This window comes from Schistocerca americana, chromosome 4 (assembly GCF_021461395.2).
Source record: "Schistocerca americana isolate TAMUIC-IGC-003095 chromosome 4, iqSchAmer2.1, whole genome shotgun sequence".
Classification (NCBI taxonomy): Eukaryota; Metazoa; Arthropoda; class Insecta; order Orthoptera; family Acrididae; genus Schistocerca; species Schistocerca americana.
In genome coordinates, this window is record NC_060122.1 from 149975479 (window position 1) to 150119657 (window position 144179).

Sequence of the window (144179 nt, forward strand, 5' to 3'; positions counted from 1 at the left end):
CACTCTAAAAGTCGGGTACCTGTTCCAAATGAGATTCTAATTTTCCTTGAACCATTCAGCAACTATTTCATCAGAGTCAGAATGCACCAATTAAATTTATTTTGGTTGTCAAGTATAACTTATACCATTACTAATTCAATGCTAACTTAAAGCAAAATCAGTTTTCAGATCAACTGCTCAACGTCCAGGTCAATGTCCAGGTCATAATAGAGTTTTGGAATGTTAGACCACGAATGTCACTGTTTTTGCACTGTTTTTGAAACAATTAATGTCGTTCTACTCCAGATACACAGAACATTGGATGTAATAGGGTTAACTGGACGCAGAACCGAAAAATACTGTTCTTTCCGTTGTAGTGACACTTCTTGTCACCATATTGTTAACGAATGGAGGATGTATGACATCTGGCCGGCACTGTTGAACAACTGCAGTTCGACAACCAGTTTAGACAGAGATCGCTGTTGCCCGCCATGTCATGTTGCCAAAGAGCTCTGGGCAACTTGATGAACGCGCTCTGTGTGACGTCATATTACACAGCAAAGGATGTGCACGTTTAGGCAATGTCTCATCGCAGTGTAGAGGACATTTCCTTTTGCCGAGACCCGTGACTGAGGATATGGATCCATCATCGCACATCTTTCTCACAGACTGTTGGTATGAATGCTGAGAATCGGAATGTTTATTAGCTCTAAAAAGATGACTAAAATTGTCGAACGTGGAAACTGAGAGAATTCCGTAACTGTGAATGGAAATACTTCATACTTCACATTTCAGCAGCAATAACTTCGTGACCTTGTGTACCTTTTCCTTCGACACGCTAAAAAGCAGCACCAATCTAAACTACTACTAGAGGCAACTGAGACGGTGAAAAGCATGGTTTAAATAGACTGAATTTTAATTGTTATAGAATTAAATTTTATTTGCGTGATCATTTTTGCACCAGCTGAAGCGTGAAAGGAGCATGTGCATATAATTAAACTCTAATACATTTACACCTTTCAAACATTTTCAGCTCACACTTTCCATCACTCACCGTGTACGTGTTGTTTGTCAGCTTTGTCCAGTCATTCCAGCATACCAATATTGCAAGAAGAAACGAACGAGCTGTATTATGTTGCTCTGTAGTTATTCTAACGTGACTGAACAATTTGAGCCACAGCGTTCTGCTGGAAGTTACTAAATTCGATCTGGATTCCTTGTAGCTTCTGATGTGGTATAACTTCTCCTTGCGTTACAGCTATCCCTGCTACTTTATGCAGGATCAGTGTACAAGTCATTCTGGCTGAAGCAGTAAGCACTAGAAACTGTTTCGTGCTTTGTGCGAAGAGCATCATCCGAGATACAAAGCAAGATCAATCTGTCGCACGCTGTCTTCAGTGACTGTTAAAATGTTGCAGCAGCGTGTAGTATGAGTAAGTTGCCTGCAGCAGCTGAAACAAAGGACAAGGTACAGGTATTGCAAAGACTTAAACTGATGCTTAACTTAGTGCAGAAAAGGAAAACAAAACTCATTCACAACATGTTGCATGTTTCACAAGGAAACAGACAATTTAGTACTTTATTTTCTTTCTTAAAAAATAAACAATTAATTTATGTCAGATATGTAAACTATTTTTCCTAAATTCTCCAGAGACAATCACTGTTCGTTTAAAGACGTTATTCACATAAGCATTGGCCTGTCCGACATTCCATCAGAGATTCTTCGAACCATTTCTCAGTGGTCCCTACTATGTTCACAGGAGCATTATAATGTTAATTTAAGGCAAAAGTTACTTATTTCTTTCCTAACAAACGCACAATGAATATTCCCACAATGGTTCCAGCATCAATATATCCGAGTTTAAAAAAATGATGCACTACACCTAGAAGCATCTTAATGGAGAAAAGGGTTTGTTAGATCGCAAACTCTTGGATATATTGATCATTGTATTGCAGGGACCAATGACCGTAGCAGTCTGGTCCCTTCAATCCCACAAACCAACCAACCGTTGTATTGCATAGGTGCCATCCACCATGGAAAGGAAACCGTTTGTGCGTGACTGTCATTCTCAAATGGTTCAAATGGCTCTGAGCACTATGAGACTTAACATCTGAGGTCATCAGTCCCCTAGAACTTAGAACTACTTAAACCTAACTAACCTAAGGACATCACACACATCCATGCCTGAGGCAGGATTCGAAACCTGCGACTGTAGCAGCAGCGCGGTTCCGGACTGAAGCGCCTAGAACCGCTCGGCCACCAACGCCAGTTTTGTCATTCCCATATTAACTCACTTTATCAGGAAATTCAGATCACTGGCAACAGGCATATTACTTGATAAAGAACCTTGTAATTACTTGCAAAACTTTTTTACTGTGTAGAGGAACTACAACTCAAAGAGCTATCTGTGCGATGAAATTTCTCTTCGCAAATGTAACATGGCAACACAGATGTGATTTTATTTGTATAATGAAATATCTCTTTCTCGATTTTTTATTAAACCTTGTATTTATGCATCTTCATACACCATAAACACTTTGTTACAATTTTATATATCACAACTGCCAGTGTTTGCTCTTATCGCAGATAGTGAAATATTAATTTAATTAAATTGGGCGATGTTACCAACTTGGGTTAATTAATGACGCAGACACAAAGAGAGAGTAGCCTGCATATGGAATATCTGAGGGAGGAAGCTGTCTGTTATTGGTAGTGGTAGTTGTTGAGTCGCCAAGGTAGCTGAACGCGCAGTGGTTTATCGTTTGATGTAGCTGCATTAGCATGCAGCGGCATCGGGAGGTGAGACTGGCTACGAGTTGTTGAACGTAAGTCTTTTCAACAAATAATTCGTCTGGGAGCCGGCAGCACCAACCCGAAGTGTCCTCTTCTTACGTCAGGAAAATGGGGCATTGCACTCGTCCTCTGACCTCGTCGCATCTGCCACATCAGCAGTCGCGACTAAACGTCGCAGCCATTACACACAGATTTACCTGTATTTCAGTACTAAATTCTTGAATAATTACAGATCTGTTGACACTTCATTTATTCCTGTCCGCCTCCGGTAGCTGAATGGTCAGCGTGACGGATTGCCAGTCCTCTGGGCCCGGTTTAGATTCCCGGCTGGGTTGGGGAATTTTCTCCGCCCAGGGACTGGGTGTTGTGCTGTCATCATCATCCTATCATCCTCATCGACTGCAGGTCGCCGAAGTGGCGTCAAATTGAAAGACCAGCACCTGGCGAATGGTCTACCTGACGGGGGGCCCTAGCTATACGAATAAATAAAAGTTTATTCCTGACTAATCATTGACCTATGACATTTTTACCCGACCAAGGGTTAGCTTTATGGATAGTAATATGTTAGAAGAAAACTCTAATATCATTTAAAGGTATGCAAAAGTGTTGCCAATTATTTTCGCATAAATGTGCCTCATGACTTAATTGTAAAGTAAAATAATAGTTATTCCTTTTCTCTGAAATTAAAAAAGTGGTACGAATATAATTTACGATTTTTTAAAGTTAATGCTACTGGTAATTAAATTACACATAGATTATGTAATTCATTTTATAAACATTTAAATTTTTATCTGATTGCATTTTTATGTGTATCTTGTTTGAGTGTAGTATTGTGTTTTAAGGATGCATGAACGGTGTTCCACGAACCTAAAATGATTAGTCAGAATAAAAGTACTTAAAAGTACTCAGAAGAATAATTTTGATCATACTGCTTCAAATAATCAGAAAAGAAAGTCCTGCGAGGTAGCGTTGCTGTGACGCAACTTGTTTCCTTCAGTAGTGTGTGAGATCCTCAACCTTAATGAAGTGGCTGTCACGAAATTAGACAGATCGAGGTCTTCTCCCGTTGTCACAGTATTACCAATTAACGATGATTCCAAATGTTGCTAAAAATAACGAAAACATATGTATACATATCTACTTTTAATCTATAGTACTAAAATATGATGGAGTATCTTCCAAAAGAAAGTTCTTGCCAGTCGTTAAAAAAAAAAAGACAACTAATTTTACAATAAATTTTGAAGAAATAATTTTTTCTGCTTCAAGGAAACATGAAGTTGACTGGAGGGATAGTCGGCTAATTAGAAATTTATATTTGAACCAGAGAGCAAGAGTAAGGATAGGAGGTGTGATGAGTGAAGAAATTGAAGAAATTTAACTGGGAAGAAGTGTAAGACAAGGTTGTTGTGTATCACCAACACTGTTCAATATCTATCTGGAGGAAATTATTAATGAAAGTTTTCATGGAAGGAGTGGAGTCTGTATAGGGGGTCGGAGAGTGGAGTGTATAAGATCTGCAGACGACATTGTTGTGATGGCAGAGAGTGCAAGAGAGATGAAACAGATGTTAGATGACCTAAACACAAAATTAGAAGAATATGGAATAAAGATTAACAAAAAGAAAACGAAAAGCATGTTAACTAGAGGAAAGAGGAGAAAATGACATATGAAAAGAGGGGGAGAGGAAATAGAGCAAGTGAATAACTTCAATTACTCGGGAAATGTAATAATGGATTATATGTATTGGTCAACAGAAATTAGGAAAAGAATTGCAATGGCAAAAGAAGGATTCAAGAGGAAACAGAAATTACTTTGTGGACCACTAAACAAAGATCTGAGGAAAAGAACTGCCAAATGTTACATCTGGAGCGTTGCACTGTATGATGTGGAAACGTGGACATTGAGGAAGGAAGATGACAGAAAATTGGAGGTACTAGAGATGCGGATATGGAGAAGAACGGAAAAAGTGAAATGGGAAGACCTAGTAAGGAATGAAGTATTAAGAAGAGCTGGAGAAGAAAGAAACATGCTGAAAGTCATCAGAAAGAGAAAACGGAACGGGATTGGACATTGTTTGAGGAGGGACTGTGTATCGAAGGAAGGAATAGAAGGAATGGTGGAGGGAAAAAGGGGAAGAGGAAAAAGAAGATATCAAATGCTGGACAATATCAAAGGAGACAAATATTCAGAAATGAAAAGACAAAAGTGGAAGAGGCTTAACCCATGACAAGACCTGCCGTAAGGCAGAATACCATACCACCACCTGTGGAGAAAAAGGCACACTAAAATATTGAGACCGAAAAAATATGAACATTCTCAAATTTTATAGATGCATTTGATACATATTTTATCGTGAAACGTAACAGCATCTCGAGAAAAAAAACCACAAGAGGTATGAAATTGCTTCGCTTGTGAAACGAAAAATGTCGTCGCTGATGAGCTTGTGCCCTACTGAAACCAACTGAATCTTCCAGCGAGAAAGTTGTTAAGAAAACTATAAAATTAATTTAGGTAACATATGTACGTAATGTGTCGTGTCATGTAGAAATACAATTTATTTAGGTGCCGCCACCAGGATTTTTGCTCCGACGGCCCGCCTTTTTAGTACTGCTAATATTCCCTACCTCCCGATCTTTTAAAAAATGTTACAGACCCTTCATCTTTGCGACTTTCACCCATAAAGCCTATATACATTATACAAAAGTAACTGTAGGTACTTTAAGGCCACTATTTCTGTTGAAACCGAGTAATATATATTTGTCCGCATGGTTTTGTGAAACCCAAGTATACTACAAAACTATTATCCTCAGCACGCAAGTGGCTCTTACTGCTGCAAATGAGCGGGCAAGACGAAGAACGGAGGACTCTCGGTCAGAATAATTAATTTTTTCACAGAGATCACCCCGAATTTTCTGCCCGGCGGATTCTTTCCCTTGTTGTAATAACGAAATGCAGTTCTGTACACTAACTTTTTTATATTCCTTTCCTGGGAATCAAAGCACGTGCCTACATCTGGAGATTCTGCCGATGTCACTGTACTATTAATACGGAATACGGTCGATTCGGAAATACCACTAGGTTTTTCTGTCAATTTACGAATCCGCACAAAATAACAGCGCCTCAAACCACTGCCCCGCCGTCAGGAGAAGCGGTTCGACTAACGTCGGCCCTATTAAACCAAATGTAAGCAAGCACGTAACTCAGGTACGGTTCGTCTGTTTATTATCACAGCTGTTACACAAGTGCTTAAAATGTTGAACTTGAGCATTGCCACAAGCTATAAAGTGATTCTGCAGGTACAATACTACACGTTGAATTTCGTCCGGAGTTAACGGCAGCACAGGTCCGTGTTATAAGACGTTTCATACCTTGGTGTACTAAGTCAGCCGTCTATGGACCCTCTTCTCCTGACGGCAGGGCTGTGGTTTTCTGTGCTGTTATCCCGATTCTATTCGACCTAGTTACATACATGTTATGTCGTTTGAACTTCTCTCAGAAACTTCTTTCTAGTGCCACATAAAGAAGTTTATAATGCCATTAGAAAGAAAATACAAAGTCGGAGTCATTATTCGGCAACTATAAAAGATAAAAATTATTTGCGACATCAGGAAATTCGCCATATTGTCGATTGTAACTTGGCGGAAACCGCACCCCTCGATATATTCATCCATTCTGGATATACGGTGATGTGACAAAAGTCAGTGGACAGCGATATTCACATATACAGATAGCGGTAGCATCGCGTACACGAGGTATATGATTACGGCCACACGACGGGAAATGAAATGAAATGACCGTACGGAATTGATGACCGGAAGGGCCCTTCCGGTGGAGTTCGGCCGCCGAGTTGCAAGTCTTATTTCAGGTGACGCCAAATAGAGGCACTTGCGCGTCGGTGATGATGAGATGAGAACAACACAACAGCCAATCCACGAGCGGGGAAAATCACCGAGCCGACCGGGAATCGAACCCAAGCCCGCTGCATGGTAGACAAGCACATTACCACTCAGCTATGAAGGCGGACTAACGTCGGGATTTAACAGACTTTGAACGCAGAGTGATTATTGAAGCTAGACATTCATTATTTCCGATATCTATGGTGTCAAGAGTGAGCCGGAAAGACCATATTTCAGGCATTACCTCTCATCACAGAAAACAAAGTGGCCGACCTCCTTCACTTAAGGGGAGCCGGAACGATCCATCTCCTCCATGTTAATTTTAGCAAATAGAATGAACATTTTTACTAAAACAATTAAACATATTGCTCTGAAATCTGGACTACATGTTCAGTGAATATTTCTCTACAAAGTTATTATGCCATGTTAAGAAATATTTATTGGTTTTTGTTTTAAAATTTTTTTAAACAGATGCTTATTTTTTTCTCCAAAATTTTGCACTTTTTCTTCTATTACTCTTGAATTATACAATATTTTTTTACAATTTGTTAAAAAAATGAAGGAAAAGAAGTAAACAATATTGTGTATAAATTTCATTGATATACTGTTAGCAGTTTTTGAGAAAATGTTCCTCAACGATGAAAATTTTAAAGTTATGGGAAATGGTTTCCAAAAATTTTTTAATATATTCCTGCCCCATATGATGTATTATCAGCATCCTCTTCTTTTTCCAGTGTTAGTTTCCTTTTCACTGGTCTTTTCTTCCCTTTTGCTGCATGTTGCAGGCTTTTGTCTCTTCTTCCTGCACCTCTTAGTCTTTCTTCATCAATTAGGAGCATTGTGGAAATGGTGTTGTGTCCTGGTTGGAAACCTAAACGTTTCAGCACATCTCATTTGATAATGTTTCCTTCATTGTATGTTGCCACTGCACCATACACTCCAAAATGCAATGCTTTTACTTGTACAAACACTCTTTTGGGAATCCTAATCTAAATTAAATTATTTACACATTCATTTTGATTTTGTGTTTTCCCATGTAAACACTATTCCAAAGAACTTGGCTGTGATAAATCACTGAATATGGGCTTAATTACATCAATTAGAGCATTTGGCAAATTGTTTTTATGGGCACATTCCTTTCCTGATTGGTACTTACACCATGAGTCATCACCTGTGGGGCACAGTGCATGTTGTGGGTGCTCATTTGTTGATGTAGTATGAAAAAATAATGCCCATACTGCTCTCCTCATATGCTCAAAGCTTCTTGTATTTTGCCTAATTGAACACCCATAATACCTCTGCAATCTATCATTGCTTCATCTGTCACTCTTCCTCTTCTTCCAAGGGTCTTACCATCAATAAGCTTCTGGAATCGTAATGACTGCTTTAGTTTGCGCAAGCGAGCCCCCACGCGCAAAAATAATGTGAATTTCATTTCCATAAGGTTTGAGTTCCTCTACAGCTTTATATCCCTTAGAATCACAATCTCCTAGATAGTTAGTGTATCATACATTATTGCTTTCAGTCCCTCTACTTCCATCGCTCCACTAGTGTCGTGAAAATTTGCTTCACAGCTTTCACTATGTTCGTCCTTGGTATTGCCCTTACATCTACAATGTTTTGAGAGAATAGCAACTTCAATTACTTTGCAACTCTCTCCACTGGTAGCTGTCACAACTCCATTTAGAGATTTATGACCTCTACGTTGCCATGATCCATCTAAAGCAACAGTTAATCTGTCACAGCTTCTTCAACTGCTTTCTTCATTGTTGCTTGAGCAATATCTTCAGCAGAAGATCTCACCAATTCATTATAAAATCCAAACTTGGTTGGTGGTTTTGGCAAGTTCATAATTCCACATAACATTGTCCGTGCAGCACTGCATTTGCCAATGCAACGCAAGCCATACACTAGCCCAACATTTATATCATACACCTTCTTTCCACTATTACCACTACGAGGAATACTGTTAGAATTAGAAAACGAAACTTCTGCTGCACATTTGTTACATTTCAATAACATTTTACATGCCAAACCAATGTGTGAAGTTATTTTCAATTCGAGTCCTCCTTCTTTGCAAACTTGGCTAAAACGTTATGTTTCAAAATATTAGAGAGCAAGGGAATGTTAATTACTTCATTCACATCATTACTGTCACTTTCATAGTTTTCAAATTTTTCTTTGCTGTCACAAAGTTTCTTGCTGGAAGAAGTTCTATCACATTCATTTGGAGTAGTCGGTGAAGCAGTCTGCAACAAAAGATTTCTTCTTCCACTCATTGTGCCTTTTCTTAAACACTCGATTGCCGAAACGGTACATGTTGATATCCACAAACCAAATACGTAAAACAGGTACGAGCAAAATTCGTCAAATACGCAAAATTGAACAGCTAAACAACACAAAGCAAACTCCACAAGTCAACACACACGGTATAGCGTTTATGTTTAGCGATATGAACAGTCACTTGTCACAGAGATAAAGCCATACAACGTTGGAAGACAAAACACTGTCTAACTCCGCAAAGATACCCCGCTTGCAGCCAGCGAGCGGCGCCGTCAGAGGTGACACAGCAAGTCGCTACAACAGTTCACGCGGCGCATCAACTTTGCAGCGTTAAAAGACACACTTAGAATTCACTTAGAAGGTTGAGACCTGATTTGTTTTATTCAGAAAACTCCAAATAATTTTATAATGAAAAAAATGTAAATATTGTCATTTTCATCGTTCCAGATCCCCTAAACAATCTAGAGCAGCGGTGTTTGTGTAGAATTGTCTGTCCTAGTAGACAAGCAACACTGAGTGAAATAGCCGCTGAAATCAATGTGGGACGTACGACGAACGTATCCGTTAGAACAGTGCAGCGAAATTTGGCTTTAATGGGCTATGGCAACAGACGACCTACGCGAGTGCCTTTTCTAACAGCACGACATCGCCTGCAGCGTCTCTCCTGGGCTCGTGACGATATCAGTTTAACCCTAGACGACTTGAAAGCAGTGGCCAGGTCAGATGAGTCCATATTTCAATTGGCAAGAGTTGATGGGAGGTTCAATTGGTTCAATTGGCACTGAGCACTATGGGACTTAACTGCTGTGGTCATCAGTCCCCTAGAACTTAGAACTACTTAAACCTAACTAACCTAAGGACATCACACACATCCATGCCCGAGGCAGGATTCGAACCTGCGACCGTAGCAGTCACGCGGTTTCAGACTGTAGCGCTTAGAACCGCTTGGCCACGCCAGCCGGCTTGATGGAAGGGTTCGAGCGTGGCGCAGACCTCACAAAGCCATGGACCCAAGTTGCTAACAAGCTACTGTGCAAGCGGGTGGTGGCCTGTGGGCATTGTTTACATGAAATGTACTGGATCCTCTGGTCAAATGGCTCTGAGCACTACGGGACTTAACATCTGAGGTCATCAGTCCCCTAGACTTACAACTACTTAAAACTAATTAACCTAAGGACATTACACACATCCATGCCTGAGGCAGGATTAGAACCTGCCACTGTAGCGGTCGTGCGGTTCCAGACTGAAGCGCCTAGAACCGCTCGGCCACACCGGCCGGCTGATCCTCTAGTCCAACTGAACCAATCCTTAATTGGATATGTTCTGATACTTGGAGACCATTTGCAGCCATTCATGGACTCGATGTTGTGGATGACAATGCGCCATGCCACCAGGCCACAATCGTTTTAGAACGTTCTGGATAGTTCAAGAGAATGATTTGGCTATCCATATCGCCAGATATGAACCCCACCGAAGATTTATGGGACGTAATCGAGAGGTCAGTTCGTGCATAAAGTCCTACGCCAGCAACAGTTTCGCAATTGTGGACGGGTATGGAGGCAGCATGGCTCATTATTTCTGCTGGAGATTTCCAGTGAGTTGTTGATACACGTCACATTGAATTGTTGCACTGCTCCGGAAATAAAGAGGCCCGATGACTTTTGTCATTTCGGTGTATTTGCGGTGGCTTGTCTTGGTTACCTCGCCCTCTGTAGCCGCAGAAATCAGAGATTCATAGCATGTTAGATAAAGTCAAGTTTGGGACGCGCTGCATGTTGAAATGCAATATCACCAAAGTATCACATCACCAGAGCACATTTGCCTGCAGTGACGACGATAATCCAGTCGTTGGAGAACATAAGAACATACGGCGAGCCGTCAGCAACAGTGGCTGATGAACACAGAGGGTTGGGTTGGGGGTTGGGTTGTTTGGGGGAAGAGACCAAACAGCGACGTCATCGGTCTCATCGGATTAGGGAAGGATGGGGAAGGAAGTCGGCCGTGCCCTTTCAAAGGAACCTTCCCAGCATTTGCCTGGAGCGATTTAGGGAAATCACGGAAAACCTAAATCAGGATGGCCGGACGCGGGATTGAACCGTCGTCCTCCCGAAAGCTACCACTGCGGCACCTCGCTCGGTGATGAACACAGAACAAAGCCCACAGTAGAGGAGGGGAGAGCACTTTGTTGTCGTATTGCGCACAGCTGGGTGCTTACCGAGAGGAAGGTGGCCCTGTTGATGAGGAACATCCTGCCAGCCGTCAGTGCCAGCGGCCTCTGGGCTCGGCAGATCACCAGCAGCAGGGAGCGCCGCAGCTGACAGCTGGACTCCGGCCACCCGCAGCTGTACGCCGCCGTGGACACTGCTTCTGCCTGCGCACATAGGACTCCGTTCCGCCATGCCAGGACACCCTTGCCGCCGTGCTATAAATTTTTCATTTACGTGTCTAACTTATTTAACTGATAATACACAAATCAAAAAAAAGTTTTGCATCACCTCGGCTCCGAGAGTTCCGAAACATGTACAGAAAATTGAAATAGAGATCAACAGAAACATCATTTCCGCCCTTTTTATTGCTCATGAAAACCAAACATTGCATGTTGTACCACCATGCAGCGAGACCTTCAGAGGTGGAGGCCCAGATCGCTGTAAACACCGGTACCTCGGACACCCAGTAGCATGTCCTCTTGCATTGATGCATGCCTGTATTCGTCGTGGTATATTATCCACAAGTTCATCAAGGCACTGTTTGTCCAGATTGTCCCGACTCATCAGCAGCGATTCGGCGTAGATCCCTTAAAGTGGTTGATGGGTCACGTCGTCCACAAACAGCCATTTCCAATCTATCCCAGGCATGTTCGATAGGGTTCATGTCTGGAGAACATGCTGGCCACTTTAGTCGAGCGATGTCGTTATCCTGAAGGAAGTCATTCACAAGATGTGCACGATGGGGGCGCGAATTGTCGTCCATCAGGACGAATGCCTTGCCAATATGCTGCCTATACGGTTTCACTATCGTTTGGAGAATGGCATTCACGTATCGTACAGCCGTCACGGAACGACCCATGAAAGCCAGCGGCGTACGTCGGCCCCACATAATGCCACCCCAAAACAGCAGGGAACCTCCACCTTGCTGCACTCGCTGGACAGTGTATCTAAGGCGTTCAGCCTTACCGGGTTGCCTCCAAACAAGTCTCCGACGATTGTCTGGTTGAAGGCATATGCCAAACTCATCAGTGAAGAGAACGTGATGCCAATCCTGAGCGGTCCATTCGGCATGTTGTTGGGCCCATCTGTACCGCGCTGCATGGTGTCGTGGTTGCAAAGATGGACCTCGCCATGGACATCGGAAGTGAAGTTGCGCATCATGCAGACTATTGCGCACAGTTTGCGTCGTAACACGACTTCCTGTGAGTGCACGAAAAGCATTATTCAACACAGTGGCTTTGCTGTCAGGGTTCCTCCGAGCCATAATCGGTAGGTACCGGTCATCCACTGCAGTAGTAGCCCTCGGGCGGCCTGAGCGAGGCATGCCACCGACAGTTCCTGTCTCTCTGTATCTCCTCCATGTCCGAACAACATCGCTTTGGTTCACTCCGAGACGCCTGGACACTTCCCTTGTTGAGAGTCCTTCCTGGCACAAAGTAAGTAACAATGCTGACGCGATCGAACCGCGGTACTGACCGTCTAGGCATGGTTGAACTACAGACAACACGAGCCGTGTACCTTCTTCCTGGTGGAATGACTGGAACTGATCGGCTGTCGGACCCCCTCCATCTAAAAGGCGCTGCCCATGCATGGTTAAACAACCATCTTTGGGCGGGTATAGTGACATCTCTAAACAGTCAAAGGGACAGTGTCTGTGGTACAATATCCACAGTCAACGACTATCTTCAGGGTATCTGGGAACTGGGGTGATGCAAATTTTTTTTTGATGTGTTTAAAAATATGTCTACCCCTTAACATAAATCCCCGAGTTATCTCGTTTTTTACTTTTTCTTTTTTTGTTTCACGGAAACCTAAAATGCCGAGTATACTCGGGCAACTAAACAAGAGGCCTTCGAAAAAACAAAGCCCCGATACCACCAACGAGCCAAGACATTATGACCGCTCGTATAACAGCGTGTTGGTCCGCTTTACAAATACAGTGCAGCAGTGATTCTGCTTGGCATGGATTCTACAGATCCTTGATCCGTTTCCAGTGGCACCAGATGCCCACTCACAGGACACTAATTTCCCCCCAAATTACGGGACAGTGGTTTACGGAGACCAGCTGGCGCCCAGTACGACGAACCTAGGTGCACGAATGGCAAAACGTCATTTTTTTCGGATGAATTCAGGTTCTGTTTACAGCAACATGATGGTCGCATCCGTGTTTTGCGACATCGCGGTGAACGTACATTGGAAGCGTGTATTCGTCATCGCCATACTGGCGTATCACCAGGCGTGATGGTATGGGGTGCCACTGGTTACACGTCTCGGTCACCTCTTGTTCGCATTGACGGCACTTTGAACAGTGGACATCCCGTGGTCGTGCGGTAGCGTTCTTGCTTCCCACGCCCGGGGTCCCGGGTTCGATTCCCGGCGGGGTCAGGGATTTTCTCTGCCTCGTGATGACTGGGTGTTGTGTGCTGTCCTTAGGTTAGTTCGGTTTAAGTAGTTCTAAGTTCTAGGGGACTGATGACCATAGGTGTTAAGTCCCGTAGTGCTCAGAGCCATTTGAACCATTTGAACAGTGGACGTTACGTTTCAGATGCGATACGACCCGTGGCTCCACCCCTCATTCGATCCCTGCAAAACTTTACATTTCAGCAGGATAATGCACGACCGCATGTTGTAGGTCCTGTACGGGCCTTTCTGGATACAGAAAATGTTCGACTGCTGCCCTGGCCAGCACATTCTCCACATCTCTCACCAATTGAAAATGTCTGGTCAATGGTGACCGAGCAACTGGCTCGTCACTTTACGCCAGTCACAGCTCTTGATGAACTGTAGCATCATGTTGAAGCTGCATGGGCAGCTGTCTGTACCTGTACACGCCATCCAAGCTCTGTTTGACTCAATGCCCAGGCGTATCAAGGCCGCTATTACGGCCAGAGGTGGTTCTTCTGGTTACTGATTTCTCAGGATCTATGCACCCAAACTGCGTGAAAATGTAATCCCATGTCAGTTCTAGTATACTATGTTTGTATAATGAATACCCGTTTATCATCTGCATTTCTTCTTGGTGTAGCAATTCTAATGGCCAGTAGTGTATATCGCGCGAGAGTAAACACGGTGAAAAATGTTAGAGCAGGAGACAGAGACACAGAGGCATTACCTGGTCCATGAGGTGCTGGGCCCCGGAGCAGTAGAGGAACACCTGTGTAGCGATTAGAGGCAGCGCGCCCCAACATTTCATGACAGCCGCGTCGTCTTCACTCTGCAATGACACCACAAGCTTCTCTCAACAGAACAGGCTGGGAATGTGCTTGATTAAGTAAGTAATGTACTTGTGGTGATAAAAGTTATCTCGTACTGATACCACGCTGTTCTTGTAGAGTCTTCCGATCCGAAATTTCGGCTAAGGCCATCTTCCGGAAACTGGCGGAACACTGGGACGCAGCGTTAAAATTTAACTAATTTATGGAGAGTGTTTCCGGCGTTTATCGCCGTAAAAATTTGAATGACGTGGCTGTTACTAGTGGAACCGTTAACTGATGTACTAGTAGTTGAAGGGTAGGGCATGAGTGGTACCTTGTTTGTGTTTGTGTTTATGTGTATTATGATGTATCATGTAATAAGATTGCTATGCATTGATGAGACAGTACGAGAGAGAGAGAGACTAAGATATTTTCGACTTTTGTAGTCCTGTCTTCCTCAGTTGCGTGTAATATTACGGTATATTGATAATTTGTACTTATGGACCGTCTGACAGCAACTGAATAAAACACAATTTTAGTGCCATACGCGTTTCGCCTTTGCTTTCTGCAAGGCATCATCAGTGGCAGATTGCGTGGACAATTTCCTACATATTACGCTCCTGTTGCATTTTTGGTGTTGTTCTTCTTCTTATGAACGCCAATTTGCGGTTTTTTCCACATTCCACAGCACTATAGTGTGCAAACTTCTTCATCTCCCAGTACCTACTGCATCCCACATCCTTCTGAATCTGCTTAGTGTATTCATCTCTCCGTCTCCCTCTACGATTTTTACCCTCCACGCTGCCCTCCAACACTACATTGGCGATCCCTCGATGTCTCAGAACATGTCCTACCAACCGATCCCTTCTTCTGGTCAAGTTGTGCCACGAGCTCCTCTTCTCCCCAATTCTATTCAATCCCTCCTCATTAGTTATGTGATCTACCCATCTAATTTTCAGCATTCTTCTGTAGCACCACATTTCGAAAGCTTCTATTCTCTTCTTGTCTAAACTATTTATAGTCCACGTTTCACTTCCATACATGACTACACTCCATACAAATACATTCAGAAACGACTTCCTGACATTTAAATCTATACTCGATGTTAACACATGTTTCTTCTTCAGAAACGCTTTCCTTGCCATTGCCAGTCTACATTTTACATCCTCTCTACTTCGGCCATCATCAGTTATTTTGCTCCCCAAATAGTAAAACTCCTTTACTTCTTTAAGTGTCTCATGTCCTAATCTAATTCCCTCAGCATCACCCGACTTATCTCGACTACATTCCATTATCCTCGTTTTGCTTTTGTTGATGTTCATCTTATACCCTCCTTTCAAGACACTGTCCATTCCGTTCAGCTGCTCTTCCAAGTCCTTTGATGTCTCTGACAGAATTACAATGTCATCGACGAACCTCAAAGTTTTTATTTCGTCTCCATGGATTTTAATACCTACTCCGTATTTTTCTTTTGTTTCCTTTACTGCTTGCTCAATATGCAGATCAAATAACATCGGGGATAGGCTGCAACCCTGTCTCACACCCTTCCCAACCACTGCTTCCGTTTTATGTCCCTCGACTCTTACAACTGCCATCTGCTTACTGTACAAATTGTAAATAGCCTTTCGCTCCATGTATCTTGCCCTTGCCACCTTCAGAATTTGAAAGGAGTATTCCAGTCAACATTGTCAAAAGCTTTCTCTAAGTCTACAAATGCTAGAAACGTGGTTTGCCTTCCCTTAATCTTTCTTCTAAGATAAGTCATAGGTCAGTATTGCCTCACGTGTTCCAACATTTCTACGGAATCCAAACTGATCTTCTCTGAGGTCAGCTTCTATCAGTTTTTCCATTCGTCTGTAAGGAATTCCCGTTAGTATTTTGCAGCTGTGACTTATTAAACTGAAAGTTCGGTAATTTTCACATCTGTCAACACCTGCTTTCTTTGGGATTGGAATTATTATATTCTTCTTGAAGTCTGAGGGTATCTCGCCTGTCTCATACATCTTGCTCACCAGATGGTAGAGTTTTGTCAGGACTGGCTCTCCCAAGGCTGTCAGTAGTTCTAATGGAATGTTGTCTACTCCGGGGGCCTTGTTTCGACTCAGGTCTTTCAGTGCTCTGTCGAACTCTTCACGCAGTATCATATTCACCTACTATGTTTCCTTCTCTCCCTTTTCCTACTCTCGAATTTCAGTCACCCATGACTACTAAATTTTCGTCTCCCTTCACTACCTGAATAATTTCTTTTATCTCATCATACATTTCATCAATTTCTTCGTCATCTGCAGAGCTAGTTCGCATATAAACTTGTACTACTGTAGTAGGCGTGGGCTTCGTGTCTATCTTGGCCACAATAATGCGTTAACTATGCTGTTTATAGTAGCTTACCCATACTCCTATTTTTTTATTCATTATTAAACCTACTCCTGCATTACCCCTGTTTGATTATGTATTTATAACTCTGTAATCACCTGACCAAAAGTCTTGTTCCTCCTGCCACCGAACTTCACTAATTCCCACTATATCTAACTTTAACCTATTCATTTCCCTTTTTAAATTTTCTAACCTACCTGCCCGATTAAGGGGTCTGACATTCCACGCTCCGATCCGTAGAGCGCCAGTACTCTTTCTCTTGATAACGACGTCCTCTTGAGTAGTCCCCGCCCGGAGCTCCGAATGGGGGACTATTTTACCTCCAGAATATTTTACCCAATTGGATGCCATCATCATTTAATCATACAGTAAAGCTGCATGCCCTCGGGAAAAATTACGGATGTAGTTTCCCCTTGCTTTCAGCGGTTCGCAGTACCAGAACAGCGAGGCCATTTTGGTTAGTGTTACAAGGCCAGATCAGTCGATCATCCAGACTGCTGCCCCTGCAACTACTGAAAAGGCTGCTGCCCCTCTTCAGGAACCACACGTTTGTCTGGCCTCTCAACAGATACCCCTCCGTTGTGGTTTCACCTACGGCACGGCTATGTGTATCTTGAGGCACGCAAGCCTCCCCACCAACGGCAAGGTCCATGGGTCATGGGGAGGGGGGGGGGGAGGGATTCGCGCCTTATGCACGTCGATATCATCATGCAGAGAACAAGTTATCAGGGCCCATAGAGGATCCTGTGCCTGCTAGGCAACAGGACACATGCTGAACTGAGGTGAGTCAGATGATAATCATTTCTACAGAACATTCTAATGTACATGCCCTGTGAACATGAGCGTCCTGTCTCAAGGTGTTCTTTTTTCCTCAACATGAGTGTATAAGAAATAGGAGTGGAATCAGAACTGAACCTTGCGAGATTCCCTCCGTGAATTCTCCCCGACATTTAATATTTTCTCCCCTTCTAACATTGTTTTGAATTACTGTGCACAATTTTGTGCGTTGTGTTTGTTAAGTATGATTCAAATCAGTTGTTTGTTAAGTTATAAATTCCATAAAGCTTATTTTTCTGAGAGACTAACATGATCTACACAATGAAATGCCTGTTGGTACCATGAAAGTTGCACTCGAATCCCGTGAGGGGTCAAGATTAGTCTTTTCACTCAATTCAAAATAAGGAAAGATATGAATACAATGAGCAACGCACAACCGCCTGCAAAGCGGGGCACTCGAAGCATTTGGTAATGGTTACCGCGGAATTTCTTGCTGAGGCTGACATATTCGTAAATCAAGTAGTTCAGGCCTGATCTTTACCTTTATCTCAGTGCAACCGTAGTTCAAAAGATCTCCACTAAAACTGCCACGTTAAAGCGTCTGTATGATACACTACGTGATCAAAAGTATCCGGATACCCCAAAAAACATACTTTAAAAAAAAAAAATGGTTCAAATGGCTCTGAGCACTATGGGACTTAACTTCTGAGGTCATCAGTCCCCTAGAACGTAGAACTACTTAAACCTAACTAACCTAAGGACATCACACACATCCATGCCTGAGGCAGGATTCGAACCTGCGACCGTAGCGGTCACGCAGTTCCAGGCTGTATCGCCTAGAACTGCTCGGCCACTCCGGCCGGCCACCTCAGCAGTCATTAGACATCGTGAGAGAGCAGAATGGGGCGCTCTGCGGAACTCACGGACTTCGAACGTGGTCAAGTGATTGGGTGTCACACAAGAATTCCAAACTGCATCAGGATTCATTGCAGGTACTATGACAGTTAGGCGGGAGGTGAGAAAACTTGGTTTTCATGGTCTAGCGGCTGCTCATAAGCCACACATCACGCCGCTAAATGCCAAACGACGCCTCGCTTGGTGTAAGGAGCGTAAACATTGGACGATTGAACGTGGCACTATCACAGCACAGGCCTACATTGGTGTTTTAAGCACCTTCTTGCTTCCCACTGTTGAAGAGAAATTCGGGGATGGCGACTGCATGTTTCAACACGATGGAGCACCTGTTCATAATGCACGGCCTGTGGCGGAGTGGTTACACGACAATAACATCCCTGTAACGGACTGGCATGCACAGATTCCTGACCTGAATCCTATAGAAGACCTTTGGGATATTTTGGAACGCCGACTTCGTGCCAGGCCTCGCCGACCGACATCGATACCTCTCCTCAGTGCAGAACTGTGTGAAGAATGGGCTGCCATTCCACAAGAAACCTTCCAGCACCTGATTGAACGTATGCATGCGAGAGTGGAGGCTGTCATCAAGGCTAAGGATGGGCCAACACCATACTGAATTCCACCATTACCGATGGAGGGCGCCACGAACTTGTAAGTGGAGGAGGAGGTTAGTGTTTAACGTCCCGTCAACAACGAGGTCATTAGAGACGGAGCACAAGCTCGGATTAGGGAAGGATGGGGAAGGAAATCGGCTGTGCCCTTTCAAAGGAACCATCCCGGCATTTGCCTGAAGCGATTTAGGGAAATCACGGAAAACCTAAATCAGGATGGCCAGAGACGGGATTGAACCGTCGTCCTCCCGAATGCGAGTCCAGTGTGCTAACCACTGCACTACCTCACTCAGTAATAGTGGAAGAGTTTTATTATATCAATAATGAAGAATACATCTTGAACCTTACATTAGGCTTCTGTTTCAATTTTTGCTTATTAAGAATTGACATTTTTAAATCCAGTTGCTGCTTAACGGTGTTGGAGCATGATGAAAAAGCTATGTCGTTATAGTAAGACAAATAAACAATTAGCTTTCTGATTCTCTTACGAAGCCAGAAAAATGTCGCTGATCTAATCCTCACCATTTAGTGAAATTAATTATTTTTTGAGACATGTCAGCACATATTTTGCTTGACGTATAACGCTGTGCGTACAATTAGTGTGACTGATCTTAGTTCGATACTAACATTAATTTTGTAAGGTGTGGGGCAAAACCATGTTTTTTCCTGTGATCAAAGCGGCTCCTTCTGTAGCTACAAGATTTAATTTTGACATAGGTGAACTGTATTTTTGCAGACAATAAAAAACACAGATAAATATATCTTGTCCATCGTTATTATTTTACACTCGTAATAGATCAAAAAACTTCCCATAAATATTACAATCTGTGTCGCTAGCACGAATAAGCAAATATAATTCATCTACACTCTCGTTACAGGCAATGAAAAAGACATCGAGGCTAGATGATTTTGCTTTGGTCTGCATGCTTAAATTGTTAATGAATTAGCAATTCTTTCCGCTAGTGTGTCCGTAAATAATGAAAAGTTTGATCAGCTTCCATGTTTTCCAGAAAAATTACGTGTGAGGGGTAATTAGATGTCCCATAATAAAGTCACTGCAAGTAAAACTTTTGAATGTTTACCAACTCTGATGACATACAGCTGCCACGTGCCACGGGTTTACTTCATTTTTACTTTTTTAGTAAGCAACATCTGTTAGGTTTTCAGCCTCCACTGTAGAATATGCACGGTATTGTACTTTCTATTTATTTTTATGTTATTCTACCAAAAAGTGACGAAAGAATCAGTTAATATATATTGTACATTAATTGAACAAAATATTAGTTTTAGGTGCACCTTGCGTTATTGTTAGTAGCACTGCAATACGCCTTCTTCTGCTACGCTTCCAGATGCTGTGACGAAGGAAACTGTGGGATGCATTTGCTCTTTGCGCAGTGAATGCCGAAAGAGTAAATCCACAAGATGTTTGAAAAGCTATCCGATCACAAAAATAAAAAAGAACATCGTTAGCCGCCAAACGCACGAGCGGGCCCCAAAGATATTCATAGTCTGCCTCATGCGGCCATAGAGTAAATATCTCTGGAGTGAGCATTGCGTTCTGTGCATGTTGTCAACATTAAACCAGGATTGTCACGTGTTTTCTGGACTTCGCTGTGCGTGTGTGCTTTCCCCAGAGTTTGAAGTTTATAATATCAAGTGTTTTTGTTATGTTTTCACCGTTTGTTGATAGTGTAATAGCGATGGTGAATTACTGTTGTTGCTACGGATGCAAAGAAAAATATGTGAAAGGAGGTATAGTAACTTTTCATGGGTACTATGTTTAAAATTTTCAAGACGCATTATAATTGAGGCTTGATTCTGTAGACCTATTTTTCTACGATTTTATGACTGTATAATAGATATTACAACTCGTACAAAAGCTTACAAACAATCGCTTCCTCTTGTAAATTATCTAGTGGAACGGGAAAGGGAATGATTAGTTGTTTCAGCAAATACTATCCTCCATGCATTTATCAGTGACTTGTCGATTATGTATATAGATTTGAAAGACGGGAAACAGATAATTTCAATAGAGTGGGAGTCTGTAATTATCTTCGTATAATATGTGTGTCCAAACCTTTTTGTGTTCTATAAAGTTACAGTAGGAGACCATGTGAAGTGTGTCTAGGACATGGAGAATGATTATGTGTGATTTATATTTTAGTTTCCCGAAGGATGAACAACGAGTAAAGATCTGGCTCCAGAAAATGAGGAGAAGTAATTTTGTCCTCACAAAATATTCCAAAGTATGTTCAAAACACTTTGAAGAGGAATGTTTAGACAAAGAAAAATTTGGACGTGTGTGGCCGAAGGTAGATGCTATACGAACTATTTTTAATTTTCCACAGCACCTACTACCAATTTCTGCGTTCAGCTTAAATACATTTTCTGCACAAATCAAATAAAAAACACAATAGTGTAGCTAATCAAAGTACACATTCATCTTCTTTGGTGTATTTTGCCTTCAATTTATTTTCTTCAACATTTGATTAAGAGGTGTAAAATATTAGTAAACATGTCCCCAAACTCTTTCATTTGTGTCATTTTCCACTTCCCTTAATGGTGTTATATGGGTTGACTGTTACATGACCGACTGTATTTGCTTTACAGTACATTTATTCTCGGATCGCCTTTTTTCCCCCTTCTTACTCAGTCTACTATTTATTTAATAAACTGGGAGCAAGTACGTAAAATGCGTTAAATAAAACTTCAAAGTGTCACTTTGCGATAGGTGTCACAGTTCAGATGAACTCGATTTTTGGTAGTTTGCGGTATGATACGGCACTTCATAGAATTACAGAGCCTGACGTTTTTGCATTTATAGTCTTGCAAAACGACTTGACAGTACGCTATTACTTTTGCAAGTGTCCGAAATACACCGAATTTGCCACACATTAGCGATTATATCCCTGCTAATTCGTCCTTTTCTCTACTATTTCTGCGTATTTATTTTCTTTTTTTTTTTTTGCGACCTAAAGCACAATTTTTCTTGCTGGTGGCACTTTGAAGTTTTATTTAACGCATTTTACGTACTTGCTCCCAGTTTATTAAATAAATAGTAGACTGAGTAATAAGGGGGAAAAAAGGCGATCCGAGAATAAATGTACTGTAAAGCAAATACAGTCGGTCATGTAACAGTCAACCCATATAACACCATTAAGGGAAGTGGAAAATGACACAAATGAAAGAGTTTGGGGACATGTTTACTAATATTTTACACCTCTTAATCAAATGTTGAAGAAAATAAATTGAAGGCAAAATACACCAAAGAAGATGAATGTGTACTTTGATTAGCTACACTATTGTGTTTTTTGTTTGATTTGTGCAGAAAATGTATTTAAGCTGAACGCAGAAATTGGTAGTAGGTGCTGTGGAAAATTAAAATTAGTTCGTATAGCACCTACCGTCGGCCACACACGTCCAAATTTTTCTCTGTCTAAACATTCCTCTTCAAAGTGTTTTGAACATACTTTGGAATATTTTGTGAGGACAAAATTACTTCTCCTCATTTTCTGGAGCCAGATCTTTACTCGTTGTTCATCCTTCGGGAAACTAAAATATAAATCACACATAATCATTCTCCATGTCCTAGACACACTTCACATGGTCTCCTACTGTAACTTTATAGAACACAAAATGGTTTGGACACACATATTATACGAAGACAATTACAGACTCCCACTCTATTGAAATTATCTGTTTCCCGTCTTTCAAATCTATATACATAATCGACAAGTCACTGATAAATGCATGGAGGATAGTATTTGCTGAAACAACTAATCATTCCCTTTCCCGTTCCACTAGCTAATTTACGAGAGGAAGCGATTGTTTGTAAGCTTTTGTACGAGCTGTAATATCTATTATATAGTCATAAAATCGTAGAAAAATAGGTGTACAGAATCAAGCCTCAATTATAATGCGTCTCGAAAATTTTAAACATAGTACCCATGAAAAGTTACTATACCTCCTTTCACATATTTTTCTTTGCATCCGTAGCAACAACAGTAATTCACCATCGCTATTACACTATCAACAAACGGTGAAAACATAACAAAAACTCTTGATATTATAAACTTCAAACTCTGGGGAAAGCACACACGCAGAGCGAAGTCCCGAAAACACGTGACAATCCTGGTTTAATGTTGACAACATGCGCAGAACGCAGTGCTCACTCCAGAGATATTTACTCTATGAATAAATGTCGCTTGTGTGTAGTGTCTCTGGCGCCCAGCGTGAAAGTTTCGCGGCACTGTACTTGCAAACACCAGTACATGTCACGGCGGTGGACGATTACAGAAGACACCACAGTTACCTTTGAGATTGGACGTGGTGAACTGATGTTAGCCAAGAATGCATTTAAGGCGACAAAGACGCTATTATCAGCACGCCACTGAGTTTGTACGAGACCATGTAACAGGGCTACGAGACGCTAGATGTTCTTTCTGCGATACTGGAGAAAAACTTGGCGGGAATGTAGCCACCGTACACTATTACTGCCAGTGGTGTTCACGAGAATGTACGGTGGCAGGAAGACCGGGCTCCGGGAGGCTACGTTGCACTACGGAGAGGAAAGACCATCGTGTTTGGTATTGGCTTTGTCGTATCGTACAGCATCTGCAGCAGAAATGTGAGCAGCAGCTGGCACCACAGCGACACAACGAACTGTTACAAATCGGTTCCTTCAAGGACAGCTCCGTGCTGGATGCACTGTAGAGCGCATTCCACCAACCCTCAAACCACCGCCATCTGCGACTTGAGTGGTATCAAGCGCGAGCTCTTTGGAGGGCTGGGTGGGAGGTCTGTTGTGTTATCTGATGAAAGCTGGGTCTGCTCCGGTGTCAGTGATGGCTGTGTGTTTGTTAGAAGCAGGCCAGTTGATGGCTTGCAACCAACCTGTCTGCATGTCAGAAACACTGGAGTTAGGGTCTGGGATGCGATTTCGTATGAAACAGGGGCACTCTCGTGGCTACCCCAAGCACACTAATTGTACAGTTGTACGTCAGTCCGGTGATTCGATCTCTTGTGCCGCCATTCATGAACAGCATTCCAGGGAGTGTTTTCCAACAGGATAACTCTCGCCCATATACCGCTGTTGTAGCCGTACATGCTCTACAGAGTGTCAACATGTTGCCTTGGCCTGTTCAGTCACCAAATCTGGGACATCATCGGATGACATCTCCAGCGTCATCCACGAACAGGATTAACCGTTTCTGTATTGACCGACCAAGTGCAACAGACATCGAATTCCATCCAATTAACTGACATCCGGCTCCCGTACAACACAATGCATTGACGTCTGCATGATTGCATTCAACTTCCTGACAGTTACAGCGGTTATTAATGTACAGCATTTCACATTTGCAATTGCTTATCTCACGCTTACATTAACCTGGGATCTCGCAAAGTTAATCATTTAAATGTGTTACCTTGATAAATTTATTCCCGAAATTTCATTACTCTACATTAATTATTTTTTGGTATTGTGTTTTTTTCGTCAGTACACCAAGAAGTCTTAATATCGAAGCTATGTTCAAAGGAAAGTAGCATTTTCTAGAAATTGCATACGCCTTCATGTGTTTTCGGCGCAGGTCGTTTTGTTAAGAGTCCAAGCCAGCCGAATTTTTCCGAACTGCGGCTTGAAGACTTACAACGCAGGGCGCGTTCTCTGGATGACTAGACAGTCACTAAGGTGCGCATTGTTCCAAAGATCCAGGATCTGAGACGCCTCATCAGAGACAAAGAATTTCTCGGACTGCCTGATGTATACCGTATTTCCTGTCAACCTAGCTGCAGCCTGCTGAAACTCCTAGAAGCATCTCTGTGAGACGCGTTAAGATCAGATACGTATGGTAAGTGTGTGCGAACTTACATATGTGGCCGGAAACAGCACCATGCAGGTGTTGATAGCGCCCACCGCCAACTGCATCATCGCCATAGGACTCATCACAATGTTCAGGTACCTCACCAGACTGCAACAAAAGTAAAAATATTTGCATAAGTTATATCACCGAGGTGACAAAAGTCACGGGATAGCGATATGCACATATATCAGACGCCGGTAATATCACATACACCAGGTATAAAAGGGCAGAGCATTGGCGGAGCAGTCATTTCTCCTCAGTTGGTTTATGTGAATAGGTTTCCGACGTGGTTATCGCCGCACGACGGGAATTAAGAGATTTTGAACACGGAATGGTAGCTGGAGCTAGACGCAAGGGTCATTTCATTTCGGAAATCGTTAGGGAATTCAATATTCCGAAAGTCACAGTGTCAAGAGTGTGTCGAGAATACCACATTTCAGACATTACCTCTCACCACAAACAACGCAGTGGCCGACGGCCTTCACTTAACAACCGAGAACAGCAGCGTTTGCTGAATTGTCACAGCTAACAGGCAAAAACCTCTCCGTGAAATAACCGCAGAAAGCAATGTCGGACATGAGACGAACTTATCCGTTACGACAGTGCGGCGAAATTCGGCGTTGATTGTTAATGGCAGCAGGCGACCGAGGCGAGTGCCTTTGTGCCTTTGCTAACACCACGACATCGCATGCAGCGCCTCTCCTGTGCTCCTGACCATATCGATTGGATCCTAGGCGAATGGAAAACCGTGGCTGGTCAGATGAGTTGCGATTTCAGTTGATAAGAGCTGATGGTAGCGCTCGAGTGTGGCGCAGCCAGTCAACAAGGCATATGCAAGCTAGTGGTGGCTCTGTAATGTTTTTTTGTTTTTTTTTTTTTTTTTTTGTTTTTGCACACAAACTGAGGAGAGAATCTCCAAGGTCATGGAACGTGTCAGTACATGAAATTACAACATAAAAGTAATAACAGATAAAATAAAGCGTTTATGAACCCAAAAAAAGACAAGCCATAAGTTTACGTAAACGCAACCAACAATATAACACACGATTCAGCTTAATTTTTCAAGGAACTCCTCGGCAGTACAGAAGGAGTCATCCATGAGGAAATTCTTCAGTTACGATTTGAAAGTCCGTGGGTTACTGCTAAGATTTTCGAATTCTTGTGGTAAGTTACTGAAAATGGATGCAGCAGTATAATGCACACCCTTCTGCACAAGAGTCAAGGAAGTACGCTCCAAATGCAAATTGGATTTCTGCCTAGTATTAACCGAGTGAAAGCTGCTAAGTCTTGGGAATAAGGTGATACTGTTAACAAGAAACGATAGTAAAGCATATATGTCTTGAGAGGCCAATGTCAGAATACCCAGGCTAATGAACAGGGGTCGACAAGAGGTTCGCGTAATTACACCACTTATTGCCTGAACCGCCCGTTTCTGAGTCAAAGACATCCTTTGAGAATGAGAAGAGTTACGCCAAAATATACCATACGTCATGAATGAAAATAAGCAAAGTGGACTACTTTTCCTGTCGAACTATCACTTATTGCAGATACCGTACGAATAGTAAAAATGGCAGCAGTAAATCGTTGAGCAAGAACCTGAACGTGGGATTTCCACAACATTTTACTGTCTATCTGAAGACCTAAAAATTGGAACTGTTCAGTTTCACTAATCATACGCCAGTTTTGTGAAATTAAAACGTCCGCTTTTGTTGAATTATGTGTTAGAAACAGCAAAAACTGAGTCTTACTGTGATTTAGCGTTAATTTGTTTTTTACAAACCTTGAACTTATGTCATGAACTGCACTATCTGAAACAGAGCTAATGTTGCACACAACGTTCTTTACTACCAGGCTAGTGTCAGCAGCAAACGGAAATATTTCAGAGTTACTCGTAATACTAGAGGGCATATCATTTATATAAAGAAGGATCAGGAATGGCCCCAGCACTGATCCCCACTCCGACCCTACATCATAGCCCTTCTCAACACTGTGAACAATGACCTTTGCTGTCTTTTGTTAAGGTAAGAGGCCAACCAACTGTGATCTACTCTCCATATACCATAATGGTCCAACTTCTGGAGCAATATTTTGTGATCAAAACTGGGCTGTGTTTACATGACATGGTTCAAATGGCTCTAGGCATTATGGGACTTAACATGTGAGATCTTCAGTCCCCTAGACTTAGAACGACTTAAACCTAAGGACATCACACATAACCATGCCCGAGGCAGCATTCGAACCTACGACCGTAGCAGCCGCGCGGTTCCGGACTGAAGCGCCTAGAACCGCTCGGCCACAGCTGCCGGCTTGCATGACATTGGCTGGGCCCTCCGCTTTGGTCCAAATGAACTGACAATTGACTGGAAATGGTTATGTTCGACTACTTGGAAACTATTTGCAACAATTATAGACTTCATATTCCTAAATAACGATATCATGTCATCGGGCCGCAGTTTTTCGCGATTGGTTTGAAGAACATCCTGGACAATTCGAGCGAATGATTTGGCCACCCAGATCGGCCGACATGAATCCTATCCAACATTTGTGAGACATAAAGCAGAGGTCAGTCCGTCCACAAAATACTGCCCCGGCAACACTTTCGCAATTATGAACGGATACAGAGACAGCATGGCTCCGTATTTCTGCTGGGGACATCCAATGGCGCGTTCAGACCATGCCACGTCGAGATTCTGCACAACGCCAGGCAAAAGAAAGTCTGACAGTATATTACAAGGTATTCCGTGACTTTCGTCACCTCAGTGCAAAGGTGAAGTTCTCCTCAACACAAAGGTTGATTTGAACAACGTACTGCTTAATTAGGCTTTTAGTTATCAGATGTGGTAGTCGTTTCCTTCTTTCGACCTTTGAATAGACTTACACAATCAGTTACAGGAGGACATAACGTTACTTCAAAGTACACTGCAATTTGGAATTTATCACGTTTACAAAGTAAGTAATGCGACAGAAAAAGGTCTTGGGACCTTCTTGCAATGTACGCTGTCGGAATTTCAAGTGTAAACCTCTCGGTGATGCACGAAGCTTTTCTTGTAGCGTCTGCGATTGGACTTTCTTGAGCTTCTATGAGACGCCCTCGCGCCGACTAAATGATCTGGTGACTAAGTGTGGTGTTATTCGTTGGGTCTTTTCTATCTCTTCTATAAATTCAACCTGATAATGTTCCCTGGCTGATGAGCAATACTCAAGAATCGGCCTTAAAAGTGTTTTCAAGATATTTCCTTCTCGGACAAATTAAATTTCCTTGAGATTATTCCAATGGATGCTGTAGCGCCATCTGCTTTTCCTACAGCGTCATTCCACTTCTGGTTGTCCCGGATAGTAACTACTGGATATTTTATGGTTGTCACTGTCTCCTGTTATTTATCGCCAATAGCATAGTCTAACAGTAAACAATCTCTTTGCCCAATCCAAGCGCAAAATATTGAAGTTATATACATTCTAGATTTTCTAATGAATTTTTATTATTTTCTTATGGAGTTCCATAATTAATTAAACATTGTAAATTGGAAACGCTTTGACACAAAAAAAATTTTTCTGCTAAGTGTTACTGGGAGGCCGATGCCGAATAGAGCCGTGGTCATCAAATTTTTTAGCTTAAGAGCCAATATTGACATTGTAGGGCGATTCTTCGGACCGGGGGATATAAAACGGCCACTCGAAGAGCAATTCAGTTTTCACCAAATCATGGTTACTGATAGGAACTTACCACTTACACATATAGAATCTAGGTATTATTAGGTTTCATAACAAATATTCTAAGCAAAAAAGAAAATAATATGTTTAAACTACATATATGTTTCTGAAGGCTTACATGGAGACAAATTTTCCTTATCTAAGCGGGTGCTGTGGGTCTGCCAGTGCAACATGATGTCATGATTTTTCCTGATTTCCGGGCACGTCTTCTGGGCATCTTCACCCGCTAGTATCCGAAAGAACATCGAGCAGCTTCAGCAGACCATTTTCATTCGGATTTTTGTATTAGGCCAGATGTAACAGAACAGAGACGGTATTAAAACTTAATTGATTCAAAACTGTGTCGAAGGACTGAAATGTCGTTTGATAGTTTCGTATATAAAAGAGTTCAGAATTCAGTTTATCTATAGTATAACGCGTGTTTTTAGAAAGTACTGCTGACCAGACACTTCCTTCACAACTGACCATATCGTTTTAATTTTACCCTGTGAATAAGCTATTCTATTGGCGCACCACATAGTCTTTGCCTTCCTAATAACATTTTTAAGCACCTTACAATACGGTTTGTACTGGGCAGCTGTAGCTTGATCGTGACTACTTCTAACATTTTGATATAATTCCCGCTTTGTTCTACATGATATCCTTATCCCACTAGTCAGCCGCCCAGGCTTCCTTTTACTGCTAGTACTCATTTAGAACGCTCTAATGGAAAGCAACTCTCAAGGAGCATCAGAAATGTCTTAAGGAAAGCATTATATTTGACAGCTATGTTATCGGTACTATAAACATCGTGCCACTGTAGTTTCTTGATGAGTTTTAAAAAACTCTCTATTGCCGTTGGATTAACTTTTCTACATAGTTTGATATTATATGTGACATTTGTTTGAGTACAAAAGCCTTTTAGTGTTAAAATTTGTGCATCATGGTCTGAAATGCCATTCACTCTTTTACTAACAGAATGCCCATCTAATTATGGAGAATGATTAAAAATACTGTCTATGGCTGTGCTACTGTTTGCCTGCACCCTAGCTGGAAAAAACACGTCCGCATCAGATCATATGAATTTAGGAGATCAACCAACATCCTTTTTCTTGCACAATCGTATACAAAATTAATATTGAAGTCACCACATATAACTAATTTCTTGTACTTCCCATAAAGTGAACCAAGAACCCTCTATAGCTTGAGCAGAAATGATCTGAAGTCAGAGTTAGGGGACCTATAAACAACAAACTTAGAAGTTTAGTTTCATTAAATTCAACTGCCCCTGCACTATATTCAAATATCTGTTCAGTGCAGAGCCGTGATACGTGTATGGACTCAAATGAAATATTGTTTTTTACGTACATGGCCACTCCGCCACCCTGCAAGGAACTCCTTGAGAAACAGGCAGCTAATCTTTATCCTGGTAAAGGAAGCCTCTGAACTGTCAAATTATTTAAGTGGTGCTCCGATGTACCAATAATTTCAGATTCATCATCTATAAGCAGTTCACTAACTTTATCTCTTGTTAGATCGCTTACTACTGCTACAGTGGCAGGTTATCAAGATTTTGTGAGTTGGAACGTGGTGTTACAGTCGACGCACGAGCGATGGGACACAGCATCTCCGTGGTAGCGATGAAGTGGGGATTTTCCCGTATGACAATTTCACGACTGTACCGTGAATGTTAGGAGTCCAATAACATCAAGTCTCCGACATCGCTGCGGTCGGAAAAATATCCTGCAAGAACGGGACCAACGACGACTGAAGAGAATCGTTCAACGTGACAGAAGTGCAACCCTTCCGCAAACTGCTGCAGATTTCAATGCTGGGCCATCAAGAAGCGAAGCATTCAACGAAGCATCATCGATATGGGCTTTCGGAGCCGCAGGCCCACTCGTACACCATTTATGACACAAAGCTTTACGCCTCTCCTGGACCCATTAGCACCCACATTGGACAGTTGTCTGGTCTGAGGAGTCTCGTTTCAAATTGTATCTAGCAGATGGACGTGTACGGGTCTGGAGACAACCTCATGAATCCATGGGCCCTCTATGTCAGCAGTGGACTGTTCAAGCTGGTAGAGGCTCTGTAATGATGTGGGCCGTGTGCAGTTGGAGTGATGTGGGACCCTTGACTCGTCTAGATATGATCTGATAGGTGACACGTCACCTGCATCCATTCATGTCCATTGTGCATTCCGACGGACTTGGGTAATTCCAGCAGGACAATATCACACCCCAAACGTCCAGAATTGCTACATACTGGCTCAATTCCGCTGCCCACCAGACTCCCCAGACGTGATCATTATTGAGCATATCTCGTGTGCCTTGTAATGTGCTGTTCATAAGAGATCTCCACCCCCTCGTACTCTTACTGATTTATGGACAGCCCTGCACGATTCATGGTGTCAATTCCTTCCAGCACTACTTCATACATGTGTCGAGTCCATGAAACGTCGTGATGCGGCTGTTCTGCGTGCTCTCGAGGACCCTACATGATATTAGGCAGGTGTACCAGTTTCTTTGCCTCTTAATGTAGTTCGGCGTGTTTCTGTTTATCAGGCTATGTGTTAGCTTACTGGTTTTCCGAAGGCCTGCAACTGTTCAGCACAGAATACTGCGGTGTACAGTGTGTGCTGCAGAGTGTCTGGTTCACTGCACCTGTCACAGGTGTCTGTCCTCACTAGGTGTGTGCCTGTTAGTTTTTCATTTGTCGGTATCGTCCTGTTGACAACCTTGTACGACGTACTCCGGATTTCTGGTGGTAAAAAATGCTTTGAGACGTTTTGCCATACTACATTTCACAGGTATTGCGGAGATTGGATATTTTTGACTCAGTGGTTTTCTTGAGTGGATTTCCTCTGACTTGGACATATATTTTCTGTGCACCTCTAAAATCAATACCTCTTATGTAGCTCTTTTACACCAATCATTAAACGTTTGCAGATCTTCCTGCGTTTTACATACATAGTTCCACAAGAAAGTGTACGCCGTTGTCTGCATGAAATAAAAGACACTAGTATAAATATAAGTTTACATGAAAATACATGTTATTACTAATTGCACAATTACCTAACAGTTAATCCAATCACCACCTTATAGATTAAAGCTTCGAACCTTTTTGGCGTGCTTTGATGTCTTGACCACCAAAATTGCTGACCTGAACCGGATGGAACACATGAATTCCTATCGTTCTACAGCTATGTGCTCACAATCCACCATCCCGTAACTGACGGGAATTCCCTGTTTGTGGCTGGAAGACCAAATTCTGCATATTATTATCATTATTATTATATTTCGTAATATTTATCTGTGCAAAAATAGTCTGTAGTTCTGTATTTTTCCTTATTCTTCATCTTCCTTCCTCTCTCACCGCCCCAAATATCTTTCACAAAATCTTCGTTACCCATCTCAATAACCAGCCTTCCTCCTATGTGCCCATCACCCAGCATTTCTATCCGTACATTACTATAGGTCTCAATATAGTCAAATATATTAGGATTTTTGGATTCCCACTAACATTTCTGGACTTGAATACAATCTGCAAGGTATAATAACATCGGTTTCCACTTGCTGTCCTTTCTTGAATTTCTGCTGCTGTGCTATTACCATCTGTTCTCATCGAGCCAAGATATTTAAACATTTCCACTCTTTGGTACTCTTTCCCATTTATTTTTATTGAAGTCTCTCCTCTACCCCCACCAGGATCTCCCATCGTCATCTATTTTGTTTTAACTATGTTAACTTCCGGTTCCAATTTTCCGCGCAGCTATCTCCATTGCAGCATAATTATCCTTCAAGGCTTTGATATTCCTTGCAGTTAATGCTACATGATCAGCGTATGCGACCACCTAAGGCCTTCCGCTTAAATATGGTTCCTCTTGTGGTTTGTTGGTATTTGCCGAATTACCTTCTCTAGTGCTAAGTTAAAGAGCAGCGGGAGAGCACATCTCGCCGCCGCAGCGCCCTCCCCACGTGCAACTCTCCTGACAACTCTTGCTCCGTTCTGAACTTTCATACTGTTGCTTTCGTGGTCATTTGACTCAGCCTCACTCATTTTAGCGAGATTCTAAAATACTTTGCTTGTTCTATTTATAAAATTTCTCTAGCATTTGTTGTAAAGAAATCTGGTCTATTGTCAATCTATTTCTCCTAAAACCAGCCTGATAATCTACGTGTATCATTTCCATCAGGTATTCTAGCCGAGAGGCTAAAATCTTACTATACAGCTTAAACGTTGTATCTAACAAGGAGACGGAACGACCGTGGGGACGGGGATTTTCCGCAATTTTGTATGCGGTGAAAGAGGACCCCTAACACCTCACGTGGTTAAAATATTAGGACGCACTACTCGGAAAATCCCGAGAAAAATTGATCCAAAGTTTCTTAGGTGCCGTATGAGTATAAAATGTTAATCCATTGCCGAGCAGCCGTTTTGCCTACATGGTTAGCGTTTGGACCATTATGCCAGAGGTCTCGGATTCGATTCCTCATCCAGCACTTTTTTTTTCTTCTGTTGCTTGCAAAATTACAGCACATTGTTACAGGAGAATCGTGAAATTAATTCCCGGGAAGATTGTATAAAAATTCATTCTATAATTCACCATCAATTATCGTCACCAACATTCCGAGACATGATTCAATATTCCTGGTTTGCCTCAAAATTATCAGAAACTCAAAACATTTTCGTAAATGTTAATGGGGCATGTTTTTGTACAGATTTATTGCAAACGCCCTGTGACTGCAAAAAATTCGTTTTCATATGTTGCGCAAGACATTGCAAAAACTACTGCTTTATTTGTTTTTACGATAATTACCACTGCGGTTCTTGTTTATAATTATTATATGTATATAAATTGAATGTTTCCCAATCGAATTTGTTATTCTGATTAAACCCCCCCCCCCCCCCCCCCAATGTTTCTCCTCATATACTTTACAATGAAAAATGGAAAACTCACTGCCATGAATTGTGTTGTTGGACAAAATATTCAATAATGTAACTAATTTGTTAAAGATAATGTAGGTTTGGGAAACTTTCTGAATAATTGGTGGAATAGCAAAAGAAAATGAAATAGAAGGAAAAAAAAGTGTCGGAGGAGGAATCGAACCCGAGTCCGTTGGCGTAATAGTCCAAGCCCTAAACATCTAGGCCAGACGGCGCCTCGGTAATGTACTAACATTTTATACTCATACAGCACTTAAGAAACTTTGGATCGATTTTTCCCGGGATTTTCCGGGTAGTGCGTCCTAATATTTTAACCACGTGAGGTGTTAGGGGTCCTCCTTCAGCACACAAAATTTCGGACAAATCCCAGACCCTTCGGTCGTGCCGTCTCCTTGTAAGAGAGTAATATCGCGGTAATTGCTGCACTCTGCTTATCGCCTTTATTATGTAGTGCGCAGATTGCTCCCCATTCTCCAGTCCTTAGGCACTTGTTCATTTATCCGTACTTCCTTTATTAATTAACAGACGTCTTCTCCTACTGCTTTATTATTCTTTCAGTTTTTAATTGCATTCTTCACTTCGTCTAAGTTCGGTGGTAGTACTTACACAAAAAATAGCAGAGAAGCCCCTCCCCCCTGCCCGCAAAGGGGCATCATGTTAAAACGATGTAGCCCTACAATAGCCTAGATAATCGTCTCGGTTCGGCGAGAGAGTGAATCCACAAGTTTTTTCAAGAATTCCGTATTCAGCTGGATTCCGCATCCACTGATTCATCAGTTAGAGCAGGGCCGGCCACAGCGAGCCAAACTTCACGCATGGAGGGTGTGTGGGCCACGGGCGAGCCAAGTCCCGGCCTGTCCCGGCTTTCGGAAGTACTCGGAGCAGCGCGACATTTCAGACAGCATTTTAGATCCTGAGGATAATGGGCAAGGGGCACGACATTTGTAGTGTGTGGACAAACTGAGAATTTGGGTCTGGCGGGAGGCATGTTAGGGTAGTCCGTGCAACTGCAATGACTACTGCGTCCAGTTGGCTCAAAGGTCAGAGCATCTGCCTAGTAAGCATCGGGCATGGGTTCGAATCCCAGCCCTTCACAAATTCTCAACTTTCCTCATTGATTTCAATCAATGCCCGCTCGCAACCAAGGTCTGTAGTTCCTTTGTGTTCTATTTCATTCAGTATTGCTGTGCTGCGTTTTTTCGGTCGGTACAGCTTTCGTAAGTTCGGCAGAATCGTGGTGTCAGCGCTGTTTAGCCTCCACTATTTGTTCGTGCTGTGGAGGACGCTCACAGGTCCAGTGGCTGCACAAAATGGCAGCTAGCGATCTGTCGTACAACCCGTTATAAATGAATGGAAATGATAGGAGAGAGGGATGAGAATTCTCAGTATATATTAAGCAGTCGAATAAGCGACAGGTATTGCAGATTTGCTATGAAACAACATTACAGAACCATGCAGAAAGAACTTGAAGATTTATTTGGCAATGACAGAGCCAAAATTTACAATGACCGACAGACTGTAAGGTGGCAACGGCCTTGCACCTTACCTGAGTCCATTTAACGTGACAGTTTAGGTTTTGTTAGAATAATAATCTAAATTACGGTGTAGGAAATCTATGTGGAAACGCACCGGCACGCGAGAATTCCGCGATTTTGTAATTATAAAATTTTGCGGAAAGGCAGTATGCGAGACAGAGCTCGGCTACGTCCTCGCCTAGCCGCCGAAGGTCACAGCCTAACGGTATGAATGGTGAACTGGGGGATTTCTGTAATCCGTTTAGAGAGGCCACAGCGGTCGCCAACGCCTGAAGGACGTGCAGCTGCAGGTGTTCAACTGTTTACCAAAACAGAGCAGTGGATAGCTGGACGGGCTTTTATGTGTGTGCTCTCGCCTATGTCCCACCAATTTTATGCCTTGGAGTAACTCAAGTGGGGCAGGCCAGGAGCCGGCCGCGGTGGCCGTGCGGTTCTAGGCGCTACAGTCCGGAACCGCGGGGCTGCTACGCTCGTAGGTTCGAATCCTGCCTCGGACATGGATGTGGGTGATGTCCTTAGGTTAGTTAGGTTTAAGTAGTTCTAAGTTCTAGGGGACTGATGACCAAAGATGTTAAGTCCCATAGTGCTCAGAGCCATTTGAGCCATTTTGAACCAAGCCAGGAATTCCGAATAACAAATTTTCAATGGAAGAATCTGTGTTCGCTACGACGGGGAATCTTGCCGGGAAAATCTCGAATGGTCTCTTGGGAGAAAACTTCCAGTAAACGTGTAATTGCCCACGGTTGTGGTTCTTCCCAGCCGGCGAGGGCAGAGTTTACTTGTGAAATTTTGTAGAAATAAAAAAATTGTGGAAAATATTTCTGTTCCCAGGCCGTACATTAGTCGGCACTGGAAAACTTGGTATTTTGAGAGCTTCTAGTGATGTGATTCGCTCGGTAAAAGTTGAGGGGAGAAAACAAAGGTGAAGAGCGATCTTGCTGGACTCACGGTAGAGGGGCTTCCGTTCTGGACTGAGAGGACGTTAGCCAAGTCGTCTCCCCTCTTGGTCTTTCTTTCTGAGAGGACGTTAGCCGTGCCAGCTCATTGCTGACGGAAACATTGTGGCAAGTTTACGGACAGCAGTCTGGTGTTCGAGTACTGTAGGATTGTACTTTCCGAGACGCCACACGCCGATCGCACGGCCACGCCGTCGCAGTCGGAGACCGCCGCTACAAATGGAATATTACGGTGAGATCGCTCCCGCTTCGGCCTGTGTTAGGTGTAACGTTAAATACACTCCTGGAAATTGAAATAAGAACACCGTGAATTCATTGTCCCAGGAAGGGGAAACTTTATTGACACATTCCTTGGGTCAGATACATCACATGATCACACTGACAGAACCACAGGCACATAGACACAGGCAACAGAGCATGCACAATGTCGGCACTAGTACAGTGTATATCCACCTTTCGCAGCAATGCAGGCTGCTATTCTCCCATGGAGACGATCGTAGAGATACTGGATGTAGTCCTGTGGAACGGCTTGCCATGCCATTTCCACCTGGCGCCTCAGTTGGACCAGCGTTCGTGCTGGACGTGCAGACCGCGTGAGACGACGCTTCATCCAGTCCCAAACATGCTCAATGGGGGACAGATCCGGAGATCTTCCCGGCCAGGGTAGTTGACTTACACCTTCTAGAGCACGTTGGGTGGCACGGGATACATGCGGACGTGCATTGTCCTGTTGGAACAGCAAGTTCCCTTGCCGGTCTAGGAATGGTAGAACGATGGGTTCGATGACGGTTTGGATGTACCGTGCACTATTCAGTGTCCCCTCGACGATCACCAGTGGTGTACGGCCAGTGTAGGAGATCGCTCCCCACACCATGATGCCGGATGTTGGCCCTGTGTGCCTCGGTCGTATGCAGTCCTGATTGTGGCGCTCACCTGCACGGCGCCAGACACGCATACGACCATCATTGGCACCAAGGCAGAAGCGACTCTCATCGCTGAAGACGACACGTCTCCATTCGTCCCTCCATTCACGCCTGTCGCGACACCACTGGAGGCGGGCTGCTCGATGTTGGGGCGTGAGCGGAAGACGGCCTAACGGTGTGCGGGACCTTAGCCCAGCTTCATGGAGACGGTTGCGAATGGTCCTCGCCGATACCCCAGGAGCAACAGTGTCCCTAATTTGCTGGGAAGTGGCGGTGCGGTCCCCTACGGCACTGCGTAGGATCCTACGGTCTTGGCGCGCATCCGTGCGTCGCTGCGGTCCGGTCCCAGGTCGACGGGCACGTGCACCTTCCGCCGACCACTGGCGACAACATCGATGTACTGTGGAGACCTCACGCCCCACGTGTTGAGCAATTCGGCGGTACGTCCACCCGGCCTCCCGCATGCCCACCCACTATGCGCCCTCGCTCAAAGTCCGTCAACTGCACATACGGTTCACGTCCACGCTGTCGCGGCATGCTACCAGTGTTAAAGACTGCGATGGAGCTCCGTATGCCACGGCAAACTGGCTGACACTGACGGCGGCGGTGCACAAATGCTGCGCAGCTAGCGCCATTCGACGGCCAACACCGCGGTTCCTGGTGTGTCCGCTGTGCCGTGCGTGTGATCATTGCTTGTACAGCCCTCTCGCAGTGTCCGGAGCAAGTATGGTGGGTCTGACACACCGGTGTCAATGTGTTCTTTTTTCCATTTCCAGGAGTGTAGTTGGATCAATTGCAATTGCTGTTTCCACAGAGGTTTCACAGTACTTTGGAGTGTAGTGGTTCTTCGTATATATGTTATAAGAGATCGCGTTTTTACCGATTTTAACACACTTACTGCCAATGCCAGTTAGGAGGATAATTTGTAAATTGTTCATTGTGTTTTATTCAGCATTGATCTGAAGGTTATAATAAAATTATTGTGTTTCAGTAGAGCCTTTACTTTCAGTAGCTGATCCTGAATTCGCACTTTTGCTTTATTTTATTTTTGTGTATGTGTTTGATGTCATTGAACACCCTAAGTGTTCGTGATCATTCATGTTTGGTAGTAAAAATAGGTGTGATTTATCGTCATCACTACCACCGCAGATTAATTAGGTTCAAATGGCTCTGAGCACTATGGGACTCAACTGCTGAGGTCATTAGTCCCTAGAACTTAGAACTAGTTAAACCTAACTAACCTAAGGACATCACAAACATCCATGCCCGAGGCAGGATTCGAACCTGCGACCGTAGCGGTCTTGTGGTTCCAGACTGCAGCGCCTTTAACCGCACGGCCACTTCGGCCGGCAGATTAATTAGGGGTGACAGGGCCACATTTAAATCTAGCGTTATCCATTTTTGCGTACGGTTCCACTCCCAATTTCTCTGTAAGTTGTTTGGCAGGGGGCGAACACATGCAAAAATCGGACAAGCAACGGGTAGGGTGTTACAAGACGGGTTTCATTGTTCTCTACATCAAGAAGCATTTTGTGCTAAATTTTCAGGCATGGAGCGCTTAAAGAAGTTGGTCGTTCGAAAAGAAAGTTTCTGAAGTCGAACGTATCATTCCGCTGTCAGTTCCTACAGTTTTCGATGGACCTGAACGCAGAGTATGAAGACTTCACGTATTAATGAAAAGTACGTTGGTCAAGTGAAGGGGCATGCCTGAGACGGTTTTTAGATTTAAAACTCACTATTGTTGAAGCTATGAAGGAAAAAGAAACATTCAGAATGAACTGGAGAACTCACATTTGAAGTAGACGTGACTGCACACTACCCACAGTAGGACATTGCAAGGAGAGAAACAACTTGTTTCTGATTTGTTTGGTATGTATGTAAAGTAGAGGCACATTCTGAAAAACACAGTCCAGTTTCCTAAGCTCAATGGCGTTAAGGAAAATGCGACGTTTGAAGAATTCATCGTGACCTTGAAAGAATTACAGGTTTAGTTTCCTACTCGTTTTAAGGAGACCGTTTGCCTCTTCAGTTGAAATAACACTTGTAGAATTATAGTTACAAGTGACTAATATTCAAGTTAGGTCCCGTTTTAGAGACAAATCCCTTTGGTGTTGACACTCTCCGGTACGTCTACGTTGTTTGGTCGGGTAGAGTTTCCACGTCTCCATAATAAGGTTGCAAAAGTGCTACAGTATTTCCATCAACATATGTGTGTAAAGAGGTTTTTCCGACTATGAATCTACATAAGTCACGATTTCGTGGCAATCTGAGGGCGGCAATCTGTGAAATTGTCTGCGTCTGTCCGTATGCCGACGGTTTATATCAGATAAGAATTATATGTCTTCAGTGGGCCAAGAAAACTTAAATAATACCGAAAATTTGTTTTGTGTTTTATGCGTGTTGTTGAAGAATATGAAAAATAAAACCGAGTATTACGTAGTGCGATTGCACTGCCATTTAAATGCGGCGCGTTCGCAGTATTCTCCCCCTCACGTTCAGACAGCGTGGCCTGGCGGTGGGGAAACGCGCAAGCCCGGTTGAACTTAGGCACTCGTGTCAGGGCATGACCCGCGGGAGGAATGCTTGACCAACCTTGAATTAGAGCCTGTCATTCATGACTTGCTACACGTCACCCGCTGTTCCACATAATGACAGACGCTTCCTGTGGGATGAAGATCAAGTGATTCAGTGAGCCAATCGAGTTGCGATTGGCTGCCAGTGTATTCGTCAAGCCGCGAGCGTAATCGTGCAGTCATTCGAATGTGGAGGTTGTCATTTTGAAAGACGGAAGTGCCCTCAGCATGCACGTAACTGTACGTGTAGAACAAAGGGCAACACTAGATCTCCAGGGGTGTCAAATAAACACCCTGGTCAGGTTCACGAAACGCGAGGCCATGTCATGGTGTGCCAAGGTTGGCACTGCTCCAACGTAAGACATAAGTTGGCAGTACTTCTACCGTCTGCGATTTACGAGACCGCTGCCAGAAAGATATGTTTATCTGTGGGTCAGCAAGGAGGAAGTGGGCAGTGATAATACGGAGGTGAATGAGAAAGCAGACAGTTGTGGCGGTTTTCCTTGTAAACAAATATCCGCAGTTGGTTTGGCATATGCTCTGAAAGACTGTATAACGTCTGTATACCACTGGGCCAGTAAGATGGGAGAGTGCATTTGTGGTGTATGTAGCGAGCCTGGGCTGCGCTTGCTCTTCGTGCTAAAAGGCGCTGTCGTATTCGCTGAGTTCCGTCTTGGGTGGGAGTGAGCCTTGTTTTGAGTCCACCGAGAGACAGTGTTCCTGTATGTACAATGCTGTTACAAGTGACTGATCTGCAAGTTAAGTCCCGTTTTAGAGACAAATCCCTTTAGCGCTAACACTGCCCGGTGCTTGTTTCTACGGGCGCTGATATTTGTGTTTACTATTTTCTGAAACCGAGTTATACTCACGCTATTAACTGTCAATTACTGGAATGTGTACTGATATTTACGCTGGCCAGCAGCTGTAGTAAAAGGAAGAAGTGTTGAACTACCTCAATGTTAAGAACACTTATACTGGCTTTTTATTATGGTCTGTTGCAGGTCGGATTCCCTTTACATTTATTACTTGGAAGAATCGATCTGCTAAACGCCTGTCGCATGTGGGAGGGAGAGTACGCAGTGAACAAGAGTAGCTAATGTTTTTTGTGCCTCGCATTATCCTGAATATACTGAAGCTGCTATAATAGCAGTTAGTTGGATGTGTTGGAACATAGTTTTCCTTATGGCTGATGCAAAAGTTTCTAGGCAGCTTCATTCTCTATGTTTGTGTGATAATTGCTCAAAGAGAACCATATGATGAAGAATTTCCTTTGGTAGTCATGGTTGTATGAGTGTATTGTCTGGTTTAATCTTTTGCAATTACGCCGCACTTGCTGACCTACCTTAGCTAAAGAATATTTTCCTCAAGGATATTAATTGTTTATTCAGATAAGAATTTTGACTGTTGCGTTATGTGTCACCCTTTCTTTTTTCTGATATTGTGTCTTCTGAATCTACTGTTACTGGCAAACCTGTTTAAAGAAATGAAAGACATTTTGGCTAAAGCTGTCTTGATGAGAGTCCATTTGCTGGACTGTTTTCTTAAGTGATTCATATAAGTGAAGGCTTAAGTCTTTTAAGTAAGCTTGGCTCGTTCGTAAATTCATATTTCTTTGAGCTGTGAATCCATGTAAGTTGGCTCTGGAATGTTAAAGTGGGTTAATGTTAAATGTAATAAAAGTTTCACTAATAATTTATGTAAAATGTGACCCAAGCTTAATCAACCGTTCCACCCTTATAATCCTGATGACAAAGTACTCTGTAACGCTTGTACGAAAAATTCCCCCGACAACGTCACCTCCAGCCTATACCACATCTTCTACACATAGCAGATTGAACGTCTCATTGGACTGTCGGTGCGCTCGACACCATATGCAATTTGAAAAGATGCAAAACCGCTACCGCTAAACACCTGCAGTTGGCTACTTTCTAGTCTCTGTGTTCTTTGGCCTATTGTGGACCTGCATCTTTAGGTACCGGTGTGAACAATGGCCTTTCGCGAATCCAAATGTCAGCTGCATGCACTTTCCTTCGCAGTGTTCGTCGGAAGCTGATTGTGATGGACCGTCATTTACTAATGTTACGTGGCAATTTTTGGCGATATGATACGTAATTAAAGTATCATTCACTTATTTCAATTAAGAGACCCCCATAAAGTCGTAGTACGAGTAGTGTACTTGAATCTGCAATCAAGCACGACTTATTACAATGATTGCCAATCATTTTAGTTTCTGTTCTACCTTTTTACGCTCGCCATTCTTTCTGCCAAGAAGCCAAGTGTTTTTAATCGAACTTGTAAAGCGAGCACTGGCTGCCTCACGGAAATTATTTGGTAGATGGAGGATGGGCTCGCATGTGTGTACTTGCCTTCCCTTTCATTTTCCAGGACGGAATATCATTCTTTTAGGGGGAAAGAACTCCGAACTTCTGCCCCCACTTTAGAGACAGGTAACATCATTGGTTAAATACGTAAGGGAAGAGATTTTAGTAACATACGAGGGCTATTCGGGATGTAAGGTCTGATCGGTCGCGAAATGGAAAACACAGTGTAAGTCAAAAATGTTCTATTTGCAACAGTTAGCTACATCTTCCAGATGCTTCTCTACATAGTCGCTCTCTTACTGAGACATTTGTCGTAGCGTTATACCAACTTTCCAATACCCTCGTCATAGAAGGCAGCCGCTTGTGCTTGCCGCCATTTCTCTACACTGGTCTACAGCTCGTTGTCTGTGCCAAAATGTTGTTTTCCTAGCGAGCGGTTTATGTGATCAGGGATGAAACTCAGGGGGAGCCAGTTACGAGCTGTATTGTAGGTGATCAAACGCTTCCCATCGGAAACGCTGCATGAACGTCTTCATTGCCTCTGCAGAGTATAGTGGAGAATTGACACGAAGAAAGAAACGCATGACTTCTGTGTTATGTGGGCTGCATAATGTCAGGCGACATCTCTCATCAGGCCCTCATACTTGGCGGGAGACACTATTTCCTAGCCATCTTCACGCGGTCTCTGCGCTCAGAACTGTAAAGAGCGAAGTATTGCGATCGATGGGCTTACTAGAGACACTGCAAACACATCCGCGCACAGCTTCATCGAATTTTCAGTGTGGGTTCCATTTCGCGACCGATCGGATCTTACTTTCCGAATAGCTCTCGTATTTCGGAACTTATCGTTGGTCGGAACTCGCAGTCATTTCCGTAATTGGCTAGAGAGATTCCGACGCAGGGAGAGCTAGCACAATTCTATAATAGCGAACAGAGACAGATTCCTTCTCGGACAGACAGGAAGAACATTTCATCTTAGGCGGGCACCGAGAACTCTTCGGCTTTTGAAGTCCAGCGGCCACCTTCGCCTCCGTCTTGCAGAATTGGGACTCAATACTCCGAGATCCACTGTGTTAAGAGTGTGCCGAAAATATCACATTTCAAGCATTACCTCTAACCACGAACAATGCAGTGTCCAACAGCGTTTACTTAACGACCAAGAGCAGCGGCGTTAGCATTGAGTTTTCAGGGAAACAGAGAAGCAACACTGTGTGAAATAATTGCAGAAATTAGTTTCTGACGTACGACAAACATGTTAGGACAGTGCGGCGAAATTTGGCGCTAATGGGCTCTGTCAGCAAAAGACGGACGCGAGTGCCTATGCTGACAGCGTGACATTGTCTACACCGCCTCTCATGGGCTCGTGACCGTATCGGTTGGACCCTAGACGAGTGGCAAACAGTGGCCTGGTCAGATGAGTCCCGATTTCAGCTGGTAAGACCTGATAATAGGGTTCGAGTGTGGCGCAGATCCCACGAAGCCATGGACCCAAGTTGTGAAGAAGGCATTGTGCAGGCTGGTGGTGGCTTCTTACTGGTGTGTGCTGTGTTTACATAGAATGGACTGGGTCCTCTGGTCCAACTGAACCGATTATTGACTGGAAAAGGCTATGTTCGGCTACTTCGAGACCATCTGCAGCCATTCGTAGACTTCATGTTCCCAAACAACGATGGAATGTTTACGAATGACAAAGCGCCTTGTCACTGGGGCACAATTGTTCGTGATTGGTTGAAGAACATTCTGGACAATTCGAGCGAATTATTTGGTCAACCAGGTCGCCCGACATGAATCCCATCTAACATTTATGGCGCGTAATCCAGAGGCCAGTTCGTGCACAAAATCCTGCACCGGCAACACTTTCGCTACTACGCGCGGAGATAGAGGCAGCATGGCAGGGGACTTCCAACGAGTCCCTGCCACGTCGAGCTGCTGCGCTACGCCTGGAAAATGGGGGTCCAACACGGTGTTAGGTGGTAGCCTATTACTTTCGTCAGCTCATTGTATTTCCCTCTTATGTTGCCTACGGTATTAGTGTACCGTGTGGTCACACACTGCCTGCAGCTATCCTGCTTCCCCACATTTTATAGCTCAAATGTTCTGTCGAAATTCACGAGCATATCATCCTAGGAACCAGTTGTTTTTATTTCTTCCCCAACCCAAACAGGTCGATAGGGGGGGGGGGGGGGGGCGAGGGGCTGTCAGTCGTACAAGGATCTCCTTTAGCCAATAGATTTAAAATATATAAAATAGAAACGAACATGAAAGAGATTTTCACTCTGCAGTGGAGTGTGCACTGATATGAAACTACCTGGCAGATTAAAACTGTGTGCCGGACCGAGACTCGAACTGGGGACCTTTCCCTTTCACAGGCAAATGATCTACAATCTGAGCTACCCAAGCACGACTCACGACCCGTCCTCACACCTTTACTTCTGCCAGTATCTCATCTCCTACCAAGGGCACTAGAGCACTTGCCTGCAAAAGGCAAAGGCTCGAATTGGAGTCTCGGTCCGGCACACAGTTTTAATCTGCCAAGTAGTTTCATATCTGCGCACACTCCGTTGCGCAGTGAAAATCTCATTCTGGAAACATCCCCCAAGCTGTGGCTAACCCATGTCTCCGCAATATCCTTTCTTTCTGGAGTGCTGGTTCTGCAAGGTTCGTAGGAGAGCTTCTGTAAAGTTTGGAAGGTAGGAGACGAGATACTGGCAGAAGTACAGCTGTGAGGACGGGCCGTGAGTCGTGCTTGGATAGCTCAGATGGTAGAGCACTTGCCCGTGAAAGGCAAAGGTCCCGAGTTCGAGTCTCGGTCCGGCACACAGTTTTAATCTGCCAGGTAGTTTCAGAAACGAACATAATTAAAAAGACGAAAATTTGTATGTTTTCCAAAATCACTGCATAGATGATTTGCATTGATGGTATTAAAAACTAAATATGACTGTTAGGACCGGGGAAAGGCTGTTTGGAGGAGGGAACGTCAGGAATTTCGTAAGGGTCTAGTGGGTTGTAACTGTGGCGACTGGGATAAGTGATGAGGTGGATTGTTGGAAACAGAAAGGGAGTAAGAGACAGGGATGTGGGCTAGGTAATATTGTAAAAAGAACAGGAAAAGATGGAGAGGAAACGAGGAGCCCTGATGTACGTTGGGATACGGAGAGAAGAGTTGATAGGAGGGAAAAACATCGGGGCTGATTTCATAGGCGTTGTGGTAGGTGGAGAGGGAGAGAAGAGGGGAACGAAGGGGGAGAAGTTTGGTTGAGGGAGGATATAGAATGTGTCTATGAGTAGGGTTGATGGGATGTGTCAGTATTCATATGGCAGCTTACCAGCATTGTAAGCTAGGGGAAAATAATAACGTTGTTGGAGACGAGATTTACGATAACGTAGGAAATACGGAAGTGCAGGCACCAGTATACAACATGCATCTGTTAGACCTAACTGGCAGAAACAGATCCAAAATCATCAGTCGTGCCGACAGTGTCTCTACTAACTCATTCTTAAACAGGATGGGACTTGCGGTAATGTAACCTAGGTCTAACGGCATACATGGGATGCAAGTGGGTTCCGAGCAGCAGCGCAAGCCCTCTCTAGCCATATTTTACGGCGCTACGCATCTTCCCAGCGTCTGCTTCTTAGAGCAAAGCTTTCCCCACGTCTATATTTACTCACATAATTAGGCCACTTCGCAATTCGGTGTTTGGTTCGCCATCTGTGACGCGTCTAATGCACAACCAGCACGTGTAGTATTACACTTTAATGTCTCAGTGACAACGAAGCCATTAGGGATGGGCTACTATTTCAGATATACAATGGTAGAGGAGGAAATGAGTCATGGGCTCCTTTAAGGACTGATTTCGGTATTGTCTCATGTGACCTACATCTGTACCCTGCACGTCACCTTACGGTAGGTGGTGGAGGATTTTACTGGTAGCAGTACCATTTCCATTCTTTTGCGTTCCACACACAAACAGCGCATGGGAACAAGTCTGGCCATTAGTCTTCTTTTCTTCTCCTTTATTGTTATTTTCATACCTTACAAAAGGTAGGCCGGCAGCGGCCTATCTACGCCACTCTTCGGACATAGAAAAACAGACAGTAAACAGGAAAACAAAACAACAGACATACATGAATGGTAAAAAAACAGGAGACATGCATAAACAACGAAAAGAAGGCGTTCGCGGAAGTCACTGGTGGGACAAATAAGTTCAGCATTCCACACAGACATAGACAAAACAGATGGACACGCGAACGAAGGAGCACTGAAGAAGAAAGACCGACGCACTTAGACAAAGAGAACACTGTAGCACAAGGGTGACGATCTTCGGCACACTAGACATACTATTACACAAAAGAGGGGGGAGGGCTGCCGCAGGGAATAGGGGAGGGTAGGAGGGAAATGGGGAGGATGCCAGTGGGAAAGAAGAAGGGAAGGGGGGAGAGGGTATGGTGCAGTTTGGAAGCCTGGGAGGGGGGAGGAGGAGAAGGAGAGAGGAGGGGAAAGGGAGGAGGGAGTGAAGGGAAAGAGGGAGCCCTAGGAGGAAAAACTCAGGAGGAGGAAAGGGAGGATTAAATCTGGTAGGAGGGGTAGATGGAGGAGACGAGGACATCATCCGGGAGGGGGAGTTGGCGGAAGCCACATTGGGCAAGGGTGTGGACTGTGGTAAGATGGACAGCGGGTGGGATGCAGGAGTACAGGTGCGGCAGCGGACTGGGGTGAGAGAGGATGGGAGAGACAAGTGGAAGAGGGGGTCAAGTTTATGGGAGGTGTAAAGGATCTGTATCAAATGGTTCATATGGCTCTGAGCACTATGGGACTTAACATCTGACGTCATCAGTCCCCTAGAACTTAGAGCTACTTAAACCTAACTAACCTAAGGACATAACACACTTCCATGCCTGAGGCAGGATTCAAACCTGCGGCCGTAGCGGTCGCGCGGTTCCAGACTGAAGCACCTAGAACCGTTCGCCCACCATGGCCGGCGATCTGTATCTGGTCAAGGAAGAAGAGGTGTGGGAAAGGAATTAAATCATAGAGGAGCCGCATGGGGGATGGGAGGCGGATGTGACAGGTGAGGTGGAGTGCATGGCGTTCCAGGATTTGAAGGGACTTGTAGTAGGTAGGAGGGGCCGAGATCCAGGCGGGGTGGGCATAACAGAGGATGGGACAGTTGAGAGAGTGTGGAGGGGTCCAGACGCAGCCGGAGAGGAGTTTGAGGAGGCGGAGTCGGGAGTGTGCCTTGGCTTGGATTGTCTGGAGACGGGGGGGGGGGGGGGGGGGGCAGGAAAGGCGACGGTCAAGGGTGATTAGCCTTCTTATTAGCTCTGATTTCTGCGCGGTATTTCCGCGGGATGTATGTGCGAAGTACTATGTTTCTTGTCTCTTTTAGAAATGTACGTTTCCGAATTTTTAACCCCTTGAGCACCAGTGGTTTCTCCCTGAAATCAAGATTTTATTATTACTATTTTTTTAAAGTACCAGTGCGTTTCTCATGAAAGTACCGATGCTGTTGAAAGACAGAGACATCTAGTTTTACACTGCGCTACTCCTACGAATATCCTATTGCACTGTAGCAATCATTTACAGTGCAAAAGCAACTGTTCGCATGGTGATTGTGCTGGGTGATTCTTAAAGATTGTGACTATTTTGTGATAATTGTCAACGGAAGTAAGCGTATCTAAAATTATTGTAATGAAAATCTGACAGACGTTGAAAATACCACTTCAGTTGTCAGGTTCTATTTATTTAGAACACGACCGGTTTCGGGCTCTTACATTCCCATCATCAGGTGTTATACTGAAAATAAACGAGAGACTAGAGCTAATAATAGTTTTACAAGCAGTAATATAATTAAAGTGCGAAATAGAAGTTTCATGTAACATTTTAGAAACCAGCGGTAGGGCTAGGAGCTTTAAGACCTAATTCAGTGGCAAAGTGACACCAGTCAGTACTCTGGGCGACTGCCTGGGTAAAGAAATATGCAATGAACACCAGGACACTTACACTTTGCGCTGTGACCCCGAGCGCCGCGGTGGACGAGTACAGGACGCGGTGCATCACCGCTCGAACCGGTCATATTTAGAACCTTACAGCTGAATCGGCAATTTCAACCTCTGCTATAATACTCAGTTGCGGATGTTGCTCCGACAGGATCGTTTGAATATAAATTTGAGTTTGTACTAATGTTTTTACGAAAGGTTTCGAAATGAAATAACAATGGCATTACGTAAAAAATTAATTAAATTTTAAGCGCATTTTTTGCTTGTTCTTTAGAACTATAATTTGTTTTAGTTATGAATTAATGGAAGTTTCGAGGTATGGGATCGTGTACAGAAAAAATGCGAAATTGCTTTTATATATAACACATGAAAACATGGGTGACTAGAAACTGTTTGTCTCAGTGGTTCCAAAGTGAAACCACTTCCTTTAAAACAATTGATTGTTTACGTTTTTCCAGTTTCTTCTTGTGTCCGTTGCTTAGTATGATATTAAAGGTTAATTTTGCGAAAAATTTTAAAATTACATTTCAAAGTGCGAAAAAACTCTTTAAGACAATTGATTGTTTACTTCATGCCAATTTCTTCTTATATTCGTTGCTTGCTTTGATACTGAAGGTTAATTTCGTGAAAATTTTTAAAATTATATTTTTTTCTTGTTCTTAGGATTCAGAGGGTTAACCGTAACTCCTCCGTGATGCGTAGCACCTCAGCTGCTTCGTCTGTCACAAGAGTTAGGAAAGCATGTCCTTAACGCTCTCGTGCTTACTGAACCAACCAGTGACGAAAGGTATCGCTGTTATTTGGATCCTCTCTATTTCAATCTGAATGCTACGCGCTAACAGTAAAAGACTGGGGAGCAATATTCAAGAATCATCCACCCCTCTCGTGGATCAATTATATTTCCTTAGGAATCTTCCTATGAATTTCAACCAGGGATCTGCTTCCACTGCAAATAGTTGTATGTGGTCATCCCACTTTAACTCATTTCGAACTGTTAGTCACAGGTGTCTTAACTGTGTCCAGTGGTACATCACCAATGGTGTAATGGAACAATAATGGACCTTTCCATCCTTTTATGCGCAATATGTTGCATTTATTGAGAGTCGATTGCCAGTTCCTGCACAAATCCTTGATGCTCTGTAGGTCTTTCTGTTATACCGGAGCCAAGGTAACCCCTGAGGGCCGGCAACCCATATTACAGCACAGAGGACGAGGTTGTCTATGTCCAAAGCGTACCAAAAGCACCATGATAAACACCGGCTATTTACATACATGATAATGGAAACAGACATGCCAAGTACTACTTCCTGCAGGGGAGCTCGAGCCACGGCCTGCAGGAAGTATCACTACGCCAAAATCTGATTGGCTGGACACAGCTATTTATGGACTACAACCAGCCCCTAAGTTCAGTTTACTCCGGATGCCGACCTCGTGTACTTCGACTGTTGAAGATTACGTCTTCGTCTCTGAAATGGACTGTTATTAGTGTGTGTGTATGTGTATGTGTATGTGTATGTGTATATTACCACGAACCTTGGTGGAAAATTATAAAAAGTTCGCCTCAGTTAGGAGACTTTTAATGGCACCGTTATTGTTACCTTTCGTTTGTTGTTCAGTCATCAACTTTGTGAGCTTACATCAATAAAAGTTGTGTTTGTGAAAACTTGAGGATTGTCAGTCACAACACTTCCTGTATTCCTTGCATTCCTAAGTGATATGCTACATCATTGACGTTCAGCAAACTGTTGGTGCCATATCTTTAATTCCCAACTCCGACTACCCTCCTAAGTTTTTCAATATACTGTGACTTTAAGAATGCTTTGGCTTTAACCGAACAAATTGATGGGTTGTAGTACCCAGTGACTTGAAAATACATTATCCGATCAAAAGTATCCGGATACCTATTAGTGGACATTAATATGGTATGAGACCACTCATCTGTGGAGGAATAGCAGTCTATTTCTCCTCAAGAGACGAAGCCAGAGAATGTAATGTTGGACGTGGGCTCTGGATACGTAAAATGTATTCATATCCTCCCGCATAAAGAGTTTTCTTAAGCGCAATAAGAGGACCACACCCTAACTACGAAAAAAGCTTCCGTACCCTAACACCTCCTCCTCCGTACTTCACTGTTGGCACTACACATGACGGCAGGTAGCGTTCTTAAGGCATTCGTCAAACCCAAACGCTTCCATCTGATTGCCACAGAGTATATCGCTCCAGATCACTCGTTCCCAGTCATCCATTCTCCAGAGGCGTCGCCCTTTACAGCATCTTAAGCGTCGCTTGCGATTGATGGCAGAAATGTGTGGCTTATGAGCAGCTGTGTGACTGCTGTACCCGATTCTTTTGGACTCCCTACGCACACTCATTGGCTAGCTGGACTGGTTGTAACACTCTGGAACTCCCGAGTGACCTCTCCCACTCATTTCATGCGATCTTTTTACAATCACTCTCGGTAATGTCCGATGGCCCCTGTCCATCAGTACACGAGATCTGCCTTGTTTTACTTTTGCTGTGATTGCTGCTTCATGTTCCCACTTCACAGTTACACCTCCAACAGTCAACATGGGCGGATTCAAAATGGTACAACTATCGCTGATGGATTTGTCAGTCAGCTGACATCCATTTTCCACGTTCTGAGTCAATCAACTTTCCAGACCGACCCCTTCTATTGCTACTGCTGCTCTGAGGATAACAGTATACTGTCTGCCTTCTTTTATACTGGCGTCACCCCCTCTAGTGACGTCTAACGGCCAATGCCACATGACGTACGGCTGTCGGGATACAGATAATGTAGCTAAACATCCGAAAATATTCAGAAGTGAATGCGAAACAGATGCATGTCTTGATCCAACAGTAGTAGCCCATAGAGCAAACGTATTATCACCTAGTGAATTCGTTGTGCCCAAGGCCCCCATTGAATTTAAACATTCCATTGCAGTTTCTGGCGTTACAATTTACTTACATTCTGTAGCGTCGTCCGTGAACAGCCTAACGGAGTTTCCGACGACACCGAAAAGATAATTTAAAGACTTAATTATCCTGTGTTTATCCTGACATTACTTTTTCATCAGTGTATATAGTCACGTTAAGGAACGTCGTCCAGTTTTATGTTCCAGTAAGTCCAACTTTCAATTACAAACCTTTTTCGCTGCTCGTATTCTGTTCACTAAGCAACAATGTGAAACTGTATAGAATGCCTTTCTCAAGTCAAGCAACATGATATCAACATTTAGAGGAATTCTTGATGGGTACAGTAGAGTAGTGTCCGAAACCCCTATTGTCTTATACGCCACTTCAGTACATTTAAGATTGTTTCATCGTCCTTATACAACCTGTCCCACTTTCAAATGTTGTTGCACCTGGGCACGTAAACTTCGTCCTCAGACCCGGCGGTACCGACCGACCGCCGTGTCATCCTCCAAACTGGCGTCACTGGACGCGGTATGAAGGGGCGTGGGGTCTGCACGCGGCTCTCCCGGTGACTGTCAGTTTTCGTTATGTGGAGCCGTTACTACTCGGTCAAGCAGCTCCTCAACTGGCACCACGAGGCTGAGTTCACCACGTTCCAGTTCGCCAAGCAAGGAAAAATCCTTGTAGTACCGGAGTGCTTCACGTGGCAGTCAGTTGCGTTGACCACTCAGCTACGAAGGCGGACATTTATCGTATACCTTATGAAGTTTTCGTTGTGATGAAACTCCAGTATAAAGCTTCTAGGTATCCGGCGTGAATCCGATAATCTGGTCGACAACCTCTTGTACTACGTGTCACATGAACAGAAACCACACCTAAAAAGATCCAAACGCCGATAAGAGTTATTTTCCGGGTATTTTACTGTAAGGGATCGACAGACTCCAGTGGCTTGGTAAATAGTAATTGTAACTCGCTTGGTTTTTTCCCCCTATTTATATTTCTTGTGCATTGCATTGAAAACATAGGAGTTCGACAAAGGTATGGAAACACAGAGTAACTCAGCGTCTTTTGACATCCTTAGTTATTCCTTCCCATCTTCTTCATCAAAGGGTCGGAAAACTTCTAGGTGTGATGAAGACAGTCTTCATAGGGGAAGAAAACATTCATCACGAACCCTGGTCTTCCAGGTTGGCAGTTCTGCGATGGCGTGCTCCCTATCCACAGCAAAACTATAGCCAGCTAAAATACCCAGTAATATGCTTCGGTTTTCGGATGCTTTTGATGGAATTGAACAACGGAAACAAAAATGGACTTTGCATTTTGGTATCTAGAATGTACAGGGTATCCATAACAAGCAACAAGAAGTTCTAATAGCTATAAGACAACACGACATTGATGTGGATGTACTTTTTGAAAGTTGTGATTATCTGCTGGAGTTCGCGCGTTGTTTTGCGGAGTGGACAAAAGCAGCAGCGCGAGAGCAGCAGTATCCATCATTCTAAACAAACGGTGATCAAAATGTCACATCGTGAGAAGCAGTTAGTGAGAGGTTGATAAAGCTCAGTCTGAGAGCTGGAGAGATGAATATAGTGATACTGGGCGTGTATGCACCTAGTGAAGACTCGCCATTGAAAGTAAAATATTTTGAACAGATGCTGATAGGAACTACAGAAGCCGTTCCAAGTGGCCACGAACTGATAATGGCAGGATATTTTAATAATAGAGTAGGGAAAGAGAGGAATAGTAAGCCAATTGCTGGCATGGAGAGGACGTTAGGAATGAGAATGGTAAAAGATTGGTGGATTTATTGGAGCAATGTGAATTACGAGTACAAAGTACATTCTTTGCGCACAAGGATATACATAAATTTACATGGTCTAATCATGCAAGAAGATTGATATCAATTATTGATTGTTTAATCTTGAAGCAAAAGGTCAATTTAAAAATTCAGGATGTGAGTTGAAAGAGAGGCACATTGTGGAAGCGACCATCATTTGGTGAAAAGTAAAATTTATGTTCCCTATACTTTCTGGAGTAGTTTCCAACAGAAGAGGTCGCAACATACTGACAAGCCTGAGATCATGAAGAATTTCTTGGACAGTTTCATGGAAGATAGTACTACGTACGTGTACCAACAGCGACTGGGAAACAAATTGAAAAGTGCAGAGAGAGCAGTAGAAAAGGAATATGAGCACATAAAGAAAGTCATAGATGAATCAACGAAAGAAGCCGTTGGAGAATAAAAGAAGAAGATGAAAACAGTTTGGTGGGATGCAGAAATAGAAGAGATGATTGGAAGGAAAAAGAAGCTGATTTGACGTTCCTGAATATGAATGATAGTCAAAGTAGTGATAGACATAGAACACTATATAGAGGAATAAAAAGAGAAGTGTTAAAAAGGAAAACCAAGGCGTGGGAAGGAAGATGCGAATATGTAGACAAGTGATTGGTGGTGCTCGTAGTGCTGAAGCATGGAGAACAATCAGATCAATGCCAGTGTCAACTAGTGACGAGTTACATCATAATAATATTAGTCATGATCAATGGGAAATGTATTATAAGGATTTATTCCAGGAAAATAGGCCTGAATTTTCACATAGTTGTGAAGTGAGGATACAAGAATAGGAATTATGGCTTTCACCTATAAAAGTTCTTGAATAGGCTGTGAGGAGCTATAAGAGAAAGAAGGCACCAGGTTATGGGTCAGTGTATCCAGAGGCGATGAAATATGGTCCACTGAAATCGCTGTATATGCTAAGGAGGCTGTTTGAAAGAGTATTAAATGAAGAAGGTGTTCCTTCGAAATGGAAAACATTTTACGTAAGACCAGGGCATTAGAAAGGGTCACATAATGACCTAAATAATTATAGGGATTGCCAGTGATCCCCTTCGTTTGAAAACTGTACTCAAAAGTAATCAAAGATCTGGTAGAGAAAGAGATAACTAACAAAAATTGGAAGCATGATTCCGATCTGGAAACTCGGTAATGGATAACATCTTCACAATGAAGTAAAGTAAGTGCGAATGTAATGTGCAAATGTTACACTGGAGACAAATGTTGCATTGATTGACCTGGAGAAAGCATGTGATAATGTAACCACCAACAAACTGTGGGAACAGTTGAAAGAGATTTCGTTGGATGAAAGACTGCCGGCCGGTGTGGCCGAGCGGTTCTAGGCGCTTCAGTCTGGAACTGCGCGACCGCTACGGTCACAGGTTCGAATCCTGCCTTGGGCAGGGATGTGCGTGATGTCCTTAGGTTAGTTAGGTTTAAATAGTTCTAAGTTCTAGGGGACTGATGACCTCAGATGTTATGTCCCATAGTGCTCAGAGCCATTTGAACCATTTGATCAAAGACTGCTAAAGGCTGTTATGAAAGTAACAGAGCAAGAGTAAGGATTGTGAATAGTCGAATAGAAAAATTCGAGGTGAATAAGGGCCTGCGGCAGGGATGTGGGCTGCCACCGACCCTCTTTAAGCTATATCTAGGAGCAATCCTGCAGACTTGGCATAGAAAATCCCAGGTTACGGGAGTCACAGAAGAAGGCGGCAAGACATTTAGCCTATATTTTGTAGAGGACCAGATTGTACCAGCAAAAGATGAAGATGATCTGAGCCACATGACGAGAAAGATTAAAGAGGAATACAATACAGTTGGTGTGAAGAAGTTGAAAAAGTGTGAGTACTTGGCTGTTGGAACGGTAAAATTAAATAATTTCGAGGTAGATAGAGAAGTAATTGTAGGTGTGGAAAAGGCAAAATATCTTTGAGTATTATTTAATAAACAGGATGCAAGCAATGATGAAATCACCAGAAGGATTAACAAAGGCCGAGCAGTTACGAGGGCAATGGATTCTGTTCTGTGGAACAAAAAAATAAGAACAATGAAGAAAGGAATGTATAAGATCATAGTCCAGAGTGTGGTTTTGCACGGAGCAGAAGACTGGGACGTTATCAAAAGAAGTAAGAAGAAGCTGCTTGCCACTGAGATGGATTACTTAAGACGAAGCTCAAGCTGTAGTAGGATGGATAGGATAAGAAATGGCGTTATGCGGAGATAGATAGGGATGTTTGTGACGCCATAAAAGACAAAACAACTGATGTGGTTTGACATGTCAACAGGCTGAATGAAGACAGAATACCAAATAGAATACTAGGATGGATACCATCCCACCGAAAGAAAAGGTGTCGCCCATGACTCACCTGGCAAAATGATGTGGAGGAGGCAATGGATGCAAGGAATATGACACGAACGTTGAGCAAAGTTAGGTCAGAATAAGATGGCAACTGGAAGGGGGGGGGGGGGGCGGAAAGCGACGCTAGCTGTAGATAGTCCGCAAGAAGAAGAAGGAGATGGCGAGAAATACATTCTTTAAAATTAATGGAGATGCTAGCCAAGTCTCCAAGACTGCAGGCTGCGCTATTGTACATAGTTTAGCAGGAACGGCACCTGTGCAACGTCCCCAATAAGTTGCAAGAGTCAGGCGTCGTCAGAACCGTGTTCTGTGTAGATGTGAGCGCATTACGTCGGAGCTAAGTGAATTCAAATGAGGGAAAGTTGTTAGTGGTCGTGTGGTGGGTACTTCTGTAACCAGTGGATCTGATGTGTTAGGTGTTTCAAGAGGCACCGTGTCGAATATTTACACCGCTACCAGGGAAAGCGCAAGAAAACATCATCTGCTATATCACAACGCGGACGACTGTGTGTGTCGAGTGATAGTGACAGACTGTCATTGAAGAGGATTCTGACGAAAGATAATAAGGCGACAGCTGCGCAGCTTATTGCAGATCTAAATGTCGCACTCCTGAATCATATCAGCACCAGAATAACACGAAGGGAACTCCATAAGCAGCGAACTACAGGGCGAGCTGGAATTCTAAAACCACTCATCAGTGACACAAATGCGTCAACATGTTGGCGAAGCCATGAAACCTGAACTGTGGTGCAGTGGAAGAATGCCATTTGACCGAATGAGTCTTGCTTCACACCGTTTCCAACTTCTGGCCGAGTGTGAAACACGGCGCGGCTCTGTGATCATTTGGGCAGCGACATCGTGGTAATCCATGGGACCCATGGTTAGTCTGCAAGGTTGCGTTACTGCCAATGATTATTTGACCATTTTGCTTGATCATGTTCAAATGGTTCAAATGGCTCTGAGCACTATGGGACTCAACTGCTGTGGTCATCAGTCCCCTAGAACTTAGAACTACTTAAACCTAACTAACCTAAGGACATCATACACACCCATGCCCGAGGCAGGATTCGAACCTGCGACCGTAGCAGCAGCGCGGCTCCGGACTGGAGCGCCTAGAACCGCACGGCCACCACGGCCGGCTTGCTTGATCATGTCCATCCCATGGTACAATGTTTGTTCCTCAACGGTGATGTTGTGTTTCATGGTGACAGGGTGTAACACGCCCGGGAGTACTAATGGGGATGGGGGCCCTTAAACTGGTTGTCACTTCTGCTTTTCTAGACCGTGCGCCCTGTCCACACCACGTACCTGATAATCCCGCGGCGGTCGTACTGTCCTGCTCCACACTGCTGGTGGCTTGCCTGAAATTATCTATCGAAATATGCAAGCGAGTCAAGGGAGCCAGTCATCGTCAGAACACAACACTGATCTACGTCTGGTATGAACAACTATATTCTGAGACCATTAAAGGAAATCGCAGGTTGCACTGTTTACATTCTAATTCATAAGTGTTTATCCCAATTAATGTATGATTACCAGTCCACAATATCACTTGGACGAGCGTACGCGTAACCGACACGACGCGGGTGATTGTTGATGATGCGGAAGCCGAATGATCGCACGAAAGTTCTTACGCTCGTCACGCATACACAGATATTTGGTACCAGTCCTCCTTGAAACTAGTAATAAATTTTAACACCTTTCAAAGAGTTAAATTTACAGTTCACAGTTCTCAGTTGCACGAGCGTGCGCGTAACCGTCTCGACGCGGCTGATTGTTGACGATGCGGAAACGCAATGACCGAACGCACGTTCTCACGCTCTCTACTAGACACTGGCACCTGTTTGTACTCTTTTATGGTAACTAATTTTTGCTGATTCACATTAGTTCATTCTGAGAGACCGAACACGGCGCGGATGATTGATACTGTACGGTACGACACGCAACGAGAGGATACACAAATACGTTATCAGCAGCACTGCTCATTTTTAAATTACTTCTTGACGCACTTTCCTCTGAATCACTTGCATATTTTATCAATTTACTGTAATAACACTTGCAGCAACACTTCAACTTCCATGCTAACAATGCCTCTCACATGCAGAGCTACCCACAACATAACATAACAGATCCGTGTCCTACGCTCGACTCTGCAAAAACGCTGCCCGCAAAGATACTCCGCAACCAAGCCTGCGATATGACAATACGCTTACAAGGACCCCTGTTCATACATCTCGCATTGTCCAAGACTGGTTTTGCAAGAACGAAGATGAATTGTTGTATCTCTCCTGGGTACCGCAATACCCAGATCTCAATATTATTGAACTTTCATCGTCAACTTTTGGAAGGGGGTGCGTGTTCGGTAGCCAACTGCTTTCCTACATTGTAGTAGGCATTTTAATGTGTTGTGTTTTTAGTGTCTCCCTATTTTTGTCCATCGTTTGCATCTGCACAGTAGTGAAAATGACGACGGTATGCGCTATGTCTCTTGTTGGAAGGAAACTTGTTCTTCTCAGTCAGGGCACTTTCAGCTGACGGTAGTGATGCACACCTCAGACCTCACCCTCTCTTTGCGTCAGTGCCGCTCGATTCCGCCTCGTGTTTGTTTCTCCGGTAGTGCTAGTCCAAGCAGTCTGCAAAGCGAACTGGAAACCTAGCCACAGCGGCAGCACCGCCGTGTTTACTCTCCAGAAACAGGGAATGCAGGTACTAATAGTATACACTGCACTATTCTAAGCGAGAGAGATGGCGTAGTGGTTAGCACACTGAACGGGTATTCTGCATGACGACGGTTCATATCCTCGTCCAGCCATCCCTAAATCGCTCCAGGCAAAAGCTGGGATGGTTCCTTCGAAACAGGCACGACTAATTTCTTTCTAATTGTTTCGTAATCCGACCTTGTGTTCCAATGAACGCGCTTTCCACGGGACATTAAATACCAATCTTCTTTCGTTCCTTTCCAGTATTCTTGCAAGTGGAGCGCTGTCACAGTACTACTCTCTGTACGCCAGTGCTTTGCATAGCACAAAAAATGACCAGTGACTGCCGCTTTTGTTTGACAGTACTCCTCGCACACTATAACTGTGACAACATTTACTCATGGAACAATGTGGCTGGCTAAATCTCAGTCCACTTTACTTACGATGCATCATTTTTTTCGTAAAAATCATATATGACTTTTCTTTTAAATTACGTCGCATTGGTAGCACATAATGACTTACTGCTTGTGAAACTCTTTACAAACCAAGTTTCAGGGACAATATTTTTTCTCGGAAATCCCTCGCTAGCCTTGATGTCCATTTCCATGCAAAACAAGTGCCATGAAATGTTCACAAAGTCTGTATTTCTCTGTATTGTTCATAAAATCACAGAAATTGCGACGGAATGACATAGTTATCGATATCTTCAGTTCGATGTTTATTGTGCGTACGTTGGTTCTTCTTCTTTGAAGCAGAATCCCACTCCGCTCTGCATCGTGCCTCTGCTGTCGTGGCCGGCCGAAGTGGCCGTGCGGTTAAAGGCGCTGCAGTCTGGAACCGCAAGACCGCTACGGTCGCAGGTTCGAATCCTGCCTCGGGCATGGATGTTTGTGATGTCCTTAGGTTAGTTAGGTTTAACTAGTTCTAAGTTCTAGGGGACTAATGACCTCAGCAGTTGAGTCCCATAGTGCTCAGAGCCATTTTCTGCTGTCGTATTTTGCACGCCATCGACTTATTCAGCTTTAATGTTCACAGTATTTTTTGATCGGTATAAAGGCACCTACGAGGAACCAGACCCTTAATTATGTTTTAGTGGTTGCATATTACAGCCTTTTTTACTGTTGTTAGAGTATATTTACAAAGATAACTGGACAAACAAACTGAATAGATCATAATTGGATTACTACTCTGTAACAAGCCACTGGAGAACATGGACTCATTCTACCAAAGTACTCAGAAAATATCCCTAAACAATACCCGAAACGTTGTCGGTGGAGTTCGTGTTCACCAAGCACGAGGTGTGTGCACCTACGATATGTAAATCAGCTTTCATTAAGAATGCGTACATACGCTAGTACGTGCTAAAAGCTCTTGTCATGGGGCGAAGGAAGAACGTATAATTACCACCTTTTGTCGCAAATTGCTTGCATTCGACGCTGGTGCAAGCGTGGGGAAGAGATGACGTGAGTATGAAATGCTTTGATGACTCGTCCTATTACTTTCGCAACGGAACGGAAATAGCCGATGGTCTACCACTTTCAGATCTGCTGTCGAGAAGCATAACGGCAGACGAGATCGAGCACGTGCCACAGGGGCTGGCACAAAATTATTTGTTCGTCTCTGTGAGAGATGTCGGAGAAAATTCTTTTTGGCGAGGACAATAGGTAAGGAAAATATCTGATTTCGAGTTGCACCGTGCAAGTTGGCCAACGAGAAGAAGGTAACATGAATGAAACTGCTGTATATTTCACTGACACGAATGGCCGAGATCCGTCTTTTCTCCAAAACAGTCATAATAAGGGGTACGACCAGTCAGTTCCAGATTAGGCTTGCCACTTATAACAATCACTATGTACAGCTGCCTGTATTACACTGCAAAAGGCATCGAAAGACTTGTGACATAAATGGTTCGATATCTCTGTGAACCAGCCCACCTACTTCACAAATGTTTTCAAAGTTGCTTCGTAGCTGATGATTACTTCGAAGACGACTACGAGTACTGGTATTTTGCATCTTCTGAAATCTGTATCACTGAACTTGTTAGACTCATAATGTATTTTACGATAGTGTACTTTGCTGTGTTAGTTCCACGACTGCTTAGTCCAGTATCCACAAGCGTTTAACCTACAATGGATCCACGGAGCAAGAGGAGGTTGCTAATATGCGCTAATCAGTAACATCGAGTTTGGTAGGAAGGAATTTAGTTACAGCGTTCCACCAGTGAGACTATGTTTGAAGAGGAAAGGCATGACGCAAGGACGTAAGGTCACTGGTCGACTGCTTTTCTAGCGTGGAGTAAGGGGAAGCAGTAGGATTCAAGCTTCCACAGCCGGAATAAATTTCCATAATATTCTTGTGAGTTTAGATGGTACTGTGCTGTAAAATGAAGTACCGATATTTCCACCACCACTAGAAGCTACCGTCATCCAGACATGAATAAATAACCCAGTTAAATGCAAGATGCAGTGTTGGCTACAACGCTGATACATTATTTTTCAGCTTCCTATGGTCTACAAAGCTGTTTCTCAAATTTCAGCAATAATGTAGAGACTTCTAGTATTCTGTCGGGATGGGGCGTTTGGCAGCCTCTTTTTAATGTCTCTGAAAGAAAATAGGCAAACACAAATATTTTTAAAAGTATCATTGACTGAGAACTATGAGACTGTTAAAATTTCGGCCGTTCTTTCCCAGCGGCATTCATTCACTAGCCAAATCCGACCCCCATACACTTTAAAATTGTTGCCGTAGCATGTAGCGACAAGTGCTATTAGAAATGGTGCTATCTTTACAAAATCAAGATAAATATCGCATCCTACGTCACAAAAAGTATATCTGATTGGTCATTACAAAAAAAATCATTTAATGATCCAGCCACTCTGTTAACACATTAAAATCTCGTTCCTGCTAATTTAGCCAACAGAATACACGTCTCACAAAGATTTTAAGATCCACGCTGATGACATTATTAAACGGAAGACAGATCAGAGATGCCTTTACTGCCTTCATCCTTCTATCTGTCACTTGCAGTCACTCTTCCAATCCACAGAATGCCGTGGTTCAACATGGAGGCGACAAGACGCAGAGAGACGCACACTAAGCCACATGGTTTGACACGCAAGCTTCGTTCAGTGCCACATTTGCTGATTTACTTGACTCTGATTTCCTGCAAAATATAGGGCGTTTCAAAAAGATTAATTCCATTCACATGGCTATATCTTACACATGAATGAAGATAGGAACTTGTAGTGGATTTTAATTTACTTATCGAAACTAAAAGTTTATTTGCCGCCACTTTTAATTCACCGATTCATATGTTTCCTGCTGCAGCTAGCTCGCTCGCTCGTTCATTGAACAGTAGCGAGAACTTGCCGACGACTTCATACTTCAATAGGATGGAACACCACCGCACTGTGACTGCATGTAAAGAGTGTTTGTTGACAGTGAAATGCCTCCATGATGGATCGACCGTAAGAGACAAACGAATCTCGCATTGATCGCCAATGCAGTCTGATCTCACGGTATGTGTGTGTGTGTGTGTGTGTGTGTGTGTGTGTGTGTGTGTGTGTGTGTGTGTGGGTGTGTGTGTGTATGTGAGGAGGCGAACGGGAAGCACTCCAGACGTGCTCGCAAGAAAAATGGGACGGGTTGAATATTATTTGAATGTACGTCGTGCGCCCGTTGGAGGGCATACTGGTCAACTGTGAAAGGTAAATGAAAACTTTGATCCTAAACGTAATTGTAAAATGCACCCCAACGTTGTAGGCGCATGCGCGTAAATGAATACATCCGTCTAATATCCGATGGTTATTTTGTAAACATAAACTTCGTGGTTTTGTGGGTAAGTTGGAATCTATCATTAGTTTTAGTCGTAATTTACGTGTAAGATATAGTCTTTGTAAAGGCAGTATGATCTTTTTGAAACACTCTGTACTTCGGTGACTAACTTAGTCGTTTTTATCAACGAAATCTGAATAAAAATACGCAATCATTTTAATAGTACTTAATTATACTGTACAATTAAGGTCGTATTGTATTGCATAACCTTTCCAATTTAGAAGTATAACTGCGATATTGACTGTGCATTGTAATTGCTAGTTCTCTTTACCAGGTGCTTTAGAAGGAAGGAAGGAAGACCAGGGTTTAACGTTTAGTCGAGGACGAGTTCTTGAGAGATGGAGCACAAGTTCGGATAGGGGAAAGAAACTGACTGTGCCTTGTGAAGGGAACTATCGTGGCATTTACCTAAAGCGATCAGTCAGGTGTTCTTTGTCGTGCGCATAGCTGAATTCTATGTAACGTCCTTATTAATTTGCGCACGCTGCAAATATTGTAATGTTGTTGTTGTTGTTGTTGTTGTCTTCAGTCCAGAGAGTGGTTTCATTGCAGCTCTCCATGCTACTCTATTCTGTGCAAGCTTCTTCATCTCCCAGTACCTACTGCAACCTACATCCTTCTGAATCTGTTTAGTGTACTCATCTCTTTGTCTCCCTCTACGGTTTTTACCCTCCACGCTGCCATCCAATACTAAATTGGTGATCCCTTGATGCCTCAGAATATGCCCTACCAACCGATCCCTTCTTCTAGTCAAGTTGTGCCACAAATATCTCTTCTCTCCAATTCTATTCAATACCTCCTCATTAGTTATGTGATCTACCCATCTAATCTTCAGCCTTCTTCTGTAGCACCACATTTCGAAAGCTTCTATTCTCTTCTTGTCTAAACTATTTATCGTCCACGTTTCACTTCCATACATGGCTATACTCCATACAAATACTTTCAGAAATGACTTCCTGACATATAAATCTAAACTTGATGTTAACAAATTTCTCTTCTTTAGAAACGCTTTCGTTGCCATTTCCAGTCTACATTTTATATCTTCTCTACTTCGACCATCATCAGTTATTTTTCTCCCCAAATAGCAAAACTCCTTTACTACTTTAAGTGTCTCATTTCCTAATCTAATTCCCGCAGCATCACCCGATTTAATTCGACTACATTCCATTATCCTCGTTTTGCTTTAGTTGATGTTCATCTTATATCCTCCTTTCAAGACACTGTCCATTCCGTTCAACTGCTCTTCCAGGTCTCTGACAGAATTACAATGTCATCGGCGAACCTCAAAATTTTTATTTCTTCTCCATGGATTTTAATACCTACTCCGTATTTTTCTTTTGTTTCCTTTACTGCTTGCTCAATATACAGACCGAATAACATCGGGGATAGGCTACAACCCTGTCTCACTCCCTTCCCAACCACTGCTTCCCTTTCATGGCCCTCGACTCTTATAACTGCCATCTGGTTTTTTGTACACATTGTAAATAGCCTTTCGCTCCCTGTATTTTACCCCTGCCACCTTCAGAATTTGAAAGAGAGTATTCCAGTCAACATTGTTAAAAGCTTTCTCTAAGTCTACAAATGCTAGAAATGTAGGTTTGCCCTTCCTTAATCTATTTTCTAAGATAAGTATTGTAATAAAAGTTGGGATCTCTTGGACCAAATTTTTTATTTCAGAGTGAGTCTCTTTTCATGCAGTTTGTTAATACTGAATTTTGGGAGTGTCAATACTCAAGACTCTGCGTTTGGGTCGGCCTTTTTGTCATCAGCGTTAAATCAAATATGTTGCATAACATTTCGGGGAGCGACTGTCTCTCAGCAGCAGAACTGATGCAGATCATTATACCATTTCAGAAGGCATGTTCAGATTCATCGATACGTCGCAGTACGTTCATTGGCGGTATCAGGGACAGTGTTTTAAGAAAATTGGATGCCATATGTTCAAATCGTGCATTAGTGAAGGCAATTTTAGCTACAAACAATGAACTGCAAGCCAAGGGCAGAGGAATCAACCACTGGAAAATCGAGAAGCTCTGACAGCGTGTAAGAAGGCTGAATAAGTGGAAGTTGCTTAAAAATAATACCGCTAATGGAGACATGCAGAGGTTCAAAAGTTCAAATGGCTCTGAGCACTACGCGACTTAACGTCTGAGTCATCAGTCGCCTAGAACTTAGAACTAATTAAACCTAACTAACCTAAGGACATCACACACATCCATGCCCGAGGCAAGATTCGAACCTGCGACCGGAGCGGTCGCTCGGTTCCAGACTGTAGCGCCTAGAACCGCACGGCCACTCCGGCCGGCAGACATGCAGAGGATAAAGGGGCTTTGTGACAGAGTACGACGACAGACGGACTGGTTTCATTCTGTGCACAACCGTGAAAGCACAGCAGCAAGTCCGCTGAAGAGCTGTCAGGCTCACTGCAGGGGGTAGCCCGATTCTTATTTGCTTTGTATTATTTACGGATTGCGTGGTGCACGAACACCAGATGTCACTCACTGAAACTGCCGAGAAACAGTTGGTAAAATAGAGATGGCAAGAACCACATGTTGGCGAAGTGGAAAGTTAAGCAGCCTTTCTGCACTGAAATCTGAAGAATCTTATGGTTCAGTGAAACTATTGGAGGTCAAATTAAAAATGTTATTTCCAGAAAAGGAAATAACGGTAACAGAATTGACGTATTGGATATTGGGTGGTTCTACCTACGTATGGCTATTAAGTGGGTAATTGTGAAAAGTAAAAACACAAATGGGCGTAGTTCCAACCACAATTGTTTTCAGGATTTTTTTTTCTGCATTCATCGCTTCTTCCCCGTTTTGTAATGATCAAAATTTGTGAAAAATACTATGCCACACAGCGGTTCGGAGTCCACTTAAACAGTATATCCTCCTATAAGGGGCTACCTAAGTCAGTTCAATAGAACCTTGTCAAGTAAACCAGTGCGTCGTCCAAACCTATGTTGCGTAGAGATTAGCTTCACTTTTGCCTTATTTACTAACACGGTGCCCGTTGTCCACTAATAAATTTTTATAATTTCTTAAGGTCTAACGGAACTCGAATAGAGTGCTCTTAGGAGCCGAGTGTTGGTGGGGTGCCGGCCGCTGTGGCCGAACGGTTCTAGGGGCTTCAGTCCGGAACCACGCTGCTGCTACGGTCGCAGGTTCGAATCCTGCCTCGGGCATGGATGTGTGTGATGTCCTTAGGTTAGTTAGGTTTAAGTGAAGTCTAGGGGACTGATGACCTCAGATGTTAAGTCCCATAGTGCTTAGAGCCATTTGAACCATTTTGTTGGTGGGGTAGATGTTCAATACAAATGGGGGAAAACAACAATGTGAAGGCTCGAAATAACTACAGAGCTCCCGTATCTGTGTCTAGTGTCTTACAATTGGCCACCTAGTATTGACAAAAAATTGTAGCTCGTTATTGTAAAATTTCAGGAAAATAATTTTTTTTCAGGAAAATAGCTAAGTAAACTATGTTCATAATTCCACAAAAAGAGTAATGTTTCCTATTCCAGAATGAGATTTTCACTCTACAGAGGAGTGTGCGCTGGTATGAAACTTCCTGGCAGATTAAAACTGTGTGCCAGACCGACCCTCGAAGTCGGGACCTTTGCCTTTCGCGGGCAAGTGCTCTACCAACATTTTTTTTTATTGCATGGTGTGAGGTCAGGTGAACATGAAGGCCACCGGAAAAGAGCTCTGTCGCTTTTACCATTACGACCAATCCAACGGTCAGCGACTTAAGTCGTTCAACCAATCTCGTGCAGAGGGATGTCAATGGGGAAGGACTCCAGCTTGATGCTAAATAAAGTTTTTTAAGTTCACCTTCTAACATCCTTGCAACATATGCAGACAAAGGTCCGTGTCAAGGAAGCTTCACCGAAAGAGCCTGCTCCGTACACTTGACACCGGGACAAGTGCAGAAAACGATTTTGGAGACTGATATTGTACACGTCAATGAGGATGTTATGACGTCCAGACAGAACACTACCAGTATTTACCTTCCCACTTAGCTGAAAAGATGCTGCATCACTGAACACCACACGATCAAAAAAGTCATCTCACTGCTGCAACACCTCACATGCGAAGTTATAATGTACACGATAGTCATACGGCTTGAGGGCACGTACCAACTGTAACTGGTACGGACGCTTGTTGAAACATTTTCTTAAAACTTTCTACACTGTTGTCTTGCTTTTCAAAAACACTACTTAGGACTACGAAGGGAGCATGCTCTAACACGGTCAATATTTTCTTCACTTTTGGTCGTTCTGTGCTTTTCCCCTTTGCATGTAGATCCAGTCGATTTGAAATGACTGATTTCTTTCAGGAGTGCTAGTTCTGCAAGGTTCGCAAGGAGAGCTTCTGTAAAGTTTGGAAGGTAGGAGACGAGGTACTGGCAGAAGTAAAGCTGTGCTTGGGTAGCTCAGTTGGTAGAGCACTTGCCCGCGAAAGGCAAAGGTCCCGAGTTCGACTCTCGGTCCGGCACACAGTTTTAATCTGCCAGAAAGTTTCAATGTTTCCCATGTGTACTTATGTAAATAAATATTGCTTTCACTTATTACTTTGTTAGTTACAAATAAAAATGACCTTATTTCAAACACTATGAATATCTTCGCGCCAGGAAACACGTCAGAAATTGGAAAACAAAAATTGCGGAGAGGTGTCAGAGAGTCAACATTTCTTTACGTACCTCAGTAGCTTCTGATGAGTCTCTACGCAGGCACGCAGTTGTCGGTGAACGACGTCGTGTCCCAGTCGGATCTGAGAGCTTACTTCGCGGACAGTGCTCGGTTTAGACTCGGCCACCATCGCCTCGACGGCGCTCAGGTCGGCGAAGCGAGACGCCAGAATTCTGAACTGGACAGACACGTGGGCCATCACGGCCATGAAGAAACAGTCGGTGTCCATGTTGATGAGCGAGAAATAGGCGGTACCGACGCACTGGAGGGCGTAGGAGCACTCGTACAGCGGGGAGCGACCCCAGGGCTCCAGGGGCAGCTGCTGGAAGGGCCAGAGGCGCTCGCCAGATGGTGCCAACAGCGGGATCACCGCCCACGAGAGGAGGGCGAACAGAACGTACCAGTGCAGGAAGAGGGTCAGCCGGGTGGCGCGCACCTGCGAGCGGCGGCTCAGCTGCAGCAGGGAGGAGTCGCGGTCGCAGAACACCTGCTGCTCCGCCGCCATCTGGCCCACTCGATGCACCAGCGCGTAGAAGAGCGGACGCCGGCTGAGCAGGAGCGCCGACTTGGATAGCGCTGTCAGAATGACGAACAGGTTGGCCAGCCCGAGCGTGACCTCGGCGAGGCCCCCGGGCCGCAACCAGAGACCCACGGAGGCAACGGCGAGGTGCGCCACCCCCACCGCCAGCACGGCCGCCGTGTAGGCATGGAACAGCGCAGAGCCCGCCGGCTGCCACAGCCCCAGCGCGCACAGTAGCCGGATGTTGGGCCGCAGCACCGACTGGCCCCGCCTCTGCTGTGTCTCGCACTGCGTCATCGCTCTCGGCCTCTTCCTCCCTACCTGTTCCTCCCAAAAACTCCCAGAATTCCGACCGGGCCCCCAGTATCCCACGCATCTTTCCTCCCTCTATTTTTATACACCCGTCACCTAGCGTCAATATTAAACGCTCCGCAATTCTTACAAACCTCTCCCTTCGACCACCCTAAAGAGAATTCTCTATCAGCGTAAACAGGACGGTTTGTAATTAATTACTCGCCCGTTACAGCCAAGTCGTGGTTCTCAAGTGTCGATTAACGTTGAATTACACTCGGCCGATTTTAATATTGCAAATGAAAGTAAGTCGATATGAAGAGTAAATATTGCATCAGAGAGCGCGCGCCCCCCTAGCGCTGGGATTGAGAGAGTAAATTATACATCCGCAAAGCAGGGAGACGGGGCGAATACTGCCAGCTCCGACCGGCTGATGCGTCCTTTCTCGCGTCCGTGGGTGCCGAGTCTGAACCCAGTAAGCAGCTCGACACCTGGGACAACATGTACATGTGCATGCATGTAACACCTGCTACGATGTTGTAACACTACTGCACAACATACATCTCGTAACATACTTTCAAAGAAAGAGAAAATCTCGCAATTACGAGGGTAATCCCAAAAGTAAGGTCTCCTATTTTTTTATAAGCACATAAACCTGTTTATTTCTACAATGGTTTACATCAGTTTACAGCTTCAACATTCAGCTATTTTTCGACGTAATCACCATTTCTGTCGATGCATTTTTGTAGACGCTGTCGCAGTTATATAGTACTGACTTGCCACCCAGGGACTATCACCTCTTCCCTAGGTTGAAAGAACATTTGGCCGCAAATCGATTCAGCTCCGACGACGAGGTGAAAGAAGAGGTTCATAACTTTCTGAATAGCATGACGGCGAGCTGGTATGGCATGTGCATACAGTAACTGCGACAGCGTCTACAAAAATGCATCGACAGAAATGGTGATTACGTCGAAAAACAGCTAAATGTTCAAACTGTAAACTGATGAAAAGCATTGTAGAAATAAACAGGTCTAAGTACTTATAAAAAAATATGAGACCTTATTTTTGGGATTACCCTCGAAGTTTGGTACCGTTGGTTCGCATATCCGACGAGGTGGGTTCTGGGTGTTCTTCTCCAGAGCATATTGGTTCCTTTCCTTGCGGACATATGAGAGTCGTTTCGTATGGGTAGGTGAGTGTAATACATGCATGCATAGTGTAATGATATGTTTTTGTTGTATGATGATGATGATGATGATGGTAATGATGATGATGAGAGACTCTCACACGTTAAGACGACAAAGACGCATAGCATATAACTATAGTGCGTCTCTTTTCCTACTGCACATCTGTACTGTACATGCAACGATTATCAGTTGTCCAATATATCCGAGTTTCTTCCGTTTCCATACACGGGCACGGATTTCGGGAAAACCGGTGTCTACGTTCCTCTACGCAATATCTCACTAATCCAACTGCCATGGACTCGACGGGAGCGAGAGGTGGTAGGCCGAAGAGCACTTGCATATTTTTCCCCCACAGTCAAGTCTTGGATTTTTCTTAGTTTTTTCGCGATTTCCAAGGCGTCAGTTTGTAGTGTCTGACAGTTCAGACTTCGTTTCAGCATTTCTGTCGCAGTGTCTCACATGGCAAACAAGCCTAGAATCACCTGCACCAACCTCCTTCACACACGCTCTGGGTTTCCTCTTACTTCTCACATTAAAGATATCATGGCAGTACACCAGTATAAGTCGTATGTATGCAATGTCGTATGTAAGCAATCTCTTTCTAAACGTACTACAGTTTCAGATACCCCATTAATTAATCGCAATCTGCCCTTCCACCTGCCTAGAACTGAACCTATACGATCCAACGACATCATGGCTCCATACATTGCTACTCCCAAGTATTTGTATCACATAAATAAGGACACTTGCTAGTCATTAATCCTATAGTCGAACGCTACACTACTTTTGCGCATCTTGAGATGCACGATTTCACAGTTCTTTTCATTAAGACATAGTAGACTATCCTTCGACCCAGTGTGATCCTTTACAAGATATGGTTGAATATTACTAAAATTTTATACAAATAACATTTTCTCATTGATATTTTCATACATAAATGACGACGCCATGAGTACTGCAACTGTTGCGATACATAAAACAGTTTTCTACCTCAGCCACTTACTTATTTTGCCATTACGCCTTTCGGTGGTTCACACAACCATATGGCTCTGGGCACTATGGGACTTAACATCTGTGGTCATCAGTCCCCTAGAACTTAGAACTACTTAAACCTAAATAACCTAAGGACATTACACACATCCATGCCCGAGGCATCACACAACCATAATCAGGCGAAAAATTTTTGTTACATAGCTGGTTTTAGTGGAGAACACAGACGTCTTTCCACAGCAGCAGACCAAGGACAATGTAGATTATGTTGCGTCTTTTGCTGATGATAAATATTGTTTTCTAGAAAAGGCTCTTTGGATGTTATAAAACATGAATTGTGACAATAAATGTTCGTTACGTGGACAGTACAGTCGTAAAAAGTCTGCATACTGCTATTTAGCGTATGTCCTCTCCGCTGTCCATCATGTTTACAATGTCACTACAAAGGTGTTATACATGTTACAGATACGGTTACTTGCATTGGATACAAATATAATTGAAAGGTTAAATAGCTGGAGCTTGGTTATTCGATACTCTGCATTACAGCTGTGATTGCACCTTTGTATCCAGTGTAAGAAATCACATATGTAACATGTGCAACATTGTGAAGTAGATTGACGAATAACCAAGCTCCAGCTATAGCACTTTTTACGAGGGCTATCCAAAAACTAAGTTCCGATCGGTCGCGAAATGGAAACCACTGTAAAAATCCGACGAAAATTTGCACAGATGTCCTGGACAGTGTCTGTAGAAAGCCCGTCGATCGCGTCACATCGCTCTTTTCAGTTCTGAGCGCACAGTGAGCACGTAAATGTGCCTAGAAAATATGGCTCCCGCCAATTACGAGGGCCTGGTGAGAAATTTCGCCTGAAGCTATGCAGCCGTCGTAACACAACTATCACGCCGTTCATTCTTCATAACAATTCTCAACTGCACGCTGCATGGGCAATGAAGATCCTACTACAGCGTTTTCAGTGGGAAGTGTTTAATCACCCACAATACAGACCGCAAAAGATCCCCGAGTTTCATCTCTGCTCGCACGAACCGCTGACTATGAAGACAACATTATGGCACAGACAACGAGCTGTAGACCTGTGCAGAGAATTAGCGGAAAGCACTGGCGGCTGCCTTCTATGACAAGGGTATTGATAATTGGTACAGCCCCACGACAAATGTCTAAGTCGGAGCGGCGATTATTTAGATAATTAGCTGGGAGTTGTGGCTAGCTGTTGCAAATATAATATTTTTGATTTTTACAGTAGTGCCCATTTCGCGGACGATCGGAACTTACTTTTTGGATAGCCCTCGTAATTATCTTTGTACCCAATGCGAGGAAGCATCTCTGTAACGTCTACTTTTTCTCTAAGTACAATTTACTGTCACAATTTCGTTTTTTCTAACTTCCAAAGTGCCTTCTCAAAAAAAAAAAATCATCAGGAAAGGATGCAACGTAATTCACATTACTCTTGCTCTGCTGCTGAGAAAAGACGTCTGTGCTCTTCACTAAAAGCAGCTAAGCACGAGTAAATAAACAGTTCTCCAACTGAGGATGATGATCGTGGTGTGAACCATCGAAACGCATAGTGGCAAAATAAATAAGTTATTGCCGCAGAAAACTGTTTTCTTTGTATCCATGCCATCGGCGAAACATTTGAGATTGCAGTTAACACTCTCCGCTATCTCGTTTATCTATATCACGAACAGAAACTGCACTATCACACTTCCCAGGGGTACCACAAGGAATTCTTGCGTATCAGTAGATAATTATCCTTGCCTGATTAAGAACTATTTTCTGAATTTTAAGCAAATTCGCCTCCAGTCTCATAAATGGCGAATATATTTTATTTAGTTGATATAGGTGTGGTTTCTCATGGATTGCATAGCGAAAGCCTACAGTCTTCGAGTCCAGTCGACTACTTCTTTCGTGGGCATTATCACATCGGGCGAAATAGGTTTGTATGTTATCGGTTATTATGCAATTCGTGCTTATTTTCATCAAGACTATGCCTTAGTCATTCGTACGGGACATGCTCCCCTCTAACACTCAGATCCTAGCTACACTGTATTCGAGTTTCGTTAGGCTAGAATTTATCATAGAAATTTATTAGTTGTAGATGAACAGCAAGTTAGTAATTAGATAAAGGCGAAACTCTTCTCTACACTAAGATTGGTTTGGACAATGCAGTGCTTTACTTGACACGGTTCTATTCAAATGACTTAACTAGCCAATAATAGAAGGATCTACATTTTAGCGTGCACTCCGAACCGCTAAGCGATTCGCATTTTTCACAGATTCGGATCATTACCAAACGTCAATGGTGAGATAAGTGCCGAAAAACTCCATTAACCAACTGTGGTTTGAACTCCGCACGTTTGGATTTGTAATCTGACACTCACTTAACTACCGAGTATCTAGGATGGGAAGAACGACTCAGCATCAAACACGATATGCTAGTGCCTATGTTTATTCCGAATAACGACGCAATGTTGACATGGTTGACGACGTATGGATGTTTGGGTCGTGCTCGGATAACGAAATGGCATGCGGTCAGTTGGGTACAAGGAATAGCGACACACTACATGTATTGCAACGGCGAAAAGGAAGCCCTCGGTTTGTGGCAATACATGGTCGACGAGTTCATGCTCTTAACGAACAAAACGCAATACCGGAACCTCTTTGGCAAACTATTTAGGGTCGTCCACGTTCGTAACTGCGCATATGTTTCATGTACAGTATCAAGTACGTCTATTTCGTAACCATTATTTCGTTTCCTGGAAGTAGCATTTTAAATTGAAACTGCTCGAACAATAGCTTCTCTGAACCATACGGTTCTCAAGATTTCATTGTAGAAAGGCTACTTAACACTTCGCTAACACGTGATTTTATTCATCTCTATTTTATCGCATCTTTCTCGGTAGCTTCAGTGAGCGACATTTGAAGTTCATGCACGAGGCTTTCCATTGGTAAGACGAGTACCTAAGCGAACTAGGAGTCAGGCTACCTCCTGTAGTGTGCATAACAGGTCTTTATGGGACTTTCTATTGTGTTTTTATGAGTGTGTACAAAATACTAACGCTATTTTCTGTAAGCATTTTCCAGTTGCTCAGCGTTCTTCCAGACTGTCAGAGCTTCTCAATTTTACAGTGGTTGATTCCTTTACCCTCACCTTGCAGTTTATTGAATGTGGCCAAAGATTGCCTAATACACGATCTGGAAGTAGGAGATAAAATCTAAGATTTAGTAACTATGACTGAAAGTATTTTGACTTGAGGTATTACTTAACTGTCCCTATTTCTCCATATATAACGACTGCTGTGAGAGTAGTGTAGACACTGCAGAACTTCATAAAAATCTGTAGAATAGACGGAAATGCAGTAGCCTCAAATGGTTCCTGTTAGCGAATGGATCTCTGTGTGTGCCCAGTCAGCAAGGTGGCGCAGTTGTTAGCACACTGGACTCGCATTTCGGGCGATGAGGTTCAAATCTGTATCTGGCCATCCAGGTTTAACTCTTCCATGATAATTCTAAACTGATCCAGGCAAATACAGGAATGGTTCCTTTGAAAGGACACAGGCGATTTCCTTTCCCTTTCCTTTTCTTGACACAGTCCCAGTATGTGCTCCATCTCCAATAATGACCTTGGCTCTCCTAGACATAATATAATTAATAGTGATTTTATTAATACAAATGTGATAGAATCCTTAAACAAACTCTCCCTTCCTTTCATCTGCATCCGCATATCGTAGAAGGAAAGTAGATCACAGTTGATACTGCTGTCTGTTACATCTTCCAACACTACCTGTGGATGGATATAATCCACTGGTGACGTGTTGCAGAAGCAAGGAGGAGTTCCTCTTGGCGAGTGGCCTCCGGAGGCTGTTGCGCAGAACTGTGGAGGTGCCTGGGGAGTGTGTAGTGGCAGTCTCTCGTGGTATTGCTGCGTGCCTCTTGAACTACGTACATAGCACTATTTCGACATAAAGACTAAAAAGGACGACGAACCAAGGAAATAATTAAACCTAATTAGAACTGCAACGATTCGTTGAAAGTGGATTGTCTGGATACAGAGCGAATTTTGGGATCTTAGCGGTTGCTAACTTCAACGACAGCCCTATCAGTGGTAAAGCTGAAATCGCTTCAGAGTCTCTGAAATCAACCAAATGAAACTTTTTTGTCACTTCTCACTATTTGTGGAATATTAAGAACATCGCAAAAAAGTCGAAAAATCTGTGGGCTGTTCAAAAAAGGCTTGTTGGTACAGAAGACAGTACTGATCAGAACTACAAAAAATATTATATATGTGTTTCTGAAAAAAAAATCTTATTTGATTTGAACCATTTCCCATGTGTGGAGAATGGCTAGTTGTTGTGTAGGCTGTCTTCCTGTTGAAATTCACTGCCGATTTCTTACTGGTTGTGTTTCTCTTTGTGTTTAGACCTCAGCTCTTAATGCTGTTGTTAGACACAGCTCTTAGAACCGTCTCATACATCAATCGATCCGTATATACGGTTTTGAGGTTGCGCTGGCCTCGGAACAGAGGCAGTGATTCCGTGAAGAATGAACAACGTAAACAAGGAAATGGAGTCCTGTTACCCTGCATTAAATGGCAGACGTCGTACTCTGCTCTGGTTTTAACCAACAAGAACGTCCCACGTATAGCGAACGATATCAACACCGCAATTCACTTGAACAAATGAACAGTAGGTTGGTTGGTTGGGTTATTTGGGGGAAGAGACCAAAAAACGAGGTCATCGGTCTCATCGGATTAGGGAAGGAAATTGGCCGTGCCCTTTCAAAGGAACCGTCCCGGCATCTGCCTGGAGCGATTTAGGGAAATCGTGGAAAACCTAAATCAGGATGGCCGGACGCGGGATTGAACCGTCGTCCTCCCGAATGCGAGTGCAGTGTGCTAAACACTGCGCCACCTCGCTCGGTGACCAGTAGTTAGCGAGATCATTCAGAAGAAGGAGAAGGAATTGCAGTACAATGGTTCAAATGGCTCTGAGGACTATGGGACTGAACATCTACGGTCATCAGTCCCCTAGAACTTAGAACTACTTAAACCTAACTAACCTAAGGACATCACACAACACCCAGTCATCATGAGGCGAATTGCAGTAAACTTGTCACAGTTGGCCCGCCTGATATGGAGCAGCGACGTCTGCAACAAGTTGAAGGTGATCCTGAAAGATGTGTGCGAAGAACTGAAGCTGCTTTTTCTGTCAGTGGATTCTAGGAAGGACCGCTGAAGATCTGCAGTGCATGCTTGCACTTGTTAAGTATGAAGTGGGATGGACACAGAGTAATGCTACACCAAAGAAAGATATACTCGGCGAATGCAAATTGTTTTAGACCCTTCCCAGTCAGTGCTGAGCCATCGCAAGCAAACTCGAGCATAGTGTTGCAACTGGAATAACAAAGAGGTTGGAAAGCTGGTACTGCAATATCGTGACGCACAATAGAGCCCATTGCTACACTTTACAAGAAGTATGAATCACAAATTCACAAAGAATATCTCGCTGTGGAACGAACATAACGTCATTCTGACAGCACTGCATGGTGCTGCAACAACACATAAATCTTATACAAGACGACCTTTTGCTCGTGGTCTAGGGGCTAGCGTTGCTGCCTCTGGATCAAGGGGTCCCAGGTGCGATTCCCGGCCGGGTTGGGGATTTTCTCTGACCGGGGATTGGGTGTTTGTGTTGTCCTCATCATTTCAACATCATCATCTTTTGTGAGAGTTACTAGATTGGATTGTGAAAAGAAAATGGGCTGTGTGAAAACTGGGACTTTGTACAGTCGCTGATGACCGCGCAGTTGAGTGCCTCTCAAACCAAACATCATCATCACAAGAACTCCTTTCATCGTGCTGATACTGCAGGAAAGCACCAACCTGAAGACCTGAAAGTCACAGTTGGGACACCTAGGTGTCCCAACCTACAAAGCGAGGCCTCATTCGGTCATCCTTAAGAAAACATAATGTCATCACCTCTGACAGACAAATGTAAATACTCGCACTCCCGAGTCCCTCTGTCTACTAGTTGCAGTGAACCAGCATCGAGGTAGAACCTTTGACGTACTGTCTACCACTCTACAGAAGACGACTACTTTCAAGACTGCAGCCATCGCGGTCTGTGGGACTTAGCTGCTGTGAACTCCGATTCTCTTCTCCACCGATGTGACGACCTGTAGCGTTCTTCCACCGGCTCGTTGGGGCCGAACTGAAGGTGCTTGACGCGCTATCACACTGTCGCTGTAGTCAGGAGGCCCGCTAGCTGCTGTAGCCCTGACTCACATCTGTGAGCTGACATTGGCCTCATGGCCTTCCTTTGGTAGAGAGACAATGTCGTAGCTCTGCATTACCATCGCCGTCCCGTGCAGAACCACTGGACGCTGACTGGGGCATTCCCTATGAGGTCCTTCAGTGTGCCCTAGTCTAAAGCATCGTCGAGATGTTGCGCATCAGCGCCACACGAGTAACACCTGCAGTCAGCTAGGTGGGCTATCCTGCATGGCACCGAACAAAGATCACAGCCAACCGACCCTTACGGTGAGATAAGTAGTGAGTAGACACAATTCCTCAATTGACCATGGAACCAAGGCGTTGCTTTAGTATCAATGCTTTGTGTGTGTGCGTGTTTGTCTTTGTGTGTGTGTGTGTGTGTGTGTGTGTGTGTGTGTGTGTGTCTGTAAGGGGGGAATTATATGTGATAGTGTATTGGGTACAATATTTTGTCTGTAAGGGGGGAATTATATGTGATAGTGTCATTGGGTAAAATATTTTATAGTACAGGTTAACGGTTGTCGTTTATCACCATTTCTATGCTAAAAATCACCCGAGCTGTTGCAAACGTTACCATGACGAAAGAAAACGGACATGGTTTATGCATGATGGGGCACCACTGCATTTTCACGTCTCATGCGCCATTACCTACCACAAAAGCTTACCCTTTCAACTGACCTTAATCCCTTGGATTCCTGGGTAAGGTCACATTTATAGGCATGTATGTATTCCACGTCCATCGAGAACGTGCACACGTTACAGGGACGTACGTCCCAAACACATGGCCAATTCCAAAAACTGCCAGGTGTGTTTGCACGAGTTCGTGATTCTTTGAAAAAGTGGGCTGAATATGTACAAGAATTAATGTTAGCCACAGTGAGGACTTTTTGTTGTTTCAGCTGATAGATGGCTGTCGTGGACAGACTGGCCCATATAACAGCAAGTACATGTTTCCAGACATAAATTTATAGGACTGCTTCTAGTTTAGACGAGTATTATGCTCTGTAAGAATGTGTCTCTTTTTTTATAAACACTGCTCCACGACACAGAGTTTCAGTTTCCGGTGTTTTTGGTGTGTCGGCCTAAAATAATTCCTTTTGCCTTAATTTTATGACAAAGATAAACCAGATGTGCTACTTTGCCTCACATATCAAATTCACGTCTTGTTACAAGCAGTGTGTGACACCGTTTCACCTTGAGGCACTACCTCCGCTGGATAATTGACCACTCTGTCAAGGCTCTGTGATTTTGAACACAAAACCGTCGATTCGCGCACATGCACCCATGTTATGTAAATCGTCGGTGGATGTCTCGGCCAGAAGTCTGAGATTTACCTAATGATAATTTTTGCAAGTAAACAATCCTGTAGATTCCCCGATCCACAATTCGCGTGGATATACTTACCAAAGGCGACAAAGTTGTTTTTGTACAGAAGGGCGGATCATGGCTTCTATTGTAATTTACATAGAATAACAAGGAAAACTTTACGTAATGTGTCTTTACTTGGTTCACTTGCAGCTCAAATAGAAAGATCTGAATGGAAATCACACGTTGGTTACACTTCTCAGATGACTGACATCAGTGAAGCCGCAGTAACGTCATTTCCAATTATAACACTATTCCAACTCGAGTGTGTCTTATCCTTCGTTTAGCGCTGCCAGACAGACGTTGCCCCCCTCCAGCTGCGACAGCTTCTTTTGAAACTGTGGTATGTGACACCATTGTTACAACATTTTTCGTTCCGCTTGTATTGTATGCAATTTCAAATTAAACTGAATGCCAGTCTTCTACGTGATTTAATGAATCATAATACAAACGGAAGTCCCTCATAGGGAGCCGGTACAGCTTGCAAGCAAATCGTGTTTATGTTATGAAGATTGCAAAATGTTATCATGACGATAAAGTGCAGAAAGCACACAACAACAAAAAATGCCAAAATGAAAACTGAATCAAATGTTGCTATCATCGATATCCAATTATGGCGTTTGAAACAAGGACACGAATCTAAAATCAGATCCCGTCAAGGCAATGCATTTGGATAGCTATCGACATATTCTTATTGTTATTTGATTATTTAGTATCAATTAAAACATGGTCTTTTATGTGCAAAATGTTAAGACGATGACATCGCTTAGACTAAATATAAGTAAAATTATTGAGATGAAAAAAGACAGTTTCAGTTTTGTGGTACAGCCGGAAGTGTTTATTGTGTTGCATCTACACTACTGTCCATTAAAATTGCTACATCAAGAAGAAATACAGATGATAAACGGGTATTCATTGGACAAATATATTACACTAGAACTGACATGTGATTACATTTTCACGCAATTTCGGTGCATAGATCCTGAGGAATCAGTACCCAGAACAACCACCTCTGGCCGTAATAACGGCCTTGATACACCTGGGCATTGAGTCAAACAGAGCTTGGATGGCGTGTACAGGTACAGCTGCCTATGCAGCTTCAACACGATACCACAGTTCATCAAGAGTAGTGACTGGCGTATTGTGACGAGCCAGTTGCTCCGCCACCATTGACCAGACGTTTTCAATTGTTGAGAGATCTGGAGAATGTGCTGGCCAGGGCAGCAGTCGAACATTTTCTGTATCCAGAAAGGCCCGTGCAGGACCTGCAACATGCGGTCGTGCATTATCCTGCTGAAATGCAGGGTTTCGCAGGGATCGAATGCAGGGTAGAGCCACGGGTCGTAACACATCTGAAATGTAACGTCCACTGTTCAAAGTGCCGTCAATGCGAACAAGAGGTGACCGAGATGTGTAACCAGTGGCACCCCATATCATCACGCCGGGTGATACGCCAGTATGGCGATGACGAATACACGCTTCCAATGTGCGTTCACCGCGATGTCGACAAACACGGATGCGACCGTCATGATGCTGTAAACAGATCCTGGATTCATCAGAAAAATGACGTTTTGCCATTCGTGCACCCGGGTTCGTCGTTGAGTACACCATCGCAGGCGCTCCTGTCTGTGATGGAGCGTCAAGGGGAACCGCAGCCATGGTCTCCGAGCTGATAGTCCATGCTGCTGCAAACGTCGTCGAACTGTTCGTGCAGATGGTTGTTGTCTTGCAAACGTCCCCATCTGTTGACTCAGGGATCGAGACGTGACTGCACGATCCGTTACAGCCATGCGGACAAGATGCCTGTCATCTCGACTGCTAGTGATATGAGGCCGTTGGATCCAGTACGGCGTTCCGTATTATTCTCCTGAACCCACCGATTGCATATTCTGCTAACAGTCATTGGATCTCGACCAACGCGAGCAGCAATGTCGCGATACGATAAACTGCAATCTCGATAGACTACAATCCGACCTTTATCTAAGTCGAATACGTGATGGTACGTATTTCTCCTCCTTACACGAGGCATCACAACAACGTTTCATCAGGCAACGCCGGTCAACTGCTGTTTGTGTATGAGAAATTGGTTGGAAACTTTCCTCATGTCAGCACGTTGTAGGTGTCGCTACCGGCGCCAACCTTGTGTGAATGGTCTGATAAGCTAATCATTTGCATATCACAGTATCTTCTTCCTTTCGGTTCAATTTCGAGTCTGTAGCACGTCATCCTCGTGGTGTAGCAAATTTTAATGGCCAGTAGTGTATTTTCTAATTCATAACCAGTTTTTATTATGTCAAAATTTGGTTTATAAGAAACAAGGAGCTTCCATCCGCTAGTAATCGATTGAATGTCGACCGAATGGCGACTGAATGCTTGCAGTCGATCTGTGGTTGGTAAAAGAAGCGGTGAATTCGACAGAACTATATCACAAGTCGCCATCATCATCTTCGATTACGAGCAAGCGCTTCGTCGAAATATCGTTGAATTTTAATGACATCATCACACAAACGACCCAACAGTCCTAGTTCTACTCTCGGTGAAGCCTGTAAACAAGGGAGCACTACCGACGTCATCCTGCGTCCCCGGCAGAACTGCTAAATTGCCCCCCCCCCCCCCCCCCCAACGCACACACACTCTGAAGTATGAAAAATATTGCACACAATAAATTAAACGTATGACACTTTTTAAGTAAAACCACATCTGCATCGTGCTGTGTATTGCTGTTACAGTACGTTGGTTGTAGTATTATGTGTAATAAAGAGCAGATTTTATTTGTTCTTCATTACTTCTTAATAGTACATAAATTAATTAAAGATTAAAGAGAAAGGGCTACAAATAAGTTTTGCGAAAAATCCCTTGTTTGAGGTGATCATAGCGCAGCTCATCATCATTTCAGCACTCGAGACCGATTTCTATTCATCGCTGAGAGAGTACTACTAAACATGTTTTCGTCCTTTTTATTCGCATACCATCACGCATTTGAAGAGAAATGGCGCAAATTTAGTGCGAATTCCGACTCGTATTCGAAGAGAAATGGCGTAATTTTAGCGTGATTTTTAGCTCACATTTGAAGATAAATGCCATAACTTCAATGCCAAGTGTACTGCGTGCTGTAGCACTTTTGCACATGATAGCCGGCTGCCACTGAATGGCACAGTGACAACAGCTTGCATTTACAGCTACAGGCCGAGAGGAAGGCTTCTTCTTGTAAGCAGAACGCAGAATATAAGAACACTATTGGTACGAGAACTGATGCGCTTATCCTGGTAAATTCATAAAAGTCTTCTTTTTTGCTCTCCCAGACAGTTTTTACACCACCCCTGTGCATGCGTCCTTAGCAAGATCCTACTTCGCCAACCCCTCAGTACGATTCGACATGTGAGAGAGAGACACTCGTATAGTTAAGCCTTCAGTCAGGCTGTGAAGCGTTTTCGGAGTAATCAATTGGCACGGAGCAGCCAGTCGACTACAAAGCTCAATGTTCGAGTTCCGGAGAAACGAAAAATTATTGCTGCTCGTCTGGTTGTACTTGTAGCAACCCCTGGTAAATTTTACTGCAGTGAAGGTGGATCAACACCTGTACAACTTCCCGTTCGCACTAACTGCACGCGGCCGTTGCACGATGAGGCCAGGGGGTACATCCAAAGCTGTAGTCGAGCATGCTTCTGACTTTTGCGCACATCGCACCGTATGGAGGCGCAGGAGTTGTAAGTGGGCTGCTTCTGTTTTGGCAGCGCTGTGTAGCGCTTTGCGTTGGATCTCTGACTGCGCTTTCTTTGTAAGAGACTCTGTGGCTGGTTGGACTCGTTGTTGGAAGTGGGCAGTTGGAAAGTAGTAGCCAGCAGTGATGGAAGTACTGTTGGGCAGATGGAGATAGCAGCCAGCAGTGATGGATGGTAGATTTGAGAAGATAGCATTGATGGAGGGTAGAGGTCTGAAGTGTTAGCTTAGGCTAATGATCTGCACATGTTCGACTTGGAGATTGAATGTTATACATGATTATATGTCTTTGCACTAGATGTCAATGACGATTTATATTCGTGTTTGTACTGGATGTTACATTATTAAGGTAAAAAAAAATACATTATTTGGTTTGCAACAAGATCTTTCCTTTGCTAACCACATCATTAGTGGCTTTAGTAGTTCGAATCTTTTATTTAGCTGGCAGTATTGACGCTCACTGTATTGCAGTAGTTCGCGTAATGAAGATTTTTGTGAGGTAAGTGCTTAATGAAATGTATAGGTTATTGTTAAGATTTCTTTTTAGTCAGGGCCATTCTTTTGAATTAATTATTTGAAGTCAGGCTGTAATTTTTTTGAGCAGTCAGATTGTGTTGCGCTAGGACATTGTGGGTCTCAGTCATTCTGCAATTTAAGTACAGCCACACTCATTTAAATAAAGTTTCAGAGTCTACCCATCCCATACGAGAAGATATGTGTAACATACGTGCGCCTGTCTGCAGTTCTTTCAGCTTTGTGCTTCATTTTACTGCGCCTTACTGCTAAAAGATTCAGTTTTTCGTAAGCAATCGAATTTGATTTTGATTTAGCATTTTGACCGAGTGGTTCAAATGGTTCAAATGGCTCTGAGCACTATGGGACTTAACATCTATGGTCATCAGTCCCCTAGAACTACTTAAACCTAACTAACCTAAGGACGGCACACAACACCCAGTCATCACGAGGCAGAGAAAATCCCTGGCCCCGCCGGGAATCGAACCCGGGAATCCGGGCGTGGGAAGCGAGAACGCTACCGCACGACCACGAGCTGCGGACGACCGAGTGATTAACAGCAACAAACATACAATTTGAGCAGTATTATCATGTACTTCTTTTTTATGGTTGGTTAATTCCATGGATTATAATGAAACAGTGAAATAAAATGACTGCCTACCGTTCCTCACAAAAAAGAACAGCGTGGAGACAACAAAGGCAAACCTGAGCAAAAGAAAAAGCTATCGTCTTTACTTCCGAGATTACTTGTTGAAGAAGAGTGGCTGTGGGGGTTGATGTGCCGAAGCCGTCCTGGTTCCCTAACGAGCCGCTTTGATTCATAAATAATTTGCGTCAACGAGAGCAAATAAATAACACTGAAATCGTACTTATAATTGAAATAGGTGCTGCGACTGTTGTATGGGAATTGCAGAACCGTTTGTTTGCCGTGCAAAGTCCCTATATAGTGCGGGAAATTCCACTGACTACAAAATCTCTCGCGACATCCAACTCCTCTTCTCTAGAGTTAAATCTGATTAAACGCTTTTGATAAAACAAGACTCTCCCCCTCGCTTGCCAAATACACCGACATGTGCATATTCAGAAGTTAACTCATAGCCTACTCTCATATTCCGAGACTAATGATTGTAAAAGTTACGCAAGAAACACGAGTTTCGTTTTCCACAGAAAAAAAAAATTACATGGTCATCAACTCACCTTAATGTACTTTCCAACGGTTTCAGCAGAGCCTAGGAAACTTCTGGGATCATGATAGTCTTCTAAGCTTCAGGTACGTTGAACTGGGACTTTAAATTCGGGATATTGTCCCCAGTAGCGTTACGCTTGTCGCCGCTTGTACAGCGTCTCTGTGTGTTGTACTTTCAAGTGGCCTCAGGTAGTACAGAGAGAAGAGCAAGGGAATGGGACCCAAACGCTGAAAATCAATACACATGGAAAAGACACGATGAAAAACACAGCTACAAATTACAGATTAGTAACCTTAGAAGCATATTTTCAATTGTAATCGGAAACCTACCATCTAATATCCGGTATTTCTTCAGTAGCTGCCAGTCAGTCACTGTATAATTCAGAGTCATATGCTGCAGAAAGTGCCGGGAGTGATGGAGGTCATTTCTGCCCCTCTTCCCTTCTCCCCCGTAGAACCCAATTTTTTTTTTTTTTTTTTTTCCGGGTCATCAGACTTCTGATTGTTTGAATGCGGCCCGCCACGAATTCCTCTTTTGTGCCAACTTCTTCATCTCAGGTATCACTTCCAACCTACGTCCTCAATAATTTGCTGAATGTATTCAAACCTCTGTCTTTCTCTACAGGTTTTGCCCTCTACGTCTCCTTCTAGTACCATGGAAGCTATTTCCTGATCTCTTAACAGATGTTCTTTCATCCTGTCCCTTCTCCTTGTCAGTGTTTTCCACATTTATTTCCTTTCTGATTCAGGGCAGAACCTCCTCATTCCTTACCTTATCGCTCCACCTAATTTTCAACATTCGCCTGTAGTACCACATCTCAAATGCTTCGATTTTCTTCTGTTCCGATTTTCCCACAGTCCATGTTTCACTAACACGCAATGCTGTAGTCCAAACGTATATTCTCAAACATTTCTTCCTAAAATTAAGGCCTATGTTTGATACTAGTAGACTTCTCTTGGCCAGAAATGTCCTTTTTTGCCAGGACTGGTCTGCTCTTGATGTCCTCCTTGCTCCGTTTGTTATTGGTTATTTTGCTTCCCAGGTAGCAAAATTCCTTAACTTCGTCTAGTTTGTGACCATCAATCCTGATGCTAAGTTTCTCATTGTTCTCATTTCTGATACTTTTCATTACTTTCGTCTTTCTTTAATTTACTCTCAGTCCATATTCTGTACTCATTAGAGTGTTCATTCCATTCAGCGTATCATGTAATTCTTCTTCACTTTCACTCAGTATAGCAATGTCACCAACGAATAGAATCATTAATATCCCTCCACCTTGAATTTTAATTCCACTTCTGAACTTGTCTTTTATTTCCATCATTGCTTCTTCGATGCCCAGATTGAACAATACAGGCGAGAGACTACATCCCTGTCTTACACCCCTTTTAATCCGAGCCCTCTGTTCTTGGTGGTCCAATCTTACTGTTCCGTCTTGGCTCTTGTTCATATTGAATATTACCCCTCCCTCCCTATAGATTACCCGCATTTTTCTCAGAATTTCGATCATCTTGCACCATTTTACATTGTCGAATGCTTTTTCCAGGTCGACAAATCCTATGAACGTGTCTTGATTTTGATTTACTCTTGCTTCCATTATCAACCGCAACGTCATAATTGCTTCTCTGCTGTCTTACCTTTTCTAAAGACAAACTGGTCGTCATCTAGTAAATCCTCAATTTTCTTTTCCATTCTTTGTATATTATTCTTGTCAGGAACTTGGATGCGTGAGCTGTTAAGCTGATTGTGCGATAATTCTAGCACTTGTCATCTCTTGCAGTCTTCGGAATTGTGTGGATGACATTTTTCAGAAAGTCAGAAGGTATATCCCCATACTGACATATTCTACACTCCAAAGTGAATAGTCAATTGTTGCCACTTCTCTCAATGATTTTAGAAATTCTGATGAATGTTATCCATCCCGTCTGCCTCATTTGAACTTAAGTCCTCCAAAGCTCACTTAAATTCTGATTCTAATACTTGTAACCTCCCCACAAAATTTAATTGAAATTGAAAATAATTATTATGGATAGCGATTCTAATTTTTGTGTGACCTCAGAACAAAATTGGTTCCCATTTATAATCTCCGTGCACAAATGCATTCACATTTAATGTGCCCACAAAATTCTTTTCTCATTTAATGTAAGCTCGAAACAGAAAAATTCCTAAACCTCATAATAAAAAAATTAATTCAGTAACCTGGTAAAATTTGGACGACAGCAGTGCTGCGTCGTGGCCCTGTAAGATCATTCTGAATAAAAAGCAAAAATTCTTACCTCAATAAAAAAAACGGCAAATATATCTGCTCCTACCTAAAAATTTTTTTGGTACAGCTCCGTGCAATGCTGGCTTATACATTTGTGATTTGTGAAAGGAAGCAACTGATTTTTTTGAAATGAATGCTTTTTTTAAAAAAAAATTACTTTATATTACCAAAATTATTATTAGGACATTTTTAAAACATTTGGATGACAGTTCAGATATATTACTAGACATGCGCGACGCTGCCCAGATTCCCGACCAGAGCAGACTGCAGACAAGCGCAGACCACCTCAGACAAGCGACTAGCCACAACTAACTGCTACAGTTACACAGTTCGTACTGCAGTCAACACTGCTCTCTGGTCAGCGATTCTATATCGCAGGCAGTGCATACCCCTTACATACTGGATCCCCATTTCTTCCAAATCGACTTCTTCTACCTCATCTGAAAAATCTTCCCCCTCATAGACGCCTTCAATGTACTCTTTCCACGTATCTGCTTTCTTCTCTGCATTTAACAGTGGCCTTTCCGTTGCCCTCTTAATGTTAACACTGTTGCTTTTTGTGTCACCGAAGGTTGTTTTGACTTTCCTGCATGCTGAGTCAGACCTTCCGACAGTCAATTCTTTTTCGATTTCTTTATATTTTTCATGCAGACGTTTCGTCTTAGCTTCCCTGCACTTCCTGTTTATTTCATTCGACTTGTGTTTCTGTATTCCTGAATTTCCCTGAACATTTTTGTACTTCCTTCTTTCATCGATCAACTGAAGTATTTCTTATGTTACCCATGGTTTCTTCGCAGTTAACTTCTTTGTGCCTATGATTTTCTTTCCAACTTCTGTGATTGTCCTGTATAGAAATGTCCATTCCTCTTCAACTGTACTGCTTACCGAGCTATTCCTTACTGCTGTATCTATAGCCTTAGAGAACTTCAAGCGTGTCTCGTCATCCCTTAGTACTTCTGTATCCCACTTCTTTGCGTATTGATTCTTCCTAACCAATCTCTTGAACTTCAGCCTACTCTTCATCTCCACTAAATTGTGATCTGAGTCTATAGCTGCTCCTGGGTACGCTTTACAAACCAATATCTGATTCCGGATTCTCTTTCTGACCATGATGTAATTGAACTGAAATCTTCCCGTTTCACTCGGTCTTTTCCAAGTATACATCCTTCTCTTGTGATTCTTGAGCAGAGTATTCGCTATTACTAGCTTAAATTCATTAGAGAACTCAATTAGCCTTTCTCCTCTCTCACTCCTTTTCCCAAAACCATATTCTTCTGCAACCTTTTCTTCTAGTTCTTCCCCTACAAATGCATTCCAGTCCCCCATGGCTAAATTTCATCTCCCTTTAAGTACTGTATTACTCTTTTAATATCCACATATCTTTCTCTATCTCTTCATCTTCAGCTTGCGACGTCGGCATGTATATCTGAACTATCGTTGTCGGTGTTGGTTTGCTGTCGATTCTGACCAGAACAACTCTATCACTCAACTGTTCACTGTAACACACTCTCTGCCCTACCTTCCCACTCATAACAAATCCTACACCCGTTATACCATTTTCTGCTGCTGTTGATGTTACCCTATACTCATCTCACCAGAAATCCTTGTCTTATTTCTATCATACTTCACTGACCTCTACATTATCTAGACTGAGCCTTAGAATTTCCCTTTTAAGAATTTTTAGCTTCCTACCACGTTATACTTCTGAAATTCCACACCCCGACGCGGAACATTATCCTTTCGTTGAGTATTCAATCTTTTTCTCATGGTCACCTCCCTCTTGGCAGTCTCCTCCCGGAGATCCTAATAGGGGACTATTCTGGAATCTTTTGCCACTGGAGAGATCATCATGACACTTTTTTCAATTACGGGGCACATTTCCTGTGTATACACGTTATGAGTCTGTAATGCAGAGGTTTACATTGCCCTCTACATCCTCATGCCGTTGATCATTGCTGATTCTTCCGTCTTTAGGGGCAGTTTCCCACCCCATGGACAAGAGAGTGCTCTGAATCTTTCTCCGCACCTCCACCCTTTTTGACAAGGCCGTTGGCACAATGAGGGTGACTTCTTATGCTGGAAGTCTTCGGCCGCCAAATGCTGATTATTAATCAAAATTTAAGTAGTGGCGGATTTCGAACCCGGTACCGATGACTTTTTGATTACTAATCAAAGACGTTACCCACCTTTTTTTTGTTCGATATAGTTCGTTGCGTTTGGTCAGGGCGGACGTCACATGACATCCGTTCAAGTTGATCGTTGATTCCTTGACTCAGTTTTTTTTTTAATTACAGAGAGCACACAGCCCTCTGACCGAACACGCTGAGCTACCGTGTCGGCGTCCCTAAACCACAGGTGTATACTCGAAGCCATAATAGAGACCTTTTATTCATAACGTACTTCTCATATGGATACATCTCCCAACCCCTCTCCTCCAAAAGCGAGTTGAATAGCTTGACACTGCCCTCTCTCGCTCTATGGAGAAAGATTCTTTCTATTACTGATTGAAGCTCATGGTATCGAATCACATTTACCGCGCGGAAGGTATATGGTGGAACATTTTAGGTTTAATGTATTTTCTTTTAGTCTACTGTCACAGTTTTTCCTACAGTGAGATCAGGTTTCGTTTGGTTGCAGAATATCTTCATATCAGTAGTAATTTGAGCGAAAGCAGTCAGTATCAATTTCTGTATACAGCGACCATAAGTCACTATGAACGCCATCTGGAACTGATAGGTTTCTCTGCGACTACGATTGATCCGAAGATGTTCTGCAAATAAAGGAAAAAAAATGTGTAGCAATAGACTGTAAATACAAACGTTGTTACGAATTTCTCCATTGACGGTATGTCTAAGCTTTCATTATATTATTTTACTTTGGTCCCGATGGACGTAGATCCCACATATGTAGAAGATGTATTTACAAGTCAAGAACTTTTGAGATGAACCCGTCTTTAGAAACCCTACCGGGAGTAGGAAAACAACGCATTCCAATGAGCGACAGTTTCTGTCGACGTAATTTCAGACTTCTGTAGAATAGCTAAAAATAGACACTACTCGTTTATTTTGATCTCATTTCAAACAGGAAGGATAAAGTTTTGCGCTAGAACTTCTCCAGTACTTATGTCGACTTAGGCTGGGAACTGTACACACTAACTGAACCTATAAATCTCGACTTCACGGGTTCGTCACGGTTTCATGCAAGGGATCACATCTACAAGAATTTATTAATCTATTCAAGTGTTTTTTTTTTTAAGACACGTGCATGTGTTACAGCTGATTCTGAGCTCGAAAGATGTATTTCAAAAAATAGAAAACTTCTCGTTTTCCTGTAAGCGTCTATTGTATAATTAATATGAAACCGAAAACGCCTGTCCCAGACACACAATCAAATGTGTCTAACAAGAAAGCTCTGCTTTTTCAATCGCTCATATTAAAGCTAGAGTGCACTGGTCTAGAACAATAGATGGCCGGAGTTTGATTATCTTGGTAAAAAAAGTAAATAATCATGTATATATATATATATATATATATATATATATATATATATATATATATATATATATATATATATTTGACATTCCTTCAGTATAAGGGCGATCTGAAAGTTATATTCTTCTTGAAGAATCAAGTTTGCCAAGATTGCTAGCAATCCTTTTTTATTCCTATGAGCGGTCTCGACAGATCTACGCTGTCATCACCGGTTCTGAAAGTTACAAAAACAAACATCCCAAGTGAAGGTAGCTTAAACGTATACGATTTCATGTAACCTGTTGTAACCACAACCAACAGCGGGAACACCTTGGGCCGAGGATCGGAGCCGCCAGGGGGGGAAGCGGCCGGCGGTGGAGCATGCACCACAGGGTATACACAGGACGAGTCGGACGACAGACCAACGACAACCGACAACAACCGACCACGACCGACTATGAGCGACACAACAAGGAAGAGATAAACAATGGAGGCTTGTGGAAACCACAACACCAAACGTAAATCCACTCGGAACCAGAGCCAGGCAAATGTCAACAACGAGCAACGACCAGAACGATATCCAGATCGAGTACCAGACTGGCTAGACTAGGGTTTTTGTTTTTTTTTTTTCTTTATTGTGATTTCATGCCCCTGCCCCACATGGGCAGGGGAGGGCTGTCAGCAGCACAATCCGCCGCTCTTCAGCCGAGTGACATGATAACTAAAACAAGAATAAATTAATACATACACAAGGAGATAAAAAAGGGGAACATAAAACAGAGTAAGGGGAGAAAATGGAGGTAGCTAGACTAGGGCAGAGTGGGTCCCTATATACGAAACCGGAGGGAGCGGCTATTGGCCGCTGTCTGCACGTGGCTTAGCGGTGGCGCCCTCGCTGCGCGAGAGTCGCTGCGCGGAATAGCCGCCGCGGAGGCGGAGCCCTCTATGAGCTGACCACGTCCATTTGTTCTGCCGTGTGTTCGACTTCCGCGGCGGAAGGTACTAAATAACCACTGTGTACACTACTTCCATGTTAGAACGTACCTTCTGATGTTATTAGCTGTGCATGCTTGTTACAATACTGGAAATCACATAGTGATGTTATGTCAAATCAAACGTTACAGACAACATCAGCATGTCACAAATAAAATAACACATCAATTAAATATACAAAATGTTGTGCTGCTATCCCGTAATACAGTAATGGCTTGACACCACAATGGCGACTTGGCTAGTTCTGTATTTTCACAGATAAGAATGTACACAGTTGTTTACATAGTGGTGTCCAATAATCGATAAATTTTGATGCATGTGCCACACAGCAAATTGTCTGCTCTCCAATCTCATTAAAATTATTTTCAAGACAATTTATGTAACATTTCAAATCACTACTTTAAAATAATAATGTGTTTTGAAAATATGCAGCGTCGATTTTAAAAAAGTTAAGTTTACAATGAAATATACGTTGTTATCCATTACATGCAAACTTACAATAAATTGTCATTTTCTAGAAATAAGTTTACAGATTATTCATCAACACAGAGCCGTTTCAGTACAGACACGCTTTCACATAGACCTCAAGCACCACATAATTTGTACATAATTATGGTATCAGTTTCACTTCACATATTATGAATATAATTAATTTAAAATTTTAATTATGTTGTTGTAATTCGTCTGTATGCTATGATGTATTTACTAATGGGTCTAAAAATGGTTCAAATGGCTCTAAGCACTATGAGACTTAACATCTGAGGTCATCAGTCACCTAGACTTATAACTACTTAAACCTAACTAACCTAAAGAACATCACACACATTCATGCCCAAGGAAGCGCCTAGAACCGCTCGTCCATAGCGGCCGGCTATAAAGGGTCTACTTAAAGCAAATCTCAAGCTCTGTAATATGCATAAACATCGAGCATTGCATCAGTTACAAATAGATCTATCATTCATGGATTAAGATATAATCATGTATGGAATATCATCATTAATACTGTACCTTTTTCATGTGATCTTTGATTCTTGATGGACACATATCTGCCTACCATGACGTATTTATTGTTGTATCTACTTAAACAAAATTTAGAGTGCTGTAGTAAACATAAACATCCAGCACCACATCATGTATGTATAGAAATTTCATTCATGTATTAAGGAATTACTAAATAAAAGATGTATACATTTAGTACCACGTTCACAAATGATTTCCGAATATACTTTGTGCCTACTTAGACTAAAAACTAGAAGGTATAAACCATGAGCACTTCAGCATATGTAAGATTTGAATTCCACAATACATGTCAGTTTTTCATAGGTGGGTGGGTCTGCTGTCATGAAAAGCTTGGAAACTGTACCATAAGCTTCACAATACTTTTCAATAACCCGCTAAGCGATTGCACTGACGGTTTAACCTGAAGTGGACTGACAAGGCAGCCAGTCCACAGTGACGGGTAGCCGATAGAAAGGCACGCGTACACACTCACGCCGACGGGCGTCAATTCTGGAACAGGATAACTATTGAATGGTAGCAAGAAAAGTACGTAGCTGCTTTATACTTAACTTTATTATTTGATGACTACAGCATTCTTCTTGAGACATTTATACTATAACTCTCAAAGTAGGTAAGGCTAATGGCGCCTTGCTAGGTCGTAGCCATGGACTTAGCAGAAGGCTATTCTAACTGGCTCTCGGCAAATGAGAGGAAGGCTTCGTCCGTATGGTCGCTAGCAATCTCCTCGTACAACTGGGGCGAGTGCTATATCGTCTCTCGAGACCTGCCTTGTGGTGGCGCTAGGTCTGCGATCACACAGTGGCGACACGCGGGTCCGACATGTACTAAATGGACCGCGGCCGATTTAAGCTACCACCTAGCAAGTGTGGTGTCTGGCGGTGACACCACATAACCCATAGTTATTTAATGAATGCTCTGTGCTTAGACCACAAGTACCACATCACTAGCACATAAAAATCAGTGTAGCTCATTACATGTGGCGCGAAAGGTACGATTATGTGAACCTGATTGTATGTCATGAAGTGATTTTGTGTGGTCCGCGGCTAACGCCTATATGTGTCTTGCACATAGTTACCTTTATGTTCTTTTCTGTCAGTTCTTTTGATAAGGTTTGTGTTGATAAATAATCTGTTCTATGTTTATTGACAACGGATTTTTAGAAAACGGCAGTTTATTGTAAGTTTACATGTAATGCAGCCATGGAATGTTTGTTTTTGTACCTTTCAAAAAAAAAAGGACTCTGAGCACTATGGGACTTAACATCTGAGGTCATCAGTCCCCTAGAACTTAGAACTACTTAAACCTAGCTAACCTAAGGACATCACACACATCCATGCCCGAGGCAGGATTCGAACCTGCGACAGTAGGAGTCAAGCGTTTCCGGACTGAAGCCACCACGGCCGGCCACGGCCGGCTTGTAGCTTTCAGATCGGATAGTGATAGTGTAGATCCGTCAAAATCGATCATAGCGATAAAAAGAATTGTTAGCGATCTTGACTAACTTGATTCTTCAAGACTAATTGTGTTTTTCCAAAAAAGATCATTAATTTATTTATTTACCCTGTTCTGTCTGTTGCATCGGACCAGGTTTTCTCACATAAGTACCTGTTTCACATCAAAGTTACCAAAGAAATAAATATTTTAATGTGACAAATAGTATTAAAATGATTTCACTCTCTATAGTGACATTGTGAGTACATAATACTGACTGTGAACAAATAAAGTTAATAATACTGGCAGCACTTGTGTTACTGCTGCAGCTACCACTAATTTTGGTAACAGTAACAGTAATAATGATAATAAAAAATATGATAATAATATTGAAAATAATAACAATAATGATAGTGACAGAATAAAAAGTATTTACAGGTGTACAATATAGAAGTTTTCTGTTATAGCAAGTTCTGGGGAAAGGAAATTTAAGGAAACTGCACCAGCTAAGAATACAGGAAAATTAGGAAGATATGGTTGGAAAGAAGGCTGTAAAAGTATGACAAGTGCGTATACGAACAATGGTAATCATTATTGTTGCTTTAGTAGGTATGTCATTGCCTGTCATCTGAAGTTGAAGACGTCATTCTGTTCTCTAATACAGCATGTAATGGGTATAAGTGCAGATATTTCTATCGGACGACCAAGAATGAAGTGCTCGGATAAAAAAGGGTGCCACACAGGGATGTAGTCTTGCGCCCCTACTGTTCAGTCTGTACATTGAAGAAGCAATGATGAAAAAAAAAAAGAAAGTTTCAGGAGTGGAATTAAAATTCAAGGTCCAACGATACCAGTGATATGATGCACTGATGACATTGCCATCCTGAGTAAAAGCGAAGAAGAACTACAAGATATGCTGAATGGAATGAGCTGTCTCATGAGTACAGAATATGGAATGACAGTAAATCGAAGAAAGACGAAAGAAATGAGAAGTAGTAGAAATGAAAACAAAGATGAACTTAAAATCGGATTGATGGCCGTGAAGTAGATGGAGCTAGTGAATTCTACTACCGAGGCAGCAAAATAACCAATGACAGTCGGAGCAACGAGGACATCAAAAGCACACTAGAACTGGCTAAAAGAGCATTCCTGACCAAGAGAAGTCTAGTAGTATCAAACATAGGCCTTAATTTTAGGAAGAAATTTCTGAGAATCTGCGTTTGGAGCACGGCATTGTATGGTAGTGAAACATGGATTGTGGGAAAACCGGAATGGAAGAGAATCGAAGCATTTGAGATGTGGTGCTACAGACGAATGTTGAAAATTAAGTGGACTGATAAGGCAGGGAATGAGGAGGTTCTGCCCAGAATCAGAGAGGAAATAAATATGTGGAAAACACTGACAAGAAGAAGTGACAGGATATAGGACATCTGTTAAGACATCAAGGAATGACTTCCACAATACTAGAGGGAGCTGTAGAGGGCAAAAACTGCAGAGGAAAAGATAGACTGGAATACATCCAGGAAGTAATTTAGGATGTAGGTTGCAAGTGCTACTCTGAGATGAAAAGGTTAGCACAGGAGAGGAATTCGTGGAGGGCTGCATCAAACCAGTCAGAAGAGTGATGACTCGATATATATATATATATAATGTCGCATGTTTTTAGGTTGGTTAGTATCTCCAGGTATGCCTGGCAAGACCAAGCCATCAATACTTGTTTTTCCAGGGCAGCATGTCAAAGGCTGAAGTGTGGACGTGTGGATGCAAAGGGGTTAGTCAGTATCGACAAGCGTAGTCCACGTAGTGGTGCAGTCATGACCATGCAGAAAGCATGAGGTCATAAAGTTTGTGACGTGTTTGCGAGAAGACTCTTCGACATGCAGAAAAATCAGCTAACACACTGATGTGTGTACATATTAACGTAACACATACAAAAATATCTGTACTTATTTTTGTTGCATCCTGTATAATGCAGAATGTTATTTCAGAGTCGGGTTTTACTACTGAGAAGGATGTCGAGAAAGCGGCTGAGTGATGGAAAGATATGGTGGACAGTGTATGTTGATAACACAGCAGAGAAGACAGAGGGGATGGAAATCTCTATGCCTGTCCGCAAGCAGCCAAGATAGCTGTGCATATGATGGTGAAATATGTTCAGAGAGTCGAACATCATGGATATAATGAACACAGGTATTCATAACCAGTTCCAGGCGCCATGGTGTTTCGTGACATGAGAAAGACCTTGATGGATATCATCGCTGTAATCAATAACTGGAAGGGTAATTATTTGTACAAGTTACTTTTTCAGGTCAAGAGGGGAGAAGTTTTTGTATTTTTGTAGGACATGGAGAGATGCTGATACCTTCTTGCACATTGCATTTGTGTACTCCTACCAGTTTAGATTTTCATCTATTATTACTCGCAGACTCTTTGCTGAAGGAGAGACATTGATATTTGTCCCATTGCGGTTAAAGATGGTAGGGATCCCCGATACTTTGGGCAAGTGAACCTAGAATGACCAACCTATACCGCTTGGGTTTTGGATGGACTGAGATTTAACACCATATCCTGCACCCATTTTGATAGTTCACACAGGTGGGTACTCAGATTCCAGATAGCTGGCTTCAGGTTTATTGGTTTTGCACTTAGGTGCAACTGGAGGCCTTCAGTGTACATGTGGTGTTTGCTGTAGGACAAAACTGATGATACATCATTGACATATGAGTACAATGAAAAGACTATAGTATTTCGTACCAACCCTGGGAGACGCTTGATGCCGGCCATGGTGGTCTAGCGGTTCTAGGCGCTCAGTCCGGAACCGCGCGACTGCTACGGTCGCAGGTTCGAATCCTGCCTCGGGCATGGACGTGTGTGATGTCCTTAGGTTAGTTAGGTTTAAGTAGTTCTAAGTTCTAGGGGACTGATGACCACAGATGTTAAGTCCCATAGTGCTCAGAGCCATTTGCGCCATTTTTGAGACGCTTGATACTACCTGCCTCCGCTGGGACTTTATGGTGCTGGACATGACGCATTGTTGGTGAGACGTCGGCTATGAGTGAAACCAATGCACAGCACTTGGCGAAAAATTTTGGTTCTAAGTCTGGCAAGTAAAATGTCGAATTCGGCACTGTCAAAGGTCTTGTTGAAGTCTGAGAAACACATGACAGTCGCTTGTTATGCATCCATGCCAAGCTTCAGGTGATCTGTTACTTTTATTAAGGCAGAAGTTGTGCTGCAGTATTCATGGAAACCTGATTTGTATTCGTCTATTAGGGCTGTTTGTGGTCAGGTAATTCGTTAGCTGATCTTGGAGTATGTATTCTAAGACTGTGGACAGTGCAGGAAGAATGCAAATAGATCGGTAATCAAAGGGTGCTGTGATAACGTCTTTTTTTGTAGTGACTTAAATAGTCCCCATTTTCAGGCCTCAGGGGTAACACATGTGTTTAAGGAGTGATAGAAAGTATCTGTTTAGTGAACAGTAGTAGGTCAATAACAAGCTTCATTATTTGTACTGGGATGCCACAGGGTCCAGTAGATGCTAATTGGATAGACCTGATGAATTTCTTGACGGCATTGCAAGTAACATGCTTTAGATAGAATTTTTCGTGGCGACAGTCGTTTACCCCCGTGAAGCAATCAATGAGTCTGTTTCGTTTATGGTTCAGTTATGATTAAAGGTGATGTGAAACACCAGTTCAGTTCTTTGGCTGGGACTATGGGATCAGCTGCAGCTTTTGCTTTGTGTATACCAAGGTCATACAGGTTTTTCCGTATGTCCCAATGTAATCTACATTAAGCTAAAAGAGTTTCATAGCAATAATCGTTTACAGTACTGGCCAAACATCCGGAAAAAATTATGTATTCTTTCAATATTAGGGACTTGAGGCAATTGCTTATATCTGATGACTCATTCTTCACATTTTATGGCTTAATCCATTTTGAATCATGTTCTAAAATTAATTTGTCATGTTTTTAATATAGAATCCAGTATTTAGAAATCGAAATGATTGAAAGAATACAAATAATAATTCTACAACTGAAATTAACTCATGTTATATTGTAAAACAGAATATAAAGACAGTTAACGAAAAGGTAGATTTGCACTGTGCACTGTGGCAGCATTTACTGTTAGTAGAGAGAGGATAATGGAAGAAGGAGATGGTACCGGAAACATGGTGTCATAGAAGTAGTGATGAGAGAAGAAAAAACTGAAAGCACGATGATGTAAGGAAGCGAAAAAAAAAAAGATGTAACTGGAGCGTTTTATTCTTGTTTTCACTGTTAGCCAAATGGAAATATTCATTGTGTTATTTTTTGGAGACGATTAGGAGAATGATGAAAGGAAGTATTTCAGTAGATTAAAGCTCAACTCGTGCCCGGCACATTTGTCAAGTAGTGGTCAGAGTGTGATCAATGTAAAAGAAACCAGTAAATAAAACATTTATATACCAGAAAACATATTACTGACATTAATTTCACAAACAAGGAAGAACACTTAGAAGAGACACAAGCATAATATTACTGTTCATATGACTGACAGGCACACACACACACACACACACACACACACATACACAGATTCAATAGTTTTCATTGGAGGCATAACTGCCAATATCATATGCAAGAGCCTTAAAATCCAATAACAAAAGCCAAAAAGAGAGGACAGATGAAAAGGGACAATGATGACAAAAAGGAAACAATTTGTCAAACTATGGTTTGAGATTGTTGTTTTTGTGATCTGAAGACAGTTTTGAAGCGCTCTCCATCTCAGTCTATCCTGTAAAAAGCTCTTTTTCTCTGAGTAGCTATTGGAACCTGTGTACAATCCTAAGGCGTAAACTGTACACCGAGCAGCGCAGCGCCACGGAACGGCTTCAAGAAGGCGCTGATCTGCGCGTCAGTGGAAAGAGCGGGCAGCGCAACACCTCCAGGAAGACAGACTTCAGCGCGCACTGTCAACGCTCACATAACCAGCTGATCATCGCTGGTCGGCTCCAGTTTGGTCGCAGACTTCGAGAGAATCAATACTTAATAATAGGAAGCCAATACTTATCCTGAATTCCCCAAATAGCAACAGAAAAAAGTAATTGAATGTAGGAGGCACAGTAAGTACATCAAGCCTCTTAATAAAGACAAGTTATGTGTCTTTCGTTTTCAAAATAAAGTGCTCTGTTAATTTGGAATTTTAATATACATATGATTTTGGATTCCTGCCACCAGCCATCGCACTTATCTCCTTCCTTGTTTGTGTGGGTGCTGACTCCCACACTATAACCTGCATCCATTTGAACCTGCTTACTGTTTTCACATCTTGGTCCCGCTGTAAAGTTTTTGCCCTTCACTCTTCCTTCCATTAACAAAACGACGATCCCTTGATGCCTCAGAATGTGTCATATTTATCCACAACATCTTTTATTTACCAATTCTATTCAGTACCACCTCATGGTTATCCATATACCCATCTTATTATCAACCTTTGTAGCATCACACTTAAACGCATCTATTCTGTTCGTTTTTGAACTGCTTATCGGCCATGTATTCATTCCAAATAAGGCTGCGTATCAGAAAAATGCCTTCAGTAAAGCCTTCCTAATACTTAGATTTATATTCCGTAGTACCCAGTTCTTCTTCTCCAGAAACATTTTTCATGCAATTGTCAGTCTTTTTTCTCTACCCCTGCCATCATCAGTTTTTTTTTTCTTTTTTGCCCAAATAGCAAAAGGATCAGCTTCTTTTAGTGCCCCATTTCCTAATCTTATTTCCTCAGTACCGCCGACTTAATTTGACAACATTCCATTATCCTTGTTTTACTTATGTTCACATTCTGCAGATAACTTCTACTCCCTGAAATTTTAATTTCATTTGCAAATTTCTGTTCAGCCTCCTTTAGGGCTTGTTCAATTAACAAAGGCAGTAAGTGGGGAATAGAAAACAAACATGCCTCAGTCTCGCCCCAAATACTGCCACCCTTTCGTATCCCTAGACTCATGGAACTGCAGACTCTCTTCTGTGCAAGTAGTAGATGAACTTTTGCTCCCTAGGTTTTATTCTTGATAATTTTAGTATTTCGAAGAGTGCGTTCCAGAAAAAAACTGCCTGAAGTTCTTTTTACATCTACAAATACTATTTGCCTTTCTGGAGTCTATCTTCTACAGCCTATGTTAAACCATATGGTCAGTATACTCCTGTGTTCATGTACTTCTCTGGAGTCATATCCTATCCTCCCCTAGAGGTGGCTTCTGTCAGTCTTTCCATTCTTTTGTAAATAATTCCTGTTAGTATGCTGAAACCATGACTTATTAAACTGGTGGTTCAGTAACATTGTCACCTGTGATTTTTTTATTTGAACTGTGACATTCTTTTTTACATCTGATGGTACTTTACTTGTCCCATATATCTTACATACCAGGTGAATAGTTTTGTGATACTTTGTTCTACATATGGTCTAAGAAATTCTGAGATAATGTGGTGTGCTCTCGGTGCCATTTTACTTAGATCTTTCAGTGGTGTGTAAAATTCTTCTTGCAGTATCATATATCCTATTAATTTGCTTCCTCTTTCCTTACCCACAATAAAGTCTTCAGGTTTCTTACTTTGGACAGCCCATGAATACATTACTTTCACCTTTCAACTTTCCCTTCTTTGCTTAGTACTGGCTTACCATATGAGCGCTGGACATTCAGGCAGCTGTTTCTTTTATTTTTCAAAAGCGTTTTTAATTTTCCTATTGGTAGCTTCTATCTCTCACATAGTCAAGCATACATTTACAGTTTTGCATTTCTCCTCCCCTGATTTCTGAATTCACATACTACACTTCCTGTCAAACTCATTTTTTTAGCTGTCTGTGTTCCTGTTTCCAAGCTTTATTCGCCAACTTTTTTAATTGTCTCCTTTCGTCAGTTAAATTTAATATCCATTGCATCTGTTCCGGCGTAACGTCAAACGCCGGCACGCCGCTCAGGAACGTTGAAGCAGAGAGGGCTGTGAGAAAGACGTCAGCCAATAGTACGCTGACCATCCCCTCTCTAGGACGAGCGGAGACAGCAGCGGCCTCTGCACGAAGAGGAAATAAGCGCCGCGCCGCCTGGCTGCGGCCCAGTTGAAGACGAGTCGTTCTGCGAGCTCTGCAGCAGCGACTTGCGAACTGTATTATTTCACTTGTGTTACGAATTTTACAGGGTGGTCCATTGACAGTGACTGGGCCAAATATCTCACGAAATAAGCATCAAACGAAAAAACTACAAGGAACGAAACTCGTCTAGCTTGAAGGGGGAAACCAGATGGCGCTATATGGTTGGCCCGCTAGATGGCGCTGCCATAGGTCAAACGAATATCAACAGCGTTTTTTAAAATGGGAACCCCCATTTTTATTACATATTGGTGTAGTACGTAAAGAAATATGAATGTTTTAGTTGGACCACTTTTTCGCTTTGTGATAGATGGCGCTGTAATAGTCACAAGCGTATAAGTACGTGGTATCACGTAACATTCCGCCAGTGCGGACGCTATTTGCTTCGTGATACATTACCCGTGTTAAAATGGATCGTTTATCAATTGCGGAAGAGGTCGATATCGTGTTGATGTATGGCTATTGCAATCAAAATGCCCAACGGGCGTTTGCTATGTATACTGCTCGGTATACTGGACGACAACATCCAAGTGTCCGGACCGTTCGCCGGATAGTTACGTCATTTAAGGAAACAGGATGTGTCCAGCCACGTGTGAAACGTCAACCACGACCTGCAACGAATGATGATGCCCAGGTAGGTGTTTTAGCTGCTGTCGCCGCTAATCCGCACATCAGTAGCAGGCAAACTGCGCGAGAATCGGGAATCTCAAAAACGTCGGTGTTGAGAATGCTACGTAAACATCGATTGCACCCGTACCATATTTCTATGCACCAGGAATTGCATGGCGACGACTTTGAACGTCGTGTACAGTTCTGCCACTGGGCACAAGAGAAATTACGAGACGATGACACATTTTTTGCACGCGTTCTATTTAGCGACGAAGCGTCATTCACCAACAGCGGTAACGTAAACCGGCATAATATGCACTATTGGGCAACGGAAAACCTACGACGGCTGCGACAAGTGGAACATCAGCGACGTTGACGGGTTAATGTATGGTGCGGCATTATGGGAGGAAGGATAATTGGCCCCCATTTTATCAATGGCAATCTAAATGGTGCAATGTATGCTGATTTCCTACGTAATATTCTACCGATGTTACTACAAGATGTTTCACTGCGTGACAGAATGACGATGTACTTCCAACATGATGGATGTCCGGCACATAGCTCGCGTGCGGTTGAAGTGGTATTGAACACCATATTTCATGACAGGTGGACTGGTCGTCGAAGCACTTTCACCGGATCTGACGTCCCAGGATTTCTTTCTGTGGGTAAAGTTGAACGATATTTCATATCGTGATCCACCGACAACACCTGACAACATGCGTCAGCGCATTGTCAATGCATGTGCGAACATTACGGAAGGCGAACTACTCGCTGTTGAGAGGAATGTCGTTACACGTATTGCCAAATGCATTGACGTTGACGGACACAATTTTGAGCATTTATTTCATTAATGTGGTATTTACAGGTAATCACGCTGTATCCGCATGCGTTCTCAGGAATGATGAGTTCACAAAGGTACATGTATCACATTGGAACAACCGAAATGTAATGTTCAAACGTACCCACGTTCTGTATTTTAATTTAAAAAACCTACCTGTTACCAACTGTTCGTTTAAAATTGTGAGCCATATGTTGGTGACTATTACAGCGCCATTTATCACAAAGCGAAAAAAGTGGTCCAACTAAAACATTGATATTTCTTTACGTACTACACGAATATGTAATAAAAGATTGGGTTTCCTATTTTAAAAAAGTGCAGTTGACATCCGTTTGACCTATGGCAGCGCCATTTAGCGGGCCAACCATAGCGCCATCTGGTTTAGTTCTTTGTAGTTTTTTCGTTTGACGCTTATTTCGTGAGATATTTGGTCCGGTCACGATCAATGGACCACCCTGTATAGACTGAAGAGCTTGCTTCTGTTTGTCTGTCGCCCTTTGCTCGCGACACGTCTCTATCTCACAAAGTTAAGTATTGTAATAATTTCCTTTTGTAATAAACTTAATACTTAATTAACACGATTTACCTGAATTTTTGTCTAGCGGTCCGAGAAGCAGGTTTCCTAGGCACACCATAGCCGACAAGTAGGCAGGACACAACAATATTATTGAAGGATTTCTATTTAAAATTGTCTTTTTGTGTACTTGTTCCTCTGCCGCTTTCACTTTCTAATATCTGAAAGCTACCAATTGGTCTGTATTGACATCGTAATCGCACATATGCGATAGGCTGACTGATTTCGTCTGCTGTAATAATTCGATGACCTGTTTCAGGAAGATCTCCGTTTCTCATGTGTGTCAATGTGACTCTTGGAATCATCCCATATTGTCGCTTGAGCCTTGCTAAAACGAAACGTAAATATGCATTTCAGATTCATATTTGTTAAGTATTTGTCGCGAATTTCACAAAGATGCATACCCTGCGTATTCAAATAGACTATGCTATCATTTAATTATGATTTTGATATAATGGACTTTCGTTTTTTAAGTCTTACATTCATTTAGAGTTGATAGGGGTATTTTATGTCTGCCGTACTCTCAATTAGTTGCTAACACTTTCTAGTGGCTCAGGAAGAGATGAGATTGATCGTTTGCTTCCATGAACTTTTTGCAAACGCCTAGGAAACTATACAATATTCCATCCAGAAAGAGGACCATAGTGCCTCCAGACCACCCCAAATAACGTCTACGCAGAAGCAAAAATAAATAAATAAATAAATAAAGAAGAAAACAAGAACATATTTTTAACTGCTAGGGGGACATTAACGAGCATGAGTCGTGATTGCCTTTCGTCTGTCTTTTTCCGTTACGGAAATATGAACAGCAGTACGTCTTTTTTAAAGAACACCCTAGGTTTTTAAACCGGCAGTTCATTTCCTCTCCGCAAAACACGACCAGAAACGCATCACAATGTATCATTCATATAAACAAAGAATTTTCTTTGACTTTCCCGTACTACTGCACTAGCACATAGGACACGTACCTGGCGTAAACTCGCCCAGTTGCTAGAGTTAACAGTAAACAAATGGAAATACAAACGTACACCAGTCGTGACTGTTCCGCTAGCTCACATTCTCCATACATTACTAGCATTTCTATCTCGTCTTCTCTGCTCAAATGGGTCAAATGGGACATAACTTCTGAGGTCATCAGTCCCCTAGAACTACTTAAACCTAACTAACCTAAGGACATCACACACATCCATGCCGGAGGCAGGATTCGAATCTGCGACCGTAGCGGTCGCGCGGTTTCAGACTGTAGCGCCTAGAACCGCTCGGCCACCCCGGCCGGCACGTCTTCTCTGTTATACATTGTATTCGCACAAACCTTCAACTTGTTATGTTATCCCCCCAGGTACCTGCACTGCACGCTAGTATATGAGTATCAAAGTCAATATTGTGTTACATTTTAACAATGTCATGATTAGGTGCAGTGTGGTAAGTTTATGAACCAGTCATGAGGAAAATAAGTAGATTGCTGAATAAAAAATATAGGGTGCTATTTAAAACAAAATATTTTGACACAGACAAAAATCACTTGTAGCAGAACTACCTCCAAGTCGGTTACTATTGTAAAATAAGCACCGAAGTCTGCTGTATTGCTAATAAAATCTCCTGAGACATTAGGCGGCGTCATATTCGTCTTCAAACGTCTTCACTGCTCTGCAGTTTGATTATCCTTTTGGTATCTTCTTCATTATTCCACTGGTGTCCCTGGATGGCTGCGCGCTGTCGAAAGGTAGCGGTGTTCACTTACAAAATGCTCTTTTTCACCGCACGTTTTCGGAGAATTGGAGTCATTGGTAAAAATCTTCATGCTGCTATTCGCGGACCGTCGTCACTGGTAAATACTGAAATCAGGTACTGACACAGAGGCAAAGCGAAGCTCCGGCATTCTGGTTGTCATCCCCAGCCAAAACCCATCATCTGGATACCGCATGGGGGATCGCGGGTCAACTCGTCGCTCTTCCGGGCGTTTTCGGCGTCGTAGACCTTGAAACCGCTACTTCTTATTCACGTATCTCCTCAGCTGGAATCACCAGGCTTAATGGATACCGTTCCAGTCCTCATACCAAAGAAAAATCCATGGAAGTACTGGGTATAAAACCAGGTCCTCCACACGGTAGTCAGCCACGCTGACCACTGAGCGGTGGAGGCAGGCACTGACAGAGAACCTTCCTGGTAGCCGCCTGTGTTAACATGAGCACTTTTTGTTTAATTTCGGTTTTGGTTTGCTTTAGGACGCAAAACACAAATGGGGTCATACGCGCCCAAGTCAAAACTATAGAACACGAAAACAGGGAGGAGTTAAAAAAATGACTATACGTCAGTCCCACGTGACATAAGAGAAGACAGCTAAAAATAGGCACCAGGAGAAAGGGCTAAAGAAGACATCATACAGAAACGGAGGTGCAAAACTAAAAATAAAGTAATTTTTTCATAATGCGGGGCCACAGTCATAATATATTTCTTTAAAGTCAGTACCGTCATTAGACTGTTGTTTATTTACAGTGTTACATTTACACTTACTCAGTCATGATTTCGGCTTCGAAGTGCCGTTATAAAGTGTTTTAAGTGTTATAAATTGCAGTCTTAGGAAATTTATAACACTTAAAACACTTGATAATGGCACTTTGAAGCCGAAATCATGATTGTGTAAGTGTAAATGTAACACAGTAAATAAACAACAGTCTAATGGCCGTACTATAAAGTAAAAATTAAATGGGCTTCGCCACATTGCTTGGGCGGATAAAAAGTAAAACGCGGTCGACAGCCCGCGCGTCGCTTGCTAAAACGGCCGATAATTCAGACGACAATCCCAAGCGGGAACATAAGGGTTAAAAAATGGGTATTCCGTCAGGAAGTGGTGGACACTTAAAACCTGAGTGCAATGTGTACGAAGTGGTAGGGTATCGCCACTTATCAAATGACGATGGCTAACAAGGCAGTGCCCAATACGCAACCTAGTTAAAATGACCTCCTTCTGGTGAGAGGGCCGAGAGGAGGTCGTCCAGGCCGCTGGGAGAGGCTTAATAAGCCGGGGCTTATTCCCGTGAAGGGAGGACCATTGGCGATGCCAAAGTGACACCACCTTCTGACAGACGGCAACACAGAGATCGTCGGAGGGAATATAGGAACTCGTGGTCGGAGGTACGAGGACTGCAGCCTTGGCAGCAGCGTCAGCAGCCTCGTTTCCTGGCAGACCGACATGACCAGAGACCCACAGAAACATCACACTGGCTCCACGAAGAATGACCAAGTGACAGTTTTCCTGGACTCGCTGCACTAAGGGATGGGTGGTGTACAGCGCACAGAGATTTTGAAGGGCACCGAAAGGGTCTGAGCAGAGGACACAACTGAAAAGTCTGCGTCGCTGGATGTACTCCATGGCCCGATACAGGGCGAAGAGCTCGGCTGTAAATACGGAGCAGTGTGCCGGAAGCTGATATCGAAACAGACGGGTGCCAATGACGAAGGCACACCCGACCCCACGGTCAGTCCGAGAGCCATCAGTGTATACATAGGTACTATCGCGAAGTTCCATGAGAAGGTCGTGAAACTTAAGGCGGTAGAGAGAGACTGGAGTAGTGCCCTTAGGAAGCGAATGAAGGCCAAGATTAATACGGGCTGCTTCACGAAGCCAAGGTGGTGAAGGGAAAGTAGCAGTTATTGTGAAGTTAAGCCACTGTAGCAAGTGCCGAAAGTGGACTCCAGGAGGTAACAGAGAAGAGGGACGTGCCCCATACCGGCGATCAAAGGAATCATCAAAGAAGGAGGCATAGGATGGGTGGCCACACGTGGTAGACGAACGGCATGCATACCTGCTTAAGAGAAAGTCATGGTAGTAGGAGAGTGGTAGTTCAGCAGCTTCAGCATACAGACTCTCAACTAGGCTAGTGTAAAAGGGGCAGGTGGCCAAGCGGATGCCACGATGGTGGATAGTGTTCAGACGGCATAAGAGAGATGGACGTGCAGACTCATAAACAAAGCACCCATAGTCGATTTTCGAACGGGCAAGAGACCGGTACAAACAGAGGATGTGGTTTGATCGGCACCCCAGGAGCTGCCATTGAGGACACAGCGGGCTACCAGGTAAGACACATGGAAGGACCAGGGGAGGCCTAAGATATAGTGGGAGAAACCAACTGCGTCGACAGAAATTCCGACAGATGGTTTTGTCAGTCGAAAAGCGAAAGCCATTGACGATGCTCCAGGACTAAGACGATCAAGAGAGCACTGAAAACGCCACTCAGTGAGACAGGTTCGTGGAGAACTGCAATAGATGACAAAATCGTCAAGAAAAAGGGAGCCAGAGATACCCAGCGGGAGACAGGCCATTATAGGGTTAATTAATTAATTAATTTATTTATTTATTTAACCTGGCAATATTAGGGCCATCAGGCCCTCTCTTAGATCTAACCAGGCATTCTACTTATTTTACATTCATATGTTTTAGTAGGCATGTTAAACAACATCTAGTACAAAAAGTGAAATAAACAATTACAAAAGCACACCTGGAAAAATACATACATATAGAGTTTATATTCGTAGATCATAACTACTGTTATAATTAGACATTATTGAAGAGACAGATTTTAGATAGGAGTGCTAGCAGCAGGGAGTATGAGGGGGACTGATGGTGAAGGGAGGAGAAGAATAGAAACACGGCCATAGCAAAGAGGACGACGATCAGAATGGAACCATGGGGCACACCGTTTTCCTGGATAAAGATGTCCGACAAGGCAGAACCCACACAAACCTTGAAAACTCTTTCTTTTAAAAATGCCTCAAGGAAACAGGGCAGGCAGCCACAGAAGCCCCACGTGTAAAGAGTATGGAGGATACTAGTTCTCCAGCAGGTGTCGTAGGCTTTCTCCAAATCGAAAAACACGGCCACTTCTGGAATTTCCGCAGAAAACCATTCATGACATGGTCAACTGCAGAACGCCGCGGTCGATATCCACACTGTGCATTTGTCAGCAGGTTGCAAGACTGGCGCCACCATACCACCTGGGCAAGAATCACACGTTCCATCACCTTGCAAACGCAGCTGGTAAGAGAGATGAGATGGTAGCTAGAAGGAAGATTTTTGTCCTTATTGGGCTTAGGTATGGGTATGAGGGTGGCTTCATGCCAGCATCTGGGAAATGTGCCTCTGTCCAGATGCCATTGTACGTGTTAAGCAGAAATAGCTTGCCCACAAGAGAAAGATGCTGCAACATCTGAATGTGGATGGCATCTGGCCCTGGGGTGGAGGATTGGGATGAACTGAGAGCGTGATCTAGCTCTCTCACAATAAAGGCGGCATTGCAGGACTCACGATTCGGAGGAGAGAAGGGTATCGTCCTAGCCTACGCCATTCGTTTCTGATGGAGGAAGACAGGGTGATAGTGGGAAGAGGTAGAAATGTCCGCAAAATGGCGGCCCAAGGTGTTGGAGATAGAAGTAGGGTCCACGATGACATCGTCTGCTACTGTAAGGCCGGAAACTGGGGAATGGATCCTCGTCCCAGAGAGCTGTAGGAGGTTGGCCCACACAACAGAGGAAGGGGTGGAACTGTTAAAAGAACCAGTCAATGAATCCAGCAAGCTCTTTTGCTATCCCGAAGAACGCGTCGACATATTGCACGCATTTGTTTATAATGAATGCAGTTTGCCATCGTAGGATGACGGTTAAAAACGCGGAGAGCACGTCTCCGTGCGCGAATTGTGTCGCGGCATTCCTCAGTCCACCAAGGGACTGGCACACGACGTGGTAATTGGAAAGTGCTTGGCATGGAACGTTCTGCTACAGTAAGGATAACGTTTGTGAGGTATTCCTCAACTGGGGAAATCTTGTTATTCGAAGGTCGCCAGGGAGGAGTAAATCTGCCAGTCAGCCTTAGTACGCTGCCATTTGGGTGTGCACACAGATGGAGTAGGAGTCAGCAAATGGATAGCACACAAGAAATGGTCGCTTGATTAGGTGTAAGAAAGAACGGACCATTCAAGACGATGGGCAAGCTGGACAGTGCAGAAGGATAGGTCCAAATGGGAATAAGTGTGCAAGAAGTTGGAGAGGAAAATGGGTGCTCTAATTGTTAAGGCAGAAGAGGTTAAATTGGTTAAGAAGGTCAGCCAAGAGGGCACCACTCTGGCAGGTCCTCGGAGAACCCCAAAGGGGATGATGTGCATTGAAGTCACTGAGTAGCAAAAATGGGAGAGGTAGCTGCACAAGAAGCTGAAGGTAGTCTGCCCTGGTGACATCGAATGACAGAGGCACATAAACGGTACAGAGGGAAAAAATCAGGTGGCGAACTGCAAAAGCTTTATGATACGTAGTCAGGGAGATGGGGTGACTATGAATGTCATCCCTTATGAGCTGCATGACGCCCCCATCAGATGGAATGCCGACCTCAGGTGGAAGGTCAAAACGAACCGGTAGGAAATGTGAAAGCTCAAAGCGGTCATGAGGGCGCAATTTCGTTTTCTGAAGACAGAGTACAAGGGAACGCTGTTATGCTAAAAGCAGCCATAAATCCTCTTTGTGGGACCGAAGGCCGCGAACCTTCCAATGGAGGAGGGTCATAATGAGGAAGAGATGTAGGAGTGTCACCTCAGCAGCTGGTGGGTGACAGTCTGTGAAGAGTCGCTACTACAGGGCACAGATCAAGATCCATGGGGTCCACAGAAGCATCGGCTTGCTTGCGCGGTCCGTCTGTGGAGTCCAACACTGAAAAACGTTTGGTGGTGCACACTGGCGAGACGAAGGCCGCCCACGCTAAGGTATCACGTGGCAACACAGTCAAAGAGGATCTTCGAGTCGGCGAAGGAGAAGACTGTGTGCCTTTTGTGGACTTCTTTGAGCCTTTCCAGTTAGAGGAAGGCTTGGGTGTTGTTTGGCTGCTGGCCAGTGTGGCTGAACGGTTCTAGGTGCTTCAGTCTGGAACCGCGCAGGTTCGAACCCCACCTCAGGCATGAATGTGTGTGATGTCCTTAGGTTGGTTAGGTTTACGTAGTTCTGAGTTCTAGGGGACTGAAGACCTCGGATGTTAAGTCCCCTAGTGCTCACAGCCATTTGAACCATTTTTGTTGTTTGGCTGCAGGGACAGAGGAAGTCTTCATGGGTGTGCTCCTTCTGTCCTTTCCGGTCTACCGGTTGTATAGCTGGAGGCTTCGTCCCTTGAGGCGAGAGTTTGACTGCTTGTTGGACAGCTGGACAGGGGGATGGCGACGCTACCTTGATACTGGGCGATTTCACAACCTCAGAGCTGAATTGGAGGTTACACGTCTACGTGGCCATGTCCTTCATGGAGCGAGGGGGTAACAAGAACAGACCTATAGGTGCCATATGGATAAACACAAGGTTTGCGACTAGCCAGTAACTTGGTGAGCGACTGGGTAAGGCACTTTTTCCTTTACCTGGGTCTCTTGGACAGCTTGCTCATCAATATACATAGGACAATCCCGAGAGGAGGCGGCATGGCCGCTATTGCAGTTGATACAGCGAGGAGAAGGGGCAGACAATCACCCTCGTGCATATCCGTACCATAGGTTCCACATTTAGGTGGATGTCGACAAGACGCTCTAGTGTGGTTGAAATGATGACACTGGTAGCATCGCATTTGGTTTGGAATGTATGGCCAGACACTGATAACTTCATAGCCTGCTTTGATCTTGGACAGAAGCACCACTCTATCAAAGGTGAGAAAAAGAGTGCATGTTGGCACTAAGGAGGAATCTACCTTTTCATTACACGATGGACGGCAATGACCCAGATCAGAGAGGTAAGATTGGATTTCGGCCTTGGCTAGACCATTGAGCAGCCTAATGTAAATGACAGCATGCGAAGAATTCAAAGTTCTATGGGCTTCGACATGAACAGCTTGGAGAAGCGAGGCAGCTAGCAGCTGTTGTGCTTGGGAATCTGAAGCAGTATCCATAAACGAGAGCAAAATTTCACAGGGCCAGCAATTGCATCAACATCTTTCTAAATAATAAACGGATTTACTATCGCAAAAGACTAACCGTCTACGGTATGTGAGACCACGAGGAGCCTTGGTGCAGTGGGAAGGGTCTTTGAGTCATTGGTCTCATTACGTTTACGTTTTGTAGACATTGATTGTGAAGATGAAGATGTCCATAACTGCTAAGAACGAAAGTCATGTTATCGAGAAAATGTCCCATGTTTGCCAGAGTCTCCGGTGGCACGCTCCTTTCAACTGGGGGCCCCCTTCACAAGGTGGCGCACCTGCCTTAGGTGATTGTTCACTCCTCAGGTTACACCTCTCGAATACCTGACAGAGGGACCAATCGACAATTTGGGAAGGTTGCAGCTCAGGCAGTCATCCCTCCCTGAGCCTGGCCTGTACTAGGGGGTACGTGCAAACCCTACCTGTCGACCTGGGGCTGGGAATTACGCGTTACCCAGTCACTGTTACGCGTCAGATGCATAGGTCGGCCTTCAGGATCACACAGGGATGAAGAAGAAAAAGACGAACTTCAAACGCTGAAGTGGAGGAACGAGAGGAGAGGGGAAACAAAGAAAGGAAAACGGAGCGATAAACAAAGGTGATACTGTTCTTATGCCAGCGACAGACAATGCACAACGTTTCCAATAACACCCCAGACATGTTCCCCAAGGGAAGGGAAAAAGAATAGCAAGAGGATAGACATACAGCATGGAGGGGAAAAATGTTGCAAAGGCTGGGGTCCCTGTGGTAACCATGCATGAATCCGCCAAAGAATGGAGAGCCTCCTGGGGGGACCACTTTTGGGACTGGGAGGTAAGCTGGCCCCGAATCGAATCGACTCAGCAGATTAACGTCGGTGGGTCAGTCTCCTATATCTCACCAGGTAAATACCGGGCTGTTTCCAGGTTATGCTTCAGATACATGTTACGCAAATACTTAATGCACTTTCCCACACTTGCACACAAAGATTACTCCATATGCAGACCGATTAGGTACACTGCTTCTGTCCTAGGGGGAAAACAGGAGACGGATGACCTTTGCTGTTTGGTCTGCTTAAACACTTGCTACCTGAACGCGATATTATTGCACATGGCCTCCCATGGCCGTTATCGGAAACATGCGACGACGTTCCAGTAAACAAGAGTAGTGATAACCAAAGCTAATATTTCGTATTGTGAATGATTTCCAAAAAGTTGTGCATATCCTATCAAATGTTTCAGAGTGTACTCATGAAATACACTCCTGGAAATTGAAATAAGAACACCGTGAATTCATTGTCCCAGGAAGGGGAAACTTTATTGACACATTCCTGGGGTCAGATACATCACATGATCACACTGACAGAACCACAGGCACATAGACACAGGCAACAGAGCATGCACAATGTCGGCACTAGTACAGTGTATATCCACCTTTCGCAGCAATGCAGGCTGCTATTCTCCCATGGAGACGATCGTAGAGATGCTGGATGTAGTCCTGTGGAACGGATTGCCATGCCATTTCCACCTGGCGCCTCAGTTGGACCAGCGTTCGTGCTGGACGTGCAGACCGCGTGAGACGACGCTTCATCCAGTCCCAAACATGCTCAATGGGGGTCAGATCCGGAGATCTTGCCGGCCAGGGTAGTTGACTTACACCTTCTAGAGCACGTTGGGTGGCACGGGATACATGCGGACGTGCATTGTCCTGTTGGAACAGCAAGTTCCCTTGCTGGTCTAGGAATGGTAGAACGATGGGTTCGATGACGGTTTGGATGTACCGTGCACTATTCAGTGTCCCCTCGACGATCACCAGTGGTGTACAGCCAGTGTAGGAGATCGCTCCCCACACCATGATGCCGGGTGTTGGCCCTGTGTGCCTCGCGCTGCAGTCTGGAACCGCAAGACCGCTACGGTCGCAGGTTCGAATCCTGCCTCGGGCATGGATGTTTGTGATGTCCCTAGGTTAGTTAGGTTTAACTAGTTCTAAGTTCTAGGGGACTAATGACCTTAGCAGTTGAGTCCCATAGTGCTCAGAGCCATTTGAACCATTTTGAACCCTGTGTGCCTCGGTCGTATGCAGTCCTGATTGTGGCGCTCACCTGCACGGCGCCAAACACGCATACGACCATCATTGGCACCAAGGCAGAAGCGACTCTCATCGCTGAAGACGACACGTCTCCATTCGTCCCTCCATTCACGCCTGTCGCGACACCAGTGGAGGCGGGCTGCACGATGTTGGGGCGTGAGCGGAAGACGGCCTAACGGTGTGCGGGACCGTAGCCCAACTTCATGGAGACGGTTGCGAATGGTCCTCGCCGATACCCCAGGAGCAACAGTGTCCCTAATTTGCTGGGAAGTGGCGGTGCGGTCCCCTACGGCACTGCGTAGGATCCTACGGTCTTGGCGTGCATCCGTGCGTCGCTGCGGTCCGGTCCCAGGTCGACGGGCACGTGCACCTTCCGCCGACCACTGGCGACAACATCGATGTACTGTGGAGACCTCACGCCCCACGTGTTGAGCAATTCGGCGGTACGTCCACCCGGCCTCCCGGATGCCCACTATACGCCCTCGCTCAAAGTCCGTCAACTGCACATACGGTTCACGTCCACGCTGTCGCGGCATGCTACCAGTGTTAAAGACTGCGATGGAGCTCCGTATGCCACGGCAAACTGGCTGACACTGACGGCGACGGTGCACAAATGCTGCGCAGCTAGCGCCATTCGACGGCCAACACCGCGGTTCCTGGTGTGTCCGCTGTGCCGTGCGTGTGATCATTGCTTGTACAGCCCTCTCGCAGTGTCCGGAGCAAGTATGGTGGGTCTGACACACCGGTGTCAATGTGTTCTTTTTTCCATTTCCAGGAGTGTATAACGATAAAAACTCGCCATAAGCCGACCGAAGCGCTCTCACTCCCAGCTGCAATAATGTTGTGGTCGACTAATACTAAGCATCAGCAACAACACTGACAGAAAGAACCCACAATATTATATTTTTGTTCCGCCACACTGATTGTTTCCTCGTTGCTGTGATTGTTGCTCACTCACCATGGTTAGGTGTTTACTGTCACGCTAGCTAGTATCCACCAAGGCAGAAGTCTGTAGGCATCATCGCCATTGAACTTATTCTTTGATATTTCGACTTCTCGGACATTCGTTCCATAAATATAATTTTCTCTTGTTTGCATGTATGTCCTTAAAACCCGTAATCAGGTGACATTTTTCTTAGTGCTCCGCTACCACTTTTTCCTTAAATGCCGACAGTGTACATACGGGCCCAGGCTGCGTTGTTTCCAGACTGCCAATGACACTTGCCCTTATGGCAAAGTGCCCAGACGTCTCATCTTGAAAGGGACAGTACTGGTTTTCAGGCTGTGATCCAACCGTCCCGCTAGATTTTGTCTGGACGCCTCTTTGTCTCGTTTTCTTAAAAAGCTGCTATTATTTTCCGTTCGCTATGTTATGCTATATAATATTTAAATCTTTGTGTCCATAATTGCTAAGAACGAAAGTTACGTTATCAGTGAACAAAATTTGTTATGAAAACAAATCTTCTAAATTGGCACATTGCTGACATTGCTTTGTTTCCCATGCTTCACTTCGACGATTCGATTCTGTTCTCCCTAGTGACTCGGTGACAGCCAGAGTGTGATGTGCATTGTTTTGGCAGTTTCGTGAGAGATTCGGGATTCTGAAACCAAAGTGTGTGTCCACTGCTGCGTTGCAAGAAAACTTAAGTATCTTGGCCTATGGCATAGGACTCGTAAATCGTAGAGAACTTTAAATTAACTCGTAATGATTACGCATCAATCAACATATTCATAAAGAAAATGCGGTCCGAGTCTGGTGTTCATTGCACTATTTGTAACATCAAATCTTGCATATGTCATGGAGAGAGGGGTGACATTGATCAACATATAAATTCAAGTAGACATAGAAAGGCAGATGCACCATCCAGAAGTGTAACTTCATTTTTCTGGCGAAATTCAGCACCAGACCGTGAATTGCACTTGGTTGCAATTGAAGGAGGCTATGCTTACCACGTTGTTGAAGAAAATCATAGTTCTCGCTCAAATGTCTGTGCTTCGAGACTAATAAGAAATTGATGTGAACAAAAATTCTCTTGTGGTCGACTGAAGACTGAAGCCATTGTTGTGTAAGTATTTCTCCCTCATTCTCGTGGAACGTTACAAAAGGAGTTGCAGGAAGTCAGTTATGTTACAGTGTTTACAGATACTTCCAATCCTGGGGAGAAACATTTTTCCTGTTATAATTAGGTGCTTTTTGCCACTACAGGGTGTCCGCGTCCGAATTTTGGAACTTGATGAACGCACCAGTGAAACAGCAAATATTGTTACCAATTACCTAATTGATGTGCTCGTAAAAAACAACCTAGATAGCAAAATAATAGCGTTCTATGATGGTAAAACCAGTGGTAACTTTGGTGGGGCAGCATACAAAGGAACAAGAAATACTTTTTACAAAACCGAATCGTGAAATCCTTCAAGGTACAATGAGCAGCACATACAGTCAACAACACAATTAAGACTGCTGCTAGAAATGGTTGTTCACAAAATTTACCATCATTTTCGCACATACACCACGCAAATAGAACCATAGAATGATTTCTGCAGCTTTGCTCAAATTGAGAACAGGAAATTATTGGGTTATAGTAATAATAGTTGGTTAGCATTAATTTCAACACTTGGAAGAGTTCTTGCTCTTTTTGAAGCACTAAGGTTCTATTTACTTTGTCAGAAAAACTCCATTGATAATAAAATCCTTTATTTAAACCCACTGGCAAAAGCTGCTTTCTTTTTCTCTACTACCAAGCAACCAGTTTCCACAAGGCAGTTCTCCGGGTAGGAGGTGAGTTTACAACGGATGTTGAAGTAGCAAACGCTCTTTCCAAGTTGAAAGAAAATATAACTCAGGGAAAGGAGAACACTTTTATCTCACATGTTGCAAAATGTGCTTTGCGTGAATTAGAAGATGAAAGTGAGGTGAAAGTAGAGGATTTCTGAAAAGTAGTATTTGATTTCTATGGTTCATGTATTGAGTATGTAACAGTCTGGAATGAGAGATTTTAAGTGAATGCGAAATGTATATGGATCTTGCTTAACAACGTTCCAAAATGGAGTGACGTTGAAAAACGTTTGTCAATCATTAGCTATGCATCTCCTGAATCAACAAATATTGATGGTGTACCATTTTCAGTGATTTTGTTTGTTAAGTAATTTGCTATTGCAGGCAGGATTGCTAAGTGGAGTAATGAGAAAAAAAATGATTTAAGATGGATAGAAATGTTCCAGTATTTCTCCCCTCAAAAATTATCATTCAGCAACTTTTCTAAGATAGTACACTTTGGTTTATCACTGCCATGTACTAATGCACTTGTAGGGAGAGATTTTGCAAACATGAACAAAATATTGATATGGACATCAGAAAAAACTCAACTGAAAGTTGAAACGCTGAAAGCAATGTTGCTTATCAAACTAAATTTCAAATACACAATTACTTGAAGCAGACTGAGGAACCTGAAGAAAATTCATTCTTCAGAAAAATATGTCCAATAACAGTGTTATGAGTTATATAATATGATAATTGTTTTGTGTTTATATTTATAGTACTAGTATGTTATACATAGTATTATTTTGTATATTGTAATAACATTGCGTTTGTCATAAAGAATACATTGAGTAGCCTAATTTAAAAAGCTCGGTTGAGAAGTGTCACTTTTTCAGCTTCAGAAAATATGATCACATTACCTATAATGTCATGGTTATTTTCCCCAAATGTCCCCACTTCTCCATTCTAAGATATATAAGTAAACGCGTGATTTTAAATCACTAACAAGTAAACTGGTTTTCAAGATACCTGTTTAGTAAAACAGTGTGCTTATGAACATAATTTGACACTGCTATAGGAATGCTAAATAAGGATCGCTATAACTTAGCATCCAGTTCCTGCAGGTGAGGCACAGACAAAGGAGGGCTTATCATCTACATTAAAAAGGGATAGTAATATAAAAGTATTGATACCCACAGATTTTGAACAATTTAGCGTTTTGAAACTTTTGCTGCAGAGGTAAATATTCAAGGAAAGTTAATATAATTAGTGACAATATACTGGAATTCATCTGGTAATTTTGACTCATATATTATTAAACTTCTTAACCCCGAAGCAGAGCGACGTAATACTAAGTCAAGATATAAATTTCCGTTTTTAAAAGCATATCTGTTCTGAGGTTATACTGGAGTCCCTTGCCCTTTCATACGGTCTAACTCTCGCCATACAATTTGCAACAAGATTTATGGGTATCAGCAGCAATACACTCGACAACATTTTGGTGGATGCACCGAGACTGCAAGTTCATATTGTAATTCCTGTAGTTATTGGTCTCTCAGGCATCAGTAGTTAGCTACTGAGATTATCAGAGTACATACGCGTAGATGGAACCGGCAAACTACATGGGAAATAAATGATAAAGGAATTGACGGAAGTTGAGAAATATTTGTCAAATACTGCAAAGACGTAAACAGCAAGACTGGTGTTAATGAACAACGTAATGTATTGTGTACTATAATCATTGTTTTAGGGTCACCAATCTTCTAGCTGGTTACATGCGGGCTGCTATAAACATGTCTCATGTGACAACCTCTTCATTTCAAAAAATGGTTCAAATGGCTCTGAGCACTATGGGACTCAACTTCTGAGGTCATTAGTCCCCTAGAACATAGAATAGTTAAACCTAACTAACCTAAGGACATCGCACACATCCATGCCCGAGGCAGGATTCGAACCTGCGACCGTAGCGGTCTTGCGGTTCCCGACTGCAGCACCTAGAACCGCACGGCCACTTTGGCCGGCTCTTCATTTCATAATGACAATTGCACCCTACGCTCTCAATCGTCTGTTGAATGTTTCCCAATGTCTGTCTTCCCTTACAGTCTTTACATTCTGCAGGTCCTCCCAGTACAATGGAAGCTATGTCCTGATCCTATAATTATGTACCCTGTTCTTGTCAGTGTTTTCACATGTTCCTTCTTTCTTCAATTGTGCGAAGAACCTCATTCCTTATCTTATCTCTCCACCTAATTTCCAACATCTTTCTATACCATCATATCACAACTACTTCGATTTTCTTCTTTTCCAGTTTTCCAACAGTCTACGTTCCACTACCATACAATGCTGTGCTCAAAACGTACATTCTCAGGAACTTCTTGCTCAAGTTATTGCCTGTGTAGAATACTAGTAGTCTTCTTGTGGCCATGAATCCCTCTTTGCCCATGCTAGCTTGCTTTTAATGTCCTTCTTGCTTCGTCCATCATGTGTTATGTCTTGGAAGACATCAGAATCCCTTAATTTCGACTAATTCGTAGTCTAGTCTTCAATTTCTGATACTCTTCATTACTTTCGTCTTTCTTAGGTTTATTCTCAATATATATTCTATGCGCAAAGGACTGTCAATTTCATTTAATATGTCCCATAATTCTCCTTGTTTCCTCACAGAATAGCAATGTCACCAGAGGGTCTTATCATTGGTACTCTTCCACCCTAAATTTTAATCCTGATCTTTTTTTATTTCCGTCATTGTTTCTCCACTACAGAGGTGGTACAGTTGAGGTAAAGAGCTGCATCTCTGTTCTTTTTTATGCTAACATTTCAACATTTGTATTCCATTTTCATTGTTTCTTCTTGGTTGTTATATATATCGTATGTTATCCGATGTAAGCTGTCAAAGAAAAACAGGATGCATATATAAAATACTTAAGCAGCTCCACTATTTAGAACAAACAATACTATAAGGAGAAAAGAAATAACGCAAAATGCATAGTAAAGAAAGCACATCAGTAACAGTGGGATAGGTTTATTTCTAATATCAAAGATGATATCCACAGAAGACAACAAATGGCTTATAAGGTTTTAAAAACTTTAAACAAAACAGAAAGAGAGAAGATACAAATAAATAGTGTTGAAGAAGAACCGGGGATAAATCATTACAGCGAATTGTGGTACGATCATACAGCACAAGAAACTGAAATTCAACAACTAGACGAGAAAGGATTACATGAAATACAGTCTGACGAATTAACATCTGAACATCACTTAAGAATAGAAAAGCAACAGGGAAAGACGGCATTAATGCTGAATTATTAAAATATAGAGGAATGATGGAACACCAACGACTGCTATACCTCTTCAACGAAGAGTATTCCCCCTGGAAAACAGCTGAGTGATATCAATTTTTAAAAAAGGAGATAAAAGCTTATGAAGTAATTACAGAGGAATAAGTTTACTGGACTCAGCATACAAGGTGTATGCTAAGATTTTAAATACAAGACCAAAAAACATAGCAGAAGCAGTACTGGATGACGAATAAATGGGTTTTAGGAAAGGACGCTCCACAATAGATGCAGTTTTTATTCTACAGCAAATAATAGAAAAATGGAGAGAGTATAATAAAGAAACACACATTGGTTTCATTGACTTTAAGAAAGCTTTTGATAAGTCAGTAGACAGAAACTTCGGAAAGTAATGATGGATCTAAGATATCCAAAGCATCTACTAAATGCGATAAAAAGTTTATATCAAGACACAAATACTCTAGACCTCAATGGTAAAACAACTAATGAGATACCAACTAACAAAGGGGTACGACAAAGCTGCTGCATCTCTTCAACTTTGTTCAACATCTACATTAATGAAATAATACATATACGGAAACCAGAAATTCAGAAAGGCATCTACCTATACAGGAACTTTTTTTTTAATACTTTTCTATATGCTGATGATACAGTGATCCTAACAGAGAAGGAAGATGACCTTCAGAAAGGAATCTACTTGCTAAAACAAATAAGTGCAAAATTTAACTTGGAAATTTCAAAATAAAAAGCTAAGACAATGGCCTTCATTGGGAAAGAATCAATCAGAACCAAAATAGTGAAAGATTAGAAGATTTTAGAGCAAGTAAACCATTTCAATTACCTCAGATGTGAAATGAAATATAGCTACAGCTGAGATATTGAAATTAAGCTTAGTAAATTCAGCCAGGTATGTGGCACAATTAACAGAAACCTAAAAAAACAAAATCAGGAAAGACACTCAAATTAAATTTTACCAAAAATGTAGTTCCCACACTGCTCTATGGAAGTGAAACCTGGGTGTTTACCAAGAAGGAAGAAAGCCCTATTCAGGCACAAGAAATGAAATTCCTTAGAGATGTTAAAGGTTGCACAAGAGAAGACAGGATAAGAAATCAAGATATCAGAAAAAAACTGCAAATCTTTAGCCTCGGTGATAAAATTCGAGATTACATAAGAAAATGGAACGAACATCTACAAAGAATGCAGAGTGAGAGACTTCCCTTAAAGGCAAGAAATTGTGAGTGCCATGGGAGAAGAGACAGAGGAAGACACCGACAGAGATGGGTACCATAAGAGGCAATTCCTGCCTAATAGCTGAAGAGAAGATGAAGATAATGATGATGGTGATAATGATGTTATCCGTCCTTTTCTACAGGTGATACCAATTTTTCTGAGAATTTCGAACATCTTTCGCCATTTTACATTGTCAAACGTTTTTTCTAGTGCTTTCGTCATCGAGAGCAATGTGAGAACTGTCTCTTTGGTGCCTTTATCTTTGTTGAAGTCAAACTGATCGTCATCCAACAGATCCTCAATTTATTTACCTTCTTCTGTACAATATTCATTTTAGCAACTTGGATAATATTGCTGTTAAGCTGATTGGCAGTGGCTCTCGTACTTACCTGCTGTTAGCCGTAGACTACTTTGAACACTTTTTCATATGAAATTGATCAGTGGAAGCCGATTAAATGAACCTAACCTCTGGGTTACAGCCGTAATCACAATATCATACAAAACGGAGAGAAGATTGCTTTGCATCAAGTGTCACAGATGATGACAAGGTCAAATCACATGATAACTTCATTGTAAAATTTTAAGCAAAGTCGCCAGAGCATTAAAATAGAAGTACATCCAAGAAAATATAAGATCCTCCAGCAACAACATAAGAACTATTTGGGCATAATAAAAAATAAGATAAAAATGAATTCGGAATATGAAGAAATTTTTAAAGGTAGTCAATAATAAACTGATGAAAGATAGCTAATTGTTGTAAAGAAATTTAATATTTTTTTTTCTCCTGTGAACAAATATTTAGGTTTCAGCTCTCTCTTAGTAGATAGTTTACAGTGTCTAAGAAAAGGATTCCAAAATAAGTTTGATAAAATTCAACTTCATCCTGAATCTCCAAATAAAAGTTTTCAGTGTTACAACTCTTTTAAAAATAAATTTTCAGGTGGTTATTATGAAATCAGTAGCCATATTCAAATGATGCTAAACTATATAATATAGTGCGTTACTAATATGAGAGTGCTTTTCCAAGCTGTAATTTTCCAGAGACGTTTAAACACGCTGTTGTCACGGTACTTCATAACAAAGGAGACAAAAAAATTAGTATAGATATACTAAACAACCGCTTCATTGACAGTATTTTCAAAACGTTTCGATAAGGTCGTGTACAATAGACCATATAAATATAAGGAATAATATAAGAAAACATGTTCAATAGCAAACGTTTGTACAGTGACGAAAAAAAATCGCAGCGCCATGAATGAGTTGTGCGATGTAAACGAAAGTTGGTAGGCCTGTTTCCACATTATTCAAATTCCGCACCAGTTGCATAAGAGTGGCGTTAGTACCGCCATTATTAGGATGCAAATAAGGTTTGCTTTAAACACGGTCGTGAGCGTTAGTCACTTGTGAGACTGGACGTGGTGAGTGGACGTTAGTCAATAATATATACTTATATGGATATGATGTCTGTTCTTTCGGAAATGTTCGAAAGAACAGACGCTATATCTATATAAGTATATAGTTCTGGCAATACCGGCAATGACCTTCCTCTTCTGTGCGGATGCACCATATTACCCGAACTCTTACGGGACTTGGTAAAAATGTCTTCCACGAGTGATGAGTATGTTGGGTAGGGACACTACGAATGTAGTGTGTGGACCTATAAGGTGAGAATTTTGGTCTCGCGGGAGGCGTGCGCGAGATAGTCCCTGCAGTCGCGCACTATCCTCTGTGCCCTCGGTGGCCCAGTTCCGCTTAGGACGCGAAAGCGACCGGACGCGTCGGTACTTCCTCGTTGTCGTAGCGCCGCAAGCCGTGTTTATAGAAATTCTTGGATTGTGACCTGTGATATTCTCAGTGCTTCTTCACTACCGTCGTACACGCGCTTCTTAATTCACTCACAGCGGTCTCGGCCGCTCATATAGTGCAGTTTTGGCTCCCAGTGTACCGCGTAAGAATACCCTGTGTTTTGCATTTGAGAAATGGCTCTGAGCACTATGGGACTCAACTGCTGAGGTCATTAGTCCCCTAGAACTTAGAACTAGTTAAACCTAACTAACCTAAGGACATCACAAACATCCATGCCCGAGGCAGGATTCGAACCTGCGACCGTAGCGGTCTTGCGGTTCCAGGCCGCAGCGCCTTTAACCGCACGGCCACTTCGGCCGGCTGCATTTGAGAAACCTTCCAGGAATGTGCAACCGAGTTCTCTAGAAATCCAAGACTGGATAGTAGATATTATTTGCATCACGTCCGACCAGGTCCACACAGCATATTATGACATGGCGGAATACTGTTTCTTTGTGAAGTTTTTAGACCAGATACAACTAGAGAAAATTTTGATAAATACTGGTGGGAAAGCAAGAGTTCCGACATCGTGATCAGTCGGTGAGTACAGTTTCAGTAACTAACGCTGATATTGACGATAAACAAATGCGATTGTTCAATTTGCCACCTGAGGTTGAGAGTTGTTTTCTTAGAGATGTCCTCGCCAAATACGGTGACATCAGACAGATTAAAAACCAAAAATGGTCGAGCCGTCACAAACTCCAATGTTATAGTGGGGTTCGCTCAGTTGACATGGCTGTTAAAGTCATATCCCATCCTATATAACGGTTTGTGGTTATAAGATTCATGTCATTTACGATGGACAAGTAGGCACTTGTTTTATCTGTAACACGAGTGGCCATTTACGAGATGATCGCCCACGGCGCGTTGTCGTACTTCGAAACAATCTGCAACAACGACAGAGATTAACATTGGCTGATGTCCTAACTCAAAAACAGACGCCTTTGTGATTGACTCCCAACCAAGTGCATCTGTGTCAGACGACAACGATCTCGGTAACGGCACCTTCCCACCCTTACCTCATAAACCCGTGGCTAGTCACCTAAAGGCTACGCGCAAATTGAGAAGCGTATAGCGCGTGTGACGTGACACGACACTACAGCGCTACACGCACGTGGCGCGGGCCCAGCGCATATTGCGACGCGTACACCATACTTTGCACGCGCCGACTGGCGACGCTCTGCGCTGACAGAACCGAAGCGCGCGCAACCTCTTATCTCTCTCAAACGATTTTACAGAAACTATTCTCTGAAAATATATGATTTTTGCCTTACTGGTAGCGTTATATGTCAGCTTCGTGACGAAGTGCCCATTACCTCGCTAATGACCATTCTTATTGTGATGTACACATCTTAGTAAGACACTACGCAAAACTCAAAAAGTTTGTAACGAAAATTAGGGGTCGCTATGATTTTGCGTTTGGTGCGTATTCAAAATGGTTCAAATGGCTCTGAGCACTATGGGACTTAACATCTGTGGTCATCAGTCCCCTAGAACTGAAAACTACTTAAACCTAACTAACCTAAGGACATCACACACATCCACGCCCGAGGCAGGATTCGAACCTGTGACCTTAGCAGTCGCGCGGTTCCGGACTGCGCGCCTAGAACCGCTAGACCACCGCGGCCGGCTTTGGTGCGTACGAAATTTAGCTAACATGCTGAATTTTTGTTTAGACTTGGGAGGAGATCTCTATCTGCCTCCGATCTCGAGAAAATGGATCCCATGTAGCGCGCTCACTTCCGATCTCACGCCCGCGAGGATGAAATACTCGCAACATCTCTCGTATCTTCTAAACCGCTCGAGACATCGAAACGAAAGTTTGGCGACTGATAGCACACAAGGAGGAGAGTGTTTTGCCAATTATTAAACACATGGAACTTTCTTATCTATGGCGATATATCAGTACTTATACTTCTTTTTTTATTTATTTCACTCCAGTGATTAATTTTTTAAGAGTTATCGACAGCTAGCGAAACAAGAGCTTCCTAGTATGAAAATAAACATGAAATTTCTTCTTTTATGTTAGTGCAAACCGATACTATGAGGTTTTTCGTAAGCTATTGAGCTCTGTGATTGCCAATTACTTGTTTAATTAGGCCCTCCGTTTCGGAATTCTGTCTCAATAGCTGCTGTGAGATGAGTTTGGCAAATTACATTGTGACAAAGGAAGTACAATTAAACCAGTCACCGAGAGAAATGTGACCTTTACTCATAAATGGTGATGCTTCTTCGAATGAGAAAAGGTTAACAACTCACACAAAAACAGATTGGCAGCTCTGTTGGAATTTTGGTGGAATCCCCGTAACCCATCGTATTTTTAACACTGAGCGACTGGAATGGAAACTTACCAAAGGATTTTATTCCTTCTCTTGATCTGAGCAGTGTTAAAATAATGACGAGCGTTCCTTCAGGCAGAATGAAAGGTGCATGCCAGATACTGTTTACTCACCTAGGTCTTACCAAACTGACAATGCGTGATCGCGAATAAAATAGTTGTTATTGAGAAAAATAAACAAATGATCTGTCGCACAACACAATGGTCAATGTGTTGTCAACAGCGAAGGATAATGCGCGCGACAGGAATGCACAATCTAGCCATGTGTGCCTTGTGAGATGGAGTTCGAAAAACATTGCCATGAAAGTAGATCTGCCTTTGTCAGCAGCACATTTCAACAAATTAAATATATCTAATCATAACATTCTTTTAGGATATTCCTACTTTCGTAATAATACCGACCATTTTCTTCATTTGTGTAGCCTGTTGTTGTATAATTAGTTTATTAATGCTGATAATGTCCATGCAACAATTGGAATGCTTTTTCTCATCACGGCGAACCAATTAAAACGTTGTTATTTGTGACTGCTTTTCGACTGTTTCTAACTTGCAGTGGAAATATGTTGTTCACATGCATGTAGTACAGTCTGTCGTATTACATTATTACATCCACATCAGAGTAATCACTGTGAAACTTCTATACTTCCGATCTTGGACGCTTTTTACCATAAGAACAAAGGGATCACACCAGCGGAGATTATCCCTTTCTAAATTTTTGTAACAGATCGTACAGATACGCTAGCTTACTAGGCAGCGAGAATATAACCTTGCTTTACTTTCCTGCCTTGATTCTTAATCACATGATTTTATAACATTCCTTGCTTCTTTATTCACTACCCTCTGTCCCTTCTTGCGATCTGAAAACATCGCGGAGGCATATGGTGCAATTCCAGCGGCCAATGGCTCATCAGTTACTGAAGTATACATTTTTCTTGACAGAAGAAAAACAAAACAAAACTATGCAGATATAAATAACAGAAAAGTATAACGTGCTAACGAAGAAAGCTGGAGCGTTTAAATGGCGAAAAACGAAACACTACCCAAAGCCAATAAAGTTCAGTACACAGTAAGGCAAAATTTATCGTATTGGCAATACTACCACTGCTGATATGCGCCGTTCCGATGTGAGCATATGGCCGGGCTACTTTTCCGCTCCCCGCCTCAAATTTCCCACGGTGCTAGCGAGGCAAGCGCGACGTGCGGCGCGAGAAACTGTGCCTCAACCACAACGCCGCGCGACCTGGCGCAGGCGCGTGTCGCGTCCCAGTCGCGTCGCGTCGCAGTTTGCGCGGTCCCATTTGAACCTGGGATGTTACAAAAACTCGCGCTGCGCTGCGTCGCGCCACACGCGCTCTACGCGTCTCAATTTGCGCCTAGCCTTTTTAGCCGCCGGTGTTGCAGTATCTGTCGGTAACAAACGACGCCGTACTAGTGACGGTAGTGGCTCCGGTGGCCAGGTCGTGAAAAATCAAATCGATGACGCGGAGTCACGGGCCCCCACACAGGACACGCATATGCCGGATGGCTCATTGTCAGTTACGACCTGCCAAATTCACATACAACCGCCCGACGCAGAAACTGTCAACACGAGTGCAGTCGAGTGTTTACAGCAATCCGTTCCGATGCCTCTTCTCGACTCGCCACAGGTGGTCAACACACAAGAGGCGGCAGTCAGTCAACTGCAAATCGTAAACACAGAGGATGATGCACGCGGTGTAGAACATAACATAAACAGCCGCCACCTCGGAACTGCTTCCAAACAACGCGAGGAACCGGAAAGCTGTATACAAGCAGTCAGTGCGGCTCCAAACAAACACAGTGAGCCTACTGAAGCCGCGTATTCGGATTTGCCGTCACCCGTTCCGAAGCAAGGACTGTCACATACTGCTTACAGCCATGACTAGCCGACTCCGCCGTCTTCTATGACACTTCGGACGACTGTGTGACGGCAAAATAAAGTTAAACCAAATGACTCCGTGGCTGGAAGTAAGTCAAAAATTAGCCAGCGCAAAACCTGGTACAAAACCTGCGGATGTAGGTTCGGAGTCCGACGGTGAGATGGACTGGGCTTCCTACGCTTCCCAACACCCACACCTCTCTGACGATTATGAGTCAAGCTTATAAGTTTTTGTCCCTGAACATTAATAGAGTTAGGACAGATTTAAAATTAGCAATGCTACGGCAGTTTATCTACGAGTCCGAAACTGATACAGTTCTGTTACAGGAAGTGTCTATCTTAAGTTTTCATGAATCAGGATTTGCAACAATCGTAAACACCGCGGCGGACGGCCATTCTATCACGAGACGGAATCACCGTGAGCAATATCGAAATGTTGGACTCCGGTAGAGGCATAGCTTGCCACATTTTTGACGTCACCCTCGTCAATATCTATGCTCCATCTGGAACGACTCTAAAATCAGAAAGAACTAACTTCTTTAAACAACACATTATCTACTTGTTACGCCGCAACCCAACCCAGTTGATAATTAGTGGTGATTTTAATTGTGTGATCCACAGGAAAGATCAATCGCCAAACTTTAATTACTGTAGGGAACTACATGATCTGGTGCGTCACCTGCAGCTGAAGGATGCGTGGGAACTAAAATTTCCTACCCTAGTAAAGTACACGTACCTGACCGCCACCGCATCTAGCCGTCTAAACCGTTTGTACATCTCTGAGAACATTTACCAACATGTTCTGGACGCCGATGTCATTCCGGCTAGTTTCTCCGACCACTGTGCCCTCTGTGTCATGATAAATCTGCCCAAACAGCTTACTAAATGGCATAAGATTCCGTGGATCCTAAATGTTTCTATTCTCGCCGATGCCGCGCTACAAGATGTCATCTCCACGACATGGGCGGATTGTCTCAAGCAATGCTGCAGATATCCGAGGAAGATAGCCTGGTGGAATGTTGTGGTCAAACGGAATATGCGATTATAATTAAAAAACTACAGCTGGCAACGGGCGCAAAATGTCAAACGCACGATTGATTTTTGCCAGACAGTTCAGCGAGAGTTGTTTGCGACTACGTCGCCAACCAACACGCAGCTGACGACCATCAAACAAATAAAGGGGAAGCTAATAGGCATAAAACGAACGCAGCTTGCAGGACTGAAGATCAGATCTAAAGCAAAATCGCTTCAAGAGGACGAACTTGCATCGCTGTAACACCTCATAAAACATCGTGCCAATCGTGGTGGTGGTGGTGGTGGTGGTGGTGGTGGTGGTGGTGGTTAGTGTTTAACGTCCCGTCGACAACGAGGTCATTAGTGACGGAGCGCAAGCTCGGGTTAGGGAAGGATTGGGAAGGAAATCGGCCGTGCCCTTTCAAAGGAACCATCCCGGCATTTGCCTGAAACGATTTAGGGAAATCACGGAAAACCTAAATCAGGATGGCTGGAGACGGGATTGAACCGTCGTCCTCCCGAATGCGAGTCCAGTGTGCTAACCACTGCGCCACCTCGCTCGGTTGTGCCAATCGCAAGCGAGCTTTTATCGGGGAGCTGGACACAGCTGATGGACTCCGTTTGACCCGACAGAGTGATATTCTTACTGCAGTTTACCGGTACTTCACGGATCTGTACTCGCAATGTGATACATATGGTGATGGCGGCGGCGATATCGTGAGTGCTCTGCCCACCGTAGTCACGCCTGCGGAGAACTCGGCAGTCGTACACAATTTTGCTCCAGACGAAGTCCTTGAACTGATTTCTGGCTCGCCATCGAAGAAATCCCCTGGCCCTGATGGTTTGCCACGTGAATTTTATGTGCGTTTCTGGCCCATAATCGGACACGCATTTACAGATGTTCTCAATGAAGTGATGTGAGGGAGTGACGTGCCGGCCGAAATGGAGGAAGGTCGAATTGTATTGATACCAAGAAGCACCCACCGAAAAACCTTAGATAACTTCCGACCGATTACTTTACTCAATTTTGATTACAAAACCTTTGCAGAGCACTCAACAGCAGATTGTCTCTGTTAATGAAGCAAGTGATTTACAACCATCAATCATGCTTCCCTGGTCGCACTATTTTGATGCCCCTTTCGGAATATAGAGCTGTGATAGCCGTAGCGTCTGTCACTAACGTGAACCTCGCATTGCTGTTTATCGACTTTTGCAAGGCATTTCATCGCGTCCGCCACGAGTACCTCCTACAGCTACTGCAGCGGTGTGGTTTTGATCAACGGGTTATTAATGTTGCCGGCCGCGGTTAAGGCGCTCAGTCCGGAACCGCGCGACTGCTACGGTCGCAGGTTCGAATCCTGCCTCGGGCATGGATGTGTGTGATGTCCTTAGGTTAGTTAGGTTTAAGTAGTTCTAAGTTCTAGGGGACTGATGACCACAGATGTTAAGTCCCATAGTGCTCCGAGCCATTTGAACCATTTTTATTAATGTCATGCAACATTTCGTCACGGGCATTACAAGCAGAGTCAGCGTAAATGGACAGCTTACTCAACCCATCGAGGTCCAAACAGGAGTGCCGCAGGGGAGCCCTCTCTCCATGATGTTATTTGTTTTTTCGCTCGAGCCGCTCTTACGCTTTATTCCGACAAACTTGCAGGCCTTTCGATCGCTGGGACGTTCTTCGTGGTTCGTGTTCGTGCTTACGCCGACGACGTCGGAGTGTTACTGCGCAACGACGGAGACGTATCAACCCTCAAGACCGCGGTAGGCGAGTACTGTCGTGCTTCCGGCGCTAAAATCAACGCCGATAAATGCACCTTTGTCAACATTCGAGGATTCGACGCAGTTATTGTACCTTGGGCGAAGCGTGTCGAAGCCCACACCATTCTGGGGATGATTATCGACAAATGCCCGCTAAAAATGAATGCAAAATATTGGAAGCAGGTCACCAATAAAATGCAAGGTGACATCTATGAAAACAATTGGCGGTCCGTTGACATTCTCCAACGCATACGACTACTCAGCAGTTATATATTCAGTAAAGCGTACTATACGGCCCAAATATTTCCAGTCCCCAAGATGCAGGCCAAACACGTGATGAAACTCTCTAATAGGTTTATCTGGCAAGGGCATCTGTTCAAAGTGAAATACACCACGCTGACGTCTTCCAGACAGGCCGGCGGACTCAACATGCCTGACATTAACCGGAAGTGTACTGCGTTATATATTAAAGGAATCACCCACTTGTTGGACAAGGAACCTCTCAGCGTAACCAGTTGGCTCTTCCGAATCTTACAACCCACCGATATGCACCCACCCATTGATGTAGGTAAAATGCATTACAAACTACGACATGTCAAGCAGTTGTTTCTTGAAGTAAGCTATATTGATGGACATTATTTCACGCAGGATTTATCGACGACGCATCTGTTACTAAAAAGATGGACATCTCCAATAGTCAGGAATCCCATTGAACTTAAATACCCGAGTGTTCATTGGAAGGCAGTTTGGGACAACATAAGTTTAACCGTCCACACTGCTGAGGTGGCATCCACATGGTATAAAGTGGTAAACGATGTTATACCCACTAACGAAAGGTTGCATAGAATCAGCTTATGTGACAGTGATAAATGCGTCCGCTGTGGTCTGGTCGACACCTTACGCCATCGCTTCACTTGTGGCGGCCACCTCATTAACTGGAAATGGGTGCAAGCAGAGGCTGGGCCTGATTACTCGCAGCAGCCCAGCCAGCCACTGCACCGACATCCTGCTCTGGCCGGACACGAAACATTTTCCCGCTACCAAGAACAACATCGTGATATGGCTGTTAGGACAGTTTGTGACATATATCATCATCCACAAAAGTGAAGATAATCTCATAAGTTTCGAGGCTTATATGAGAACGGCACGTTGGAAGATGAAACGTTACCCAAATTTCAGGACGATGTTTGGTAACATGTTAGACATAATTTTTGAAAAACAAGCCGTAGGGTAATTCTTGACGCCGGTAAGGACGCAAATCACGTGCAAGACTCTGTAGCGAACAAAATACACAACGAATAAGGGGTTACACCTGTTCCTAGGACTGCTCCCGACTTCTCAATGGTGTTATTAACTTCATTTGACGTTTTCCTTAATTTCTGTTGCCTGCGCATGTCTTTGTTATTCGTTTGTATGCTCCAAATGACTTTCTGTGAAGAGTTTGGACGGTTGTGAATCAATTGACAGAACTGCAATTCTAATTAAGACAATCAATTTATATATATATATCAACGGGGACAGGTGAAAACGTGTGCCCCGACTGGGACTCGAACCCGGGATCTCCTGCTTACATGACAGACGCTCTATCCATCCGAGCCACCTTTTTTTTTCTTTATTAAAACAATAATATAAAAACATAAGCACAAAAACAAAATAATGAAGTACTGGAACTTTTTCAGCACGAATTGTATCCTACACTAGACTGAAGAACACATTCAATATAATGCCATATAGTGCCATTTGTAAGCTTACAAAACAGAACAAAAATATTAAACTAACAAGAGCATCTTCAGTCCAGACAGAGACATAGAACCAAAACGCAAACATATTAAAGAGAATTGTATATATATATATATATATATATATATATATATATATATATATATATATATTCACAAACAGCATTACTCGTCCCTCTATTGACCGACCAAGTGCCACAGGCATGAAGCTCCATCCCACAAACTGACATCCGGCACCTCTGCAACACAATACATGCACATTTGCTTACCTGCGTTCAACATTCTGGCAGTTACACCGGTTATTTGTGCACCAGTATTCCACATTTTCAATGGCTTACCTCGCGCATACGTTAACCTGTGATCTTGTAAAGTTAATAACTTACATATGTTACCTAGGCAAATGTATTCCCAGAATTTCATTACTCTACATTAACTATTTTTTGGTGCTGCGATGTTTTTTCCCGTCGGTGTATATCAAACTGAGCTGTCAGCTGAAGAGTTTGACAGATTATATACTAGATTCAATAGACCAGAAAATGCTACTATTAGGAATGTTTTATATCTTGGCTGAGGTATTTTACTGTGTGAAACCTTGCATCCACAAGCAAAAATTAAAGTTCCTGAAAAGTAGACATAGAATGTTCATAATTTTATACATATGACAGAAAGCTGGGTGTATCAGTTTCATGTCGATCACATAACAAAAGACACTCCTAATTTTAAAAATCAGTTATGGTGTACCAAAAGATTTTATTTAAGGCCGTCTGTTCTTTCTGATACACATAAATTATGTTCCTTTCGCTTGTAGTTTTAGAAACAGCAACAGTTGTATGCGTTGTCAGATTTACGATGTTTTGCACTTGCTTCTTCGAAAAATGATGTTTTGGCAACTGTATCATTGCACAAGTATTTACTAATGTCCTTTGCCATTACTGATATTTGTCTTTTCTCAAAAAATAGTGAATAGCATGAATATAACACTAGGACCAGAAATAATATCTACCAAGTCTTTGAAGATTGGAGGCACACATAGTCAACTACCCGCCAGAGAGCAAAAATGTCATGTAGATAACGTAAGGAGTTTAAGGATGAATGAAAAAACTTTCTATTGGGCAACTCAGTCTGCTCAACTGAGGGTTACCTTCACAGAATCCTCCAAAATTCATGTTTTTTATTATTTTATAATTACCATTATTACTATAAAGCACTATAAAGCAATAGTCTTTCGCTCTTATGTCATTTGATTGTATCACACTTAAATAAAATATACTTCATCGACTTCTTTCCTCAGCGTCCATGGAGTACGATTAATTTTAGGTAACGTTATGTAAAATATTACAACCACCAAAACATTTTGGCATGTTAACATAATCTTCTGTCGGTTCTTGGTAAAACAACATTTTGGATATTTGTACAATCATTGTTGAAATCAATGACTTGTATTCATACGGTATCACCAATTCAAGCAAGAGAAAGTAGTTATTACATTATCTTTGATTGCTGTAGGAGATTATCGTCTGATGTTGTTCTTTGTGTAGAACCAAACTGTTCCTGTCAAGGCTGCACTTGATATGAAGGCATGGTGGGTTGCAGCTGATGTTCAATATTTTCTTTTGAAATGTGGGATTCAATATGGTCACTGCTCAAATATTCATCACAAGTATTAAGAATCTACTGAATCAGTTCACCAGTTTGAATATTTTGGATTTCTGTGACAGATGATTAAGCTTTACCTCATTTTGGTTTGAAGCCAGACAAATGTTTATGAGGCTTTGGTGTAGTCCTTCATGCTATGCTATGTTGTGTTACTGGCAGTCTGAACAAAGAGCAAATCATATTACCATTTACTTTCATCGTTATCGTTCGCTCATACAATTAATATAATTTGTCTGTCCTAACTAGTCCTTTCAACTAAGCTCTGTATTTGATTACGGCGAAAATTTCTCTGAACTCTCTTAACATTTTTCCACATACCTCATAGTTTGGATATGATTAGATTATTGAAGTCCCTGCCGTACAGAGAACTACTGAAAGGAATTGTCAGTACAAATGATTTTTCAGAAACGAAAAGTAAATTTATGACTAAAAGGAACTTGGCAAATATTTCATGATTTCCACAGACCCAAACTCAAAGGGCGACAGCTGGTAGTGCAATGTTAACGTTAAGAAATCTTAAGAAAAGAATCCATTGCTATTCCCTTATTGACGAAAGGCTAATGGTGATGATTAACAAACTGACAGCGAGTGGAATGTAAGCCCCAGACGAAGAGAAAACAGAAATCTGAAACAGTTCATCAGAAACTACGAAAATAATTGATTAAAATCAGTAATTCAGTTTATCATCAGGAGATCTTAATGCCAGAAGTAACAATCAAGCTGTTAAAGGAACACTGATAACATTTAAAGGACCAGTGATTAACAATAGCAGACGAAGCTATGTAGATTTTTGTACTTTAAATGAACTCAAAATTAGTCAACTTTTGGTACAAGAAATGAATAAACGAGAATACTTAGAATGGCGAGAGGACTATATTAATTCACTAAATGTCATCGTGAATGGAAAGTGCCAATGTTTAGTCAGAGACACTCAAGTTTACAGAAATAGTGAAGTAGGTTCATATTATTATTTGCTGCTATCAAAAATAACAAAGATGAAACGTGAGTAAATACGCCACATCGTCCCAAGAACTGATAAGCCTGTCTGAAGATGAAAATATAAAAAATCTCTAGGACAACATAGTCTCATAATAGGTCCTAGCAACTACAATTACTAATAATAAAGGGTTAGAATCGCACAAAATCAAAAACTATACGGGAAGTAGCTGAAGAAGTTGTGATAAGGAACCACCAGTTGCGACATAGTCGCGAATACAAACAGTGATCCAAGTACTGTCAATTTTTTTTTTTTTATTCCAGTCTTTGATCACAATATAAAGTCCTTCGACGATGACCGGTTTCAGTCAGTAATGACCATCTGCAGATAGTGCAAGAACAGCACTGTGTGCTGCATTCTGACGCAAAAGATCACATATGCTTCTCACTGTACACGAGCCACACAACTGTTACCGCTGTGCAGCGAAGACTGTTCTTCCACTACTTGAAGATGGTCATTACTGACTGAAGCCGGTCATCGTCGAAGGACTTTATATTGTGACCAAAAACTGGAATAAAGAAACGCTTAACGTAGGGAACATTAAAATCTGTAACACCTATGTGTGAATAGCTCCAAATAAAAAAAAAAGGTGGCCTAGAGATGATACATCCAGAACAATACACTAAATTTTGTGAGACATATCGCATTTCAGAAAATCATGTCAAAACAGTAGTATAAAAAGCGTCCACAACGACAGCTGGGACATATTCGTTACACACCTACAATGAAATTTTCATAGCAAGCAATGGTTTGCGTATAGTGGTATTATACTTAAATAACCAAAAGTAATATATTATAACAGAACTACATTGGCATTTTATCTACGAAAGCCAGTTCTTTGGTAAAGATGAAATATATGACGAAGATGGAAGTGAAGGTATTACCTGTGACATGGATATTACGGAAATGAAAGAATGCTTTCAGCGCTGAGAGATACGAGCAATATAAACAGTTCCCGGTACAGACAATATAATCCGAGAATTATTTCAACTCTGAGCCAGCTGCAACTCTGATTACCCGCCTCCTTCCTTAAGAGCTATGAGCTTTTGTTCACCATTGATACAATGAAAACCATACCTTCTACTGCTAAGTCTTTGCTTTCCGTACTTTGGGTAAGGGTAGTATGGATCAAAACAAAAAAAAGACCAGTAAACACGAGCTCCAAAAAGCATACCTTAAGAACTATGTGCCCTTGTTCGGTAGAAGAGACGTGTTTCACAATAGTAAACATGAACATCTGGTCACAGTTTTTAAGGTATGCACTTTAGGGCCCATCTTTGCTGGACATTTTTTTCTGGTTTTGGTCCTCTGAAAGTTTCTTACTGGACTTCTGGTTCACCGATCCCTAACAGTTCCTAGCGCCGTTGCCAGCTTTCAACTGCGAAGCGCTAACGGCTGCAGCCGGAAACAATAGTCGTCTACGGACCTGTGACAACATGAGACGTAAGCTATCGAGACGTTTACAAGATCGTGTTACGTTCTTGGTCGAGGTAGGCCTCCGAAGCTGCCGCGCCCAGCGCACTGCAACTGCCAGGGATAAACTTACTCCATCCAACTATAGGGGCAGGGAAGATTTGGGATCGTTTCGAGCTGAGTGTCCAACATGTGAGGATCGATGTGACGAATCGGAGAGAGTAATGGTTCTCCGTCTGACGCAGCACGCTCTATCAGTTGTCTCATCCGGGTTTCCATATACGACGAACAGGTGTTCGGACATGGACAGTGAGATCTTGCCTGCACCTTTGCGAACGCATGGACGACTAGCGGACGGAGCTACGGCTTCGCACAATCGACGCGAGCGTAGTCGTACTCCTTCGGCAGAAGTGGTTGGAAGAGTGTCCACATTGTTGTACATCGCTGCACACCGCCTAGCCACCGGTGAACAAAACGCACCACCGCACCATGATATGACGGAACTATTGCTTGGAACGAATCGAATCCTGTCGCTGAACAATCGCTTCAACTACGGAAAGCTCCGCAACGACTCCTGCTAGCGTTTTCACACCTGACGTAAACCGAAACACTGTTGTCACTACTATGCCAGAGATGAAACCGACCGACCTCATGGAACAAATCCCTGAGAGTGAGTCAGCAGAGGAACAGATGGAGATGTCGAGGCCTCCTGAAAGCACCTTGCTGTTGCACTTACGGACGAGTCTACACCACGGTCTGCCACTGCATCATCTGCTTGTGCACCCAGGCTGCAAACCATGAGCAAGGCATCAAGAAAAGGCGCCGTGGCATCTCTACCAAGCGAGCAACAGAGCCATGACGACGTATTTGTCACCCGAAACCGCAGGCACACTGCCAAAACAGCAGTGTTTGATGAAGTTCAGTCACTGGAGATGGCTGACTGCTTTGGCGAATGTGACCCCGAATCACAGGCGAACAAGACCACTCCTCAACTGCCCATCCACAGCGACTTTGCAATTCACATTATGCACCAATGATGACTACCGCAAAATCATGGAGCTCATCGGCAGCTATGCCTATTCGTTGGAGACATTCAAGCTAATGAAGGCATCTCCAACTCAAGATGCCTCCAGACCACGTCAAAGAATAGCTGGAGGAATTCGGCTTAGATGTGGGCTCTGTTTAACGCATAAAGTTACCAAAGGCAAGTAGGACATGGCTCTTTCTCTCGTTGTCGCCATTGACAATATAGATAATCATAAGATTTTTCAGGTGAAGTCGGTAGCCCACATTTGGGTGAGAGTGGAAGAACTATGAGCCAAACATTGCATGGTACAGTGCTTCTTGTTCCAAGTCCTAGACCAGCGGCTTGTTCATAGAAGAAGCTGATCAGCTGCCTCAAGTTCCCTGAGCTACACCACAGAAAGGACTGCTCGAAACCTAGAGAAGAACAATCACATTGTGGTAACTGCACCATGTCACACATTTTGAACTACCATGACTTCAGTGCCCTTAAGCAGAGGGCGCCAAACATTGCGGCAATGCTCCATAAGCCATGAGTGTTCTGCCTGGAATGAGTTATAGTGCCCGTCTTGCCCGTGCCCCTTAGCAGAAAGCATCACTAACTCAACCTGAACCAGCCTAGCAAACAGCAGACTGGGGATAGCTAGTGACATATCAGTGCATTGCGACATCTGATGCAAATATGCAAACAGTGCAGCCAATTCCCCATGAAGTCCTGGTTGCTACTCATAGGGGTGGATGTAGGATAGAACGCCCTAACCCAGCCCACTGCCTCAGAACACAAAGTTCACTATCAAACCAATATCAACCGTGGAGCGGCTCCCAGCACCAATCCCAACTCCCATAATGAGGGGCTGCTGGTGGGAGCAAGGCAGACAGTCTCTGATTGCTCATATGGTCCCTCAAGAAGCCCATCCAGCGACTCCCAAGGATCATAATCTCTTCAGTCTCTGCCACCATCCAGGACATCACCCCAGCATAACATCAGCATCACCGTAGATCACACTGCTATTCATGGCTTCATAGTTTGTGCCTGTAATGCCAACAGTATCTACACTCTAGACGGAGAGTTTCGTTAATTCCTCCAAGATGTGTCTACTGCTACCTGTCTCATCTGCGAAACTCACCTCAGAGCTGGGAGTCAACATGAAAGCAACCAACTACCACTGCTATTGCACTGACAGTTTGACAGCAGGCATTTGAATGGCAGTCTATGTAAGAGGTCACTTCGGCACCATCAGGTGCATCTGTCAGAGCCGATTACTGTGGAGGCAACGGGTGTTGTAGTCCACACATCATCCACCCAGAACGTCCCTGGAGGTGGCAGACTACGACTCACTGCTGTCGATCCAAAAGAAGCTTTTATTGCTGGTAATTTCAATGTAAATCATTCAGAGAGTAATTCACAGCTCACCAATACCAGTGATCGGTACCTTTTGCGTGTCAGTCGTGCTGTGATTTTCCTTGAGCCGCAAACCCCACCATCTTATGCTGAAGCCAACCAGACGTCCTGGATGTCGCTATTCCCTAAGGCGTCGGCCAGTTCACTCTCGCCTTTATCCACCATGCCTTGTCGTATGACCACGATCTGGGGCGTCCGATATGTTCGTTGGCAGCCCAGCACAGTTCAGCAGACACTGTCACTTCATGGATACGAGTGCTGTCACCGCTAGCATGCATTTATGTACGGTACGACACTGTACTATTTCACACTACGTGATGTATTGACTCTTCAAGTGTTTGATCTGATAATGGCAGTCCCCGACAGAATATAATGTGATCTGGACATACAATTATTGTATAAGTGATCACGATAGTAGACCTCTATAAAGACTTCCCATCTTCCATTATCAAATAAGAAACGAATGCTTCCCAGCAGGGGGTGATCTAAAAAACGTGTTCGGTTGTAATTGACCACAGTCTTCTTTTTTTAAAAAAAATGATTGTAGAACAGTATCCACAGCAAACGCATATAAAAACAGTGCTCATACCCAGATACCATCAAACATTAAACTGAAATTGAAATGTACCGAAAGAGAGCTAGGTCGTCTCTTCAGAACGTACTGCAATTAATTTCTTACTCTCCCCCCGTCTCTACGTCAAAATATATGAAAGGTTATGAAGGTATATTAAATGAATTTCTTTATTTTACCAAGGAAGTATCACAACACAAACTGATGATGAAACTTCCTGGCAGATTAAAACTGTGTGCCGGACCGAGACTCGAATTCGGGACCTTTGCCATTCGCGGGCAACTGCTCTACCAACTGAGCTACTGAAGGTAGGAGACGAGATAGTGGCAGAAGAAAAGCTGTGAGGACGGGGCGTGAGTCGTGCTTGGGTAGCTCAGTTGGTAGAGCAGTTGCCCGTGAAAGGCAAAGGTCCCGAGTTCGAGTCTCGGTCCGGCACACAGTTTTAATCTGCCAGGAAGTTTCATATCAGCGCACACTCCCGCTGCAGAGTGAAAATCTCATTCTGTAAACAAACTGATGATAATTATGGAAAAATGTTATTTGGAAATTACCTCAGTTCCAGCTGGGACGGGATTTAAAGAACAAAGAAGTTTGCACATTAAATTGTGTACCAAAAGCAGGAGCCGTGAAAACGAAGAATGATCACTATGTGAAAGTTACCAGTTATGAGGTAGTGATATGATAGTGATAAAACGGCACAGCAAATCACTGAAAATGTCTATAAACTCTGTAAATGTCACATAAAGTGATGCACGCAATGCCTCTTAGTGCAAGAGAAGTGCAATAATGGGATCTGCAACTTGGTAGACAGAATAAAATATTTTAATAAACAATGAAAAGGTAGCCACGTGATAAAAAAGCCATGATTCTGTCTACTAATAGATTATCTTGCATATTTCTTAAAATAGCCAGGAAGTGCAACTAAGCGATTGTATATTGAAGTGTAATTCATTTATTATTACTAATAAGAACTGACTACGTGTTTAAAGGCAAGTAACATGGTTACTCGTATTAATATTCAACATGCAGTTCACCATGCAGAGTCCTCTGATTAGATACTACTTTTGAAACAATTTCTGATGCTGAAAGGATGAGTGGAATGTCAGATGGTAGTTCTGTGCCAACGTTCATTCTTCGATTATTTTGATTCATATATCCTGAATGAATTAATAAAGTTGGATCGAGAATTGCTGGCAGTATAGTAGTAAGGAAATGTACATAAAAACACGACCTGTTGCCAAAATCCAGCAGTAGTGCAGATGCATTCACATGTTAAAAAGCGTCATCAAGGTTTATGAAGAGAGTTACTAAAGGAAAGCCGGCCGGAGTGGCCGTGCGGTTCTGGGCGCTACAGTCTGGAACCGGGCGTCCACTACGGTCGCAGGTTCGAATCCTGCCTCGGGCATGGATGTGTGTGATGTCCTTAGGTTAGTTAGGTTTAATTAGTTCTAAGTTCTAGGCGACTGATGACCTCAGCAGTTAAGTCGCATAGTGCTCAGAGCCATTTGAACCATTTGAACCATTTACCAAAGGAAAACTCCAGCTTATATAATTTTTACTTTAAAAATTACTGCACAAAAAAAGAATTTTAGTTATTTAAGTATTATAATATGATATGAATTCTATGACAGGTGTAACATATCGTTATCTATATCTAATACATTGAAAAATTCTTTCTTGCATTGATTAACGTTGCATTATCATGCTCGATCTCAGAAGTGAGTGAGGCATGCCAAAAACCCATCCCAATCTCGGAGGCTGCATCACACTGGTAATTACTAACTGAAGACCAATTCAAGGCCACACCCTAATTATCCTAATCTACCTTCACTCGTACGCAGTTATCCTATGTCATAAACAAACAACTCTGCTGTAATCCACGGTCATTAACAGTCCAAGTATTCTCAGCCAGTCCAAGGTAATATGAAATCACAAAATTAGCTAATTACCAAATAATATTATTTTAGTGGGGAGGCTCATGGATCTAACACTGTCTTGTTCACTCTTATTGCATTTCAACTTATTTCAGTGAAATTTCGCGATGAAAGTACTTACACACACTTCAATGTAGCTCCCTCTTTGATATCCAGCCAATTATCCTAGCAAATCTATAGCTGTAAAGGTCTGGGCTGGACTAGATCCCTAATTTCTTAAATTTTAAACAAATTTTACTGAAATTTCGCAATATTTAAATAAATCTAAGTACAACCCCACCATCACATTCAGCCAACTACCAAACATCTTCCTAGCTGGAGGGCTAAGGGTTCAGCAGCACCTGTCATGTGGAGTTTCCTTAAATATCAACTGAATTAAGTGAAATTCCTCATTGCAGATACTTACATACACCTAAGTATAGTCCCCATTTTCAAATGTAGCTAACTGCCTCAGTAGCCCTGTAACTACACAGTTTGGACTTCAATCCCCAGAATGTGTAATTTTCTTAAGTTTCGAGAGTTGTAGTCTAAGTAGACTAATATAACACATCTACGTCAGCATCAACAGGGTCCACACCCACCACCCCCTTTGCTCTCAACGCCCCACATACCTCATTGCTGCGATCCTGTGACTTTCCACCCCCACTGCCACAGTGCCTCCACTGTGGAGGAAATGTAAAGAGTTATATGATCGCGTAGCTAATGATACCAGCATAAGTTTTTTATTTGGTAATGGGAAGAGTAAGTGGTGCACACAGACTATTTAAATCATATCATCTTGGGTCAAGTCCCACTGTCACCATTCTTTTTGAAGTTTCAACCGATTCGATTAAAATGTCGAAATATCTTCTTACACCAGCACATCGCCCAATACATTTACACCCCTCGCAACAATTGAACATAGACGTCATGGGCTATAGTGTTCATTTACTTCGCTACCCACCACTGTTTATGACGTAAGCAGATAAGAAAGAGATAAGTTTTTAAAAAATTTTATTTTCTTAATGAAAATTTGTCCACATATAACGTCTATGACACCCATCCAGTACAGGAGAAAAAATTATACCTAATTATTCGATATGTCATTGGAATCTACTTCAGATCATGAGCCACCTGCTGCCATGGAGCAATACCTGCAGCATTATAGGCAAAACCCCACACTATTACTTTTTGAACTTTCTTACAATTTTCTGAAAACGGCATTTTCTTATTATATAAAGCAAAATGTACAGTCGTGGTTTAACACTTCGTATACACACCAAGATGATAGCACTTCCTGTGGCAGACGACTGATCCAACACACACACACACACACACACACACACACACACTCACTCACTCACACCTAGTGTGTGCCCTGTGCGTTCGGAGGCGACACATAACGACTACACACGACCAGCTGAATTAAAAATGTCGCAAATACATAGGTCTTTACCATACAAGTAGCAATATAGCTTCATAAACACAATAATGCCAACCTCACATATTTCATGATATGATGCATGACTGTTTAGCACCTAAACCACGTTACACTGGACATGCACGATAACATCGCATATCATAGTTATGCATATGATTGCCATAACCATCTTAACACAACTGTAAGAAATCGCAGTCCCAAATACTTTGTGAAGTGATGTATGACACTTCAGCACAGAGATACACCCTAACAGTAAAACCTTATCCTGCAGAACCAATGCAACGTATGCTTTGTGGTGCAACGATTTTTTAACCAAATACAACAGACCATGCACCCAAGCATTCCTGTTACGAAGCGATAGTACCAACCCATCAGACAGAAAGCTGTTCGTGTAGACAGCTATCACAATGAAAAAATAAAATGTTAAACTGCATTCGCAGCCCCATGAGATTACCTATTACAGATATATGAATCTATATGTTTGACTGCGCCCCCAAAGTCTCACAGAGGCCAGGAATGTAAAGCAGCAAACACAGCCATCCAGACTCTGTTATCATAGATAGAGGAATTGCACAAGACAACAATAGCCACCACAGTCTCAAGAACAGTCAGCTCTGAGATGCATGCTCTACAATGCGGTGCCCCAGATTATGTGTTGCAACATCCCAGATTAGGTAGTGTGGTACCATACATCAGATTATTGTGCATGGGGCTAATGGTGCGACTTAAGAGGCCAGCCTCCTCCCACAACTTTACTTCCGTGGTAGTTCGAAGTTTCAATATGTCCTGTTTTAAAGTGTTTAACATCTCTCAATTTCTTGGGAGGAAAACATGTCCAACAGACGAACACTTGCCTTAGCAAGAAGTATTTAAATGTGCTTACATCCACTACAGAACTGCTTTGTGACAGCTTTATGTATTTAAAACCCATGATCAATTGGAGTGTCAAGAAATCAAAATGGTAAACTATAGATTATAAATTAAATGAACAACTTCGTCTTGGTTATTTTGCTGCCTAGATAGTAGAATTCCTTAACTGCATCTACTTTGTGACCATCAATCCTGATGTTGTTAAGTTTCTCGCTATTCTCGCTTCTGCTGCGTGGGGTAGTAACATGCATTTTTCTTTCATTCCACTACATTATCGCGTATCAGGAACATGATAGGATACAATGATTTGAACTATGTATATGGGATAGATCCCCCCCTCCCCCATCAACCATGGACCTTGCCGTTGGTGGGGGGCCTGCGCACCTCAGTGATACAGATAGCCATACCGTAGGTGCAACCCCAACGGAGGGGTATCTGTTGAGAGGCCAGACAAACGTGTGGTTCCTGAAGAGGGGCAGCAGCCTTTTCAGTAGTTGCAGGGGCAACAGTCTGGATGATTGACTGATCTGGCCTTGTAACACTAACCAAAACGGCCTTGCTGTGCTGGTACTGCGAACGGCTGAAAGCAAGGGGAAACTACAGCAGTAATTTTTCCCGAGGGCGTGTAGCTTTACTGTTTGGTTAAATGATGATAGCGTCCTCTTGGGTAAAATATTCCGGACGTAAAATAGTCCCCCTTTCGGATCTCCGGGGGGGACTACTCAGGAGGACGTCGTTATCAGGAGAAAGAAAACTGGCGCTCTACATATCGGAGCTTGGTATGTCAGATCCCTTAATCGGGCAAGTAGATTAGAAAATTTAAAACGGGAAATGGATAGGTTAAAGTTAGATATAGTGGGAATTAGTGAAGTTCAAGAGGAACAAGACTTCTGGTCAGGTGAATACTGGGTTATAAATACAAAAGCAAATAGGGGTACTGCAGTAGTAGGTTTAACAATGAATAAAAAAATAGGAGCACGGGTAAGCTACTACAAACAGCATACTGAACGCATTATTGTAGCAAAGATAAACACGAAGCCCATGCCTACCACAGTAGTACCAGTTCAAGTTTATATGCCAACAGCTCCGCAGATGACGAAGAGATTAATGAAATGTATGATGAGATAAAAGAAATTATTCAGATAGTGAAGGGAGACGAAAATTTAATAGTCATGGTTGACTGGAACTAGATAGTAGGAAAAGGAAGAGAAGGAAAAGTAGTAGGTAAATATGGAATGGGGGTAAGGAATGAAAGAGAAACCCGCCTGGTAGAATTTTGCACGGAGCTAACACTTGGTTCAAGAATCATGAAAGAAGGCCTAGAGACACTGGAAGATTGCAGATAGATTATATAATGGTAAGACAGAGATTTAGGAACCAGGTTCTAAATTGTAAGTCATTTCCAGGGGAGATGTGTACTGTGACCACAACGTACTGGTTATGAACTGTATATTAAAACTGAAGAAACTGCAAAAAGGTGGGAGTTTAAGGAGATGGGACCTGGATAATCTGAAAGAACCAGAGGTTGTAGAGAGTTTCAGACAGAGCATTAGGGAACGATTGATAAGAGTGGGGGAAAGAAATACAGTAGAAGAAGAATGGGTAGCTTTGAGTGATGATATAGTGAAGGCAGCAGAGGATCAAGTAGGTAAAAAGACGAGGGCTAGTAGAAATTCTTGGGTAACAGAGGAAATATTGAATTTAATTGATGAAAGGAGAAAATATAAAAAAGCAGTAAATGAAACAGGCAAAAAAAGATATACAAAGGCGTCAAAAATGAGATCGACAGCAAGTGCAAAATGGCTAAGCAGGGATGGCTAGAGGATAAATGTAAGGATGTAGAGGCATGTATCATTAGGGTTAAAATAGATACTGCCTAAAGGAAAATTAAAGAGACCTTTGCAGAAAGGGAACCAGTTGTACGAATATCAAGAGCTCAGATGGAAACCCAGTTCCATGCAAAGAAGGGAAAGCAGAAAGATGGAAGGAGTATATAGAGGGTCTATAGAAGGGAGATGTACTTGAGGACAATATTATGGAAATGGAAGAGGACATAGATGAAGATGAAATGGGAGATATGATACTGCGTGATGAGTTTGACACAGCACTAAAGGACCTAAGGCGAAACAAAGCCCCGGGAGTAGACAACATTCCATTAGAACTATTGATAGCCTTGGGAGAGCCAACCCTGACAAAACTCTCCCGTATGTTGAGCAAGATGTATGAGACAGGTGAAATACCCTCATACTTCAAGAAGAATATAATAATTCCAATCCCAAAGAAAGCAGGTGTTGACAGATGTGAAAATACTAACACGAATTCTTTACAGACGAATGGAAAAACGGTAGAAGCCGACCTCGGGGAAGATCAGTTTGGATTCCGTAGAAGTGTTGGAACACGTGAGGCATTACTAACCCTACGACTTATCTTAGAACTTAGATTAAGGAAGGTAAACCTACGTTTCTAGTATTTGTAGACATAGAGAAATGTTTTGACAATGTTGACTGGAATACTCTCTTTCATATTCTGAAGGTGGCAGGGGTAAGATACAGGGAGCGAAAGACTATTTACAATTTGTAGAGAAACCAGATAGCAGTTATAGGAATCGAGGGGTATAAAAGGGAAGCAGTGGTTGGGAAGGGAGTGAGACAGGATTGTAGCCTATCCCCGATGTTATTCAATCTGCATATTGAGCAAGCAGTAAAGGAAACAAAAGAAAAATTCGGAGTAGGTATTGAAATCCATGGAGAAGAAATAAAAACTTTGAGGTTCGCCCATGACATTGTAATTCTGTCAGAGATAGCAAAGGACTTGGAGGAGCAGTTGAACAGAATGCACACTGTCTTGAAAGGAGGATATAAGATGACCACCAACAAAAGCAAAACTAGGATAATGGAATGTAGTCGAAATAAGTCGGGTGATGAAAAGGGAATCAGATTAGGAAATGAGACACTTAAAGTAGTAAAGGAGTTTAGCTGTTTGGGGAGCAAAATAACTGATGATGGTCGAAGTAGAGAGGATATAAAATGTAGACTGGCAATGGCAAGGAAAGCGTTTCTCAAGAAAAGAAATTTGTTAACATCGAGTATAGATTTAAGTGTCAGGAAGTCGTTTCTGAAAGTAGTATGGATTGCAGCTATGTATGGAAGTGAAACATGGACGATAAATAGTTTAGATAAGGAGAGAATGGAAGCTTTTGAAATGTGGTACTACAGAAGAATGCTGAAGATCAGATGGGTAGATCACATAAGTAATGAGGAGGTACTGAATAGAATTGGGAAGAAGAGAAATTTGTGGCACAACTTGACTAGAAGAAGGGATCGGTTGGTAGGACATGTTCTCAGGCATCAAGGGATCACCAATTTAGTATTGGAGGGCAGCGTGGAGGGTAAAAATCGTAGAGGGAGACGAAGAGATGAATACACTAACCAGATTCAGAAGGATGTAGGTTGCAGTAGGTACTGGGAGATGAAGAAGCTTGCACAGTATAGAGTAGCATGGAGAGCTGCATCAAAACAGTCTCTGGGCTGAAGACCATAACAACAACATATGGGCTAAATGTGGAATACTAGGTATGCATAGCTATCATCTAAAGCTTTCACATACTCTCTCGAACGTCAGTGAAAGTGCACGAGACATCTCCAGCAGCAATGTACATAAACGTAGTCATTCTCTAGGGAACGCCCTTAAACGGAAAGTTTTTGATCGCCTCTTATAATTAAATAGTAGTAAGCGTAATCTAGATTGGAATTACATAATTTGTGAGAATTTTACTAATATCTGTGGCACTTGTCACAATTAATGAATCAGTTAGCATCAACAAAAATTGAATGTAAGCGAAATGGAAAAAAGACGAGAGAAATTGATTGTATAAAAAGATTTGCAGATATTACAGCTTGTGTCAGTTACAACACCAGGAAACATCCACAAGAAATCAAATCTGGTCGATGTGTAGAATAGTAATTAAGTGATAAAGGCTGCAGACGCACGTTGTATACGCAGCGCCGCACATGATGCCATCAGATACAACTGGACTGCAGTATTGTCAACCTCGCCTGCAAACGAAGTGTTTACTTGAAGGCACAGTTTAGGTCATCACTGCCATAAGTGCAAACAGCAAGTGACATCTGCATGCAAGAAGGTTATTTAATGCGATGATACCTGGATTATAATGAAATCCAAAAGACGAGCTCAGAGTAACTTCTCACGTGGGAAAGTGCCCGCCCCCGGTAGCTGAGTGGTCAGCGCTACGGACTGTCAATCCTAAGGGCTGTATCGGTCCTAAGATCTAATGAAGTTATGTCCGGAAATGCATGGTTTGCATGCTAGAGAACATTTATTCAGTCATACATTGTTACAGAGACTGCTGTCTAATATGCGCTGTACCATGCAGCCACAGTTACAGTATGTGTTGAAAATGGTTTCCATGTGCCTCAAGACATGCGTGTT

General features: G+C 43.0%; 1 protein-coding gene and 1 non-coding gene across 2 annotated transcripts; one reads left to right on the forward strand and one right to left on the reverse strand.

Annotated features, from left to right (window-relative positions):
- Window positions 1-1002: 1002 nt before the first annotated feature.
- Window positions 1003-66984, reverse strand: LOC124613315 (odorant receptor Or2-like). The gene is made up of 5 exons (XM_047142011.1): window positions 66179-66984; window positions 24899-24998; window positions 14272-14373; window positions 11168-11323; window positions 1003-1430 (listed from the first exon to the last, which is right to left on the reverse strand). The coding sequence occupies exons 1-5, from the start codon at window positions 66982-66984 to the stop codon at window positions 1374-1376; spliced, it is 1221 nt and encodes a 406-aa protein (XP_046997967.1). The 3' UTR covers window positions 1003-1373.
- Window positions 66985-135867: 68883 nt separating this feature from the next.
- Window positions 135868-135942, forward strand: Trnas-uga. Its single transcript has one exon. It is a non-coding gene; the product is annotated as a tRNA-Ser (tRNA).
- Window positions 135943-144179: the final 8237 nt, after the last annotated feature.

Excerpts from the sequence above, each read along its gene's own strand:
- LOC124613315 (XM_047142011.1), bottom strand. The coding sequence starts at position 66,984 with ATGACGCAGTGCGAGACACAGCAGAGGCGGGGCCAGTCGGTGCTGCGG. Across the intron at positions 24,999-66,178 it reads ACTCATCAGAAGCTACTGAG|TCTGGTGAGGTACCTGAACA; the intron begins GTACGTAAAGAA and ends CTTTTGTTGCAG. Across the intron at positions 11,324-14,271 it reads CCCAGCACCTCATGGACCAG|GCAGAAGCAGTGTCCACGGC; the intron begins GTAATGCCTCTG and ends CTATGTGCGCAG.